The sequence below is a fragment of the Papio anubis genome, chromosome 17 (assembly GCF_008728515.1).
Source record: "Papio anubis isolate 15944 chromosome 17, Panubis1.0, whole genome shotgun sequence".
Classification (NCBI taxonomy): Eukaryota; Metazoa; Chordata; class Mammalia; order Primates; family Cercopithecidae; genus Papio; species Papio anubis.
The window spans coordinates 42195610-42319823 of NC_044992.1; the positions used below are offsets into that span (position 1 = coordinate 42195610).

The 124214-nt window shown below is 49.1% G+C and overlaps 7 protein-coding genes across 17 annotated transcripts; 4 read left to right on the forward strand and 3 right to left on the reverse strand.

The window, feature by feature from the left end:
• The first annotated feature begins 378 nt into the window (after positions 1-378).
• On the forward strand, positions 379-912 carry LOC101009390 (40S ribosomal protein S11-like). The gene has a single exon (XM_009190223.4). The coding sequence runs from the start codon at positions 393-395 to the stop codon at positions 864-866; it is 474 nt and encodes a 157-aa protein (XP_009188487.1). The 5' UTR covers positions 379-392; the 3' UTR covers positions 867-912.
• RSAD1 (radical S-adenosyl methionine domain containing 1) lies at positions 775-14300 on the reverse strand. Of its 6 annotated transcripts, XR_004179438.1 has the most exons (10): positions 13153-14299; positions 12092-12296; positions 9404-9769; positions 9140-9203; positions 8395-8542; positions 8125-8179; positions 7341-7444; positions 6994-7143; positions 4508-4609; positions 775-880 (listed from the first exon to the last, which is right to left on the reverse strand). XR_004179438.1 is itself a non-coding variant. In XM_009190216.4 (9 exons), exons 1-8 carry the CDS (start codon positions 13533-13535, stop codon positions 7026-7028), a joined length of 1443 nt encoding a protein of 480 aa, XP_009188480.1. In that variant the 5' UTR covers positions 13536-14299; the 3' UTR covers positions 2293-4609; positions 6994-7025. The 6 variants fall into 6 exon arrangements, 5 of the variants coding, with proteins under 5 accessions (XP_009188480.1, XP_009188479.1, XP_009188478.1 ...); XM_009190216.4 differs by lacking the exon at positions 775-880 and having other exon boundaries at positions 2293-4609; XM_009190215.4 differs by lacking the exons at positions 775-880; positions 4508-4609 and adding an exon at positions 5912-6712.
• A 3084-nt stretch (positions 14301-17384) lies between these two features.
• Positions 17385-67196, reverse strand: ACSF2 (acyl-CoA synthetase family member 2). 2 transcript variants are annotated; one of them, XM_009190222.4, is made up of 16 exons: positions 67105-67196; positions 31257-31452; positions 30758-30886; positions 30442-30495; positions 29838-29956; positions 29555-29720; positions 28890-28985; positions 28591-28748; positions 28234-28325; positions 27851-27927; positions 20897-21004; positions 19466-19617; positions 18232-18373; positions 18034-18144; positions 17773-17841; positions 17385-17538 (listed from the first exon to the last, which is right to left on the reverse strand). In XM_009190222.4, the coding sequence occupies exons 1-16, from the start codon at positions 67179-67181 to the stop codon at positions 17488-17490; spliced, it is 1797 nt and encodes a 598-aa protein (XP_009188486.1). In that variant the 5' UTR covers positions 67182-67196; the 3' UTR covers positions 17385-17487. The 2 variants fall into 2 exon arrangements, with proteins under 2 accessions (XP_009188486.1, XP_009188485.1); XM_009190221.4 differs by lacking the exon at positions 67105-67196 and adding an exon at positions 66760-66986.
• Positions 23059-27653, forward strand: CHAD (chondroadherin). 2 transcript variants are annotated; one of them, XM_021929004.2, is made up of 4 exons: positions 23059-23961; positions 26276-26439; positions 26707-26863; positions 27097-27653. In XM_021929004.2, exons 1-3 carry the CDS (start codon positions 23188-23190, stop codon positions 26846-26848), a joined length of 1080 nt encoding a protein of 359 aa, XP_021784696.2. In that variant the 5' UTR covers positions 23059-23187; the 3' UTR covers positions 26849-26863; positions 27097-27653. The 2 variants fall into 2 exon arrangements, with proteins under 2 accessions (XP_021784696.2, XP_017806041.3); XM_017950552.3 differs by having other exon boundaries at positions 26707-26852; positions 27097-27649.
• Positions 67197-88183: 20987 nt separating the features above from the next.
• On the forward strand, positions 88184-107186 carry LRRC59 (leucine rich repeat containing 59). 2 transcript variants are annotated; one of them, XM_021929005.2, is made up of 8 exons: positions 88184-88510; positions 89450-90930; positions 93148-93207; positions 95226-95384; positions 95621-95725; positions 99967-100039; positions 102857-103030; positions 105187-107186. In XM_021929005.2, the coding sequence occupies exons 2-8, from the start codon at positions 90826-90828 to the stop codon at positions 105432-105434; spliced, it is 924 nt and encodes a 307-aa protein (XP_021784697.1). In that variant the 5' UTR covers positions 88184-88510; positions 89450-90825; the 3' UTR covers positions 105435-107186. The 2 variants fall into 2 exon arrangements, with proteins under 2 accessions (XP_021784697.1, XP_021784698.1); XM_021929006.2 differs by having other exon boundaries at positions 88184-88436.
• On the reverse strand, positions 106964-115196 carry EME1 (essential meiotic structure-specific endonuclease 1). Of its 3 annotated transcripts, XM_003912734.2 has the most exons (9): positions 115139-115196; positions 112443-113244; positions 112233-112360; positions 109736-109822; positions 109522-109643; positions 109198-109315; positions 108855-108970; positions 107925-108114; positions 106964-107650 (listed from the first exon to the last, which is right to left on the reverse strand). In XM_003912734.2, the coding sequence occupies exons 2-9, from the start codon at positions 113218-113220 to the stop codon at positions 107474-107476; spliced, it is 1716 nt and encodes a 571-aa protein (XP_003912783.1). In that variant the 5' UTR covers positions 113221-113244; positions 115139-115196; the 3' UTR covers positions 106964-107473. The 3 variants fall into 3 exon arrangements, with proteins under 3 accessions (XP_003912783.1, XP_031513420.1, XP_021784694.1); XM_031657560.1 differs by lacking the exon at positions 115139-115196 and having other exon boundaries at positions 109198-109354; positions 112443-113620; XM_021929002.1 differs by lacking the exon at positions 106964-107650 and having other exon boundaries at positions 107997-108756.
• MRPL27 (mitochondrial ribosomal protein L27) lies at positions 115160-121123 on the forward strand. The gene is made up of 4 exons (XM_003912732.5): positions 115160-115285; positions 117837-117968; positions 118324-118391; positions 120691-121123. Exons 1-4 carry the CDS (start codon positions 115246-115248, stop codon positions 120895-120897), a joined length of 447 nt encoding a protein of 148 aa, XP_003912781.1. The 5' UTR covers positions 115160-115245; the 3' UTR covers positions 120898-121123.
• Positions 121124-124214: the final 3091 nt, after the last annotated feature.

Genomic DNA, 124214 nt, shown 5'->3' on the forward strand with positions numbered 1-124214 from the left:
TGCACTTGTAGTCCCAGCTACTCAGGAGGCTGAGGCAAGATAATCACTTGAACCTGGGAGATGGAGGTTGCAGTGAGCCAAGATCAAGCTACTGCATTCCAGCCTAGGGGACAGAGCAAGACTCCATCTCAAAAAAAAAAAAAAAGAGGAATGCTCTCCAAGTTGGAATCATCTGGAAAAACTGATCATGCTTGCTATTGATGAGGCTGTACAGAAAAGAGCGCTAGCAGGCTGGCAAGAGTGTGAACTGGGCAGGCTTCCTGGAGGGGTAGCCTGGCACTGTGTATCCAAACAAAGGATGTGCAAATCCTTAGAGTCAGCAATTCCACTTCTTGGGACTTATCCTAAACCTAAGAAAATGATCAAACCGCCTTTTTCAGGCAGCCGGGAAGATGGCGGACATTCAGACTGAGCGTGCCTACCAAAAGCAGCCTACCATCTTTCAAAACAAGAAGAGGGTCCTGCTAGGAGAAACTGGCAAGAAGCTCCCGTGGTACTACAAGAACATCGGTCTGGGCTTCAAGACACCCAAAGAGGCTATTGAGGGCACCTACATTGACAAGAAATGCCCCTTCACTGGTAATGTCTCCATTGAAGGGCGGATACTCTCTGGTGTGGTGACCAAGATGAAGATGCGGGGGACCATTGTCATCCGCCGAGACTACCTCCACTACATCCGCAAGTACAACCACTTCGAGAAGCGCCACAAGAACATGTCTGTGCACCTGTCCCCCTGCTTCAGGGACGTCCAGATTGGTGACATCGTAACAGTGGACAAGTGCCGGCCGCTGAGCAAGACAGTGCACTTCAACGTGTTCAAGGTCACCAAGGCTGCCGGCACCAAGAAGCAGTTCCAGAAGTTCTGAGGTTGGACATCAGCCTGCTCCCCACAATAAAATAAAGTTATTTTCTCATTCCACCCCCTCCAAAAAAAAAAAAATGATCAAACCAGTGCATAAAAATATTTACATAACATGTTCATCACAGAGTTTATATTTATCAAAAATTAAGCAGGGCGCAGTGGCTCACGCCTGTGATCCCAACACTTTGGGAGACTGAGGCGGGAGGATCACTTGAAGCCAGGAGTTCAAGACCAGCCTGGGTGGCTGAGCGCGGTGGCTCACGCCTGTAATCCCAGCGCTTTGGGAAGTTGACATAGGTGGATCACGAGGTCAGGAGTTCAAGACCAGTCTGGCCAAGATAGTGAAAAGCCATCTCTACTAAAAATACAAAAAGTATCCGGGCACAGTGGCAGGCACCTATAATCCCAGCTACTCTGGGAGGCTGAGACAGGAGAATCAGTTGAACCTGGGCAGCAGAGGTTGCAGTGAGGTGAGATTGTGCCACTGCACTCCAGCCTAGGTGATAAGAGTACGACTCTGTCCCCCCCCCCAAAAAAAAGACTAGCCTGGACAACATAGTGAGACTGCACCTCTGTAAAAAATTTAAAAATTAGCTGGGCACGCTGGTGTGCATCTGTAGTACCAGCTACAAAGGGATGGAGAGGTAGGAGGATCACTTGAGCCTGGGAGTTTGATTTTGAATTGTTTGAACGGTGGGGGCAGAGGTTGCAGTGAGCCAAGATTGCGCCACTGCACTCCAGCCTGGGTGAAGGAGCAAGACTCTGTCTCAAAAAAAGAAAAAAAAAAAAAAGGAACTAGAGGCTGAGTGCGGTGGCTCACACCTGTAACCCCAGTAATCCCAGCACTTTGGGAGGCCAAGTGGGGGAGGATTGCTTGAGCTCAGGAGTTCAAAAGCAACCTGGGTCTCATGGCAAAACCCTGTCTTTACAAAAAATTTAAAAATTAGCCGGGTGTGGTGGATCCAGCTACTCAGAAGGCTAAGGTGGGAAGATTGCTTGAGCCCAGGAGGTTGAGGCTGCAGTGAGCCATGACTGTGCCACTGCACTCCACTCTAGCCTGGGTGACAGAGATGTCAAAAAGAAAGAAAGAGAAAAGAGAAAGAAAGGGAAGGAAGGGGCTGGGCAGGGTGGCTCACGCCTGTAATCCCAGCACTGTGGGAGGCCGAGGCGGGCGGATCACCTGAGGTCAGGAGTTCAAGACTAGCCTGGCCATGGTGAAACCCCATCTCTACTAAAAATACAAAAAATTAGCTGGGCGTGGTGGTGTGCGCCTGTAATCCCAGCCACTCAGGAAGCTGAGGCAGGAGAATCGCTTGAACCCGGGAGGCAGAGGTTGCAGTGAGCGGAGATCGTGCCATTGCACTGCAGCCTGGGCAACAAAAGTGAAACTCCGTCTCAAAAAAAAAAAAAAAAAAAAAAGAAAGAAAGAAAAGGAAGGAAGGAAAGAAGGAAGGAGAAAAGAAATGAAACGAAACTGGGAAAATAACATCTTTTGGCATAACCATGCATCAGTACACTATGGAGCCACACTGTAATCCCAACACTGAAAAATTGGATCTAGATATAAATTTACCATGGAAAGACACTCAGTACATATTAGATAAGACAAGAAAGCTCCAAAGCAAGATGTGTATTGTCCCATTTTTGTAAGATTGTGTATCTAAATACATTCATTTGTGTATCAGAAATTCTGCTAAGATACACACCAGAATCTTAACAATAGCTAATCTTTGAATGGTGGGATTACAAACTGAATCAGGCAGTTTAGTCTCAACTATGGTGCGGCAACAACTGGAAAGTCTACTGGTCTACAATGGCAGGGGCTAATTTCTCCCTACCGTTCGTGTCTATTGTGGCTGGCTGCTCTGACCATCTTCCTCACCCTGGGACCTAGGCTGACTAAACAGTCTCCATGTGAACATTGCAGGTCACTGCAACAACTGATGGAGCACCCACTGGCTCTTACAACCAGTGCCAGGCACGTTTCGTGGCCCTTCCAGGTTCAACAAGGTAGGGGTATATAATCCTCCCCAGGCCCTCAGGTGAGGCTCAAGCCAAGGAGGGGTAGCAAATATTTTGGACATAATACAATCTACCACACAGTGATTTCATTCTATTATTTAAAGTTCTTTTCTTTGCAGAAGGGGGTGAGAGGAGAGGTGAGTGGTCTCACGGGCATGATGCCAGCTACAAGGGGCTGGAGAGCTGATGTGGGAGGATCACTTAGCCTAGGAGTTTGAGGCTGCAGTGAGTTGCGATCCTAACATTGCACTCCAGCCTGGGGGACACAGTGAGACCCTCACCCTCCCTGCCCCCAAATTTGAGAGGTCTGGACTTTGCCTAATTTAAGAGGCAGACCACCTGACCTTGACCTACAGCAAGGAGAAAACAATGATGGGACAGAAAGTTCTGGATGCTCAGAAGTGTTATGCCAGGCCTTCTACTTACTGCTTATAGGACTTGAGTTGAGTTAGAGAGCCTCCATGAATGTCCCTATCTAAGATGGAAATGAAAAGGGCTGTCCTGTCGACCTCATACTACTCGGCAGCAGGGAGGGGTGGCTCAGGTGGAAGACTTTCAAATGATCAGTGCTCTACCTGCACGCAGAAGGTTTGGTGCTTCAAGCTGTAACCGCATACCCACATGTACTACACGTCCCCAACTTCATCATCAGAGGGGGTTGTTCACCCCTTTTACTCATGTCCATGTAGGGCAGGTGAAAGGATGACAACCCAGGTCCCACTATGGGGGAGGAGAAGCCCCCGATGGATGAGCCATGGAAGGGCTGGGATATGAAATGAAGGCCCCCCTTCCCACTTTGTCATGAGACACTGGAAATAGCCGTGTCTCCCTTTCCTCCTGCCCCCAGTCTCCTGGGATGGAAGGCAAAAAATGATTGTAATCAGGGTTCCCAAAAGGGAATGATCACTAGGGTCATCTATGAGCATTGAAAAACTAGATTCCAGGGCTTCAACTCCAGGAGCTTCTGATTCATCTGGTGAAGGAAAGCCTAGACTGAGTCACAGAAGGTGATCTGTGCCACCCCCATTTGGCCCTGGCTCCTACCCAGCTCCTCTGCACAGGCCTCATGAGGTGTCCTGGCAGGGAGGGCCCGGACATCTCAGGTGGCACGAGCCCTGGCAGCTGGGAGAAACCTGAGTGGTCCCAGGTTATCTGATGGTGCACCTGCCTCAGCCCCGTGCTGGCTTCTTGAATGTCAAGATCAGGCGAAGTCTCAGGAAGCAGCTCCCTGAGCAGCACAGGTCACCCCACAGGCTGCCCCAGGGCCAGGCTTTCCAGGACAGCAGGGCCAATGGAGGTGGTAAGAAAAGGGTATTCTCCTGTCCTGCTCCTAGTCCCTCTGAACTAAACATGCTCCTGGCTCCCACGACCTGCCTGCACACCTTGACTGATAAGCCTGGAATTAATCTCTTTACACATCTGTCAACATGGCAGTGAGTGCCTTGAGGGCCAGGACAGGTCTTGTTCCTCCCTGCATGCCCAGTGCAGTCCCTGGCACACCATTTGTGCTTGCTTAATATTTCATGAATAAAGGAGAGGTAGTAACACTTACCAAGTTACCACAGGGTCAAGGAAGGACTGATATTCACACCCACTGGGCACATGGGAAGCGCACGTGCTTACCTGAGAGGTGGGGAGGCCCCATTCTTAGTCACTCAGCTAGAGGCTGAGCTTAGCATGCCTCATTTGGCAGTGGTACTGGATTACTTCTGGCATCATGGTACCCTATGACATAAGGTATGAAACTTATGGAGCCTCTTCCCAGGAAAATGCCCCTCCCCACTCCCTCTGTCTCACACATATAACATACAACTTCCAGGTTAAGAGTATCACCCCTTCACCAGGCACAATGACTCACATCTGTATCCCAGCACTTTGGGAGGCCAAGGTGGGAGGATCACTTGAGCTCAGGAGTTTGAGACCAGCCTGGGAAACATAGGGAGACCCTATCTCTACAAAAACTTAACAATTGGCCAGGCATGGTGGTGCACACCTGTAGTCTCAGCTACTTGGGAGGCTGAGGTGGGAGGATCGCTTGAACCTGAAAGGTCACAACTGCAGTGAGCTGTGGTCATAGCATTCCAGCTTCAGCGACAGTGAGGCCCTGTCTCAAAACAAAAAAAAGTATCAGCCCTTTAAAAACTGAAAAACTCTTTTTTAATGGAGAAAGGCTAACATTGTCTATTATTGTATGTAGTTAATGAATTTATTTATTTATTTTAAGACGGAGTCTCACTGTCACAGGCTGGAGTGCAGTGGCACAATCTCAGCTCACTGCAACCTCCGCCTCCCAGGTTCAAGCGATTCTCCTGCCTCAGCCTCTCAAGTAACTGGGACTACAGGTGCGTGCCACCATGCCCGGCTAATTTTTGTATTTTTGGGGGCCGGGGGGGTAGACAAGGGGTTTTGCCATGTTGGCTAGGCAGGTCTTGAACTCTTGACCTCAAATGATCCACCTGCCTCGGCCTCACAAAGTGCTGGGATTACAGGCGTGAGTCACTGTGCCTGGCCTGATGTCTACAACTTTTAAATTATTCAGAAAAAAAAAATTATACACACATATTTATCTAAAGATGAAGTAAGTGTGGCCAAAAATTAACAATTGATGAATCTATAGGGTGACCACGAAGTCTGGAAACATTTTATTTTTTGGAGACAGTCTTGCTATGTTGCCTAGGCTGGTCTCAAACTCTTGGGCTCAAGTGATTCTCCCCGTCTTGGCCTCCCAAAGTGCTGGGATTATAGGCATGAGCCACCCCGTCTGGCCTACCATATTTTTCAATAGATTGAAGATGTTCTTGATGGCATTATGAATATTTGCCTATTTCCAGACTTTACGGATACATAATAGACAAAGGATATATAGCCTCCATTGAACTATTCTTTCATCTTTTCTGTAGGTCTGAAATCCTTCAAAATAAAATGTAGTGAGTGGGGAAAGGAATCTCAGCCCTAGGGTAAGCTTCTAGTCCCGAAATCAGTATTCCACACTCTAGGAAAGAGCTCAGACAAAGGAGAGGACCACAGTCAAGGCAGGCTCCAGATGTGTTTATTAGGCTATTGAATAGAACCATGTGACCATTTCTGCAGGTAAAAGGACAAAGGAGAATTACAAACACTTTGGGTCTTTCCCGAATTCTCTCCCCTTTCTCTGGGCAACTCCACCCACCTTCACTCTCAAAGGAAAGGCACAGGGGGAAGGAAGTGGGTTAGGGGACTCAGGAGAGTCTGTGTGGCTCCTACCACCCCAAACTTATTCTGGTTTCCCGAAGATAAGAGGCAAGGCTTGCTCTGATCTTTTCCAGTTCTCAGAGTCCAGCAGGCCACTGTGCTGGACACATCCATGGATCCACCAACATACATCAGTCCTTCTGTGTTCTCTCCTGCATAGTAGAGGCTGGAAGCCTAAGAACTATATTCCTCAGAATTTCCTGCCAGCCAGGATTTGCTTTAAAGTCCACTAATGAGAGGCACTTCTAGAAACCATGATTCCTTTTCCAGCAGTAGCAGACAGTAGGCATGAGTTTTGGAGCATGTTCTGAGCATTTTCCTGTACATCATCTGCTTTTGTGCAGCTGGAAGCTAAGACCATCAGCAGGAGTTTTCTGTGCCTCCTGCACGTTGCTGATTTCTGACAGTTGCTACCGGCTTTCTCCAATTTTCACTTCTCTATCCCTTTCAGTGGTTTTATAAATACTTCATTCCTATAGTAGATCCGTTCCTGCTTATATTAATAATACCTAGAGGGGACATGGTTTTCCTGACTCATCCAGCTGTCATAGGACCTTACTCCAAAGTAAGGAAGGCTTCTCTTGGGGAGGTAACTTCCTGTAGAAAGATTTCCAAACACTGTTCATTATTTAATGCCAAAAAGGTAAACAGAAGCTGATGTGGGTGGTAAGCAATTCCCAGCCATGGAACACATGCTGGCCTGTGAGTCCTGAGATGCTGAATGGGATGCCAGTTCCCCGACCAGAAATATCCTCCCATCTACCTCACTGCTGCCATTCCCCTGGGGATGCCAGGGGGCAATGACCACATAGAGCAGAGACGGCACCTGACAATGGAGAAGAGATGTCTGAAGTACCGACCCAGCTCTCAAAACCCACCTGGAGTTACCCTGGAACACAGGAACATTTGGTCATCCTCCTGGCACAGGGGAGGGGGTTCTCTGTTGCCAGGCCTCTTGGAGCTGAGGCAGGAGGGTCAGCAAGAGAGAGTCCAGCACAGCCAGACCCTCCCAGGAACACCGAAGACCCCTGGAAAACCAAGAGGCCTGAAGGTGACTACTTCATCTTACTAATTTCAAGCCATCCCCCAGCAGGGCCAAGCCCCCAGCACCCGCAGGCCCCTCCTTACCAGTCAGTCTTTCTCACTTCTCCTGGGTCTGTGGAGAGCTGTAGTCAGGGCTCCCTGAGATGCCTCAGCCCCCTCTGCCTGGCACCCCCCAACACACCTGTGATCCAGCTGCAGTAGGCCCTGCTCCAGCAGCTCCTGCACCTCCTTGTTCGCTCCAAACACATCACACAGGGTCAGCTGGGGCTCAAACTGCTGCCAGTGCTGGGGAAGCCAGAGGGTCAGAGGTGGGGGAGCTGGCCTGGCTACTCTGGGCCACGTAGTTGGGGTGTGGAGAGAGGTGGGGGAGGGTCCAGCCCAGCATGGAGATCTCAGCAGCTGACATGCATGAAACCAGAACCAGGCCAATGGGCCAGCAGGGAGGAGGGCACCTTCACTCCTATTCCACTGAGGCTGGAACCCAGCTTCCAGCCAGGCCAGGCCTTCCTCTATTCCTCCTCTCTTCCCTCCCCTCTCAGCCAGCTCCAGCCAGGGCTTTATGGCTCTGACTTTATCCAGAGAAGCTCTGGGTTTGCTTGATCATTATCTACTGTGCTTCCTATGAGAGGTTTCAGTGCTCCTTAAAAACAAGTGGAAACCTTTTATCTATCTATTGCTTCAAAGAGCTCAGAAAATTGAGGCTGAGAGAGGTGAAAGGATTTGTGTCCAAGGTTGCAGTAAAATGTGGGCTGGAACTTGGGTCTCTGCAGCCCTGGTCTCGGGTTCTTAGCTATGCGCCACTGCTCACTGCTTCTGCCCACCAGGCCTCAGCTGGACCCGGGCCCCACTTCTAGCTGCCAATCTCACAGAAATTGGAGGTGTATGTGTGTCAGGGGGTGGAAGGGAGGGGCACTGATTCCGCAAGACTTAGGAGAGAGTTGTGTGCAAGAATCCCAACTCCTTACCTGGTGAGTGATCCCCACATCGGTGCGTAAACCCAGGGCCAAAACTTCCTCCAGCCTCAAAGAAAAATCATCAAGGAGTCTTAGAGAGGAGGCCTGTGTGCCTCCCATTCTCCAAATTCCTCACTGAGATGCATTTAGAGGTTAACAGGGACCATACAGTATGTGGCAGGGCAGGGGCCAGGGCAAGGCAGGAAATAAAAGATGTACAAATAGAGGTGGTCCTGGGGTGTGGGGACCCTGGAGGAGAGCCCTGTGCCCTTGGATGCTCACAGCTCCAGCCTGCCCAGGGGGACACGCTTCCGGGTGCCATGGCCGAACATCATCACCTCCTTCATCCAGTTGTCAGGTTCCAGTGTCTGGATTCGAGCCTCCCGGGTGTGGCTTCCAGCCCCCTGGGGCATAAATCGCCCATGGGCCCCTGACAACATCAACAACCATCCCCACATTAATGGCTGTTAATACTATGTGCTTACCAGATTTAAATCATGTGCTCCCTAGAGCAACTGCCTCTAACACACTGGAAATGTAAATTCTTTTTATTTTTATTTTTTGAGATGGTATCTCACTATGCTGCCCAGGCTGGTCTTGGACCCCTGGGGTCAAGTGATCTTCCCACCTCAGCTTCCCAAGTAGCTCGGATTAGAGGCACGAGACACCAGGCCCTTTTCTCTTTTTTCTTTTTAAATCATCTATCCCAAAATGCCAAGACATATAAATTCTTAGGCTCTCCTCCAGCCCTGTCCAGTTGGAAATTCTGGAGGTGGGGCCCAGCAGCCTGGGTTTTAACAAGCCCTCCAAGAGATTCTCACACACACTAAAGGCTGAGAACCGCAGTGCAAGGTGCGACATTAAGCCCCTTATAATTCATGCTCAACAGTTCTATAGGGAGGTATTATTTTTTTGCCACATTTTACATATGAGAAAATAGAGGCTTGGAGAGGTTAATGTGGCCCAAGATCACACAGCCACGACACTCCTCTCCTGAGTCATTCTTTCTGTAGTTCACAGGACTCACCAGGCCCAATGCCAAGGTACTGACCACACTGCCAGTAAGTCCAATTGTGGGTACTGAGCGCCCCCTGCGGGGAGGGAGGAAATAGTGCAGAGTGAAGAGGGTGGGTCTAGTTTCTGCTTAGGTAAGGGGCCCCAGGTTAGAATGTCCCACCATCTCAGGCCTGAGAGCACCCAGTCAGGATCCTTCTCTTTAGAAGGTCACAATGCCCCGGTCACACTGCAGTCTGCTCATCCTCCACCTCCAGCCACCAGCCCCAGAACTTACATTCCGGGCAAAGTTGGAGACCTCATACTGGCGGAAGCCAGCCTCCCGAAGGACAACCCGGCCCCTCTGGTACATCTCAGCTGCGAGCTCTGGGTCAGGGGCTGGAAGGACACCCTGCTGCACCTGGGCGAAGAGTGCGGTGCCCCGCTCCAGGGACAGCTGGTAGAGGGAGAGGTGGTCGTCACAGTGGTGCAGCAGTTCCTGTAGCTGCCCAAGCCACAGCCCCACCTGCTGGGCCGGCAGCCCCAGCATGAAGTCCACAGACACGCGCCCAGGAAAGAGGCGCCGGGCCTCTGCCAGCGTCCGCAGAGCATCGCAGGCCGAGTGCGTCCGTCCCAGCAGCCGGAGCTCAGTGTTATCTAGGGACTGGGAAAAGAGGGTGGGTGTAAGCTCAGAGAGAGAAAAGAACGCTCCACCCCATTGTAGACACAGAAACAGGGAGAACACAGCATGTGGCAGGCAGCTGGAAGGCAGGAGCTGGAAGGCTGGCACCAAGAGCTACCCTTCACAGAAGGGTTGCTATGTGCGAAGCACCTTTATGAAGTGTCTAATTTAATCTTTGTAACCTCCTTTGTAACCCTCCAATATTAGTTCTATTTTACAGATGAGAAAACTGTGGTTCAGAGGTGTTAAGCAACTTGCCCAAGGCCATACAGTTGCAAAGTTCGACCTGGAATTTAGGACCGTCCGACTCCAAAATCAACAGTCTTTATTTACTTTACTTTTCATTTTTAAATAATTCTAGCCTATAGAAAAGTTGAAAGAACATCACAAAAAAAAAAAAACCTTCATCTAGATTCACCATTTGTCCAGATTTCTTTCTAAACATACATACATGTGATTATGCTGAATCATAGTAAGTTATAAACCAGCACTGTCCAAAAGAACTTTCTGCAATGGTGGAAATGTTCAGTATCTGTATTGTCCAATATGAAAGGTAGTAGCCACATGTGGTTATTTAAATTTAAGCGAATTAAACTTAACTTACCACATTTCAAATGCTCAGTAGTCTGTGGCTAGTGGCCACTATATTGAATAGCAGTTACAGATATTATACTCCCTAACCTCTAAATACTTAGGTGTGTATTTCCTAAAGAACAAGGACACTCTCTTACATAACCGCAATCCAATTACAGAGTTCAGGGAATGCAACATTGACACAACACCATTACATAATACACTGTCATATTCAAATTTGGCTAATGGTCCCAACAACATCTACTGTAGTAATTTCCTCCTTCCTCCCCAGTCAGGGGCCACACATTGTATTCAGCTGTCTCTTTTGTCTCCTTTAGATTCTCAGCCTTTGTCTCTCAAGACATTGACATTTTTGAAGAATACAGGCCAGTTGTTTAAAATGCATAATTTAATGAATTTAAATACATTATGTATGATTATTATAATTATTATTTAAATGAATTGTTTAAAATGAATAATTTCTAGAGATTGGCTGTATAACATTGCTTATAGTTAACAGTGCTGTACATTTAAAAATCTGTTAAGAGGGTAGATCTCATGTTGTCTGTTTTTACCACAATAATTTTGTAAAAGTCTCTTAATTCAAGGTTTCCTGATGTTTCCTCACAATTAGATTCAAGATATGCACTTTGGGGTAAGAATATCTTAGAAGTGATGTGTTTCTCTCAGTATATCCCATCAGAACAAAGCCCACAACCCTGAAGTCCTATGGAAATATCAGAGCTCAACCTGAGAGGACTAAGGTTTCTCCCTACTTAAAAACCTTCGGCCAGGTGTGGTGGCTCATGCCTGTAATCCCAGCACTTTGGGAGGCTGAGGTGGGTAGATCACCTGAGGTCAGGAGTTCGAGACCAGCCTGGCCAACACGGTGAAACCCTGCCTCTACTAAAAAAATACAAAAATTAGCTGGGTATGGTGGCACGTACCTGTAATCCCAGCTACTTGGGAGGCTGAGGCACGAGAATCACCTGAACCAGGGAGGTGGAGGTTGCAGTGAGCGGAGATCATGCCACTGCACTCCAGCTCTGGGCAACAGAGTGAAACTCGGACGACTAAAAAAAAAAAAAAAAAAAAAACCTTCAATGGCTACCTATCATTACTAGGACAAAACCCAGACTCCTTAGTAGACATCAAAGGTTTTGGACTTTACCTTGCAGCCTTGTCTCCAGCCTCTCCAGTCACAAGGAATGACTCACAGCTCCCCCAAAACATGCCAGGCTCTTCCATGTCCTGTGTCGTTTCCCCCACACTCCCTCACCTGGTGAACTCCTCTTCATTCAAACATCATCTCCTCCAGAAAAGTTTCAGTGATTTCATCAGAGTGACCTCCCTTCAGGTTGTACTCCGGAAGCCTTTTATAGAGACTCCCTTTACAGGTGGCATTTACCATGCTGCAATAATCTGGCTACATGTCTGCATCCCCCATGTCTCCAGTCATGTAGCAAATCCTTTTTGACCACCTACTATGTGCCAGGCACTATGGTGGGTGCTTGAAATAGAAAAGCCACACCTGATCCTTTCTCATGAAGTTTGTGGTCTATGACAGCAGCAGACAATTAAGGAGTTACAAAAGTGTCACACTAGGCCCTACTGTGTCCCTGGCACCCAGAATGTGCTCAATCAATGTCTGTCCAATGAATGAATGTGACCAAAGAGGAGATAGCACTGAAGGGCAGGGTGCACTGGGATGGGCTGGGTGCCATGGGTTACCTGGAGGCCTATGGACAACCTGTTGACCCCTGCTGCCCCAAACTCTGCCAGTCTGGAGCCTGGAGTTGAAGTGGGATTAGCCTCCAATGTGACTTCCGAGTCTGCAGGCAGGTGGGCTGTCTGTGCCACAGCCTCCAGGACAGCAGCCACCGTGTGGGGACTGGCTAGACTGGGAGTCCCCCCACCAAAGAACACAGACTCCACCCTGGGGAAAGAGGATGGAGAAATGAGACCTGGGGGAGCCCTCGGGGATGCCTGCACCTATCCCCCACCACTCCTCCAAATAATTCCCAAAACGCTGCCTACAGCCCCCACTACCCACCGTTGCACCCCGCTGAGCCGCAGCAGCGTCTGCGCTTCGGTCACCAGACACTTCTGCATGGCAGCCTCCTCTACGCCGCGAGGGATGTACTTGTTGAAGTTACAGTAACTGCAGCGCTTCTCGCAGTAAGGCCACTGGGGGCAGTGGGTGCAGGTGCACGGTGAGAGCTGCCCTGGCCACTTGCAGGGTTTAGTCGCACACATCCCCAACCCCATCCCCACCCCCATCCCGAGGTCCTTCCACAGTAGCTAGGACATCTAGGCCACACAACTCCCCAAGGCAGTCGCACTGGGGTTATTATATCCACTTCAATGTGAGAAAACTGAGGCTCACTCCTTTGTTACGCTGCCTCTTCCAACCAGCAGACGTCAGGAAGGAACTCAATCCAAGCTCTTTCTGGGATCAAAGAATTTGCATACAATTTTCCTACGGGCCATTTTCCCAGCTACCGAATCAGAACACGGCTCTTAAAAAAATTTGTCTTGCTAAGAGGAAAACTGTTGTGAAATCTGAACCATTTGGTCAGTCACCGAGCTGGTGAGAAGCAGAGACTTCAGGTTTCTGTACCAAGTCATTTCCCTGCCAAGGCACCGGGTCCCATCCCAGACCTCGTACGGGGGCACGGAAACACGGCAGGCGGGTTCATAGAGTGACAAGCCGCCACCTGGGTTTTGTACCGCCACGGTCACGGCCACCGCTGCGGCCCCACACTGCGGGCTCCGCCCCCGCCCTTACTCACGTGTACGTAAAGCGCCGCGCGCCGGCCCGCAAGCTCAGGACTCGGGGACCCTCCTGCGCCCTCCACGCGGCGGCGCCTCTGGGCCGCTCTGGCTGCTGCCGCCCAGCCGCGGGCCCGGGCTCCGGGGAGCGCCATGGCGCCCAGCGTGGCGCGGGGCACAGACCCGAGTAAGAGACGCGCGCAGGGCTCACTGTGAGTCCGGAGCCGGCGGAAGGAAGAGGGGCTGCGTGACCGCGCGCCGAGAGGGCCCGGGCCCAGGGCTGCGGCGCCACCTGTCGGGCGGCCGGGCGCTCACCGCGGCCGCCTGTCGGTTCTTTCCCCAGTCTGCCGAGCGGGCTGCCTGCCTTTTGGCACCGTGTGCCCGGGCGAGTTCCCGGACCCATCCAGGAGCTCTTAGTTCCGTCAATTCCTTGACATTTGACGTGCCTGGCTCAGAACTGGGCGCTGGGGACATCTAGGTGCGCAAAGCCAGGTTGCCTTCTGACAGGTAAGCCAACCGGCCAGGACAGGCAAGGCTTAATTAATTCCTTGCCTGCTGGACACCAGAGCCGTGCGCCCAGTGCTGTGAGGTCATCTGTTATAAGAGTGTGGGAGTCAGTAGGGGAGAAGAGGCACTTGGGCTAGATCTTTCTTTTAATTTCATTAAAAAATATTTGGGAGAGGGGAGGTCTTGAACTCCTTGGCCTCAAGCGATCCTGCTGCCTTAGTATCCGGAGTAACCAAGGATTGTACTGGCATGAGCCACCACCAGGGCTATGCGCTGGATCTTGGAGGAGCAGAAAATCCCAGGGGCAATTGGCTTGGCCGGGAGAGTAGACTGTTTTGGGTCAGGGCAACCCAAGCATCTGGAGGTGTACGTGCTGGGAGGACAGTCAGATGGTGTGTGCAGGAGAGACAGCACAGGGGAACGCCTGGGGAAGCAGGCACCTGAAGAGCTGTCCCACAAAGCAGAGACATCATGGGCTTCAGAGGCAGGCGGTGCAGGACAGTTCTCCCAGTGGCCTTGAACTGACCTGGTTCTCCCCTCCTTTCTTGCTTGTAGTTCTCGAGAATAACTGTAGATGCCTGTAATCCCAGCACTTTGGGAGGCCGAGGCGGGCAGATCACTTGAGATCACAAGTTCAAGACCAGCCTACCCAACATGCTGAAACCCCGTCTCTACCAAAAATACAAAAATTATCCAGGCGTGGTGGTGGCCACCTGTAATCCCAGCTACACAGGAGGCTGAGCAGGGAGAATCCCTTGAACCTGGGAGGCAGAGGTTGCAGTGAGCTGAGACAATGCCACTGCACTCCAGCCTGGGTGACGAAGCAAGACTCTGTCTCAATAAATAAATAAATAAAACTGTAGAGTGTGCAGAGAATGCAACATCCTGAGGGAAGGAAGGTCTGGCCAGCACAGCCATGCTCTGTTCCAGTCCCCCTAGAAAAAGGATGTCCTTCAGCACTTCAGCCCAACATGTCACATGGCCTCAGGGTATAAAACCCAGGGCGGAAGCCGGGCGAAGTGGCTCACTCCTGTAATACCAGCACTTTGGGAGTCCGATGAGGGCAGATCACAATGTCAGGAGATTGAGACCACCCTGGCTAACACAGTGAAACCCCATGTCTACTAAAAATACAAAAAACTAGCCGGGCGTGGTGGTGCGCACCTGTAGTCCCAGCTACCCGGGAGGCTGAGGCCGGAGAATTGCTTGAACCTGGGAGGCTGAAGTTGCAGTGAGCCCAGATCGTGCCACTGCACTCCAGCCTGGGAGACAGAGTGAGACTCTGTATCAAACAAACAAACAAAAAACAGGGCAGGCTGGTTTCTGGGGTCCCTCACTTCAGTACAAGTCTGGCTGGCTGGGCGTGTTGGCACACACGTGTTATTGCAACACTTTGGGAGGCCGAGGCGGGTGGATCACCTGAGGTCAGAAGTTCAAGACTAGCCTGGCCAACATGGCGAAACTCTTGTCTCTACTAAAAAAAAATAAAATAAAAAAATAGCTGGACATGGTAGTGCACGCCTGTAATCCCAGCTATTAGGGAGGCTGAGGCAGGAAAATTGCTTGAATCCCGGTGTTCACACCACTGCACTCCTGCCTCGGTAAAAGAGCGAGACTCCATCTCAAAACAAACAAACAAACCAACAAAAAAAAAGTCGGGCGTGCGCAGATGACAGTCCATCCCCCATCTGCCTCAGCAGTTTTCCTGAGCCTTAGGGGTCCAGCTCCAAATAAATCCCAGCCTTCTGTTGTCCCTTACTGCCTACCTATAGGTAATAAACATACTGCATGTCCCTTGTGTTTACCTCACTGGACTCAGCGTTATGTAACTTGTGGGTGTTCACCTCACTGGACTTTGACAAGTTGGTAACCAGTGTGCAGTGAACCTGCTTAACAGACAGCTGGGTTCTGATCCAGTGGTGCAACCTTGAGCAAGATACTGAACCTCCCTGAGTTTCTGTTGGGTCATTTGTGAAGTGGGACCAATGGCTACTTGATAGGATTGTTGGGAAGATTTGGAGACAAAATAATGTGAAAATACCTAGCCTAGAGACTGGTACTGAAAGTACCTTAAACCTATGTTCATTTCCGAAAAAGTTAAGAGGAGGCTGCTGCTGCTTTGGGCAGGCATGCTGGGAGGTAAGGGGGCAGGCACGCTGGGAGGTAAGGGGGCAGGCACGCTGGGAAGTAAGGGGGCAGGCACGCTGGGAGGTAAGGGGGCAGGCATGCTGGGAGGTAAGGGGGCAGGCAGGAGGCAAGTTTCCATTCCTGTGAGCTGGAAACCTATGTGCCTTTTGGAACTCAGCTGTTTTTATTTCTTAGGTCAAGGTACAACCTGCTTTATCTGGCCCTGCCTACTAGGGATGCCCCAGGTTCACCAATCAAACCAAATAAAAAATAAAAATGAGGCTGGTTGGTGAGGAAGGGGGCTGGGGATGGGAGATAATAGTTAAAGAGTATGGGGTTTCTTTCTTAGGTGATGACAATGTTTAAAATTGACTGTGGTGATAGTTATACATATTTGTGAATATACTAAAGACCACTGAATTCTATACTTTAAATGGTGGATTGTCCCAGCACTTTGAGAGACTGAGGTAGGAGGATTGCTTGAGCCCAGGAGTTCTAGACCAGCCTGGGCAAAATGACAAGATCCTGTCTCTACAAAAAGATGTTTAAAAATTAGTTAGAGCCACAGGCTGGTGGCTCAAGCCTGTAATCCCAGCACTTTGGGAGGCGAGAGGCCGGGTGGATCACGGGGTCCCGGGAGATTGAGACCATCTGGCTAACATGGTGAAGCGTCTACTACTAAAAAATACAAAAACTAGCGGGCCGAGGGTGGCTGAGGCCTGTAGTCCCAATTGCTACAGGGAGGCTGAGGAGAATGGCGTGAACCGGGAGGCGGAGAAACATTGAGCTGAGATCTACTGCACTCAGCCTGGGCGACAGAAAGACTCCGTCTCAAAAAAAAAAAAAAAATTAGTTAGACATGGTGGCACATTCCTACAGTCCCAGCTACTCAGGAGGCTGAGGTGGGAGGACTGCTTGAACCAAGGAGTTTGAGGCTGCAGTGAGCTATGATCATGTCACTGCACTCCAGCACGGGTGACAGAATGAGATCCTGTCTCTAAAAAACGGGGGAGGGGTGAGTGAACTGGATAGTATGTGAATTATATCTCAATCAAGCCGTTATATATATATAAAAGAATACTTCTTGCTAGACTAATCTGGCAACAACGTGAAAAAGAATTAAATTAGAGTATATTAAAAATAAAAAATTGGGGCCAGGCACAGTGGCTCATGCCTGTAATCCCAGCACTTTGGGAGGCTGAGGCAGGCAGATTGCTTGAGGTCAGGAGTTTGAGGACCAGCCTGGCCAACATGGTGAAACCTCGCCTCTACTAAAAATACAAAAATTAGTGGGGGTAGTGGTGGGTACCTGTAATCCCAGCTACGTGGGAGGGTGAGGCAGGAGAATCACTTGAATCTGGGAGGCAGAGGTTGCGTGAGCTGAGATTGCACCACTACACTCCTGCCTGGGTGACTCCGTCTCAAAAAACAACAACAAAAATGGGTTGGTATCTCAAAGGGATACCAAGGGTGAGGGTTAAATTAAGTAGATAATCCACATCAAGGTGCTCTGCACTCTCAATGACAAGGAATAGGAGGTCTGAAAGTGCTAGTTTCCCTCAGTGTCTTCCCTTCTCCATCCCATAGGAGCTGCCAAGAGAGCCCACCAGCAAGAGGCCAAAGAAAACAGAAGCTCTTTATGCCAAATCACAAGGACAGACAAGGGGAGTACGGAGGATGGACAGGAGGAGGGCCTGGGCAGACCCTTCCTCCCTCTTTATTCACAGATTTAGATGTCGTTCCATCTGCTCTCGAAGTTTGAATTTCTGGATCTAGAGGAAAGAAAAAGGAGTTAGGGTGACCAACTGTCTTGGTATGCCCAAGAATAAGGGGTTTCTCAGGCTTTTAGTGCCAAAACAGGGAAAGTCCCCAGGCAAACCAGGATTAGGTGACTTGGTCACCCTACTGCCAGCCTCTCCACACTCACTGCTGAAGCAAACAGAGGTGGGGCCCCATGGGACCCCAGAGCCCAGGCTGCCCTCCCCAGTCTCCTTCACCTTACACACCTTTCCTGAAGTGGTGAGGGGGTAGTTTGTGACGAACACGATGTACCTCGGAATCTTGAAGTGAGAGATCTGCAGACCAGAGGGAGGGAGGTAAGGCGTGAGGCTGGGCAAGCTCACAGGGGTATGGGAAGGGGACCGGGGCTGGCTTGGCTGGGAGTCAGCTTCTCGAGGGCAGAGCAGCCCCCACCCCAGGCTGGTTGGCAGAGGAGTGGGCGAACAAAGAACCGAGCAGCATCAGCTTGGTTGGGCGGAGGCTCCCACCTTCCCTTTGCAGAAAGCTTTCATCTCCTCCGCCGTGGTCTCCTCCCCGTCCTTCAGCCGAATGCAGGCACAAATCTCTTCCCCCATCCGATCGTCCTTCACTCCCACGACCTTCCAGGGCCAGGGAAAAGTATCAGACATCACCTTGTTCATGTGTGTTTCCTGTTTCTGGGGGCTCACCTGAGCCGGGTGCCTCACCTGCACTTCCTGCACCTTCGGGTGCGTGTGAAAGAAGTCCTCGAGCTCTGCGGGGTAGATGTTCTCACCACCCCGGATGATCATATCCTTAGAGCGGCCCACGATCTTGCAGAAGCCCTGTTCGTTCATTGTGGCGATATCTCTGTAAGGAAAGCCCAGGGGCGACCTGTCACCTCTGCCTTGTTCACTCACTTGCTTGCTCACTCATGAAACATTTATTGACCACCTACTGTGTGTCTTCCACTGCTCTAGACTCTGGGAGACATAGCAGGAACAAGACACAGTCTCTGGAATTAATAGTCTAGTAAGGGGAAGGGAGGCAGACAAATACAAACCAATACCTATAACATATTCTCTCTCTTTCTCTTTCTCTCTCTCAACATATCTATACATATGCTTTTCACAGCTGGCTTCTTTCCGGGTCTCAACTCAAATGTCTCCTGACATCTCTGTCCACTCAATCTAAGGGAAGCTCCCCTCCCCACCACAGCCACTCTTTCTCCTATAACCCTATTTTATTTTCTTGGTGTTTTTTTTTTGTTTGTTTGTTTTTGAGATGGAGTCTTGCTCTGTCGTGCAGGCTGGAGTGCAGTGGCACGTTCTCAGTTCACTGCAACCTCCACCTCCCAGGTTAAAGCGATTCTCCTGCATCAGCCTCCTGAGTAGCTGGGACTACAGGCACGCGCCACCATGCCTGGCTAATTTTTGTATTTTTAGTATAGGTGGGGTTTCGCTGTGTTGGCCAGGCTAGTCTCGAATTTCTGACCTCATGTGATCCACCCGTCTCGGCCTCCCAAAGTGCTGGGATTACAGGTGTGAGCCACCGTGCCTGGCCTATTTTCTTGGTGTTATTTATCGATGTCAGGCATCATCTGTCTTCCTCCAAAAAGAGGATCCTTCTCATCTTACTTTCCTCTGGACCTCCAGCGGTGAGAACAGTGCTAGCACATAAGGAATTCTAGTAAGAATTTGCTGAGCTAACAAATGAGTATGAGTGACTGAATCTGGACTCAGCTTTTGCAGCTGCTGGTGTAGGATGATGACCCAGTTGATTTCTTCTGTGCTATGTATGATCATCCCCACCATATGCATTTTGGAAATTAAGTCTCCAGCATGTGAGGGGTCATCTTGATACCCACATCCTCACGGTGCCAGGTTAATGTTCCCGGCTCAGCCTCAAGACCTCCAGCCTCCCCTCAGCAGCCAGAGCCTCCACCCCGCCCTGCCTTCTCACCCTGTCCGATACCACTTGTCCTGATCCACTGCTTCCTCCGTCTTCTGAGGCTCGCCCCAGTAGCCCAGCATGACACAGTACCCTCGGATGCACAGCTCCCCGGGCGTGTTCAGCTCTGCCAGCATCCCCGCCTCCATGTTCATGATCCGGGCCTGGGACAGGACAGCCTCAGGTTGGGGCTTCCTGTCCTCTTGCTTCAGCATAGGTGGTCCTCGGGGGCCTGCTCCTCAACCCCCCAACTCAAGCACCTGGAATGAGGCCCCCTGGCTCTGCCTATCCCCATCCAGAGAAGGGAGACAAAGGCTAGAGTCGACCCAAAGCCAGTCAGAGACCTGAGCTGGGCATGAAAGAAGAGCTGAGGCCCAAGCTGGGAGTGCTGAGGAAACAGAGCAGGCAGGCAGCTGCTGCAAAGAAAGAGGTCTGTGGACTGCAGAGCCAGCTGAAGAATTATAAACTGTGGAGAGGAGAAGGGAGTCTCCTCTTACTTCCCATTAAACAGCAAATAAGCCAAAGAGGGTGGCATGGCAACACCATGTGAATAGGAGAGGCAGAGTCTGAAAGTCTGGTAGAGCAAAGAGCCATGGCCACTGTGCCAAGGAAAGCTGAGCCTCCATGTGCCTCAGTGTCTGCATCTGTGAAACGGGTTGAGTGATGTCTGCCCCTGTTTCCCTTCCAGGTGAGCATCCTAGTGAGAATGGCAGTGCAGCTGTAGGACACACGGGAGGGGGCTCACATCCCTACTCAAACCCTGGGTACAGGGCTGCTCTGGCGGGAGGGCAGGGCATATTCACAGCAGGATAGTGGTCAGCACCAGCAGAAGCAGCTACTTGTGCACAGGGGCAGCAATCCCCCAGGGGCGGGAGCAGAAGGGTGCAGGGGAAATCAGGAGCCAGCTGGCACAGCCCCAGTGTTAGAGCAGGAAAGGAGGCATGGCTGGGCGTTTAAGATTGAGATGCACTCTGGGGCAACCTTTGAGGGGCAAAGGGACCCCCCTAAAGGTATAGGCTGCTTGAGAAATGAAGTGTTTATGCCAAGCAAGAAGAGAAACTCTGCTAAAGCGAGAGGCGGGGACCACTGGAGGAAAAGAAGCTATGTAGGAAAACTCTCTGTGCTCTGGCTTCTCTTTGAGGCTACCCTGGCTGCCCTGAAACAGACAGTGGGCTTGGCAAAAACACACCTCAGACAGGAAGGGAGGCTGCGGAGAAGTTCAGCTGGCAGTGGCTCACAGCCACCGTTCCAGCTTTCCCCCTTTCATGCTTAGCCCACAGAGAACGCTCCAGGCCAGGCCTAGCACACCGCTGCTGCTGGGGAGCTCTAGGCATCCTGAGTGAGCCATTTGGCTCTCTCACTAAAAGCAACAGATGTCCCAGCTGGGTGCACCCCCGTTGGGTGATGGGAGGTGGGGCTTCGGAGTCTTGGTCAGGGGCTCACCTCCGTGTGAGGCATAATTCTGCCCACGCTTTCTGCCTTCTGCTCCACAGTGTCCTCAGGGAAGTTCGCAAATGTGACGGGACTGTTCTCTGTGGTTCCATAAGCAACCTAGAGGGTCCAGAAAGGGTGCCTGAAGAGGGCTCAGCGCATGCAGAGGGATCGGGTGAGCTATCTGGGGAAATGGGAAGGAATTCATAAAAGAAAAGGGAAAGTGGAGGGCAGCTGAATGGTGGAAACAGAGACATCATTGGTAGGGGCCTGGGGTCAGGAGGCAGAGATGCTGGGAGTGAGCAGGCTAGATCTCTGCAGGGCCCCAGATCTGAAGGAAACTTGAGAGCAGGGACACCATTCTCTTCCAGCTGGAGCTCTCTCAGTGCCCCGTTTCCTTGGAGCAGCCACCTGTCTGTGCCTGTGGCTCCGGTATTACCATCACTCCACCCTTCTCTCCCCAATCCCCTGGCTGCCTTAACCCCACCTTCCTGATTTCAGGCCACACCCCCTGCCCCTCGCTTCCAAGCCAAAGGCCCCATATACTTGATGAGAAAGCCAGCCTGCCTTGGCCCAGCTAGGAGTGGCACAAACACAACCCACCCCCCTCCCCATTCCGCAAACCCTGAACAAGTGCCTGACCTTGGGGCAGGCGTCCCCCAAGCTCTGGAGAGTTTCCCGTGAATTTATTTCCATCAAAATAAAAAACAACGTAAGCAGTGATTTTAAAAACCAGTGGCACCCCCCCCCCCCCCACCTCTCCCATTTCCAGTGGTTGGAAAGCCTGAGCAACAGAAAAACCAGAAGCCAGCCTTGGAGAAGCCTAAATACCATCAAGGAATAGTCTAGGCCAAGTATGACCCCCCTATCCTAGAGGCAAGGGGCAGAGAGGTTTGGGAAAAGAGCAGGCGCTGGAAATCAGGCCCCAACACGAGGGTACTGGGTAAGGGGAGAGAGGCTAGCTACCCCATGTCCTAGGTCCCTTTTAATCAATGGACACCAGATCTCATCCATCATCCTCCCTGCACCAAGCTTCCCCCATATCAGCTGCTCTGGCTCTGACACGACTGGGGTTTGGTTCAATGTGGGGTCTGGTTTCTCCCTCCACCCTTCACAGACAATATCCTGTGCCAGGCAGCTTGGAGCTCACCCTGAGGCCGGAGCTGTGACCCTGCCTGTTCACCCTCCCCTTTCCACAGGAATCCGGACATCGTGGCTGGCAAGTGGGTACAGAGAAATCTGGCGGGCTGGGGCGGGACTGCCCACAGAACTTACGGTCTGGCAGCCAGAGCCGTCCAGGGCTGGTCCTTCGACCTGCCCCGCCCCCTCCCACACCCGTCCTCACAGTCCTGGGGCCACTGCCCGAATGTGGCCTCTGCCAAGTACACCTCGGCGCCACTCAGCCGCCACCCTGAGACCCCTCGGGGCGGGTCCTGACCACTAGGGTTGGGGATGAGGGATGGGGATATTTCGGGGCGATGAAGGAGGGAGGATAGTGAGACTGTGCTTGTGGCCTGTGGTTTCCAGGTGTGTTTGCCATTCCCGTTGGCCACCCTCCCCGACTTCCCACTTTTTTGCTCAGCCTTCAGCTGTGGAAAAAGGGGATGGGGGCGCAAGCAGGGTTGGGAGAGAGGGGTGGGGGCGCGCCCCAGGGTGGGGAAAGAGCTCGGGTCTCCCCAGGGCCAACTTCGGCGCGTCCGAAGTGGGAGCCCCACGCCGGGGCGGCTCTCACCCTCGGCCGGCGCTGCACAAGCACCCCATTAAAGCGCCGCCAGCTGGCCCACCGCGGGGAGATGCGTCCGGCTGTCCGGTCCCGCTTCCTCCCGCCTCGCATCCAGTGCACCAGGCCGAGCGTGTGTGGATGGTGCGGCGTGGAGGCTCAAACTTGAGCAAACAAATAAGTTCGGGGAACGCCTCCCTCTCTACGATGTAAACTCGGGGCTCCAGACATAACCATTCCCCCTTCCCAGAAAAACCCCGGGAAAGGCGGTAGGCAGAGGAGCAGCACAGGAGAGCAGGGGGCTAGAGCCGGGGCTCGGGGGCCACGGTCCCACTCCCCTATGCACGGTCGCCGGCTGGGGGAAGGGCCCCGCCCCCTTCCCCATGGAGGGCGGGGGCGCATCTCTGGGCGCGAGCCAGTTAAGCCCAGTGGCCTCGATGCTCCACGTAGGAGCTGGCTCGGCTGCCGGCTGCGGTCAGGGCCACCGTATAAAGAGGGCGGCAGACCCGAGCGCCCAGGACTCGCCGCTGCCCGCGCCCCGCCGCCGCTGCTGCCCCCAGCCCCGGCCCCAGGAGTCCTGGCCATGGCCAGCCCAATGCTCTTGCTCAGCCTCGGCCTCCTGGCTGGTCTGCTGCCGGCGCTGGCCGCCTGCCCCCAGAACTGCCACTGCCACGGCGACCTGCAGCACGTCATTTGCGACAAAGTGGGGCTGCAGAAGATCCCCAAGGTATCAGAGAAGACAAAGCTGCTCAACCTACAGCGCAACAACTTCCCGGTGCTGGCTGCCAACTCATTTCGGGCCATGCCGAACCTCGTGTCGTTGCACCTGCAGCACTGCCAGATTCGCGAGGTGGCCGCCGGTGCCTTCCGCGGCCTCAAGCAGCTTATCTACTTGTACCTGTCCCATAACGACATCCGCGTGCTGCGCGCAGGTGCCTTCGACGACCTGACCGAGCTGACCTACCTCTACCTGGACCACAACAAGGTCACCGAGCTGCCCCGGGGGTTGCTCTCCCCGCTGGTCAACCTCTTCATCTTGCAGCTCAACAACAACAAAATCCGTGAGCTGCGCGCAGGCGCCTTCCAGGGAGCCAAGGACCTGCGCTGGCTCTACCTGTCAGAAAACGCGCTGAGCTCCCTGCAGCCCGGGGCCCTGGACGACGTGGAGAACCTCGCCAAATTCCACGTGGACAGGAACCAGCTGTCCAGCTACCCCTCGGCTGCCCTGAGCAAGCTACGGGTGGTGGAGGAGCTGAAGCTGTCCCACAACCCCCTGAAAAGCATCCCGGACAATGCCTTCCAGTCCTTTGGCAGATACCTGGAAACCCTCTGGCTGGACAACACCAACCTGGAGAAGGTGAGCTCCTGGCTGCAGGCTCTGCCCTGGTTCCTTCTTCCCTTCCTGGAGGCCCCAGGAGCCAGAGCCACAGCTGGCACCAACCCCTGTCCCCAGGTTCCCTGTCCCTCTGGCTATCTCCAAGGTGAACAGCTCTGCCACCTCCCTTCCTCACCTTGTCACATCCCTACCCTAATCCCTGTCGGCTGCCAGTCTCGGCCACTGCCCTCCTAGGATTCTTACATATAAAAGGAGTGGGGCTGCCCTGGCCCCACAAATGGCCCCCTAGGGCCATCTCCAGTGCTCCCAAACCCCCCACTGCGGGCAGCAGCCACCTCTTCCTGTTGGGCCTTCCAGCCCCCCTCTGCTGTTTTCCCGTCTCCAGTAAACCTACCACCCCATAAAGGAAGGTTTGTTTATTGAGGAGCCTTCTAGAGGAGCTGGGCAGATCAGGCCCACAAAGAGACCCTGTTCCTGGTGGGGGCTGTGCATGCGTGCTAAGGGGGAGTGGGGGACTGGGGAGCGAGGGGAAGCAAATGCCTGAGGAAGACATTCTCCATGCCCCACAGAGGCCCCGGTGGATGGCCCTGCCCAATTCACACAGACACAATTCATTGCATTCTCAAGTCCATTGCAGCTCAGTAGGCATGGGACCAAGGGCTCCCCCAGGCTGCAAGCATCATGCCCATGGGCTCCGTGAAGGGGCAAAGGCAAGACCACTATTGTCAATCCTTGGCACAAGACCCCAGGTGTCTCTCCATAGGGAAGACTGGCATGCCTCACTGTCTCCAGACTGCTGACTGCCCTTTGCCCTCCCCCGTCACTAGACTCATCTCCTGTCTGCTTCCTCACTCATTCCTTTCTCCCCTGGGGTGCCCAGTGTCTGGCCAGCTGGGGCTATATTGGATCCGAGCAGAATCCCTTCTCTGGGACTGGAAAAATCACCCTGGTACAGGGCCTTCAGCCAGGAGGTGTGGGTGGGGACCAACAAGGTAGAGGAGAGTCTGGTTTCTGGAGACCTTCATACCTTAATGTGGGCCACAGGAGAGGGTGCGGGTGTGGAGATGTGGGCAGAATCTCACTTGGGCAGCAGCCAACCTTTGTTTGGGTGGATGGAGCCTGCTCAAGCCTGCCCTTCTTCAGCCCTGCCTCTCCCCAGCTGAAGTTGGAGTCCCCTGTGGCCCACCAGTGCCAGAGTGGTCTTTCAGTGGGCAGCAGAGCGGCGAATCAGGGGGTGGTTTGGGGCAGGGGAGGCCAGACAGGAATTGTGGCGCCTGGGCAAAGGTGTGGGCACCAATAGAACATTTCCTCTGGAGCCGTCCAACCTGGCCAAAGGCTCCACCAAGGTGGCTTCACAAATAGCATCTGGCTGGCAGTGGGGGTGCAGTGAGGACAGAGCTGGGGGAAGTCCTGGGACCCTGGGACTGTGGGGAGCCTGGGCCCACTGCCCACTCCACTAAGCACAGACCAAGTTCACCATGTACCAGTTTGGGTTGCTGGGGCCAAACTCTGGCAGCTCCACAGTCCCAGTGTTTGTGCAGGGATTGTGGTGCCAGGGGAAGAGGAGCTAGGTGTGGTCCTGTGGCTACTGTTTACCCACTGCTGTGACCCAGGGCAAAGGACAGCACTTTTTCCGTTTCCCCATTTGCATATTGAAAATAACCTGGCCGGGTGCGGTGGCTCGCGCCTGTAATCCCAGCACTTTGGGAGGCCGAGGCAGGCAGATCACGAGGTCAGGAGATCGAGACCATCCTGGCTAACACGGTGAAACCCCGTCTCTACTAAAAAAAATACAAAAAACTAGCCGGGCGCGGTGGCGGGCGCCTGTAGTCCCAACTACTCGGGAGGCTGAGGCAGGAGAATGGCTTGAACCCGGGAGGCGGAGCTTGCAGTGAGCTGAGATCCGGCCACTGCACTCCAGCCTGGGCAGCAGAGCGAGACTCCGTCTCAAAAAAAAAAAAAAAAAAAGAAAGAAAATACAAAAAATTAGCCAGGTGTGGTGGTGGGAGCCTGTAGTCCCAGCTACTCGGGAGGCTGAGGCAGGAGAATGGTGTGAACCCGGGAGGTGGAGGTTGTAGTAAGCCGAGATCCTGCCAGTGCACTCCAGCCTGGGCAACACAGCAAGACTCTGTCTCAAAAAAAAAGAAAAGAAAAGAAAAGAACACCACCTGTCTCAAAGAGGGTTGTGTAGATTGGATCATCTGAGACCACTTGGTCACACTGCTTTGAAAACCGGGAAACTCCTCAAAGCGCTATGGCTCAGGTTCAGGGAAGGACGCTGCCCCTCTGGCGCTCGGGTGCTCACTCATTCACTCATGCCCACCTTGCTCCCCAGTTCTCAGATGGTGCCTTCCTGGGTGTAACCACACTGAAACACGCCCATTTGGAGAACAACCGCCTGAACCACCTGCCCTCCAACTTCCCTTTCGACAGCCTGGAGACCCTCACCCTTACCAACAACCCCTGGAAGTGTACCTGCCAGCTCCGGGGTCTTCGGCGGTAAGAACACCCCCATGTCACTCCCAGAGCCCACCCTCATGTGATAGAGACACATTAGCCCTGCACTAAGACATGTTGGACATGCATCCTAGATCTGCCACCTAATAGGCATGGGACCCTGGGAGCCTCAGTTTCCCTATCTGTAAAATGAAGATGACAGCTTCAGACTATCCTGTGGCCAAGTCAATCCTGGTCCCATAGTTCACTGCCCTTCCCCTCAGCACTCCCACCTTCTTCCCCAGACCCAGCAAGTTTCTGTCTCTCCAGGTGGCTGGAAGCCAAGGCCTCCCGCCCAGATGCCACCTGTGCCTCACCTGCCAAGTTCAAGGGCCAACACATCCGTGACACGGACGCCTTCCGCAGCTGCAAGTTCCCTACCAAGAGGTCCAAGAAAGCTGGCCGCCATTAAACAGGTGGGGGCTGGGTAAGCACGTCCCCTATATCCCTCTTTGGTGATTCCAGCAAGTGAGCTGGTATCTTCCAGGGTACCCCCTCCCACTGGAGGGGCAGGCAGACCCTCCATTTTTACAGAGAGAGGAGGGGAGGACTGGGGCCCCTTTCAAAGGGAGGAAAAGCTCCTGCCCAGGACTTCCATCATTTTCTCCAAGCATTATCTGGGTTGCTGGAGTACTGACATCGATCCTTGCCTCCTTGCAGGTTCTGACTCAGCCAGTCCTGGTGACTGGCCACTGCCTTCCACCGGAGAGACTACTGACCTTCCCACTTCCACCCCTACCTTCTCCCCACAGCCTCTGCTGATGCACAGAGCTGCCCACACCTAGACACGTCCTGGCAGGGGGCCTCGGGCACTCCACTACCAACCCAGCTCCACCCAGCAGTGTCCTGGGGAGAAGGAAGGCTGAGCCCCTCCCCAGCCATCATGCCTTCCCCACCCTCCAGCTCCTCTCAGAGAAGCTGTTGCTGAGACCCCCCCACCAAGTCAATCAGAGCCACAACGGGTTGGTCATCAGGATGGCCACCCTTCCAGGATCATCCTTCCTCTGTTCCTCTTTCCCTGCCACGTGGCAACAATCATCAGATCCTTGCCCCACCCCTTGCTTCCAGAAAGGGTTTTAAAGCCCATGCCCCAACTCTGCCAGCCCCCACCTGCCAGGACATTCTAGCAGGACATCGGTGCTTTGCTGCCATCTTCCCATGCTGCAATTTCTTCCTGAGATTTCTATAAATATAAATGTATGTATGTATGATATTTAGTCCCCTGCCACCTATTTCCTTCACCCACCAGGTGCTGATGAGGTCAGACTATCTTTTATCACATCTGCTTTCTGGAGGGAGGGCTGGCTGCGAGGGTCGCCTTTGAACATCTGGCCTGGGCTCATCCCCATGTCTGTCAATCTGTTGTCATCCCAGGCCTGGCCTGCCCACAGCCCGGGCCCCGGTCACCACTCACCACCAGGTCCTTCATATTTATCTTGTTGATGATGGCTCGGATCAACTCTGGAGGTGCAGGGGACCCAGCAATGACACCTGAATCACAGAGAGAGGGGCTGACACAGCTCCCCACTTCTCCAGGCCCCGTGGAGTCCTTTCACCTACAGCTCATTCGAGGGAGGCACCTTCCCTTTTCTTCCCTGACCCCAAGCCTTTCCTACACCTGGCAGCTGGCCCTGGGCTGGTGTCCCAGGACACTGGGGATCTCCCTCCCTCCCACCCACATTTTTACAGTGTCCTTCCTGCCCCCTAAATAAAAGACTGGGAGCTAACTCACCCAGGCCATTCCTGTAGGGGAAGCAGCCCCCTCCCCACGCCTGGCTGCCCTTGGCCCCACCCCACCTCCACGCATGGTCGAGATGTCATAACTGGAGAAGTCTGGCTGGTTCAGAATGTCCACGAACATCGTGGGGGTACCATACAGGAAGGAGCCTCTGTATAGGAGGAGGTCTCGAAATTAGGCTTGGAAGTGGAAGGGAACTCCCTCTTCTCACCCACCCCGCCATGAAACTGCAGCAAAGGGAACAGGCAGGAGACGCTCCTGAGGCAGGAACTGGTCCTCTCCTGGGGGTCCTCCACTGTCCCCATCCCCAGTCTCCTGGCTGGCGGGAGGAGGCAGCTCGGAAAGGTGTCAGGGCCCAGGAGTGAGGAACAAGAGGGTTTTATCAGCCTACAAGTAGCCTGTTCACCAGTGCCCACCTCTCTCTGCTGATGGCCTCCAGTGCCTTTTTGCCATTGAAGACGGGAGAGGCCAGGATGAGGGTGGCACCGTACATCAGACACATCATTGTGCCTCCCACAGAACCCAGGCAATGGTACAGGGGGCTGGGCAGGATCATCCGCAACTGCTCTGGTGTCTGGTGATGGAGACAGGAGGCTGGGTCTGTCTTGGAACCAGAAGCCAGTTCCTCTAGCTGGCAAGGGGAGCCCAGCCAGCCCCCCACCCCTGCCTGAGCCACCCCTCCTGCAGCCTTGCCCTGGGCCTAGAGCCGCCTCACCTTCTCATGCAGTTTCAGGCGCTCTCCTAATATGCTGGAGTTGTTGACAATGTTGTAGTGGGAGAGGGTGGCCCCCTTGGGGCTGCCTGTTGTTCCCTGACAAGGCAAGCAGGGCATGGCTTGGCCTCCTTCTCATCTCCTTCCCACCCTAGGCCACTGCCTTGAAGAGCACTGGACCAGGAATCAGGAGACAGGGATTGTTGCCCCAGATCCATCTGTTCAGTATATTTGCAAAAGGTCTACCACAATGCCAGGTGTCAGGGTCCAGCAATGCAAAAGATAAGGTCTCCGTTCTCATGCCACCTATATGGCCCAGAGAACTCTGCCACCCACAAGCTGGCTTGGGCAAATTCTCTCTCTGGGTCTCTGATTCCCCATCAGCTAAATGAGGGGCAGCCTCTAGCAGTTCTAACCTGTGTTGGTTCAGTGAATCTGCCACTGCACCGTGAACAAGAGGGCTGGAGTGGAGAGGGCAGGGGTCTAGGGGAGGAAATGTGACAAGGACACCAGGTGCTGATATTTTCCAGAGCAGAGAGGACAGCTGAAGGCCAGTCTCAGTAAAGAATGCCTGCTCTCCTCTGCTGTCTCCCCATCCCTGTGGAAGTGTCACAAAGGCAGGGGGCATGTGTCCACCTGGGCTTGGGGCCTGGAGACCTCTGCCTTACCGAGGTGAACTGGATGTTGATGGGGTCATGGCAGGACAGGAACTGCTGGATGTGCTGGAGCTGTTCCAGATGCTGCTGTGTGCTGCCAGCCGCCAGCACTTCATCCAGGAGCAGGGTTCCCGGCAAAGGGGCATCCACTGAGATGACTGTGGTCAGATCTGGGAGCCTGGGGGTGGGGAGGATGGTGAGAGACAGGGGCTGAGGGAGGGGGCAGGGTGAGTAGTAAGTGAAGGGATCAGGGATGCTGAATGACGCACCACCCACTAACCCGGGACACACCCACCTCTGACTTTTCAAGGCCCCTGGCTGGGCATTCTCCACCTCTGGACAGATCTGCTTCAGGATGTTGTAGTATTGCTGGGTCTTGAATTGCTTGGGGAACACAAGGGCCTTGCAGCCCACCTGTGGAAGGGGAGTCCCCCACCTGCAGTCAGCAGGGAGCCTCAGACTAGAGCTCTGGGGGAGTCCTCACTAATCAGTTGCTCTCATACAGAGGCACCCGTCTCTGACACACACACCTCCAGCACACTCCCAGGCACCACACTGCAAGACAAATGCACACGTGAACCAACCCCAAGACACACGCACCACACCCTGAGACACATATGCATCACATATGAGGATGGACACACGCGTACATGCACCTCTGCCCTGACACACACATGCCCCCGTCCCTGCACACTCACGCCAGGTTTGTGTTTGACCAACCACCCTCTCTATGGAGTTGGGGCCACCTTCCAACCATCTATGACCTAAGGAAGGACACTCTGCATGTCACCCACCCACGCATGCCCTAGCTCACACCATCAGACTCTGTGACAAGCAGAGTCTGTGCAGCCCCCTGTGCCAGGCCCCAGCCGGGCCCCTCCCTGACGAATGAGCTGTACCTTCTTGAGGACATACTCCAGTTCCGTAGCCTGGTAGGCTGGGTTCACAGACACCTGGTGGAAGCGGTGAGGGCATATCAGTATTCTGGGCAGACCCTGTCCCTCCTGCTGCCCCTCTACCCCCAGGAGGCATAGAGGCAGTACTCTACGCCCCCTAACTCCCGGAGGCCTCCTTGGTGGGCCTCAGGAGAAAGCACAACCTGGTTTGAAACCAATCAGGCACTGGTTTGGTCCTGGGGGCTGAGGGCCTGAGGGACTCCCCTTGAATGATGTTCCCCCACGCACACCCAGCTGTGCCAAGCAAGCCCCTCCTCACCAGAATGATGCCCGCCTGGGCAGTGGCCAACTGTATGAGCACCCATGCATAGGAGTTAGGTCCCCACATGCCCAGCCGGTCACCCTTGCAGAGACCAACGCTCAGGAGGCCAGAAGCAGCTTTGTCCACCTGGTGTAAAAGATGGGGCACAAGGGGTGAGATGGGGCAAGCAGGAAGGGGCCCAAGACGCCCACCCTCAGCCCTTAGCCCGGGAGTTCTCATCAAAATCACTGGGGACAAAAGGACAGGCAGATTCCCAGCCTCAGTGGGTCTGCCCTGGAGCCTGCATAGTTAACAAGTGCTCCAGGAGCTGCTGATACAGGAGGTGTTGGACCCCCTGTGCCTCAGTCCTGTCTCCTTCTCCTGCCATCCCTTGGGGTTCTCTGGCAGCCCTAGCACACTGCCCCATAGCCAGGTGCCCACGCTCCTGGTTCTGCTCAGCCAGGGCAGCTTGGGAACTAGCACCTGCCCACTGTGAGGTTTCCAGGTCAGGACCCACCTCCTCCTTGAGTTGGGCAAAGGTCAACCTGACGTTTTCATGGAGGTCGACCAAGGCCTCTCGTTCTGGGACCCTCTGTGCTGTGGCCTCCAGGCACCGGCCCACAGTCTTGCTGAGAAGATGGTTTTTGGTGCACCCTTGAACGTAGCTGAGGCCTCCAACGGGCAGGGGAACCATGCGATCCACCTCTCTGGAACTGTAGGGAGAGGAGCTATGAGTTTGACTGTCCCAGATCAGCCTCCCTGGAACCAAGGGCATGGCACACCCAGTCAAGCCAGGGGGTAGGCTGCTGACAACATGTTAGAAACCACTAGGTTTTCTCCAGATCTTCCCGTAAGCCTAAAATCCCCCAGACCCTTTTCCCAGCCTCAAGCCTAATCCCAAGGCAGCAGGACAGGGACAAGGTTACACCAAGCTGGAGCAGAGGGTCCTCCTTCACCTTCCGGGGAAAGGTGAGATGCCCTAGCGAAGCCTGGGAGAGCCTGCCTGCGCAGACAGATCTTACAAAGCAGGACCATGCCTTCGCCCCCAGGCCCTGCCTCCTGGAGAACAAACAGGTCACTGGGGTCCTTTCTAAGGAACCAGGGAAGCTGTGCCTGGACCCAGGGCTGGAATCCAAGGCCTTAGGATTTTAGGCTCCTTAGTGGGCCAGTTTTTCTCCCGAGGGCCTGAAAGCCAAAGACAGAATAGGAAAGGAATAAAGGAGAGGGCAGATGGAGGCCCTAAGAGAGGCAGCTGGGAGGCCCCTGTTATTCCACAGGCGTGTAGGTGTCCAGCGCCAGGTGCTACAAGATCCTGGGCACCTGCAGATGAAGAAGAAAGCCCCTATACGCCAAATGGCACCTGGGCTCCAGCTCCCACTCTCAGATGATGTCACAAGGCAGGCAGTTTCGGTCTCCAGGGAATTAAGAAGCTGGCTGAAAGCAGCCAGTTAAGGAAAAGGGGCCAGATGTCAGACAAGCAAGGGGCACCAAGAGCCTGAGAGTACTGAGAGGATGTCAAGTGGAGGAAGCAGCCAGCTCGGGACCTGGCTCGGGTTCTAGTCTGGGACCAGGACTCTTCACCTCTCACATGTGGCTGCCTATCCATCTCAGGGCACAGGTGGAAACAGGTCTGGGTAGAGGTCTGGGCAGTCACGGGAGTAGTAACCTACTCCCCACTTTTCTCCATCAGCCTTTCAGGAACTACCCATCTCCTCCCAGCCCTGCTAGGTAAGAAACGACCCCCAAGTAAGGGCACGCCAAGCTGGAGGAGAACCTGCACTTCCATTACTGCTCCATTGAACTTTCCCCACCTTTTATTAACTGTGGCACCTGAGCCGGGCACGGCTGCTCACACCTGTAAAGTAATGCCAGCACTTTGGGAGGCTGCAGCAGGAGGATCGCCTGAGCCCAGGAGTTCGAGACCAGCCTGGGCAATATAGGGAAACCCTGTCTCTATGAAACATTTTTAACAATTAACCAGGTATGGTGGCGCATGCCTGTAGTCCCAGCTACTCTGGAGGTTGAGGGGGGAGGATCACCTGAGCCTGGGAGGCAGAGGTTGCAGTGAGTCATGGTTGCACCACTGCACTTGAGCCTGGGTGACAGACAGAGTCCCTGTCTCAAACAACAAACCAACAAAACCCAGTGAGACCTGGCAAGTTATCTGTTTACTCTTTGGCTAGAAGGGGATGAACAGACTGCCTTGCCTATTTCATAGAGGGGGCATGAGGTTCAAGTGTGAACAGGCCTGCAAAGGTGCTCTGGGAATGCTGAAGTGCTCTGTAATCGACAGGCATTTTACCGTCCATTCATGGCATTTATCGACCACGCATTCAACACACATTCAGTGAGCACCCGTATGTGCCAAGTACTATGCTAGGACTAGAGATAGAATAAGCCACAGTCCTTCCTCTAAGAAGCTCCCTGTCTCTGGGGAAATTAGACATATTAGCTCTTCGTGGGTGGGAACAGCCTAGAAAATCAGGAAATGGGAGCCATGAGGCAGACTATGGGGGGAGACCCCCAGCCCATCTGAGGCCCATTCTCTGTCCCCTCAAAGCTGGGTTAAGGTAGCCTCTCTTAGACCTGGGCCCTGGAGCCACCCACACTATGGCCTCCTCAGCCCTACAGAGTAATTAGCCAACATTTATTCCTCCAACAAATATTTAGTAAACACCCACCACAGAGAAGGCCCAATGCTAAAAAATGAACATAACCAAAAACAGTCCCTGTCCTTGCAGAGCTAAGGGTCTGGTCAGAAAGAGAGGAGTGCAGTCAACCTTAGTAATGATGAATGTATGTTTAGAAAGCTGAGATAAGGAAGGGACCATGGTCCGAGGAGCACCTGTAAGAGGGAATCTGGGATCACCTGGGGCTCCAAGGAAAACTCCCTTAAGAAAGTTATGCCTACGCTGAGAGCTAAAGGGTGAGGAAGTGTTCATCATCAGAGAAGGGAGAGGAGGGCACTTCCGGCAGAGGAGAGCTTGTCTCTGTGGCTGGAGCACAGAAAATGAGAGGGAGTGCTGTGAGAATGGGAGGAGTGACTGGAACTTGAACCCAGCTGAAACCAAAGGGCCCAGAGCAGAGGACATTCAGCCTGGAAGAATGAAGGGAGCCCCATACTCCAGGTTCTAGGGTTGGAGTTTTCTCCACCCATGGGCCCAAATGGACCCACATCATTTATGAAGTGAAGAGGGATGGATGGATGTTGGAACCAGGATCTGTGTTTATGGGCTGATCCCTCCCTTGTCCCTCCAGGGACATCAGAAGGAACCTTCTCAACCAGTGTCACTCCCTCCTCCAAGGGACAGTTTTTCAGGATGTGGTCTATGGAGATCTGCTTCGGAATCATCTCAGGATCTCACAAAGAATGCGAATTCCTGGGTTCCTGCAATGCCTACTCATTGCAGAGCTTCTGGGGAGTGGACCGGGGGAATCTGAATTTTTAACAGAATCCCACGTGATTCTGAAGTGGGCCTGGACGAGAAGGATTCTGTGAACCACACTTTGACAACCACTCTCTTGGCAATCTAAGCCACCCAACCGTCTTTGACTCATCTATTCAAGCAAGCTTTAGTGAGCACCTACTGTGTGCCAGCCCTGTGCCAGGTGCTAGGGATACAGGGATGGATAAGACACTGCTCCCAGCCCTCTAAGTAGTCACAGTGTGGTAGGAAGAGAAAGGTATGTAAACAAATCATTTCAACTCTCGGATTAAGACTATTCAGTAAGGAAGAGAACAAAAGGAAGATAACCTACTCTCTCTCCAGGGATACACGGGACAGAGTGGGCTTTCTTTCCCCACACTCCCCACATCTCAACTACCAACCTCAGCTCCTCCTGCTTCTCACCCTTGTAATTTCACTCAATTCCACATGTCTATGAAATCTGTGGGTCCTCAGGGTCTACTGAGATCTGCCAAGGCCTAGAGTGCAAAATTGGTCCTCTTCCCATCCCCCTACTGATGAAGGAAGATGCTGCATGTCCCTCCAAACCTCCACATCCTCCTGCAAGAGTGTGGTCCTCAGCATAGGGGGCCCCTGGAGCCTCTACCTGGAGTCCACCAGGCCGAGCACATATCCAATGATGGCCTGGAAGGTCTGGAAACCAGAGCACACCTTCTATGGGAACAGAATTTGCTCTGTTCACATTCCCACCTAGGTCTGAGTAACAGCTCAGAAACTGGTACCTAGAGCAGGCCAGTGACGACACGCAGTCCTGGGAACAGGGTGTGACACCTGGACTTCCCAGGGGTCTTTTTTTTTTCCTTTTGTTTTTTTTCATTGTTTGTTTGTCTGTTTGTTTTTGAGAAAGGATCTCACTTTGTCATCCTGGCTAGAGTGCAGTGGTGCAACCATGGCTCACTGAAGCCTCGACCTCCCAAACTCAAGCAGTCCTCCCACCTCAGACTCCCAAGTAGCTGGGACTACAGATGTGTGCCACCACACCCAGCTAATTTTTATTTTTATTTTTATTTTTTGGTAGAGATGGAGTCTTACTATGTTGCCAGGATTGGTCTCGAACTCCTGGGCTCAAGTTTCTCCCACCTTGGCATCCCAAAGTCCTGGAATTACAGGTGTGAGCCACTGCACCCGGCCACCAGGCACTTTTTTTTTTTTTTTTTTGAGACAGAGTTTCGCTCTCATTGCCAGGCTGGAGTGCAATGGCATGATCTTGGCTCACCACGACCTCCGCCTCCTGGGTTCAAACGATTCTCCTGCCTCAGCCTCCCGAGTACCTGGGATTACAGGCACACACCACCATGCCTGGCTAATTTTGTATTTTCAGTAGAGACAGGGTTTCTCCATGTTGGTCAGGCTGGTCTTGAACTCCCGACCTCAGGTGATCCGCCCGCCTCGGCCTCCCAAAGTGCTGGGATTACTGGCATGAGCCACTGCGCCCGGCCACCAGGTACCTTTATATCAGAGGGTGTAGTGTTCAGGATGAGGCTGTTCCCACCTCTCACAGGTCACCTGTCTGCTTGGCCAAAGCAGTGTGATTTACCTCAGCTTCTCTCTCCAGGCTTTCTGTGCCAAGGCTCCAGGTCACTGGCCCTGAGTAGAAACTGAGTAGTACATGGGGACAAGAGCCTTCTCCTCCATGAAGGACAGGAAGTCAGCCTAGGGGTTTGGATCTCCCAAGGGTGAGGCAACCCCTAAGTTAAATGCACAATGATTATTGGGGTTGAGGCGTGTCAGGCAGTTACTAGAGGGGAAACGTTTGAAGCTGTTCAGGACTCCTGATGGGGCACTTCACAGCTCATTCTGCAGCTGTTGTGCTAGGAAGACCACGTATATCTTCTATTGATTGACTGCTCATGCCTTGTGAGGGACAATTTCCGGGAGGAACAAATTTCAGGGCAGCAGGGAGCAAAACTGTGTTGCCCTGTAAATGGGCGAGGCAGCCGCTGCCATCCCACTGGAGGGTCTGTCACGACAGGGGCTGATGGAAAGGCTGTTTTCTTAGACTCCTCACCTGGGAGGTGAGGACAAGCATCACAGGGAAGGAGGAACACTGCTGATGCTCTGAAGCTCAGGGTACGGGAGGAGAACGCACCAGGCCAGGGAGTCGGGGATCCCAGGTCTCACTGCAGGTGTGCCGCTGGCTGGGTGGGTGACGGGTGTCTCATGTCACAGCTCCTCCGCCCACCCTTGATTTTAGCTACAGGAACTTCCTCAATGTGGGAGTCCCTGGTTCTGCAGGCCAGCCCAGCCTGGAAGAGGAGCTCATGCCTCTAGGCACAGCAGTCAACCCCATGGGGCTGGAGCTCCAAGTCTCCCCTTTTCTGGGAGGTATCTGTACCTTCTCAGAGGTCCAGGTGAATGAAGCTCTTGTTGCCTAGGGTGATGATGTTAACAACATCCCCTCATCGGCTTCCCCACTCCCTGTTTGCTCTCTCTACCTCCTATCTCCACTTCCTAGGATCACTCTCCAAAATAAACTACCTGCACCCAAGTCCTTGTTCTCAGGGGAATTCAAATTAAGACACAGGATTTCTCCTTTCTAGAGCTCACCTTCCCCACCTATAAAGTCTGGGAACTGGCCAGGCATGGTGGCTTACATCTATAATCCCAGCACTTCGGGAGGCCGAGGCGGATGGATCACCTGAGGTCAGGAGTTTGAGACCAGCCAGGCCAACAGGGTGAAACCCCATCTCTACTAAAAATACAAAAATAAACCAGGCGTGGTGGTGCACACCTGTAGTCCCAGCTACCCGGGAGGCTGAGGCAGGAAAATCTCTTGAATCCGGGAGGCAGGGGTTGCAGTGAGCCAAGATGGTGCCACTGCACTCCAGCCTGGACGGCAGGTGTTCAGCCTCATAACAAGCATCCTCCTATTCTCACAATGACCAGGAGTCCCATTTGGTGTTTTTTTGTTGTTGTTGTTTTGTTGTTTTTTTTTTTTTTTTTTGAGACGGAGTCTCGCTCTGTCGCCCAGGCTGGAGTGCAGTGGCCGGATCTCGGCTCACTACAAGCTCCGCCTCCCGGGTTCACGGCATTCTCCTGCCTCAGCCTCCCGAGTAGCTGGGACTACAGGCGCCCGCCACCGCGCCCGGCTAGTTTTTTGTATTTTTTTTTTTTTAGTAGAGACAGGGTTTCACCGTGTTAGCCAGGATGGTCTCCATCTCCTGACCTCGTGATCCGCCCTTCTCGGCCTCCCAAAATGCTGGGATTACAGGCTTGATCCACCGCGCCCGGCCTCAGGAGTCCCATTTGGTTTGGAACTTGGTTCTCCATTATTCACCATGGTTTTCAGACCAAACAGTGGTCTCCTGGAAATTCTAGTTGGGAAATCAACAGGCTGATTTATGGGACAAAAAAAAAAAGAAAAAAGAAAAAATTCCGTTCAATTGGCTTTCTCCTGCGTCTTTCTCCTATGTGTTTTTTCCTGTGTCTTCACAGCAGCTCTGACAGGTGGTGTGACAGAAACCCCAACAGGTCCTTCTTCTCTCACGACACAGCCTCAGACATCTAGCTGGCCACACTGTGTGAAATAAAGACCAGGTTTCCAAGCTTCCCCAGCAGCCGGTCTGGCCAGATGGTGAGGTTCGGGCCAGTGGAGTTTAAAGAGGGGTAGTGTGTGCAACTTCGGAGAAGAAACTTTCAAAGGAAGGGACATCTTCTCTTTTTTTTCTTCCTCAGGCTGGAATGCTGCTTGTGACAGGAAAATAATGGTAGCATTTTAGACCACATAGTGATTTTGGGCACCACAGAGCAATAAGAGAGGAGCCTGGCGCCTGGACAGCAGGAGTTACCACACCAGTCACAGACTGGCTGTCTCCCAGATAAAGAAAGTCCCATCTCCTTTCTTTTTTCTTTTTTCGCTTTTGAAAATTAAATTATTGATTTTGAGATATTTGTAGATTCATATGCAGATGTAAGAAATAATATCGAGGCCAGGTACGGTGGCTCATGCCTGTAATCCCAGCACTTTGGAAGGTCACAGCAGAGGAATTGCTCAAGCCCAGGAGTTTGAGACCAGCTTGGGCAACAGAGCAAGACCCTGTCTCTAAAAAAACAAAAACAAGAACAACAAAAAAAAAAATTTGAGACAGTTCTTTCGCCCAGGCTCAAGGGCAGTGGTGTAGTCATGGTTCACTGACTGCAGCCTGGACCTCCTGGGCTCATGTGATTCTCCCATCTCAGCCTCCTGTGTAGCTGGGACTACAAGTGCATGACCCCATGGCTGGCTATTTTTTTGTATGTTTTGTAGAGATGAGGTTTTGCCATGTTGCCCACACGGGCAATTTTTTTTTTCTTTTAATTAGCTGGGAATAGTAGCGTGCACCTGTACTCCTAGCTACTTGGGACGCTGAGGCAGGAGGATCTCTTGAGCCTAGGAGTTCAAGGTTGATCACGCCCACTGCACTCCAGCCTGGGCAACAGAGCAAGAGCCTGTCTCAAAATAATAATAATAATAATAACCACAAAAAACTACAAAAAAGAAACAATACAGAAATATCTCATGCACTCTTCACCATCAATATTCAAATTTTCCCAATGTTAACATCTTGCAAAACTATAGTACAATATCGTAGCCAGGATATTGATATTGATAATAGTCAGGACACACAACCATTCCCTTGCCCCCATCTTCTTTCAGTCACTCTCAGTTTGGGTTTCTTCGAGATACACTAACATAATCCTGTAGGTGCGGTGGCTCATGCCTGTAATCCCAGCACTTTGGGAGGCCGAGGTGGGTGGATCACCTGAGGTCAGGAGTTTGAGACCATCCTGGCCAACATGGTGAAACCCCGTCTCTACTAAAAATACAAAAAATTAGCCGGGTGTAGTAGTGTGTGCCTGTAATCCCAGCTACTCAGGAGGCTGAGGTAGGAGAATCACTTGAACCCAGGAGGTGGAGGTTGCAGTGAGCCAAGATTGTGCCACTGCACTCCAGCCTGGGCCACAGAGCGAAACTCCGTCTCAAAATTAAAAAAAAAAATTTTTTTTAATGCAGGTGAGAATCATGAACTCCCTTTCTACAGGTAAAGAAGCTGAAGTGCAAAGACATCAAGTGGCCCATGTGACTGATGAACACCTGAGCCAGGAGCAGAGGACGCGGTGCAACCGCCTCAACGTTACAGCCATGCCTGCCCGTGCCCCACCCTCAGATCTGGGAGAAAGGAGTGGGCATAGGCAATTCCTGTTCCTTCTGGTTTGGAATTTATATCCTATCTGATCATCAGAGATAATATAACCTCCGCAATTTCTACTAACTGATCCCAAGAAACTGGGGCCAGGGTAGGGCAGGGTTGAGTTGGAAACAGGCGGCTCTTCCAAGGAATTAAGAGTTCTACAAACTCATATCAATGCAATGTGCTCATAAACACAGGAACCACCCATCATTTAGAAAGAGGGAGCATAAACAAACCAATTCTCCTTCCTTGCCCACACCCCAAATGCCTGGGGCATAAAGGGTGGCCACTTCTTTCTCTTTCTTTTTTTTTTAATTTTATTTTAAGTTTTGGGATACCTGTGTAGAACATGCAGGTTTGTTACATAGGTAAACATTTGCCATGGTGGTTTGCTGCACCTATCAACCTGTCACCTAGGTATTAAGCCCTGCGTGCATTAGCTATTTACCCTGATGCTCTCCCTCCCCCAACCGCACCCCTCAACCCGACACTTCTTTTTCTATTGTTTCGTTTTGTTTTGAGACTCACTATGTCACCCAGGCTGTAGTGCAGTGGCACAATTACTGCTCACTGAAGCCTCAAGCTCTCAGGCTTAAGAGACCTTCCCATCTTAGCCTCCCAAGTAGCTAGGACTACAGGTATGAGCCACGGTATCCCAACTTCTATTCTTTTTTTTTTTTTTTTTTTTTGTGACGGAGTCTCGCTCTGCCGCCCAGGCTGGAGTGCAGTGGCCGAATCTCTGCTCACTGCAAGCTCCGCCTCCCGGGTTCACGCCATTCTCCTGCCTCAGCCTTCCGAGTAGCTGGGACTACAGGCGCCGCCACCACGCCCGGCTAGTTTTTTGTATTTTTTAGTAGAGACGGGGTTTCACCATGTTAGCCAGGATGGTCTCGATCTCCTGACCTCGTGATCCGCCCGTCTCGGCCTCCCAAAGTGCTGGGATTACAGGCTTGAGCCACCGCGCCCGGCCCCAACTTCTATTCTTAAAGGGATTTGGTCTTAGGATTATTTTTTCAATGCGACATGGGAAGCTTAAGGAGTTAGAGGAAAAACAGCGGTGCCAGTTGTTCTCAACTCAGAACTAAAGTAACTACTTGGAGAGGCATCAGCTACTTAGCATGGGTATTGTAAAACCCAAGGCTCTCAGGGCCCAGGTGGGACTGAGGCCTGATAAGAGCCTTGAAGAAACAAAGCACAGCCCCACCTTAAAGGTGCCGGCAGTAGGCTGGCTCCTGAGAACTCAGGCCCAGATCTGAGTAGAGAAGTCAGGAACGAGAAATTTTATTTTTTATTTTTTAAGAATTCTCCTGACTTTTCAGTGTTGGCAACTAACGTGTTCACTGCTTTATCCCAAGTGCCTGAGTGCCAGGAACATAAGAGGTGCTCAAATGAATGACCAAATGAATGAATTAAAAATAATGCACATAATGACTCAATTAAAAAATAGTAGACATCTTGCTGAAGGTAATCTATGAATGGCTAACAAGCAGATGAAACGGAAATTAAAACCACAATGAGGTACCACATCATGCTCACCCGGAAGGCAAAAAACAAAATAAAATCAAGGGCTGGGCATGGTGGCTCATGCCTATAATCCCAGCACTTTGGGAGGCCAAGGCGAGCAGATCACTGGAGGTCAGGAGTTCGAGGTCAGCCTGACCAATATGATGAAATCTTGTCTCTACTAAAAATACAAAAATTAGCCGGCTGTGGTCATGGGTGCCTGTAATCCCAGCTACTTGGGAGGCTGAGGCAGGAGAATCGCGTGTACCCGAAAGGCGGAGGTTGCAATGAGCCAAGATTATGCCATTTGCACTCCATCCTGGTTGACAAGAGCAAAACTCTGTCTCAAAAAAAAAAAAAAAAAAATCAGAAAACAAAATATGTGTTGGCAAGCATGTGAAGACATTGTAATCCTTGTATATTGCTGGTGGGAATGTAAAATGATTCAGCTGCCTGGAAAACAGTGTGGTGGCTCTTCAAAAAGTTAAATACAGAATTAGCATATAACCCAGCAATTCCATTCCTAGTTATAATATATGCCCAAAAGAACTGAAAACATGTGTTCAAACAAAAACTTAGGCCAGGCACAGTGGCTCATGCCTGTAAGCCCAGTACTCTCTGCAGCCAAGGTGGGAGGATCGCTTGAGCCCAGGAGTTTGAGACTAGCCTGGGCAACATAGTGAGATTCCACCTCTACAAAAAAAAAAATTAAAAATTAGCTGGGCGTGGTGGTACACACCTGTAGTCCCAGCTACTCTGGAGGTCTAGGTGGAAGGATCACTTGAGCCTGAGAGGTCGAGGCTACAGCGAGCTACCATCACACCACTACACACCGGCCTGGGTGACAGAGTGCAACTCTGTCTCAAACAAAACAAACAAAAACTCGTACATGAATGTTTACAGCAGCACTATTCACAATACCCAAAAGCTGGAAACAAACCACATGTCCAGCAACAGATGAATGGATAAACAGAATGCGGCATATCCGTCCATACAATGGAATCTATTACTTGGATTACAGGGGTCATCTGGGTATGGAACATCAGGCTTGGCAGACTGGAGACTCAGATCCAAGCTCATGGATTTAAAACCTGAAGTTCATTGCCAGGACTATGATGGCACAGGAAGGGAATGTGGAAGGCACATACAGGACCCTAAACAGAGTCCTCACCGTGGATGAACTCATTAAGGACATTAAGTGTTGGTAGTATTATGAGAAGCTATGCTGACAGTGACAGCAGGAGCCCTCTGAAACCTGCCAGTAAATCCACAACATGGAAATGGCTTGCAGGATCACTTTTTTTTTTTTTTTTTTTTTTTTGAGACAGGGTGTCACCCTATCTCCCAGGCTAGAGTACAGTGGCATGATCTTGGCTCACTGCAGCTTCTGCCTCCTGGGTTCAAGCAACTCTCCCACCTCAGCCTCCTAAGTAGCTGGGATTAGAAGTATGTGCCACCACACCTGGCCAATTTTTGTATTTTTTGGTAGAGATGGGGTTTCATGTTGGCCAGGCTGGTCTCAAACTCTTGACCTCAAGTGATCCACCTGCCTCGGCCTCCCAGTGTGCTGGGATTACAGGTGTGAGCTGGATCAACGTCTTTTTTTTTTTTTTTGAGACTGGAGTCTGGCTCTGTCGCCCAGGCTGGAAGTGCAGTGGCGGATCTCAGCTCACTGCAAGCTCCGCCGGTTTGCGCCGTTCTCCACCTCAGCCTCCCGAGTAGCTGGGACCCGCAAGAGCCGCCACCCTGGCCCGGCTAGTTTTTGTATTTTTTAGTAGAGCGGGGGTTTCACTGTGATGACCCAGCCAGGATGGTCTCGATCTCCTGACCTTGTGATCCGCCGTCTCGGCCTCAAAGTGCTGGGATTACAGGCTTGAGCCAGCGCGCCCGGCTGGATCAACGTCTTGATGCCAAAGAATCAGGCAGATCTGTGGTGGGGCTGCTGTGACCTATGGATAGGACACCCAATATAAAAACCCTCGGCCAGTTTGTGTCTCCACCTCTTGTCTTTTTACAACCACATTTTCTGTTACCCTTTTTTAGGATACACTCAATTGCATATATGCAAGAAGGCCTCCACTTAGAGAAGCAATCCCATTTGTCAGCAATGGACCCTCTCATTTATTAAGTGAAAGAGGAAAGAAACTGAAGGGAAAAGCTGTCTAGGAGTAGAATGGTGCTTGCTGGGGGCTGGGGAGGGGGCAATGGGAACTTATCGTTTAACGGGTACAGAATTTCAGTTGGGAAAGATGAACAAGTTCTGGAGGTGGGTGGTGCTGATGTTTGCACAAAAGTGTGAGTGTACTGTACTTAATGCCACTAAACTGCAAACTTCAATGGTTAAGATGGTATATTGTATGTTACATGCATTTTACTACAATAAAGCAATTTTTAAAAAGGAAATGAAGTACTGATACATGTTACAACATGGTGGAACCTTGAAAACATTTATAAGTGAAAGAAGCCAGTAACAAAAGACTACATATTGGGCCGGGCGTGGTGGCTCATGCCTGTAATCCTAGCACTTTGGGAGGCTGAGGCAGGCAGATTGCCTGAGCTCAGGAGTTGGAGAACACCCTGGGCAACATGAAGAAACCCTGTCTCTACTAAAAATACAAAAATTAGCCAGCCTTTGTGGTGGGCGCCTGTAATCCCAGCTACTCGGGATGCTGAGGCAGGAGAACTGCTTGAACCCAGGAGGCGGAAGTTGCAGTAAGCCCAGATCGCACCGCTGCACTCCAGCCTGGGTGACAGAGCGAGATTCCGTCTTCAAAACAACAACAACAAAACTACATATTGTATATGTTATGCAACTTTGAAATAATTCCAAATACATACATAGTTTGTGAAAAAGTTGCTAGAATCAAAATGGAGTCACTTGTGTCAAACCTTGACAAAATGGAGCCAGGTAAGAACATGCAGGGAGGGTTCTGGTGCATGACTACCTGATAACAAAAGATATCATAAGAGACTTTGCCAAAACCGCAACCTTGCACAAAGGCCACCTCAATCTTACACACACAAAAAATACTTCTGTGAAGACATTTGACCAGCTACTACCTGTCCAGCCCTGGACAGATGCCGCCCTTGTTTTTGATCCTCGTAGCCGAGGATAATTGTTTCAAGACAACATATGTAACCCTCATTTTACCTTTAAAAATCCTTGTCTTCCTTTACCCCCATGAATATGCCCATAGTTTACTGTGGTGTGCATATTCCTCATTGCAATGCTTATTCCCAATTAAACTCATTATACTTGAAGAATTTTTTTCTGTTTGTTATTTATGTTGACATTTGCTATGGGAGTGACATGTTTTGCTGTGACAAGAACATAGAGTGTACTCCTCTCCCCTTGAGAATGTGACACCATCACAACTTATCAGACCCCATGTGTGAGCTACTGACCTCAACTACTGGACTCTAAAATATAGTCATGCACTGCAAAATGACATTTTGGCTTATGATGGATGGCATATATGACAGCAGTCCCATAAGATTATATTGTAATACCGTATTTTGACTATACCTTTTCTATGTTTAGATATGTTCAGATACATGAATACTTACCCCTGTGTTACAACTGCCTACAGTCTTTAGGACAGTGACAATTTGTACAGGTTTGCAGCCTGGGAGCAACAGGCTCTACCACATAGCCTAGGTGTGTAATAGGCTCTACCATCTAGGTTTGTGTAAGTGCACTTGATGATGTTTGCACAACAACAAAATCATCTGACGTATTTCTCAGAATGTGTTCCCATTGTTAAGCAACGCCGGACTGTACATATAAACCCAAGAGTTTGACAGACACTTTGAGACCTTGGGCTGTGGCATGGCTACACTCTGTCTGAGAGCTTCTCGGAAGAGTGAAAGCTCAGGCTGAGCTAAGGCCACACTCTATTAGCCTTTAAGCTAATTTCCAAAGCTTCACCCAACTCCGGTACACCCTCTAGCATGGTCAAGCCATCTAGCTGAGAATCTCTCCTATAAACGTATGCCTCAAGCTTCAGTTAGACTACTTTCCACAGAGGCTTGCTTTCATCCTAAGCGGGCAGTTAGACTTTAATAACTGGACTCTAACAGACTGGAACTCACTCACTATATGGCTAAGGGAGCTCCTCTATTGAGTGTATTCCCTGTGAGATTTGTTTTCTTATTCTCCCCGCTTTAAGCACTGTGAACAAAAAAAGAAAAAAAAAATCTCTTTGTATGGCAATAAACTGTGTGACTCGTGAAATCATACTTTGATCATTTCATTATTGAGACAGAGTCTCACTCTGTGGCCCAGGCTGGAGTGCAGTGGCATGATCTCGGCTCACTACAACCTCTGTCTCTGGGTCCCAAGAGATCCTCCTGTCCCAACTCTGCCGAGTAGCTGGGACTCTAAGCATGCACCATCATATCTGGCTAATTTTTGTACTTTTGGTAGAGACTGGGTTTCGCCATGTTGCCCAGGCTGTTCTTGAACTCCTGAGCTCAAGTGATCTACCTGTGTCAACCTCCCAAAGTGCTGGGATTGCAAGAGGGAGCCACCATGCCTGGCCATCCTTATTTTGATCATACAAGACAGTGTGACTCCATATATATGAAATGTCCAGAATAGGTAATTCTATAGAGACAGAAAACAGATTAAGTGGTTGCTTAGGGCTGGGAGGGATGGGAAGACAGAGAGATAATAGCTACAAGGGCATAGGGTAACTCTGTGAGGTGATGAAAATGTTCTAAAATTGACCATAGTGATGGTTACACATATCTATGAATATACCATAAGCCATTGAATGTACACTTAAAAAATAATGTCTACTCCTAGGTATATATCCAATAGAAATCAAACATGTGCTCACCAAAAGACAGGTACTAGGTTATTTGTATCATTTCCAATATTCAAAATACCTAAATGTCCATCAGCAATGGAATAGATCAATAAGTGGTGACTTATTTGTAATTATGCAGTAATGAAAGCAAAGGAACTATGATTATGCCCAGTGATCTGAATGAATCTCATAAAAATAATGTTCAGTGAAAGAAGCCAGATTTTAAAAGGTGTACTGTCTAATTCCATTTATATGTACAAAATAGGCAAAACTAATATATGCTGTTAGAAGTCAGGTGAGTGGTCAGTTGGTGAGGGTCAGTGACTTAAAGAGGTCACGAGGGAACTCCTGGTTTCTGGTCATGTTCTGTGTCTTGATTTGAGTGCTGGTTACATAGGTGTGTTCAGTTTATCAAAAGTGGATCAAGTGGGCCTTAAAATATGTGTACTTTTCTGGCTGGGTGTGGTGGCTTTGGGAGGCCGAGGTGGGTGGGTCACTTGAGGTCAGGAGTTCGAGATCAGCCTGACCAACATGGTGAAACCCCTCTCTACTAAAAATACAAAAAGCAACCAGGCATGGTGGCACGTGCCTGTAATCCCAGCTACTCAGGAGGCTGAGGCAGGAGAATCACTTGAACCCGGGAGGCGGAGATTGCAGTGAGCCAAGATTGTCTCAAAAAAAAAAAAAAAAAAAAGTGTACTTTTCTGAATCTGTCATATATTTCAACATGAAGTTTAAAAAAAAACCTTCTAGGGCTTAAACTACTGCCAATATAGTCATAATTAATAAACTACATTTAGCAACATTACAGTACCCATTTAACATTCTGTCAGAAAAATAAAAGCAGCATATAGCACGTCTGTGCAAAATATATACATTAATAAAACTGGGCAAGCAAGAAAACACATCTGTTCATGATCTCTGTCTTAGAAATTACTCAAGAAAATAAACAGTCCTAATGTTGAATGTCGTGGGCTTTTCCTTCCTGAGGATGTGTTTTCTGGACAGTCATGGTAGAATGTGACTGTTAGCCCTGCCAACCTGTTTCAGATGTGGATGCATGTTCTACAGGTTCAGGAGCACAGAGCAGCTGATGACACAGAGTTGCTCATTTAGAATATGGCTTACTGAATGCAAGGCTCCAGCAAGATCCAAAGGGCAGGTTTACAATTTTTTTTTTTTTTTTTTTTAAGAGATGAGGTCTTGCTCTGAAGCATAGGCTAGAGTGCAGTGGCATGATCATAGTTCACTGCAGCCTTGACCTCCTAATTTCAAGCGATCCTCCTATCCCAGTCTCCTGAGTAGCTGGGACAACAGACATGTACCAGCAGACCTAGATGATCAAAAAAAAATTTTTTTTGTAGAGTCAGAATGTCTCCCTATGTTGCCCAGGCTCGTCTTGACCTGCTGAGCTCAAGCAATCTTCCTGCCTTGGCCTCCCAAAGTGTTGGGATTACAGACGCGAGCCACCATGCCCAGCCTGTAGACACTTTTGATGACAAGTTGGGAATGTAATGATTCTGCTTTATGAAAAAGATAAGCACTGTCAGAGGGGAAGGCAGAGATGGGTAAATCTGCAGGGTATCTGAACAGAAGAGAAAAAGAACACTGAGTATCTCCTCTGTAATGCAATCATACAGGTTTTCGAGGCAAATTGTCCCAGCAATCTGTGGGAGATAAGGACTTTTATTCCTGTTTTAAAGATGGAGAACATTGAGATGAAAAAGTTAAGCAACTGGTCCAAGATGCTGCTAAAAAGGTTAATTGACAACCTCATGTAAGTCAGGCATGGTAGCTCATGCCTATAATCTCAACACTTTGGGAGGGCCAGGCAGGAGGAATCGCTGAGTCCAGGAGTTCAAGACCAGCCTGGGCAATGCAGTAAGATCCTGTCTCTATTAAAAAAAAATTAAAAATTAGCCAGGGGTAGTGGCGTGCACCTGTGGTCTCAACTATTCAGGAGGCTGAGGCAGGAGGATAACTTGAGCCCAGGACTTAAAGGTCGCAGTGAGCTATGATCATGCCACAGCACTCCAGCCTGGGCAACAGAGTGAGCCCCAGTCTCTTAAAAAAAAAAAGCCACATTATCTAATTGCTAACATTTTTCCACTAAAACAGACCAAGTGACACACACAGAAGATAATAATGACCAAATCTGCCACAAAGTCACAGAAGATGGAAGACAAATGGCCAGTAAGCATAGGAAGAGGTGCCCACATCACAGACCAAGGAAAGATAACCATGAGGCATTTGTTCCCCAGGAGATAAGCAAAGATGAAAAATATGGATTTTATGATGCCTACAACTTATTTTCAAATGGTGGCAAGTGTGTGTGTGTGTGTGGAGAGAGAGAGAAAGTCAGGGGCTGGGGAAGATATCTAGTCTCTGATCATTTAGCGGCTGATATTTCTTCTTCTTCTTTTTTTTTTTTTTTTTTTTGAGCCAGAGTCTCGCACTATCACCAGGCTGGAGTGCAGTGGCGGGATCTCAGCTCACTGCAACTTCCACCTCCCTGGTTCAAACAATTCTTCTGCCTCAGCCTCCAGAGTAGCTGGGACTACAAGCATGCACCACCACGCCCGGCTAATTTTTTTGTATTTTCAGTAGAGATGGGGTTTTGCCATGTTGGCCAGGCTAGTCTTAAACTCCTGACCTCAAGGGATCCGCCCATCTTGGCCTCCAAAAGTGCTGGGATTACAGGTGTGAGCCACCGTGCCCAGCCAGTGGCTGATATTTCAAACTTAATTCCTTTTGATCATTTATCTAAATTATTATACCACTGGGGCCAAAAAGCTGCTATTCCAAAAATTATATATAGATATAAAATAATTCAACCTGTCTGATACTGTAATAAATGAAACATTACAAGAAGAGAAAATAGAACAAATCAGTAATCCTCTACCCAAACCAAAGATTGCTGTCTTTCTAGAGGAGTCTATGTTTAATTTCAAATTTCCACGATAGGCACTTTTGTCAAAGAGTATTCACAGACAGTACTAGAAAGCAGTTGCAGCTAAATAAGAGTTCATCCTTGTAACCCAAGTAGGTTCATGTTCTTGCTGGCTTTATGCAATCAGTGGGAGAGGTTATTTTGGATAAGCTAGATCACTAAATTATCATGCTGCATTCAATAGGGCCTAAATAAAACTTCCCAAGTAGAGAAGATTAATAAAATGGCTATGAATTTCAACATAAAAACAAGTTATTGATTATATGGAATGTTGGCAAGGATGTGGAGAAATATACCAGAATGTAAATTGGTATAAGATTTTTAGAAGATGGTAAGTACAAAGGCAGGAAGCCTAAGAAACTTACACTTCAGCATGCCCCCGCCCCGCCTGGCCCCCACCTACCACCCCAGTGCTGGGCGTGCCTGGAAATTGGAGAGGGAAGGCTGGCTGCAAATCAAGAAGCATTTATCTGTCAGCATTTCTGACAAACTGCTTAAACAGAGCTCAAAACAGAATCTTCAAGCTCGCAGCAACTGGTAGCAAATTCTTTTCTTATTCTAAATCAGTCTTCAGTTTGCACAAAATCTGATACTTAAGAGTTTTTTTTCTTGTTGAGAAACAGGGCATCCCAAACTGTATTAGCTTCAAAATCTATAAATCTGGATTCCTTCTGATTTGGTAATATCTATTAACATTTGGAAAATGCATACCTTTTCAAACAGGTCTGCCAGGGAGAATCTAAGGGGAGAAGCTGTTTGGCCTCCTGGCAATTCTAATTTTAGGGCTCTATTCTAAAAAACAACAACCACAAACAAAACAAAAAAAACCTGGCCAGACGCACTGACTCACGCCTGTAATCCCAGCACTTTGGGAGGCTGAGGCGGACTGATCACGAGGTCATGAGATCGAGACCATCCTGGCCAACATGGTGAAACCCTGTCTGTACTAAAAATACAAAAATTAGCCGGGCACGGTGGCATGCACCTGTAGTCCCAGCTATGTGGGAGGCTGAGGCACGAGAATTGCTTGAACCCAGGAGGCAGAGGTTGCAGTGAGCCAAGATAGCGCCACTGCACTCCAGTCTGGGAACAGAGCGAGACTCCGTCTCAAAAAAAAAAAAAAAACTAAACTAAAAAATGCCTAAAAGTATGAATAGAGACATTAATTGCTGCTTAACAAAGAACTGGGGGAAAAAAAAACTATTCCTATGAGTAAGAGATTAGATAACTAAGTCAGAGAGCATACACAATGCAACACTATGCCATTAAAAAATGAATACATGGTCAGGCAAAATGGCTCACCACCTATAATCCCAGCACTTTGGGATGCCAAGCCAGGAAAATCGCTTGAATTCAGGAGCTCAGGCCAGCCTGAGCAACATATTGAGATCCCGTCTCTACAAAAAAATTAAAAATTAGCCAGGTGTGGTGGTGTGCACCTGTGGTCCCAGCTACTCAGGAGGCTGAGGCAGGAGGTTGGCTTGAGCCTAGTAGGTCTAGGCAGCAGAGAGCCATGAATGTGTCACTGCATGCCAGCCTGAGTGACAGAGAAAGATCTTGTCTCTAAAACAAAACTAAACTAAAAGGCCAGGTGTAGTGGCTCATGGCTGTAATCCCAGCACTTTGGGACGCCAAGGCGGGAGGATCGTTTGATTCCAGGAGTTTGAGGTCAGCCTGGGCAATAGGGCAGACCCTGTCTCTATCAAAAAAAAAAAAAAAGTTTTGTTTTGTTTTGTTTTTTGGGATGGAGTTTCACTCTCGTTACCCAGGCTGGAGTGCAGTGGTACAATCTCAGCTCACTGCAACCTCCACCTCCAGGGTTCAAGCAATTCTTCTGCCTCAGCCTCCCAAACAGCTGGGACTTCAGGCGTGCACCACCATGCCTGGCTAATTTTTGTATTTTTAATAGAAATGGGCTTTCACCATATTGGCCAGGCTGGTCTTGAACTCCTGACCTCAGGTGATCCACCCGTCTGGGCCTCCCAAAGCGCTGGGATTACAGGTGTGAGCCACCGCGCCCAGCCAAAAAAAGTATTTTTAATTAGCTGGGCATGGTGGTGTGTGCCTGTGTCCCAGCTACTTGGGAGGCTAAGGCGGGACAATTGCTTGAGCCCACAAGTTCAAGGCTGCAGTAAGCCATGATTGTGCCATGCATTCCAGCCTGGGAGACAGAGTAAGATCCTTTCTCAAAATAAATAAATAAATAAATAAATAAATAAATAAATAAATAAATAAATATTTTTTTAAAAATGAAGACACCATATTTAATGACATGGAAAATGTCTAACATACTGTGGGTGATAAAGCACATTTTGGAAAAATGTGAGCTGATGTTTATTGCTGTGTCCTCATGCCAGCTCTTTTCTAAAGACCCTGCATGCCTGATCTCCTATGATCTTCCTAACCACTCCCTGACCAAGATACCATACCCATTTTACAGATGAGGGAATGAGGCTCTGAGAAATGCAGCGCCTCACCCAAAGTCACAGAGCATGTAAACAGCCAACCTGAGATTCAAACCCAGGACTGTCTGGCTTTCAAGACCCCAATGCAGTACAAAATGAATCTTTTTAGAGCCCTGTGACTTAAAAAGGACCGCCAGGCCAGGCGTGGTGGCTCACGCCTGTAATCTCACCACTTTGGGATGCCAAGGTGGGCGGATCCCTTGAGCCTAGGAGTTTGAGACCAGCCTGGGCAACATGGTGAAACCCCATCCCTACAAAAAGTACCAAAAAAAATTTAGCTGGGTGTGGTCATGCACACCTGTGGTCCCAGCTACTGGGAAGGCTGAGGTGGGAGTATCACCTGAGCCCGGGGAGATCGAGGCTGCAGTGGGTCGACATCGTGCCACCACACAGCCTGGGTGTCTCATATGATTCTCACATTACTCTCAGACTATTTCTTTTTAAGAATGAAGAAGCAAGGAGTTCATTTTCTTTTTTTTTTTCTTTTTGAGACGGAGTCTCGCTCTGTCACCCAGGCTGGAGTGCAGTGGCCGGATCTCAGCTCACTGCAAACTCTGCCTCCTGGGTTTACACCATTCTCCTGCCTCAGCCTCCCGAGCAGCTGGGACTACAGGCGCCCGCCACCTTGCCTGGCTAGTTTTTTGTATTTTTTAGTAGAGATGGGGTTTCACCGGGTTAGCCAGGATGGTCTCGATCTCCTGACCTCGTGATCCGCCTGTCTCGGCCTCCCAAAGTGCTGGGATTACAGGCTTGAGCCACCATGCCCAACAAGGAGTTCATTTTCTTAAGGTTCTGACCCTCATGGGTGGCAAATCTGGACCCCTTTCCAAGAGTACTGCTCTTTACTCCTCAGCCCATCCATGTCCTGCCCTGGGGCCCTGCAGGCTGATGGGGAGCCCTCTGAGTGCCTCTGGCCCATGGGGAGCCCCTCCCGGGATGGCGCCTTCAGCAGCTTCCCTCACTAGGCCTCTCACTTAGCAGTCCTTGAGCGCACACTGACTTTTCCATGATCTCCTTGTGGTGTCTGATTCTTTTTCTTTGCTGCCTCTTCTCTCATTGTTCTGCTCCTGTGAGTCAGCTCACCTCTCCTGGCAGCAACCCACAGTGGCTCTGCACCCTACCTGTGCAGCCACCTGGTCGGACCCACCTGGAAAGCCTTCTGCCCCAGCGTCAGCCCTGCCCAGCCCAGCCTTGCCTACCAGCAGGAACTGGACAGAAAACATGAGCCAGCTGGTTCAGGGCAATGCAGGTGAAATAGCTGTGGCATTCTGTGACACTCAGGGGCGGCAACTAAAGTCAGGGGCTAGAGGTCACTGTGGGCACAAAGGATTGCACAGTTCTGACACGGTCATTAGAGACCACAGGCAGAGCTGGGCTCTGAGGGAGCCACAGTTGACAGGGAGGATTGCAAATGCCTGGGCAAACAGGTCTGCCATGGAGAATATAAGAGGAGAAGCTGTTTGTTTTGCCTCCTGTTACATATTACCTTCCGGGTAGAGGTTCTTGGAACCCAGGCCAGAGGTTTACAGGTGGACCCTGCCCCTGCTGGGGGATGGAATCGCCTCAGGCCCTAGGAAAGGCCTCTTCAGAAGCCACTGGGGAGGGAGGATGAAGGACTCAGAACCTTGATTTCTGAGGGGCCCAGAGAACTGCAGGAATAGTCCCCACGCTGAGGCCACTCCCTGCTTCCTGGAGAGGGTGCCATACTAGCTAGCCACCAGTGAAGCTTTCAAAATGAAATTTAAAGCAATATCCTGTTTTGTTCCAAGCCATGGACTGGCCTCTGCTCCTTACCCCCAATAGGAGGCTGGTCCCTAGGTCCACAGAGAAACTTACATCATCAACAAGGCTAAAAGACAAGCAACGGCCTAGATTTATAAATTTCATTTTATATATAAGAGACAAAGGATTAATATTTAGCCTGTGTTTTAAAAAACACAAATCAATAAGGACAAATAATCTCACACAATAAATGGGCGATGAATAGGAACAGAATAGACACAGAAGTCATTACCAATATATATTTTAAAAGATGCCCAATCTCACTGGTAATTAGGGAAGTATAAATTAAAACCACAGTGAGATACTCTTTCACCCCCACCAGAGTGGCAAACTCTTTTCCTTAGCAACAGTGTCTATGCTGCCCAGGCTGGCCTCTAACTCCTGGCCTCAAGTAATCCTTCCACCTCAGCTTCCAAAGTAGTTAGGACTACAGGGTCATGCCACTGAGCCCAGCAGCAGATACTTTACAGTCCAGCAATACTAAATATTTGCAAGGATGTGGGAAAATAGCAAAACTTGGTTGCTGTTGGTGGTCACAGTAGCACAATCTCGCCAGGGCAATACCTAAAAAAGCTGAAAATGTCAACTCTTCAGCACAGCAATTTCACTGCTAGAGATATAGTCATAGGATGGACTGCTATACAGCTGGTAAAACTAATAACTTAGATCTTGAACTTGCTACTCACTAAGTACTATAATGAATCCACACAAATGAAGTGATGTGTAGATACTGTATTAGGTATTGTAAGTAGTCTAGAGATTATCTAAAGTACATGGGAGGATGCACATAGGTTATATGAAAATACGACACCATTTTATACCACAGGCTTGAGCATCCAAGGATTTTGGTATACAAGGGAGGTCCTGCAACCAACCCCCCATAGATACTAGAGGGCAACTGTACTACTTATGGACTCAGAGACGTGCTAAAAGTATAAAATGTGCTTCAGCACAACATATATTAAATTTATGATGGTGGCTCTCTGCTGGGGGTTGGCTAGAGGAGGGACAGAAAAGGGACTTCAACTTGATCTGTAGTGTTTTATTTCATTTATAATTTTCTGAAAACAAGAAAGGTTAAATTTTTAGTCTGTGTCAGCCACACAGGTGTTTGTTATTTTTCCATGCAATTGTGTTTCAATTTTTTTTCCACAGGAAAGTTTTAAGAGGGAAAATACAAGGGACTTGATGATCTCCTAAGAGGGCTGTCTACAACATCCAAAAGATGAAGCAACTTCCTGGCATGGGTGGGAGACCCACGGCACCTGTCATGTAAAGGGTCAAGGTCAAGAACAACTTTTTTTTTTTTTTTTTTTTTTGAGACTGAGTCTGGCTCTGTCGCCCAGGCTGGAGTGCGGTGGCCGGATCTCAGCTCACTGCAAGCTCCGCCTCCCGGGTTCACGCCATTCTCCTGCCTCAGCCTCCCGAGTAGCTGGGACCACAGGCGCCCGCCACCTCGCCCGGCTAGTTTTTTGTATTTTATAGTAGAGACGGGGTTTCACCGTGTTAGCCAGGATGGTCTCGATCTCCTGACCTCGTGATCCGCCCGTCTCGGCCTCCCAAAGTGCTGGGATTACAGGCTTGAGCCACCGCGCCCGGCCAAGAACAACTTTTTTTTTTTAAGACAGGGTCTCGCTCTATTGCCCAGGCTGGAGTGCAATGGCATGATTATGACCCATTGCAGCCTGAAACTTCTAGGCTCAAGTGATCATCCTGTCTCAGCCTCCTGTAGCTAGGACTACAGGCAGGAGTCACATGCTTAGCTGGGTTTTTTATTTATTTATGTATTTTGTAGAGACAGGGTCTTGCTGTGTTGCCCAGGCTGGTCTCAAACTCCTGGCCTCGAGCAACCCTCCCACTCCAGCCTCCTAAAGTGCAGCGATTACAGGCATAAGCCACTGTGCCCAGCCAAGACCAACATTTATGCAATAAGCAAGAGCCCTGATCTGTCCATGACATTCACATGCTGTACTCATAGCAAAGCCTCAGTCCTCATTCAACACATTCACTCTTGTGTTCTAGCTCATTTGTCCAATGTATCTCCTAGCTCATGGCAGTTGAAAGGCAGGCTCTCCCTTCCCATCTCCCTTGCACACCACCCAAAGTTTTATGATCTCACTCTTCTAGTCCATGTGCCACTCGCCAAGCCACGTGCCATGGGGCTGCATCCTCCTGGGGGGCTCCTTTCCCTAATTTGCACAGACACTAGGCTAGTGGTTGACCTTCCAGTGGTCGTTGATATGGGAGTAGAGATGGCCAATGCTTGTGCAGGAGGGACAACCCTGAACTGCTGAGTCTGAACCTGTAATAGTTGTTTTATCCTGAAATAAAATTATAATTTTTATGTACCTGAATAAATAGGTGATATATTTATACTAGTTACAATGTGCAACTATTGTTCAAGATGAAGGTGCTGTTGTGACAAACAAAATCCCCAAAAGAGCACTACTAAATGGTCATTTTCTTAATTGATGGCCATTTTAATGCATGCTGGCCATTAAAAGCACAAGAGCCTCAGGAAAAAAAAAAAAGAACTGGCTGGGCATGGTGGCTCACACCTGTAATCCCAGCACTTTGGGAGGCCGAGGCGGGTGGATCACCTTAGGTCAGGAGTTCGAGACCAGCCTCGCCAACACGGTGAAACCCTATCTCTACTAAAAATACAAAAAATAGCTGGGTGGGGTGGCACACGCCTGTAATCCCAGCTACTCAGGAGGCTGAGGCAGGAAAATTTACTTGAAATCGGGAGGTGGAGGTTGCGGTGATCCGAGATTGCACCATTGCACTCCAGCCTGGGCAACAAGAGTGAAACTCTGTCACAGGAAAACAACAACAACAGCAACAAAAACTAACTTTGACTAAGTCTCACACTCTATATAAGTAAAAATAAAATGAATCACAGACTTAAGTGTAAAATGTAAAACTTAAAACATTTATAAAATCTTCTGGATCTAGAGCTAGGCAAAAAGTTATTAGACTTAACACCAAAAGCATGATCCATTAAAAACAAACAAAAAAACTCACTGAGAGCTGGGTGCAGTGGCATGCACCTGTAGTCCCAGCTACTTGGGAGGCTGAGGCAGGAGAATTGCTTGAACCCATGAGTTGGAGACCAGCCTGGGCAACATAATGAGACCCCACCTAAAAAAAAAAAACTCACTAAACTAGACTTTATAAAATAGACTTTATAAACATTTTTTTAAAGTTGCTCTGTGTTCTGGGCGTAGTGGCTCACATCTGCAAAGTAATCTCAGCACTTTGGTAGACTGAGGTGGGAAAATCACTTGAGCACAGAAGTTGGAGACCAGTCTAGGCAACACAGTGCAATCCCATCTCTATGAAAAAATTTTAAAATTAGCTGGGCTTTGTGGCGTGTACCCATATTCCCAGCTACTTGGAAGGCTGAGGCAGGAGGATCACTTGAGCCTGGGAGGTTGAGGCTGCACTGAGCCGTGGTTGTACCACTGTGCTCCAGCTGGGGTGACAGAGTGAGGCCTTTCTCAAAAAATTAAAAAAAAAAAAAAATTGCTCTGCAAAAGACCCTTCTGAGGATGAAAAACAGCTACAAAGTGGGAAAAAATATTTGTAAGCCATATGTCTGACAAAGGAATAGTACTAGCTAGAATACATACAGAACTCTGAAACATTGAGCTATTTAGTATATAAAACTCACTTTTGTGAGTTTTTGTCAAGGTTAATGAGCTGTTCCTCTCAAAAGCACTTCTTGGCTTCTGAGCAAAAAAAGCCAGCCACAGGCCGGGTGCGGTGGCTCATGCCTGTAATCCCAGCACTTTGGGAGGCTGAGGCAGGCAAATCACCTGAGGTTGGGAGTTCAAGACCAGCTTGACCAACACGGAGAAACCCCATCTCTACAAAAATCCAGAATAAGCCAAGTGTGGTGGCACATGCCTGTAATTCCAGCTAATCGGGAGGCTGAGGCAGGAGAATCGCTTGAACCTGGGAGGCGGAGGTTGTGGTGAGCCAAGATTGAGCCATTGCACTCCAGCCTGGGCAACAAGAGCGAAACTCCGTCTTAAAAAAAAAAAAAAAAAAAGCCAGACCCAAAAGTATGTAGAATACATACTCTAGAATTCAAGAACAGACAAAATTAATCCATGGAGACAAATCAGAGCAGCAGTTGTCTCTGGCTGGGGAAAGGAATTGATCGGAAAGGGGTACAAGAGAAATTTCTAGAACAGCATGGTCTATATGGTAGCCCTAGTCACATGTGGCTATGGGGCACTTTAAATGTGGTTAGTCTGAATTAAGCTGTGTTGTATGCATTAAATACACATTCGACTTGGAAGACTTTATGAAAAAAATGTAAAATATCTCATTAGTAATTTTCAAAGGTTGATTACATGTTGAAATAATTTTGGCTGCACTAGGCTAAAAAGTGTATATCATTAAAATTAATGTATCCGGCCAGGCATGGTGGCTCACACCTGTAATCCTAGCACTTTAGGAGACTGAGATGGGAAGATCGCTTGAATCTAGGAGCTCAAGACCAGCCTGGGCAACATAGTGAGACCTCATCTCTATAAAAAAATTTAAAAATAAATAAAATAAGTAAAATTAATATTTCCTATTTCTCTTCACTTTTTAAAGAAGGAAAACTGTAAAATTACATATGTGGCTCACATGATATTTCTACTGAACAGCCCTGTTTGGGAGTAATGAACAAATTCTGTATCTTGGGATATTGAGCAATAGGTAGATATATTTGTTCAAATTCATCAAACTGTACGCTTAAGATCTGTGCAGCTCCACTGCACTCCAGCCTGGGCAACAAGAGTGAAACTCCGTCTTAAGAAAAAAAAAAAAGAAAAGAAAAGAATAAAAAAAGAAAAAAAAAAAGATCTGTGCGGTTTACTGTATGTAATTATACCATAAAGCCCCATGACCTTTCTACCACTCAACATAACCTCCCTGTTATGTGACCTACGAAAAACACCGACTACAAAGAACAAACTACAAATGACTACAAAGAGTAGTAAGGGCTACAGTAAAAAAAAATTTTTTTTTTTTTTTTCTTTTTGAGATGGAGTTTGGCTCTTTCGCCCAGGCTGGCGTGAAGTGGTGCTATCTTGGCTTACTGCAACCTCCACCCGCTAGGTTCAAGAGATTCTCCTGCCTCAGCCTCCTGAGTAGCGAGGACTACAGGTGTACACCACCACGCCCAGCTAATTTTGTATTTTTAGTAGAGATGGGTTTTCATCATGTTGGTCAGGCTGGTCTTGAACTCCTGACCTGAGGTGATCCACCCGCCTCGGCCTCCCAAAGTGCTGGGATTATGGGCATGAGCTACCATACCCAGCCCAGTAATGATTTTGAACAAGATACTCTATATTGGTGGAAGCTTCTATTCTCAGCATCTTGTTTTGTTGTTATTATTATTATTATTATTTGAGACATGCTGTCACTCTGTCACCCAGGCTAGAGTGTGGTGGCATGATCACGGCTCACTACAGCCTTGACCTCCTGGGCTCAAGCGATCCTCCTGCCTCAGCCTCCCAGGAAGCTGGAACCACAGGCGCATGCCACCACACCCAACTAATTTGTAAAAAGTATTAGCTGTAGAGATGGGGTCTCCCTATGTTGCCCAGGCTGGTCTCAAACTTCTGGGCTCAAGTGATCCTCTCACCTCAGCCTCCCAAAGTGCTGAGTTATAGGTGTGAACCACTGTGCCTGGCCCATTTTCAGCATCTTGAATGGAACCACTGGTGTCTGTAAGTACATACAGAAAATACATAAGAAGTGATAATCTGGGTTCAGAAAACTCTCTCAAGAAAACATAGAAGGGCCAGTGCGGTGGGTCACACCTGTAATCCCAGCACTTTGGGAGGCTGAGGCGGGAGGATCGCTGGAGCCCAGAAGTTTGAGACCAACTGGGGCAACAAAGTGGAAATCCGTCTCTACCAAAACAAAATACAAAACATTTAGCCAGGCATGGTGGTGCACACCTGTAATCCCGGCTATTTGGGAGGCAGAGGTGGGCACATCACCTGAGACTGGGAGGTCAAGGCTGCAGTAAGCCGTGATCACGCCACTGCACTCCAGCTCAGGCAACAGAGTAGCCTGAAATACTTGGAGTCAGGAGGCATCCACGCTGCAGGGTTTTTTTTGGAATAGTTGGACAAAGACCCCAGGAGAGGAGTGCCCAGGAGTCAGGGATGGGGGCTGAGTCAAGACACTTTTCCCTTGATAGGATTACTAAAATACATACAAGGCTAGATCTTAGTTTTCTAGGAAGAAAACCTTTGAGGTAGCCGGGTGCACATGGTGGTTTGTGTGTAATCCCAGCTACTCAGGAGGCTGAGGAAGGAGGATTGTTTGAGTCCAGCAATCCCAGGATTTTAGGAGGCCAAGGCAGGCGGATCATGAGGTCAGGAGTTTGAGGCCAGCCTGGCCAACATAGTGAAACCCTGTCTCTACTAAAAATGCAAAAAATTAGCAGGGCATGGTGGCGGGTGCCTGTAATCCCAACTACTTGGGAGGCTGAGGCAGAATTGCTGAATCCAGGAGGCAGAGGTTGCAGTGAGCCCAGATAGTGCCACTGTACTCCAGCCTGGTGATAGTGGGAGACTCCATCTCAAAAAGAAAAATAAAAAGAAAAACATATTTAAATGTGTGTGTGTGTGTGTGTGTGTGTGTGTGTGTATAAAACAAAACTTGATGCTTCTCTTTGAACAGGGACGACAGAATTACAGAATGTCAGAAGGTTAAGAAGGCTGCATACTCAGAGTTCATAAGAGACCAAGTGAAATTTCACACACATATGAAGGCTGTATACTTCAAATCACAGCCTTATTGGTTTTAGGGATCAGGCTCAAACTCCAGACCATTTAGGAATCACAGAATGTTCTCCGAAAGGTAGAGCACATCTTGTCCAAACAGCCTATTTTACAAACAAACTAAGGTCTGCAGAGATTGAGTAACTTGCCTAAAGCCACACTAAGTTAGGAGAGGAAGGGTTGGGATTTGCTCTCCTGTCAACTAACTCCCACATGGAGGAATACATGCATGCCGCTGAGGTTTAGAAAGCATGATTTGTAAGCTAGAAATACAACCTGTTAGTTCTAAAGGGAGAGGCACTGGCAGAATTGTTCCTACCCTTCATTATTAGGACACTCCCATGGCAAGGCCAACCTAGAAGATGAAATTACAGCCTGCATGTTGGCCTGTTGAATGTATGACCAGTTTTATTTCCATCCTCAGCATAAGCTCAGGCCTGTCCACCCATCTCCAGCAGCCCCACCTTTGCTTAGGCAGTTTCCCCTGCGGGAACCTTCTCCCTCCTACTCCCCAGACACAGTTACTATACTGTGGGCCTTGGGGTCACTGTAAGAATGGACCAAGCTATCATTACACAAGCATTCCTGTAAAATAGCTCACCCCTAGGACAGGTTGCTCACTGACCCATGCGATGGGTTGAACATGTCCTTGGCATCAAACTGTGTGTTAAGCATTTTCTTATGGGACCTCATTTAACCCTGACAACACACTATTTATACATAAGAAAAGTCAAGGCCAGGCATGGTGGCTCATGCCTGTCATCCCAGCACTTTGGGAGGCTGAGGCAGGCAGGTAACTTGAGCTCAGGAGTTCAAGACCAGCCTGGGCAACATGGCAAAACAACATCTCTACAAAAAAATTCAAAAATTAGCTGGGCGTAGTGATGCAGGTCTGAAGTCCCAGCTACTGGGGAGGCTGAGATAGGAGGATCACTCAAGAGTTTGAGGCTGTAGTGAGCTGTAATCGTGCCACTGCACTCAGCCTAGATGACAGAGCGAGATCTTGTCTCCACTAAAAAGAGAAAGAAAAAAAAAAGTCAAGCTCAGCTTAAGTAAAAAAAACTACTCAGCTAGAAAGTGGTTCATTTGAATCAAGATCTGCCTGGATCCAAAGTTTCATCTGTAGATTGAAGTAAAATAGAGGCCGGGATCAGCAGCTCACCTCTATAATCCCAGCACTTGAGGCCAAGGCAGGAGCATGGCTTGAGGCAGGGGTTTGAGACCAACCTGGGCAACACTTCATAACCCCATCTCTACAAAAAGTTTAAAAATGATCTGGGTATGGTGGCACTCGCCTGCAGTCCTAGCTACTTGGGAGGCTGGGATGGGAGGATCGCTTGAGCGCAGAAGTTTGAGATTATAGTGCGCTATGATCGTTCATAACGATTGAAGCACAAGTGAGATTTCACGGAAGTACAAAGGCTTCAAGTTGCAGACCTATCCTTTCAGGAATCAGGCTCTAACCCCAGGCTCTTTGGGAAGTCTCCCGCCTCCTATTTCCACAAACCAGATTCCTCCTGCTTTGATTGACATCTTTAATGGTACTGCAAACTTTCTGCATTGAATCAGTGTGTCTATGGTCTTCCCCTGTAGACTCCTTCTAGAAAAATAACTCTGTCCGTGAAAACAAACTCATTCATCTTTTTATTACCTTTACATGCTTCACAGTAGACTGCAGCGAATGTACAGCATTCAAGGTAGAGGAGGGTAACTAAAACAGATGTGTACCATTCACTGATTCTAACAGCCAAGTTCATAGTTATTTTCTACTGTTACATTTAGACTGGAGGATCCCCAGTGGAATGCATAGGGATATCGTCACAAAATCATTCGTAAATCATGTTTTGGAAATTATGGGAAGAGTCTATTTCTTGTACCTATTTATGGTTACCACCCAAAACACTTCCAGGCTTAACACAAGGCACTCATATAGAAACAGCATTTTGTAGTTTTCCATGTGTGTGTAAATCGTTGGTCACAAGAACAGAAAAATAGCTCAGCAGCTGTCTGAGCTATGTGATGTACGCAAAATGTATCAAGCTCAGAGAGACCTGAGTGTGGGACTTCAGTCATGCTCCCCCTTTCCCAGGGAAAATTGTTTAAAGGCATTTTGCTCCTAACTAACTGCTTCACCCATTACTTTCAGGTTTACAAAATTTGTGATACAAAGAACAAGGTATAACAAATCAATAGCTTAAATCATTTTAATGTACATTCTTGGTAAATCACTTAGGAACTGTCTCTTCTTTTCATTTATTTATGTATTTATTTAGAGACAGAGTCTCACTCTGTCGTCCAGGCTGGAGTGCAGTGGTGCGATCTCGGCTCACTGCAACCTTCTCTTCCCGGGTTCAAGTGATTCTCCTGCCTCAGCCTCCCGAGTAGCTGAAACTACAGGCACCCGCCACCACACCCAGCTAATTTTTGTATTTTTAGTAGAGACAGGGTTTCACCATATTGGCCAGGCTGGTCTCGAACTCCTGACCTTGTGATCTGCCCGCCTCGGCCTCCCAAAGTGCCAGGATTACAGGCGTGAGCCACTGCGCCCAGCCTTCTTTTCTTTTAAAAACCCACTTGTAACTGCTGCTCATCGGAGCAGATATTCAGGGCAACTTGAGTCTATGCTCCTGGGTTGCAGTCTGAAAACTTGCCCCAAATAAACTCTCTACTTATATTACTTTTGCCTCGGTTTTTTGCCTTAGGTCTACGGTCTTATATGATCATAGCCATCCCCATGGAGAGTGGTCCACAAAGCCCACTTACTCCTCTGTCCCTACCATCAGCCCCAAGTCACTGGATCCCCAGCTCTGAGCACCACACCCAATTCTGAGAGGCTTTAGCCACTGATCCCTCTGTCTTCCCAGCTCTGAGTGCTCCCAACACCCTGAATGCAGCTGCCTCATAGACAGCCCCAGGCCAGCTTTAGGAGAGGTCTGGAGGAAGGCTGCTCAGTCCAGGTTTCTCCTTGAATTCCTTCCTTGGAGGTTCACTGAAGCCCCAGACTAAGCCATCCACCTTCCTTGGGAAAGGAGGCATGTGGACAGGGGGAAGGAGTTGGTCGTGAGGAGTTCTGGAAAGCAAAGGACGCCTTTTTCTTTCCTTCTGGGGAGAAAGACTCTGGGCTGGGCGCGGGGGCTCACACCTGTAATCCCAGCACTTTGGGAGGCTGAGGCAGGTGGATTATTTGAGGTCAGGAGTTTGAGACCAGTCTGACCAACATGGTGAAACTCCTAAAAATACAATCTCTACTAAAAATACAAAAGTAGCTGGGCAGGTGGTGTACACCTGTAATCCCAGCTACCTGGGAGGATGAGGCAGGATAATTGCTTGAACCCAGGAGGTGGAAGTTACAGTGACCTAAGATCACGCCATTGCACTCCAGCCTGGGGCAATAAGAGCGAGATTCCACCTCAAGAAAAAAAAAAAAAAAAAAAAAGAAAGAAAGAAAGAAAAGAAAAAGACTCTGGACAGCTCTGCCTCAAATGGAGAGGAGGACGTCCAGCAGACCCAAGGACTAGACATGTAGCTGGGCGGAAGTCACCATCTTGGTAATCAGATGAAATAATTGAAATAATTGGGTTCCAGAAAGGAGAAATAATTGGGTTCCAGAAAGAGGCCACCAAGGAGGGGATCCTCTCCTACTTTCAAATCAGTCAGAATTCCCACCCAGGCACCAGCAAGGGTTTCCAGGGACCAGCCCTGCCTTAAAGGAAAGGCTGAGAAGAAGAGCAAGCTTTTTCTGTTCATTGGCCCAACAACACATCAAGTAGGTAGTAAGAGTGATGAGCTAACCAGTTCAGAGGGTAGGTAACATGCCCGAGGTCATACAACCAACAGGGAGAGGAGCCAGGGCTGTCATCCAGGACAGTATAACTTCAAAGTCCTTGCTCTTTTCTATCAGGCAAAACCAGGATCTGATAAGTAGTAGGCTGGGTGTTGGGCATCAGGAAAGCAGGCTGTGTGTGAGCAGATTGGAGAAAACAGAGGACAAAAGTCCAAGTGCGTTCCTCACCATGGCACTTGCAACACTAAATTGTGCTCAACTTGATTTATTTCTCCTCCCACGAGGCTGCAAGTTCCTGGCAGGGTGAGGACTGAGTTTTGTGGCCTCTATATCCATAGCACGTGCTAGGCACTTGACACAGAATCTGTTCTCAGGAATGTTTGCTGATGGTTTCAGCCCTGAGGCTTCTTTTTTTATTTTTATTTTATTTTTAATTTTTTGAGACGAAGTCTTTCTCTGTCACCCAGACTGGAGTGCAGTGGTGCAACCTCCACTTCCCAGGTTCAAGCGATTCTCTTGCCTCAGCCTCCCAAGTAGCTGGGATTACAGGCATGCACCACCAGGTCTGGCTTTTTTTTTTTTTTTTTTTTTGAGACGGAGTTTCGCTCTTGTTGCCCAGGCTGGAGTGCAATGGCATGATCTCAGCCCACTGCAACCTCCGCCTCCCAAGTTCAAGTGATTCTCCTGCCTCAGCCTCCCTAGTAGCTGGGATTACAGGCATGTGCCACCGTGCCCAGCCAATTTTGTATTTTTAGTAGAGACGGGGTTTCTCCATGTTGGCCAGGCTGGTCTAACTCCTGACCTCGAGTGATCCACCCACCTTAGCCTCCCAAAGTGCTGAGATTACAGGCCTAAGCCACCATGATTGGCCTTTATTTTATTTACTTTTTATTTTTTTGACATGGAGTCTCGCTCTGTCACCCAGGCTGGAGTGCAGTGGTGCAGTCTTGGCTCACTGCAATCGCCGCCTCCCAGGTTGGAGCAATTCTCTTGCCTCAGACACCCTAGTAGCTGGTATTACAGGCCACGCCTGGCTGATTTTTGTATTTTTAGTAGAAACGGGGTTTTACCATGTTGGCCAAACCGGTCTCCTGACTTCAAGTGACCCGCCCGCCTGGGCCTCCCAAAGTGCTGGGATTACAGGCATGAGCCACCCACGCAGCCTTTATTTTTATTTTTTGAGTCTAGGTTTTGCTCTGCCGCCCAGGCTAGAGTGCAGTGGCATGATCATGGCTCAATGCAGCCTTGAACTCCTGGGCTCAAGTGATCCTACCACCTCTGCTTTTCTTTTTTTTTTTTTTTTTTTTTTTTTTTTGAGACGGAGTCTTGCTCTGTGCCCCAGGCTGGAGTGCAGTGGCGCGATCTCGGCTCACTGCAAGCTCCGCCCCCCCGGGTTCACGCCATTCTCCTGCCTCAGCCTCCTGAGTAGCTGGGACTACAGGCGCCCGCCACCTCGCCCGGCTAATTTTCTTGTATTTTTAGTAGAGACAGGGTTTCACCGTGTTAGCCAGGATGGTCTCGATCTCCTGACCTCGTGATCCGCCCGTCTCGGCCTCCCAAAGTGCTGGGATTACAGGCTTGAGCCACCGCGCCCGGCCACCACCTCTGCTTTTCAAAGTGCTGAGATTACAGGCATAAACCACCATGCCCAGCCTGAGCTCTGAGGCTTCTGAAGTGGAAAGTAGGAGAGAAATCAGGTAAAACCACCACAGTTAGCCAATAAGGGTGCAAGCACAAGGGAGTGGAAGGGGCAGAAAGGAGGTAGGCCAAACACTCAGAAAATCATCTCTCTGGATAAACGAGTCTCCTCCTGACACAGCAATAAGAATTTCTCTGAAGCTTGGTGCTCTCAGAGGCCCCAGGGCTGTAGCAGGTAAGTGACCTATTTTGTTTATAGACAAAAAAGTCAAAGGTCAGGAATGTTGCCATGTGGCCTGATTTATTATTTGTTTATTTATTACTTTGTTTGTTTTGTATTAGGCAGCCTCCTGAGCCAGAGTAGGCTGAGAGACTCCCCTTTGGTCTGATTTAGTATGATAAAATATGCACACGTTGGGGAGTAACTTTCCTTAGAGTCCTCCCAGCCTGAGGGGGCACCCATGAGTCCAGAGGAGAGGCTTAAGAGACTAGGGGGTCAGGGGAGGGCTGAACTTGTCTAGGGAGACCCTGGGAAGTAGTGAGTGACTTCCCAGGGTCACTGGGAAGAGGACCCCACTGTCCTCATCTCAGTCCCATCTACTGACCAGCCTTGATCCACTTAGTTTTCTCAGCAAATTAGGCAGAGTGATGTTAAGGCGTTGCATGCTTTCTAGCATTCAGGAATCAGCAAGTTCAAAAACTGTGATCTCGGAGTTCCAGCGAAAAAGGAGTCTGCATGTCCCTCCAACTCTTCCTGCTTAGCCTTTTTAAAAACAAAAACAAATCTAGTTCTCTGAGACACAGCTTTGTTCTGACTTCTCCTTTTTCCACGTCCAGACCCACACCCCATCTGATGTTGTTGAAAGTGGTGTCCTGACCACTGACTTAGTATCTGGCCTAGTTGAGCGGTAGGACAGGCTCAGTGGTGCACAGGGCTCCCCAGTGGTGCTGCTGAAGCTAACAGCACTGATAGCATTGGTGGCAGCCTGCTCTCTGTGACTCAAGCACTTTCACATTTGCCATCTCACGGGGTCCTCCCAGGGACTGGTCACGCCGGAAGGCAGCTTTACTTACTGTGCTGCTACAGAGGCAGTGAAACTACCGGGAACTGAAATCCTCTGCCAGTTTCCATCCCACCCCTTGCACTGAGGACAGAAGAAAATAGGCCCAGGAGCAGGCAGCAAAGAATAAAAGCCATGTTAGTGAGCAGCTGATGAGGAGAGAGGAGACTGCTAAGTTTAGTGGCCTGGGTCGGGGAGAATGGGGCTGATCCCCAAGTTTGCCCATGCAGGGGTTCCAACTCAGAGGCAGTGGCCTGGGCGTACAGCCCAGGCCTTGGCCCTGGCCCCTCCCCATCGGAATATTCTCCTTAAAGCCCACACTCCTTGCCCTCTGTGCCCATAAAGGAGAAAGAATCGAGAGTCTTGGACCAGAACTCGAAGTCCCTGCAGCCACCAACCAAAGCCCCCTGCCAAGTCCACCAGGCCAAGCCAGCTTTTCCTATTGCCTAGGTGCTCGTAGGGGGCGGGTGAGGGGCGGGTACCTTCCCCCCGGTGCACTCGTCCAGAGGTGGGGCTTCCGAAGCTCGGCAGGACCTCCAAGTTCCTCTCCCAGGGAACTGCCCCGCCCCCTCTCTTCCCGCGGGGGGTCAGTACCTGAGGAAGCGGACAGCCTGCAACCTCGCTTCCTGCCAACTCCGAGAGAGGGCTGCCCGGGCCCCCAGCACCCCCGGGCTCCCGGCGCACATTCTCCCCAGGCGCAGCATCCCGACGTAGGCTGCAGTGGCTCGCATCGCCCAGCGTCCCGGCCAGAGTAAACTTTTAAAGTGAGCCGGGGCGGGGCGGGCGCGGAGCAGGCGGGGAGGCGGGGAGGGTGGCCTCTGCCTATGGGGTGCGGCGGACTCGGTCTCGGCCGGCGGGGCGGGGCGGGGCGAGGAGCGGCGGTGGCGACTTCGCGCGGGGCCACCTTCCCCGCGGACCCCGCGACCCTCCCCCTCCTACCCTCGAAGAATAGCCCTGGTTTCCTCTGGATCCGAAGGCCCCAGCTGCAGTCCGAGACAGATCTTCCTCGCGACCATTCTCAGGGGCCTGGATGTTAGAGGCGCAAACGTTTGTTGATTTTCCAGAGGGGCCAGATGGCAAGGTCAAGATCCGTCCATCCCCTGCCCCCTTTAGCGCTCGGGTCACGTGCTGGCCCCGCTGCTTGCAAGCCAGGGGCCAAAGGAGCAGGCGCGAAGCGCCCTTGAGGCATGCCAGCTGGAGCAGAGGGCCCGCAGGGGTGGGGAGACAGCCGGGACAAAGGGTGTCACGGGTGAGCCCCCTGCGAGCCCGCTGGCGCCAGAGTCCTAGCTGAGGCCAGATGTCAGCTTCAGAAGGGACACCAGTTGTACCCCATCTCACACGAGGCATCCTCCCATCCCTCCTCTGCCGCCTCTGCCTTGACCTTCTTCACAGGGTTGGGGGCCGGGCACTGTAAGGTGGCCTCAGGGACTGGGACCTGTGTATTTCATCCTCCATCTGCCTGTCTTGGGGCCTGTGGCACAGTTCCCTGTGCTGCCCTAGGCGTGAATGGAAAGCAACCCTATGCCCCTCCTTAGGGTTCCTGAGTTCCAGGGGTGGTTGGGGTACTAAGACACGGGCGAGCTTCGGGACACAGAAGGTGATAATCCTGCTCTGCTCCTGGCTAGGAAAGGTGGCACTGGGCACCAAAGAGTAGCACAGTTTATGCCTGTTCCAGGTCCACACTGCCTCGGGCTAGCCATGACTCTTCCTCTAGAGAAGGAGCTGGAGAAGAACGAGGCAAAGGCCCTAGCAGTGTGACCTCCCCTCTCCTGACAGGAGGAGATGAAGTGAACTCTGCCAGGCAGAAGGGGTGGCTGAGAGTGGAGCCTGGCCTGAGGTGACGTTTGCCCTTATCTGGGAACTCTGGCTCCATTTTGGTCATGAGAAGGAGTCCACGCTGAGCCTCTTTATGATCTTGAGCATGACCTCAAATCCTCCCTGGAACCCCGGTTCCTAGGGAGGGTCCACACACTTCAGTTTCTGTGGGGTTGGGGCAGGAAGAGACAGAGGAACAAAGAGATCACAGGAGGCTGGGCCTGCAAGGGTGTGCCTTCCTAATTAGACTAACTCTTTGATAGTGGACCAGGGAATGTGGAGGGCTGGGGCATTCACAAGTCTGGGGTCCCAGCCCTGACTGGCAGGCTCAGCCTCTAGCTTGCTTGGTGACCCTGGGTAAACCATTGTCCCTCTCTTGGCCTATGAAGTGAGGGGTAGGTACTGATCTTGTAGGTCCTTCCACTCTCCTGGCTAGTTTGAGGGTCAGTCCTCAGCAGGAGAGAAGTGAGTTCCTCCTTGAACTTTGCTCCAGCCTCGGCTTTTCAAGACACTGGGCTTTCCTGACTCTTCCTAGGTGCACAGGCCGTGGCATCATAGCCACCAGTTTCAGGGTATCTTGTACATGCCAGGCTCTTCAAGGACATTTTCTCTGACCCTCACAAACACCCTGCAAGGAACAGGCATGCCTTGGTATGTGTCTTTGTTTTTATGGATGAAGAAACTGAATCCTAAAGAGGTTCAGCCTCTTAAACATAGGCCAAAGCTCTGCCGGTAGTCTCTTTGTGGCTTTGGGCAAGTCACGGGGCCTCTCCAGCCTCACTATCTGTCAAATGGGGATCATAATACCAACTTCATGCAGAGGGCTGGATAAGAATCGAGTAGGTGGCACAGAACTGGTAGTTGGCCAGTTTTCAGTGATTGTTTCTTCCTCCATCCTCTCCTTCCTCTCGTGTCTTCACTCTAAGACCTTCCTCTGTGTTAGGAATTGCAAACCTTTTTTAGGAGGGGGAATTGTTTTATTTTTGCAAAGCCCTGGTAGGCAGTAGTTCTGTGGATGGGGAGGAAGGCTGGGAGAAAGTCAGGATGGCTGGTGGGGAAGTCTGTGAGCCATGGTGGGGGAATCATGTTGACCCAGCATTCTTGGGCTAGTATAGGGAAGTGGCAAGCAGGGCAGTGGGCCATCCAGGTCTTCCAAGTTCCCTTCCTTCCCTTTAACCAATTCAATTCCCCATTGCTCCCTAAGGGGCCTTCTGCCTGAGCCATCACATCTCCTTTATGCTGCAAGTGACTTGCATGATTTATGATCCCTGAAGTTTGGCTCATGCCATTGGCTACCATGAGAAAGCCCTTGTTCCCGCCCCTTTGCCCATGTCCTGCTTCTGTGCTTCAAAAGCAGGCTCAAAATGAAAACACCATTTATTGATTTTTTTTTCATTTGTAACATCAACCTATGAATAAAGTACAGAAGACCTAGTCACAGTTACAGAACAGAATGTAAATGTAAGTATCACTAACCTTGGAAGTTACATCTGTCAGTAGTTGAGAGGGAAAGGGCGGGGCAGACTATAAAATAAAAATAAAGGAGTATGTCATTATGTACAAAAATAATAATAAAACTATAGTAGCGGCCGGGCACGGTGGCTCAAGCCTGTAGTCCCAGCACTTTGGGAGGCCGAGACGGGCGGATCATGAGGTCAGAAGATCGAGACCATCCTGGCTAACACGGTGAAACCCTGTCTCTACTAAAAAATACAAAAAACTAGCTGGGTGAGGTGGCGGGCGCCTGTAGTCCCAGCTACTCAGGATGCTGAGGCAGGAGAATGGCGTAAACCCGGGAGGCGGAGCTTGCAGTGAACTGAGATCCGGCCACTGCACTCCAGCCTGGGTGACCCAGAGAGACTCCATCTCAAAAAAAAAAAAAAAAAAAAAAAAAACTATAGTAGCAAGACTTAGGGAGGAGAGATGGGGTGCAAATCCCCACTTATCAAACAGAAAATCTAAAAATGGCAAAATAAGTATGTCATTTAGAGGCAAGTAGCAGAAGAAGATAAAACAGAAATATATATTCCCCAAAGAAATATATCTCCAGGCCGGGCACGGTGGCTCAAGCCTGTAATCCCAGCACTTTGGGAGGCCGAGGCAGGCGGATCATGAGGTCAGAAGATCGAGACCATCCTGGCTAACACGGTGAAACCCTGTCTCTACTAAAAAAAAGAAAAAGAAAAAGAAAAAATTAGCCGGGCGTGGTGGCAGGCGCCTGTAGTCCCAGCTTCTTGGGAGGCTGAGGCAGGAGAATGGCTTGAACCCGGGGGACAGAGCTTGCAGTGAGTTGAGATCCCGCCACTGCACTCCAGCCTGGGTGACAGAGCAAGACTCTGTCTCAAAAAAAGAAAAAAAAGAAATATATCTCCAAAGAAGATATACAGATGGGCAATAAGCACTTGAGAAGGTACTCAAAAAATTCAGATCAAAACCATCCTCACACTCACTAGGATGGCTGTTATTTAAAAACAGCAACAGGCCCGGTGTGGGTGCTCATGCTTATAATCGCAGCACTGTTGGAGGCCAAGGTGGGTGGATCACTTGAGTCCAGAAATTTGAGACAGGCCTGGGCAACGAAGTGAGAAACTGCCTAAACAAAAAGTACAAAAATTATCTGAGTGTGGTGGTGTGTGACTGAGGCAGAAGGATCGCTTGACCCCGAGAGGTTGAGGCTGTGGTTAGCTGAGATCACACCACTGCACTCCTGCCTGGGTGACAGAGCAAGACCCTGTCTCAAAAAACAACAAAAAAAAGAACACCCACACAAAAAAACAGAAAATAACAAGTACTGATGGGGATGTGGAGAGATTGAACACGTGTGCATTGGTGGTGGGAATGTAAAATGGGGCCACCGCAATGTATGGTATCGTGGTTCCTCAAAAAATTAAAAATGAGGGCCGGGCGCGGTGGCTCAAGCCTGTAATCCCAGCACTTTGGGAGGCCGAGACGGGCGGATCACGAGGTCGGGAGATCGAGACCATCCTGGCTAACACGGTGAAACCCCGTCTCTACTAAAAAAATACAAAAAACTAGCCGGGCGAGGTGGCGGGCGCCTGTAGTCCCAGCTACTCGGGAGGCTGAGGCAGGAGAATGGCGTGAACCCAGGAGGCGGAGCTTGCAGTGAGCTGAGATCTGGCCACTGCACTCCAGTCTGGGCGACAGAGCGAGACTCCGTCTCAAAAAAAAAAAAAAAAAAAAAATTAAAAATGAGTTATATGATCCAGCAATTCTACTTCTGGGTACATACCCAAAATAATTGAAAGTAGGGACTCCAACAAACATTTGTGTACCAACGTTCACAACAGAATTATTCCCAATAGCCAAAAGACAGACACAACCCAAATATTCATCAGTGATTGAATGGATAAACAAATGCGGTATATCCATACAATGGAATGCTATTCAGCTTTCAAAACAGGAAGGACATTCCGACACATGCTACAAGCCACATGAACCTTGAACACATTGTGCTAAGTGAAATAAGCCAAACAAAAAGAATAAATACTGTATGATTCCATTCATATGCGACCCTTCAAGTAGTCAAATTCATAGAGACAAAGTGGAATGGTGGTTGCCAGGGGTGAGGTGTGTGGGGTGGAGAATGGGGAGTTATTATTTGTTTAATGGGTATAGAGTCTCAGTTTAGGAAGATGAAAGGGTTTTGGAGATGGATGGTGGTAATGGTTGTATAACAATGTGAATATACTTAATGCCACTGAACTGTACCCCTAAAAATGGCTAAAACGATATATTTTATTTATGTCTATTTTTCCACAACTTTTAAAAAAACTTTTCTTTGGGGCATGGCAGTGGGAGGAACAGTGAGGGCAGAGAACAGGCTTTTGTTAAAAAAGCTATTTTCGGTCGGTTGCAGTGGCTCACGCCTGTAATCCCAGCACTTTGGGAGGCCGAGGTGGGCAGATCACAAGGTCAGGAGATCGAGACTGTCCTGGCTAACACAGTGAAATGCTGTCTCTACTAAAAATATTAAAAATTAGCCGGGTGTAGTGATGGGCACCTGTAGTCCCAGCTACTCAGGAGACTGAGACAGGAGAATGGTGTGAACCTGGGAGGCAGAGGTTGCAGTGAGCCGAGATCACGCCACTGCACTCCAGCCTAGGTGACAGAGCAAGACTCAGTCTGAAAAAAAAAAACAAACAAACAAAACTGTTTCCTTATTTTATTTTCTAAGATGGTGTATATGATTTCTCTTAATAAAATTTTTTATTAACATACCTGAGGGAGGCTTCAATCAGTTACAGGAACTAATGAGTTTGATGAGGTTTTCACTGTAAAAAAAGGAGTACAAAGAGTTTACTTAGGCTTAGAATCAACTTCAATCAACTTCAGCGTCAGATCTGGAAAGAATCCAGCCTTAGTGCTTTTTCTGTCAATGACCTTGAGCAAATCCCTTTTCTCTAGTGTAATTTTTCATAGCTCTCTGTGGTAATTGTCTCCAAATAGTAAGTGAAAAATGGTCCTTTTAAAGAATTTCCTTCACTGGGTGTTTGAGAACTGAGCTGTCTAATAAGAAATGCAGTGATCATGAAGGAGAAGTGGAAAAAAAGGAGAGACCGCTGGCAGCCACAGAAAGAAAAGGGGAGAGGAAGATGAGGAAGTTTCAGTTTTCAAAGAGGTTGAAACGACTTGGAACAGAATGCATATATTCTGCTAATCAAGTCAATTAGATCCTGTAGTCAATATATATATTTTTAAAAGCCTAATAAAAATTGTTTTAAACATGGATGTTTCTCATTCTCAAACTGAAAGTGAAAACAAGGAACTTGCTGTGAACTACTGTGTAGAATCAAGTTATCTTTTTTTTTTTTTTTTGAGACTGTCTTACTCTCACCTGGGCTGGAGCTGGAGTGGTGCAGTAGGGCAGTCATAGCTCACTGCAGCCTTGAACTCCTGGGGTCAAGTGATCCTCCCACCTCAGCCTCCTGAGTAGCTGGGATTACAAGCGCATGCCACCACACTGGGCTAATTTTTCTTTTTTTGTAGAGATGAGGCTCTCAATGTGTTGCCCAGACTGATTTTGAACTCCTGGGCTCAAGTAATCCTCCTGATTCAGCCTCCCAGAGAGCTGGGATTCACAAGCAGGCGCCACCACACCCAGCTGAGTAAAATTATCTTGATTGCGACTAACAATTGCTGCAGGCACAGGCAGACGTGTTTTTAAATGATCTGTATTTTCTTGCTTACATCCCCAAATTGAAAAACTAAGCCATAATCCCAGCAACTGCCAAAAACACTATGAAAGCCTTGCTTTTGTAAGAGGATAGGACAAAAATCTTTATTTGGATGGCATAATATTTTACTTCCCTTGGGTCAAAGTCAAGAACTAAAATCAACTGTGAAGTCTTGGATAAAGACCCAGTGTTAAACCAAATCTAATTTAACTTCCCTTTTTTATTCATTGGTTCAACTTTCATTCATTGAGTAACTACTTGCTGACAAGCATGATATGAATGAGACATGGCGTCTGCTCTCAATGAGCTCGCTGTCTAGGAGAAAACACCAGTCCTGAGACTGACAATGGCCTGCACTGCAGCCAGTGCTGTGTGAGGGAGGCTGGGGGAGAGGCATCTACCCAAGGTGTGTTGCAGAAGGTCTCCTGGAGGTTTGCATCTAGTCCTGAGAAAGAAGCAGTGTGTCAGTTTCCTATTGCTGCTGGAACAAATTGCACACATGTAGTGGCTTAAAACCCTAGAAATTTATTGTCTTACAATTCTGGAGGCCAGAAGTCTTAAGGGAGTCTCACGGGATTAAAATTAAAGTGTTGGGCCAGGTGCAGTGGCTCATGCCTGTAATCCCAGCACTTTGGGAAGCCGAGGTGGGTGGATCACCTGAGGTCATGAGTTCAAGACCAGCTTGGTCAACATGGCGATGTCCCATCTCTATTAAAAATATAATAATTAGCTGGGCGTGGTGGTGCACACCTGTAATCTCAGCTACTCAGGTACAAGAATCGCTCGAAGCCGGGAGGTGGAGGTTGCAGTGAGCGGAGATCCAATCACGCCGCTGCACTCCAGCCTGGGCAGCGAAGTGAGACTGTCTCAAATAAATAAATAAATAAATAAACAAAATCAAGATGTTGGCAGGGCTGGTTCCTTTGAGGGAAACCAGAGAAGAATCCATTCCTTGTCTCTTAGAGCAGCTAGTGACTCCAGTTTTTCTTTGGCTTATGGCCACATCATTCTAATCTCTGCCTCTGTGCTCACATTTCCTCCTCTTTGTCGAATCTTCCTCTGCCTTCTTTGTTTTATTTTTTTGAATAAGGTAGTGCCTTCCCTCATGGTCTTGGTATGCCTTTGATGAGCAAGGAAAGCCTTTCTCTGGAAACCCCCAGCAGACTGCCCTCAGGCTCCTCTGCTATGACTGCTACGCATGCCAACAACTAATGCCAAGCGGGACATAGTACTATAGGCATCAGCAGAATAGCTCACTTTTGGTCAGCGTGATCAGGTAAGACTTCTTAGAGGAGGTGGCATTTGGACTGGAATTTGAAGGATGAAAAGGATGGTGACCATGGAAAGGGAGGAAGGAAAGGGCATTCCAAGCCAAATGGAATGAACAGAGGGGAGAAGGCGGGAATAAGGAAGAGATGAACAGCTTTACAGGAATGATTTTTTAAGTGCCTTCTATGGACTAAGAACTCGTTTAATCCTTATGAAAAAAATAGCTTCTAGCCGGGTGTGGTGGTGCACACCTGTAGTCCCAGCTACTCAGGAGGCTGAAGTGGGAGAATCCTTGAACACAGGCGTTTGAAGTTACAGTGAGCTGGCTGGGTGCCATGGCACAGGCCTATAATCCCAGCACTTTGGGAGGCTGAGGCAGGCAGATCACTTGAGCCCAAGAGTTCAAAACTGGCATGGGCACCACGGTGAAACTCCGTCTCTATTTAAAAAAAAAAAAAAAAGTTACAGTGACGTGATCACGCCACTACTGCACTTTAGCCTGGGCAACAGACCAAGTGCCTGTCTCAAAATAAACAAACAAACAAGAACAGGCTGGGCTCAGTGGCTCACATCTATAAATCTGAGCACTTTGGAAGGCTGAGGTGAGCAGATCACTTGAGGTCAGGAGTTTGAGACCAGCCTGGCCACATGGTGAAACCCCATCTCGACGAAAAATACAAAAATTAGCCAGGCATGGTGGCAGACATCTGTAATCCCAGCTACTCAGGAGGCGGAGGCAGGAGAATCGCTTGAATCTGGGTGGCGGAGGTTGCAGTGAGCCGAGATCACGCCACTGCACTCCAGCCTGGGTAACAGAGAACGAGACTCTGTCTGGTAAAAAATAAGTAAATAGGCCGGGCGCGGTGGCTCAAGCCTGTAATCCCAGCACTTTGGGAGGCCGAGACGGGCGGATCACGAGGTCAGGAGATCGAGACCATCCTGGCTAACACAGTGAAACCTCGTCTCTACTAAAAAAAATACAAAAAACTAGCCGGGCGTGGTGGTGGCGCCTGTAGTCCCAGCTACTCGGGAGGCTGAGGCAGGAGAATGGCGGGAACCCGGGAGGCGGAGCTTGCAGTGAGCCGAGATCGCGCCACTGCACTCCAGCCTGGGCGACAGAGCGAGACTCCGCCTCAAAAAAAAAAAAAAAAATAAGTAAATAAAATAAACAAACAAAGAAACAAAATAGTTTATTCTGCAGGTGGAGATTTATGATTGAGGAATCCAGCCTTGGAGAGATTAGATAATGTGTCCAAAGTTGGTAGAACAAGATTTGATCTCAATTCCATCTCAACATATGATGATTTTATTTATTCATTCATTCATTGCTTATTTATTTGTAATAAACATTTCTATATTATAATTTATTACAAAAGTAATAAGGCTGATTTTAGCAAATCTTTAAGGTGAACTAGGTTTAAAAAGTATGGATATTCAGCTATACATTTTCCTAGGATCATATAAACATGTTTATCTCCTTTATATATATTATTATATATTATATATTAATATATCATATCTATGTTAATATTATATATATAATTTTTATTTTCTCTTTTAAGAGAGGAAGAGTTGCTATGCTGCCCAGGCTGATCTTAAACTCCTGGGCTCAAACCATTCTCCGCCTCAGCCTCCCAAGTAACTGAGACTACAGGCGTAAGCCATTAAATCTGGCTATTTTTACAAAAGAAAAAAAAAAGGACCATGCTGGACAATTAATGGAATCAGAATAAAGTCTATAGATTAGAGAGTAGTATTGATCAGTGTGAATTTGTTGATTTTTACAATTGTCCTATGGTTATATCTTTCCTCGTACTTAGGAAAAACACATTGATACATTTAGTGATAAAAGGGCATCATATCTGCAACATATTCAGTTTAGAAATTGTGTGTGTGTGTGTAGACAGAGAGAGAAGGATAAAGCAACTGTAGTGAAATGGCAAATGGGAGATCTGGGTAAAGAGTGCACAGAAGGGCCAGCTGCAGTGGCTCACATCTGTAATCCTGGTACTTTGGGAGGCCGACGTGGGTGGATCACCTGAGGTCAGGAGTTCGAGACCAGCCTGACCAACATGGAGAAACCCCGTCTCTACTAAAAATACAAAATTAGTTGGGTGTGGTGGTGCGCGCCTGTAATTCCAGCTACTGGGGAGGCTGAGGCAGGAGAATTGCTCGAACCTGGAAGGCGGAGGTTACAGTGAGCTGAGATTGCACCATTGCACTCCAGCCTTGGTGACAGAGCAAGACTCTGTCACAAAAAAAAAAAAAAAAAAGTACACAAATTATTATTATTATTATTTTTTTCTGAGACGGAGTCTCACTCTGTCGCCCAGGCTGGAGTGCAGTGGCTGGATCTCAGCTCACTGCAAGCTCCGCCTCTCGGGTTTACGCCATTCTCCTGCCTCAGCCTCCCGAGTAGCTGGGACTATAGGCACCCACCGCCACGCCTGGCTAGTTTTTTGTATTTTTTTAGTAGAGACGGGGTTTCACTGCATTAGCCAGGATGGTCTCTATCTTCTGACCTTGTGATCTGCCCGACTCGGCCTCCCAAAGTGCTGGGATTACAGGCTTGAGCCACCGCGCCCGGCCCACAAATTATTTTTATTTTACTTTTATAATAGAGATGGGGTCTTGCCATGTTGCCCAGGTTGATCTCAAACTCCTAGCCTCAAGTGATTCTCCTGCCTTGGCTTCCCAAAGTGCTGGGATGACAGGTGTGAGCCACCACACCCAGCTCCAGGAATTCTTCTTTCTATTCTTGCAACTTTTCTGTAAATCTGAAATAATGTCAAAATGAAATTCTGTTTTTAAAAAATGAGATCAGGCCATGTGCTGTACTCAATGACTTGAATTTTTTTTCTTGACCATATGCAATAAACATTTTTTTCCAGGTCAATACATACAGTTCCTAGTCATTCTCTTTAATGGCTGTGTAATTTTCCACAGTAATGTTCCATTGTATAAATACATTCTCAGTTTTTCAACAACTCACTTGTTGATGGATTTGACTTTTTTTTTTTTTTTTTTTTTTTTGGTTTTTTCCTGAGACAGAACTTGCTCTGTCACCCAGGCTGGAGTGCAGTGACACGATCTTGGCTCACTGCAACCTCCGCCTCCTGGGTTCAAGCGATTCTCCTTCCTCAGCCTCCCGAATAACTGGGACTACAGGTACGTGCCACCACACCTGGCTAATTTTGTTTCGTTTTGTTTTGTTTTTAGTAGAGACGGGGTTTTGCCATGTTGGCCAGACTATTCTCCAACTCCTGACCTCAGACCTCAGGTGATCCGCCCACCTTGGCCTCCCAAAGTGCTGGGATTACAGGCATGAGCCACTGTGCCCGGCGTTTTTTGTTTGTTTGTTTGTTTGTTTTTTGGTTTTGTTTGGTTGTGGGAGGGTCTCACCCTGGAGTGCAATGGTGCAATCATGACTTACTGCAGCCTCACCCTCCTGGGCTCAAGCGATCCTTCTCCCTCAGCTTCCTGAGTAGCTGGGACCATAAGTGTGGGCTACTATGCCTGACTAATTTTAGTACTTTTTGTAGGGACAGAGTGTCCATCCCTATGTTGCCCAGTCTGGTCTTGAACTCATGGGCTCAAGCAACCCTCCAGCCTTGGCCTTCCATAGTGCTGGAATTACAGGCATGAGTCACTGTGCCCAGCTTCATGGCGATTCTTGCACATTTTTCTTGCCACGTGAACTTGACTTTTCCCGCTATGAGTATTTTTTAAAAATATATTTATTTAAAAAGTACAATTGTTGTCATATCCCTCTATATGCTATTTTTTTTTTTTTTTTTGAGACAGAGTCTCTGTTGCCCATGCTGGAGTGCAGCGGCACAATCTCGGCTCACTACAAATTCCACCTCTCTGGCTCAAGCAATTCTCTGCCTCAGCCTCCCGAGTAGCTGGGATTACAGGTACCTGCCACCAAGCCCAGGTAATTTTTGTATTTTTAGTAGAGACGGAGTTTCACCATCTTGGCCAGGCTGGTCTTGGACTCCTGACCTCGTGATCTACTGGCCTCGGACTCCCAAAGTGCTGGGATTACAGGCGTGAGCCACCCCTCTATATGCATTTTTTTTTTTTTTTTGAGACGGAGTCTCGCTTTTTTGCCCAAGCTGGAGTGCAGTGGCGCGATCTCGGCTCACTGCAGCCTCCGCCTCCTGGGTTCAAATGATTCTCCCGCCTCAGCCTCCTGAGTAGCTGGGACTACAGGCGCGTGCCACCATGCCCAACTAATTTTTGTATTTTTAGTAGAGACAGGGTTTCACCATGTTGGCCAGGATGGTCTCCATCTCTTGACCTTGTGATCTGCCCGCCTCAGCCTCCCAAAATACTGGGATTACAGGCATGAGCCACCGCACCCGGCCCCTCTATATGCATTTTAAGATAATATTAGGCCAGGCGCAGTGGCCTGCCTATAATCCCAGCACTTTTGCTAGGTGGCGATGAAAGGATCTCTTGAGCCCAGGAGTTCAAGACCAGCCTGGGCAACATAGGGAGACCCCGTGTCCACAAAAAATTAAAAAATAGCCAAGTACAGTGGCCCATGCCTGTGGTCCCAGCTACTAGGGAGGCTAAGGTGGAGAGGATCACTTGAGCACTGGAAGGTAGAGACTCCAGTGGGCTGTGATCACACCACTGCATTCCAGCTAGGCAACAGAGCAAGAGACCCTGTCTCAAACGAACAAACAAAGAGAATATTTACTTAGGTCTAAAAACAAAAACAAAACAAAAATCTTGGGATTTCTATCTGCAATTGCCTTCAATTTGAGGGTTACCTTGGTAAGGGCTGACTTACAGGAACATGGTGTATGTTTCCACATGTGGAAGTATTTAAGGAGAATTTATAGCCGGGCGTGGTGGCTTATGTCTGTAATCCTAGCACCTTGGAAGGCTGAGATGGGCAAATCACCTGAGGCCAGGAGTTCAAGACAAGCCTGGTCAACATGGCAAAACCCCATCTCTAGTAAAAATACAAAAGTTAGCTGGGTGTGGTGGCATACACCTGTAATCCCAGCTACTTGGGAGGCTGAAGCAGGAGAATTGCTGGAACCCAGGAGGTAGAGGCACAATGAGCTGAGATCATGCCACTGCATTCTAGCCTAGGAGACAGAGACTCTGTCTTGAAGAAAGCAAATTTATGTAAGTAAGTAAACTGTATAAACAGAGATCAATATTAAAATATACTTTGGGGGCTCACATCCTCAAGGCCTGAGACTGCTTTTTTTTGTTGTTTTTTTGTTTTTTTTCTTGAGATGGAGTCTTGCTCTGTTGCCCAGGCTGGATGGATTGTGGTGGTGTGATCTTGGCTCACTGCAGCATCCACCTCCTGGGTTCAAGCGATTCTTCTGCCTCAGCCTCCCGAGTAGAGTAACTGGGACTACAGGTGCATGCCACCACACCTAGCTATTTTTTTTTCTTTTTCTTTTTCTTTTTTTTTGAGATGGAGTCTTGCTCTGTCACCTAGGCTAGAGTGCAGTGGCACACTCTTGGCTCACTGCAAGCTCTGCCTCCTGGGTTCACACCATTCTCCTGCCTCAGCCTCCCCAGCAGCTGGGACTACAGGCGCACACCGCCACGTCTGGCTAATTTTTCTGTATTTTTTGTAGAGACAGGGTTTTTACTCTGTTAGCCAGGATGGTCTCGATCTCCTGATCTTGTGATCCACCTGCCTCGGCCTCCCAAAGTGCTGGGATTACAGGCGTGAGCCACCATGCCCAGCCTGATTTTTGTATTTTTTTTAAGTAGAGATGGGGTTTTGCCATGTTGGCCAGGCTGGTCTTGGACTCCTGGCCCCAGGTGATCCGCTCGCCTTGTCCTCTCAAAGTGCTGGGATTACAGACGTGAGCCACCATGCCCGGACTGCCTTTTTTTTCAACCCACCTCCCACTATGATGACAAAGCACAAAGGGACTCAGCTGCCCTTAGAAAAGTTGATTCCTGCTGCATGGTGCTATTGGCTCTTTCTCACCTGTCTCTCTGTGGATCCTTGACGCACTACTTCATATTATTGTGCTCATTTTTTCAATGTTTAAAAATTTGTTTATTTAGAGTGGGGGGGGTGGGCTTTCACTATGTTGCCTAGATTGGCCTCGAACTCCTAGGCTCAGGCAATCCTCCTACCTCAGCCTCCCAAGTAGCTGGAATTACAGGCAGGGGCTGCTGCTCCTGGCTATTATATCTGTTTTACGGAAGGAGGAACAGAAGCTGGTACTGTAACAAGTTGCCAAGATTGCCCCAGAGTTAGCAGTGGCTGCATTGGCCTGACACCCAAGGGTTTTCAGGCAGCTGATGACTCCTGTCCTGGTCTTGATCTTGGGCTTCTCAATTGCTACTGGTACTTGTGTTCCATTTGGCAGCTCCCTGAACAACCTCAGACATCCAAGCACAAGGTGGCATTTGGCTTTGGGGAGGGGTTCAGCCTAGGGCCAGCCTGTTGTTTCCAAGAAGAAGGCTGCCAACAGATGACAGGCTTCACTTTCTCACAAAGCTGCAGGGCTCTAGCCTAAGAGATTTAAACAAATCTTCCCCAAAGTGAACTGACTTGTGGTCAGTTCCTTGCTCTGCCTCTCTGCTTCCCTGGGCTGCAGCTCTGCCTGTCTGGACCTGACCCATCCTTCAAAGCCCAACCTAAACGCCACCTTCTCCATGGAGCCTTTTCTCATTTCTCTCTTCTCTATAGGCTCCTCCTCCCCACCATGCTGGGTTTGCACCCACCTTTCTTGTAATGCATTCACTTTCCTGCTGTGATTATCATTAAATAGTTGACCTTTTTGAACCTCAATCACTTCACCTGTAAAACTGACATATGTCTGTTTTCACTTGTAAAACTGACAGTGGTAGACATCAAGCGAAAGCTCAGCCTTATAATGTCTGCCTTATAAGTCTGTTGTGAAGGCCAAGTTAAAAGACATGATATACGTAAAGCACAGTCCGAGGCACAAAGAATGTTTTAGCACCTGTCGACCTGATGTTATTACACACACACACAGCCCTACATATTCATGCACAGATCTCATCTCTATGTATTCAGGCACTTATCCTTTTACCTTGTATAATAATTATTTGCATGGACTGTAGGCTCCTTCGTGGTAGGACAATTAGGGTGTAGTGAAAAGAAACAGGATTTGGAATAAAAAAGTCTGCCCCTCAACCAATGGTGTGGCTGCGAACAAGTGGCTTTTCCTCTCTGAGCTTTGGTTTCTTCAGAACAATAAAATGTGCCTCACTGTCTCCTCATGTACATTATCAAAATAAGATAATGGATGCTCAAGGATTCAGAGATTGCCAAATGCTAATGTATGTATGATCCAATTGCCCTTGTCTGTTTCCCAGAAGCCCAGCACAGTGCCTTGCTGGGGATGGGTTGAGGTGTGCACAGCGGGGATTTGTTCAGTAAGGAGTAGACCATTGTGAGAGACAGGACTAGCTAGATTTCCTAGGCCAACTAAGAATCCCAAAGCCTAACTGGGGAGGTGACTGCATCCACCTTTAAACATGGGGCTTGCAACTTAGCTCACACCTGACCAATCAGGTAGTAAAGAGAGCTCACTAAAATGCTAAGTAGGCAAAAATAGGAGGTAAAGAAATAGCCAATCATCTATCGCCTGAGAGCATAGGAGGAGGGATAATGATTGGGATATAAACCCAGGCATTCAAGCTGGCAACGGTAACCCCCTTTGGGTCCCCTCCCATTTTATGGGAGCTCTGTTTTCACTCTATTAAATCTTGCAACTGCACACTCTTCTGGTCCGTGTTTGTTATGGCTTAAGCTGAGCTTTCGCTTGCCGTCCACCACTGTTGTTTGCCACTGTTCCAACCCTCCGAATCCAGCAGGGTGTCCGCTGTGCTCCTGATCCAGCAAGGCACCCATTGCCGCTCCCAATTGGGCTAAAGGCTTGCTATTGTTCCTGCACAGCTAAGTGCCCGGGTTAATCCTAATCAAGCTGAATAGAGTTATAACACTCACCGCATGGCCCAAGATTCCATTCCTTGGAATGTGTGAGGCCAAGAACCCCAGGTCAGAGAACAAGAGGCTTGCCGCCATCTTGGAAGCGGCCTGCCACCATCTTAGGAGCTCTAAGGACAGGGACCCTCAGTAAGATATTGGCAACCATGAAGGGACCTCCAAGGCAGTAATATTGGACCACTTTTGCTTGCTCTTCTGTCCTATCCTTCCTTAGAATTGGAGGAAAATACTGGGCATCTGTCGGCCAGTTAAAAATGATTAGCGTGGCCGCCTCACCTAAGACTCAGATATAAGGCTGTCTGGGAAAGGGCTTTCTAACAACCCCCAACCCTTCTGGGTTGGGAGCGTTGGTCTGCCTGGAACCAGCTTCTGCTTTCAATTTTCCTGGGGAAGCTGAGGGCTGACTAGAGGCAGAAAGCCGTCATCCCAAACTCCCGACGTTAGCCAGTTGAGATCATGGCTCATTCAGAAGTCTCTACTCAACAGTCACCCATGCGTGCGCCCCTACCTTTCCTTCTGACTCATACCTCCTGGGTCCCAAGCATGACTTTCTTAAAAGTGTAGCCCCAAAATTCTCCTTACCTCTGAATCTACTTCCTCTGATCCCTGCCTCCTAGGTACTGATGCTTCAGACTTTCACTTCCTCTCCCAAGTATTAGAGCAGGTTGTATCTCCAAAGGGATCTAAGGCAGCTCTATGCTGTGTCCTTAGGCATCTAGGCTATGAACCCAGGGAGTCTTGTCCCTGGTGTCCCTCCCAATTTAGGCATACAGCTTTCTACATGGGCAGTTATGTGGGACCTGTTCCCCACCACCCTTGCCAGGGCCCCAAGTTTATAAATGGCTAGGAGGATTGCTCTTCCATTGTGTGAGATACTCTCCTCCCCTGATTTCTACCCATCTTACCCCTCTGTGATACAATCTCCAAGCCTTGGCTCATTGGCCAGGGCCTTAGAACTGATGACCCAGTACTTTAACAACTGGAACTGGGTCTACAACAACATAATAGATCAAGATGGAAGTGAATTGAGCAAGTCAAGGAGAGAAGAGAGAGATAGAGAGAAAAAAGAGAGGGAGAGAGAGAAAAAGAGAGATAAATGTAGTAAAGAAAAAACAGTGTGCCCTATTCCTTTAAAAGCCAGGATGAATTTAAAACCCATAATTGATAATTGAAGGTCTTCTCTATGACCCTATAACACTCCAATATTGCCTTGTTGTCAGTGTAAACAAGGGCGTAGCCTGAAAACACTGAGACCACAGTAGCCTTCCTATCAAAAATCCTTAACCCAGCAACCCACAAATGGCCCAAATGCATTCAATCTGTAGCAGCAACTGCTTTGCTAACAGAAGAAAGTGAAAAGTAACTTTTTTTTTTTTTTTGAGACGGAGTCTTGCTCTGTCACCCACGCTGGAGTCCAGTGGCGTGATCTCGGCTCACTGCAAGCTCTGCCTCCCGGGTTCACGCCATTCTCCTGCCTCAGCCCCCTGAGTAGCTGGGACTAACAGGCGCCCGCCACCAGGCCTGGCTAATTTTTTTTTTGTATTTTTAGTAGAGACTGAGTTTCACCTTGTTGGGCAGGATGGTCTCGATCTCCTGACCTCATGATCCACCCGTCTTGGCCTCCCAAAGTGCTGGGATTATAGGCGTGAGCCACTGTGCCCAGCCTAGAAAAGTAACTTTTAGAGGAAACCTCATTGTGAGCACACTTCACCAGTTCAGAATGATTCTAAGTCAAAAAAGCAAAAAGGTGGCTTACTAACTCAAAAATCTATAAGTATGGGGCTATTCTGTTAGAAAAAGGTGATTTAACATTAACCACTGAAAATTCCCTTAACCCGGCCGGGCACGGTGGCTCAAGCCTGTAATCCCAGCACTTTGGGAGGCCGAGACGGGCGGATCACGAGGTCGGGAGATCGAGACCATCCTGGCTAACACCGTGAAACCCCGTCTCTACTAAAAAAATACAAAAAACTAGCCGGGCGAGGTGGCGGGCGCCTGTAGTCCCAGCTACTCGGGAGGCTGAGGCAGGAGAATGGTGTGAACCCGGGAGGCGGAGCTTGCGGTGAGCTGAGATCCGGCCACTGCACTCCAGCCTGGGCAACAGAGCGAGACTCCGTCTCAAAAAAAAAAAAAAGAAAGAAAATTCCCTTAACCCAGCAGATTTCCTAACAGGGGATTTAAATTTTAATTACCATCAAAGTTCTGACCAGACCTAGGAGAAACTCCCTTCAGAACAGAGCTATAGATGGCTCCTCCCAGGATTGAGGAAAAACACAATGGGTATTCAGTAATTGACAAGGAGACTCTTGTGGAAGCAGAGTTAGAAGAATTGCCTAATTGGCCTGCTCAAATGTGGGAGCTGTTTGCCCTCAGCCAAGCCTTAAAGTATTTACAGAATCGAAAAGACTCTATCTCAATCCTGACTCAAAAGGTTACCGACACCCTCTCTGAAGCGAATTTGCGTAAGAACTGTTGTTTATGGGAATGCATCTTGATGGGGCAGCTGGGTTGTTACGAAATACTCAGGAACCCAGCCCAGCTCTAGAACTTGCCTCTGAGCACAAAGGCAATGTTGGGCACGCTGGTAAAGGACTAGAATCCAGCAGCCCAGACCCTTTTGTGGTCAAGAAAGGCGAGAAAAGGGGTGCAGGACTGCTACATCAGTGATCGTAACTAATCCGATAAGCAGAGGTCCATGGGTGGTGACGCACCCTGGAAAGGAATAAGCATTAGGACCATAGAGGACGCTCTAGGACTAATGCTCATCAGAAAAATGACTAGGGGTGCTGGCATCCCTATGTTTTCTTTTCAGATAGGAAACATTCCCCCCAAGGCAAAAATGCCCCTACGATGTATTCTGGAGAATTCGGCCCAGAGTGTATGTACCTTTTTCCCTGTCAGACTTGAAGCAAATTAAAATAGACCTAGGTAAGGCTGGGCGCGGTGGCTCACTCCTGTGATCCTAGAACTTTGGGAGGCCGAGGCGGGCAGATCACGAGGTCAGGAGATCGAGACCATCCTGGCTAACAGGTTGAAACTCTGTCTCTACTAAAAACACACGCACACACAAAAATTAGCCAGGCATGGTGGCGGGCACCTGTAGTTCCAGCTACTCGGGAGGCTGAGGCAGGAGAATGGCGTGAACCCTGGAGGCGGAGCTTGCAGTGAGCCAAGATCGAACCGCTTCACTCCACCCTGGGCAACAGAGTGAGCGTCCGTCTCAAAAACAAAAACAAAAACAAAAAACAGACCTAGGTAGGCCGGGCGCGGTGGCTCAAGCCTGTAATCCCAGCACTTTGGGAGGCCGAGGCGGGCGGATCACGAGGTCAGGAGATCGAGACCATCCTGGCTAACATGGTGAAACCCCGTCTCTACTAAAAATACAAAAAACTAGCCGGGCGTGGTGGCGGGCGCCTGTAGTCCCAGCTACTCGGAGGCTGAGGCAGGAGAATGGCCTGAACCTGGGAGGCGGAGCTTGCAGTGAGCCGAGATCGCGCCACTGCACTCCAGCCTGGGTGACACAGCGCGAGACTCCGTCTCAAAAAAAAAAAAAAAAAAAACAAAAACAGACCTAGGTAAACTCTCACATAACCCTGATGGCTATATTGATGTTTTACAAGGGTTAGGACAATCCTTTGATCTGACATGGAGAGATATAATGTTACTGCTAGATCAGACACTAATCCCAAATGAGAGAAGTGTCGCCATAACTGCAGCCTGAGAGTTTGGTGATCTCTGGTATCTGAGTCAGGTCAATGATAGGATGACAAGAGGAAAGAGAACAATTCCCCACAGGCCAGCAGGCAGTTCCCAGTGTAGACCCTCACTGGGACACAGAATCAGAACATAGAGATTGGTGCCGCAGACATTTACTAACTTGCGTGCTAGAAGGACTAAGGAAAACTAGGAAGAAGCCTATAAATTATTCAGTGATGTCCACTATAACACAGGGAAAGGAAGAAAATCCTACTGCCTTTCTGGAGAGATTAAGGGAGGCATTGAGGAAGCATACCTCCCTGTCACCTGACTCTACTGAAGGCCAACTAATCTTGATAAGTTTATCACTCAGTCAGCTGCAGACATTAAAAATAAACTTCAAAAGTCCGCCTTAGTTCTGGAGCAAAACTTAGAAACCCTACTTGAATTTAGCAACCTCAGTTTTTTATAGTAGAGATCAGGAGGACCAGGCAGAACAGGACAAATGAGATAAGAAAAAGGCCACCGCTTTAGTCATGGCCCTCAGGCAAGCAGACCTTGAAGGCTCTGGAACATGGAAAGGCTGGGCAAATCGAATGCCTAATAGGGCTTGCTTCCAGTACGGCCTACAAGGACACCTTTTTTTTTTTTTGAGACAGAGTCTTGCTCTGTCGCCTGGGCTGGAGTGCTGGAGTGCAGTGGCACGATCTCGGCTCACTGCAAGCTCCGCCTCCCGGGTTCACGCCATTCTCCTGCCTCAGCCTCTTGAGTAGCTGGGACCACAGGCACCCACCACTATGCCCGGCTAATTTTTTGTGTTTTTTAGTAGAGACGTGGTTTTACTGTGTTAGCCAGGATGGTCTCGATCTCCTGATCTCATGATCCACCCGCCTCGGCCTCCCAAAGTGCTGGGATTACAGGCGTGAGCCACCGCGCCTGGCCAAGGACATTTTTAAAAAGATCGTCCGAATAGAAATAAGCTGCCTCCTGTTGATGCCCCTTATGTCAAGGGAATCACTGGAAGGCCCACTGCTCCAGGGGATGAAGGTCCTCTGAGTCAGAAGCCACTAACCAGATGGATCCAGCAGCAGGACTGAGGGTGCCCAGGGCAAGTGCCAGCCCATGCCATCACCGTCACAGAGCCCCATGCTTGACCATTGAGGGCCACGAGGTTAACTGTCTCCTGGACACTGGCACGACCTTCTCAGTCTCACTCTCCTGTCCCGGACAACTGTCCTCCAGATGTGTCACTATCCAAGGGGTCCTAGGACAGCCAGTCACTAGATACTTCTCCCAGTCACTAAGCTGCGACTGGGGAACTTTACTCTTTTCACATGCTTTTCTAATTATGCCTGAAAGCCCCACTCCCTTGTTAGGGAGAGACATTCTAGCAAAAGCAGGGGCCACTATACACTAGAATTAGAAGGAAAAAGGATAAATGTATATACAGACTCAAAGTATGCTTACCTAGTCCTCCATGCCCATGCAACAATACAGAGAGAAAGGGAATTTCTAACTTCCGAGGGAACACCTATCAAACATCAGGAAGCCATCAGGAGATTATTATTGGCTATACAGAAACCTAAAGAGGTGGCAGTCTTACACTGCCGGGTCATCAGAAAGGAAAGGAAAGAAGAAATAGAAGGGAATCGCCAATCAGATATTGAAGCCAAAAGAGCCGCAAGGCAGGACCCTCCATTAGAAATGCTTATAGAAGAACCCCTAGTATGGGGTAATCCCCTCCAGGAAACAAGCCCCAGTACTCAGCAGGAGAAATAGAATGGGGAACCTCACGAGGACATAGTTTCCTCCCCTCAGAATGGCTAGCCACCGGAGAAGGAAAAATACTTTTGCCTGCAGCTAACCAATGGAAATTACTTAAAACCCTTCACCAAACCTTTCACTTAGGTATTGATAGCACCCATCAGATTGCCAAATTATTATTTACTGGACCAGAGTTTTTCAAAACTATCAAGCAGATTGTCAGGGCCTGTGAAGTGTGCCAAAGAAATAATCCCCTGCACTACAGGCCATACATTTCAATCCCTGTATCTTTAACCTCCTTGTTAAGTTTGTTTCTTCCAGAATTGAAGCTGTAAAACTACAAATGGTTCTTCAAATGAAGCCTCCGATGCAGTCCATGACTAAGATCTACTGCGGACCCCTGGACCAGCCTGCTAATCCATGCTCTGATGTTGGTGACATCGAAGGCACCCCTCCCAAGGAAATCTCAACTGCATGACCCCTACTACACCTCAGTTCAGCAGGAAGCAGTTAGAGCAGTCATCAGCCAACCTCCTCAACAGCACTTGGATTTTCCTGTTGTAAGGGGGGACTGAGAGACAGGACTAGCTGGATTTCCTAAGCCAACTAAGAATCCCTAAGCCTAGCTGGGAAGGTGACTGCATCCATCTTTAAACACGGGGCCTGCAATTTAGCTCACACCCGATCAATCAGGTAGTAAAGAGAGCTCACTAAAATGTTAATTAAGCAAAAACAGGAGGTAAAGAAATAGTCAATCACCTATCGCCTGAGAGCACAGGAGGAGGGACAATGATAGGGATATAAACCCAGGCCTTCGAGTCAGCAATGGCAACCCCCTTTGGGTCCCCTCCCATTTTATGGGAGCTCTGTTTTCACTCTATTAAATCTTGCAACTGCACACTCTTCTGGTCCGTGTTATGGCTTGAGCTGAGCTTTTGCTTACGGTCCACCACTGCTGTTTGCTGCTGTCACAGACCCACCACTGACTTCCACCCCTCTGGATCTGGCAGGGTGTCCGCTGTGCTCCTGATCCAGCTAGGCACCCATTGCTGCTCCCGATCAGGCTAAGGCTTGCCATTGTTTCTGCATGGCTAAGTGCCTGGGTTTGTCCTAATTGAGCTGAATAGAGCTATAACACTCACTGCATAGCCTAAGATTCCATTCCTTGGAATCTGGGAGGCCAAGAACCCCAGGTCAGAGAACAAGAGGCTTGCCACCATCTTGGAAGCGGCCTGCCACCATCTTGGGAGTTCTAAGAACAAGGACCCTCCCCATAACAATTGTGCTTACTTTATTTGGTCTTCCTGGTTCCCCTCTGAGACAAGCTTTTTTATTTTTTGTAGAGACAGAGTCTTGCTGTGTTGCTCAGACTGGTTTTGAACTCCTAGCCTCAAATAATCCTCTCACCTTGACCTCCCAAGTATTGGGATTACAGGTGTGAGCTACCCTGCTCGGCCCCTCTGAGATAAGCTTTAATATCCCCATTTCAAAATGAGTAAACTGAGGTTTGGAGTGGCTAAAGTGGTTCATTTATTCCTTCGTTCATTCATCTATCTATTCATTTATTCCACAGACATCTGATTTAGCAGCTATCCTACATCAGACAGGCTGACTCTGGGCATACGAAGATGATGAAGACAAAAATCCCTGTCCTCACAGTCCAGAATGAAGGACAGACACATAAAGATAAGTATAATACAAGATGGATCATGAATTGTAGCTAATATTTATTGGGTACTTACTAAGTGCCAGTGACTGCTGTAAGCTCTTGGTGTGTTTTACCCCTTCAGTTCTCCCCAACCTCTGTTAGGTACATGTCTCATAGATTGATTCATAGATAAGACTGAAGCCTGGTGATTGCCTGCGGTTTTATAAGTAACAAATGGCACAGCCAGGATGAATACCCAGTGGATGGGTATTAGTGCCAGAGGTCCCACTTGGCCATCAAGCTCTACTGTCTCTTGATGATAAAGTAGCACACGGGGCCGTAAGTGGGTGGGGGAGGCTAACTCAGTCTGGCGTTCACGGTGTTCAGGGGAGATTTCCTGAAAGACTAAGGAATTAGCTAGACAGAGGTGAGTTGGGGGGAGGCAGGGCCATCGCAGGGGAGGGCCAGACGTGGGAGCCACCTCCCGGAAATCTACACAGCATCTAGGCCAGGCAGGGACCGGAGCGTGTTTGGAAGGTGCAGAAGCAGGCAGGACCCAGCCTCGAAAGGAAAGTGGTCCGTATCCTAGAGATAGCTGCAAGTTTGAAGGGTTTTACGCAGGGGAGAGACTTGGTCAGATTTTTAGAAAGATCAGCGGGGAGCGGGGTGAAAGTGGACGGAAGGACAGAGACAAGCACTGAGGCAGTGAGTGGGGAGGAGAGGAGAAATTCAGGAAGTCGAGTTTTCCCGATGATGGTTATTCGGGGGTTAAGTAGAGGACAGGGAGCAGTTCTAGAGGACACCCAGCTTCTGCTCCTAATCAGGGGGATTGGCGTGATCAGATGAGGTCAATATTGGATGTCAACCCAATCTTCTGGCGTCCAGTCCGTGCCCTTTTGCCTCTTGGCACTGCCAGCAATAATGCCCGAGGGCCACCGGTGAACCGGGCTTGCAGCCTCCAACCCCACCCCTCCGACGGCTGCGACGTGCAGTGTATCACTCTGGGCACCAGGGGGCGTGCCCGCACACGCTCGGGCCGCTCTGGCCCAGCCCATCTCAGTGGTCGCGGAAGGTGACGTGGACACGGAAGTGGTCGTCGTCGCGGCACCGGTGGGAGCTAGGCACGGGGCTCGGAGTGCGGCCGGCAGGCGGACGGGCGGAGGCGGTCTCGCACCGGCGGCGACGGAGGGCTCAGGCGTCGTTGTTTGGGTGGGGGGCCGCTGAACTGACAAGCGGCATTTCAGCTCCTTTCACCCGCCAGTCGGAACCCCCGAGCCGGGGCCCGCTCAGCCGGCGTTACCATGACCAAGGCCGGTAGCAAGGGCGGGAACCTCCGCGACAAGCTGGACGGCAACGAACTGGACCTGAGCCTCAGCGACTTGAATGAAGTCCCGGTAAAGGAGCTGGTCAGTATCGTCCCGCGAGACCCAGGCGCCCACTTTCGCCTGGCGCTGGCGCCTGTGTGGGCCACCTACTTTCCGAAGCATCAGTTTCCTTTTCTTTAAAAAAAAAAAAGCAGGGTGGTGGGACTAAGTCCCCTGGGAGGCCGCGTCCAGCCCAAGGTTCTTCCCAGGATGTACACGTGTCACTTTGGCGCAGTTCCAGAGCATAGGGAAGATCTGCTTCTCTGGCCCTAGACTTTTTACAGGCCAAGAAACGAATCTGCCACCTTTGGGGGACTTTCACAGCGCCCAGCTCCATGCCCGACCCAGAGTAGGAGCCCACGGAGCAGTTACTGGATGTATTCGAGAATGAATGAGTGACTCGTTCCGGGGGAGTAGGCCTCCTGGTAGACCTGGGTGTGGCTCAGAACCTGGCTCTTCTAGGAAGCTGGCAATTCCAGCTGGCTGCCCGAGCCCTGAGGCAGCCTACCTCGAAGAAACTAAAGTCTCCCCCCAGCTTGGCTGGTAAAGTCTCATCCCAATTCCGCTGAAACTGGCGGGAGTCTCCTTCGCCCCTCTCTCCCCCAACCTTTCTCCTGTAAACTGAGGCTTAGGGCTCCAGGAAGATTAGGCATCTAGTTTTGTCAACGTGGAACTAGTTCCCACATCCCTGCTTTTCTCACTCCGTTCCCCCTCCCACCCCCGCCAACGCCCTACTAGACTCACTTCGGGTGACCCGCACTTTGCTTTCTTACGTTGATAAATTACATTTGCCTTGGGCCCTGGGCCCAGTCTTTCTTCCACAGTGGACGGGTATGGCGATGCTTAGAACCGGGTTTCCAGCCCCTCCCAGCTCCATTGCTTAATTGCTGAGTGCCCTTGGCAAGCTAGTTAGCCTTTATGCTTAGATCTCCTCATTTATACAATGGTGATAATAGTTTCCATCTCATACGCTTAATGCGAGGTTAAATACCATTGTAATGGAAAATGCTTGGAAGGTGCAAATACTGATACTCATAGCTGGTATTGTGGTTTTTCCCACTGTAGTATTTAAAACTGTTTTAGGTGGTCAAACGTCACTTTACGACTTTGTGACAGAAAGTGCAGTTTGCCAGAGGATCCTTAACTGAATATTTGCCTTCTTTTCTACCCCAGGAAGATAGATGGCCAGCCTTATTTCAACCTGCCCTAGGACTGCTCTCTGAAACCATGTACTCCAGGCATCTGAACAGCCCAGCATTAACCTTAGGGAGAAAGTTTTGCTGAGCTTGTCCAGCCTGGACACCATGGGAAAATAGAGTGGGATGTGAGGGCCCTTTTTTTTTTTTTTTTTTTCAGACGGAGTTTCGCTCTTGTTGCCCAGGCTGGAGTGCAATGGCGCGATCTCGGCTCACTGAAACCTCCGCCTCCTGGGTTCAAGCGATTCTCCTGCCTCAGCCTCCCGAGTAGCTGGGATTACAGGCATGTGCCACCATGCCTGGCTAATTTTCTATTTTTAGTAGAGACGGGATTTCTCCGTGTTGGTCAGGCTGGTTTTGAATTCCTGACCTCAGGTAATTTGCCCACCTCGGCTTCCCAAAGTGCTGGGATTACAGGCGTGAGCCAATGTGCCGGGCAGGGCCTTGTTTTTTCACTCTGTCATTCACTCTGCTACTTACTGGATCAGTCATGATTCAGGGAACATGTATGAATATTGAGTACTTGTTCTGAGGAAGGGCCTGAACTGGGGAGTATGGAAATTGCAAAGCTCTATTAGACACTGTCCCTGCCCCAAAACCTAATAAGAGGGACGCTGGGTAATATTTATTTTTAAAGTGCTAGGAATAATGTCTAAGAATCTAAATTTTGCTTTCCTTCCTTCCTTCCCTTTTTTTTTTTTTGGAGGTGGGGTCTCACTGTGTTGCCCAGCCGGCCTCAAACTCCTGGGCTCAAGCGATCCTCCTCTCTCAGCTTTCTGAGTGGCTGAGACTATGAGACTACAGATGTGAGTCCCTGTGCCTCGCCTAAGGTTTCCCTTCTTGGATGTTGTACAGCCACGTCCCTTCTGTTTGCATTCTTCCTTAGATCGTGGTTGACTGGCTCATTTTTCCTCTTATTCCCAGGAATGTTACTCTTTACTGCCATTTTAAAAAGGCCTTTCCTAATCATGGGAACTTTCTCTGGAAAATGCTTCATTAACAGATGTCACTGAATTGTTCCAGGTGTTAGTCTGACAGGTTTTTCTCATCCTCTTTTACCTAGGCTGCTCTTCCAAAGGCCACCATCCTGGATCTGTCTTGTAATAAACTGACTACTCTACCGGTAAGACTGGCATGCAGCCATGACTCCTTCTGGTGCCTCGGATGCATCTCCTTCCTGTTTCGGGGGTGGATGGGGGGCGGGAGGGTGTCATAAGGCATAATTTCAGGATAGGCCTACAGGCAGGCTATAGCTAAATCTGAGTGTGTAGGGGAGGCATAGTGGAGTGGAGTGGTTAGTCTCAGTGGGAAAGGAATTGAGATGGAGGCCTCATTCTTCAGAACAGTGATAAAGTAAGGCCACAGAAAACTAGACTCAATAGGATGCTAAGTAACTTACTGGGCCCTTCTTTTTTCTACATTATTTTATTCCTCTGAAAAATAGTTTACCTCCCTACTGCATAGAGGATGCGGAGACCATTTTGTAAGTTGCTCTGCATTCCAGGGAGAAAGCTGTGAACAGCTTCCTTGTGCATCTTTTGGTGGGGAGCAAGAAAGAATGTGATTTTATGGGACTACCTTATCATTATTCTCCCAAAGGACTTGAATTACTTGAGATTTGCTCAATTTGGTCAGCACATTCAGTCTATAATCAAATCCTTTTGATTTTTCTTGCACAACATCTGCTAGTTCTCTTTCTGCTCCACTTGTGTAGACAGTGGATTCATTCAGCCCCTCACCCTCTCCGACGTAGCAGTGCTCCTGCACGGTCAGGCCTAAGTGGGCTATTGTTGCCTCTTCCACCCATCACTCTAGCCGTGCCACTCCTTGCTGTACTCCAGAGTAACTTCCTATTTGGCCCTGGCTGTGGCTCAGGGATCAAGTTCAGAAGCTGGCAATGTCCTCATTGGATCATTAGTCCACTCACCTCTCAGTATACTCCTAGGCCTTGCTCATTGTCCATGGTACCTTCCCACAGCTCATCAAAAACTGTTTCTAACATTCAAAAAGCATCTGAGATCCCACTTCTTCCAGAAAGTATTTTGTGTTGAATAAAAGAAGAATATGTTGGGAGCTGTGGTTCATGCCTATAATCCTGGTAACTCAGGAGGCTGAGGTAGGAGAATCACTTAGCCCAGGAGTTTGAGACCAGCCTGGACAACATAGCAAGACCCCACCTCTAAAAAAATAAAAATAAAAGCAGGGTAGCAATTCCTTGCAGCCACACTTCTATTGTACACTTTGCCAGATGGTCATTCAGCCAAGTGCACTTTTGAATCTGAGCTTGTTCTGTTGTCTGTACTGACAACTTCCATTTCACTCTGCACTGCAGATCCACTGGCAGAGCACGAATAGTGCCTCATTAGCTGAAGTTGTACCATCGCTTTCAGATGAGTGCTTAGCAAAGGTTTAATGTCAGGGGGATGTTTTGACCTGTGTTGAGAAAGAGCCAGGACTTGGGTAGGCTGGGCCCCAGCCTGTTCAGTTAGTTATTCACAGGATGTCCGTTGAGCATCTGTGTTAAGTACTGTGGTAGGCGCTGCAAATAACAAGAATCAGACTGAGGACTCCAGGAGTGCCTGATCTTTTTAAAATGCATGAGCACACTGTTTTGACAGATCCTATCAATGGTGAGCATAGGGTGCTGTGGAAGGACAGAATGGGTCCCACACCACTTCAGGAGCAGTGTGGAGGGTGGGCTGGAGCAAGAACTGAGGATGAAGAAATAGTGTTTTGTGCCTACTTTGTGCTAAGCCCTTTTCCATACACATCTTGGTAATTATCACCAGGAATGGCAGGTGTTCTCTGCATTGTCATTTGAGGAAGAACGGCTGCTAACAGTAGAACCAGGATATTTGCAGGGGGTACCTCTGACTTGAGGGCTTCCAGACTGTTACACCAAAGTGTGTGAGCCCAAGGCTTAGATGAGGAGTGTCCAGTCTTGTGGCTTCCCTGGGCCACATTGGAAGAAGAAGAGTTATCTTGGGCTACACATAAAATACACTGATGAGCTGAAAAAAGAAGAAAAAAAAACCTCGTAATGTTTTAAGAAAGGTTACAAATTTGTGTTGGGCCACATTTAAAGCTGTCGTGGCTTGTGTGTTGGACAAGCCTAGCTTAGTTTCTGTCTTTGGATCCTAGTCGGATTTCTGTGGCCTCACACACCTGGTGAAGCTAGACCTGAGTAAGAACAAGCTGCAGCAGCTGCCAGCAGACTTCGGCCGTCTGGTCAACCTCCAGCACCTGGATCTCCTCAACAACAGGCTGGTCACCTTGCCTGTCAGCTTTGCTCAGCTCAAGGTAACAATTCATGAACCAGTGTTTCATGGCCAGGTGTGGCAGAGAACTCAGGGACTCTGGAGCACGGCCCTGAGAAAGACTGACAGAAATACCCCCTTGTTGTCCTGCCTCAGATGGCGCTTCCTACAGGTGGAACACAGAGGGGCATTCTTCCTGCTCATTTTATTCCACCCTGAAGGTCTATGTATGTGAACTTGGGCTTAACAAGCCTCTTTGCCCATTGCCCATCTCTTTAGAACCTGAAGTGGTTGGACCTGAAGGATAACCCCCTGGATCCTGTCCTGGCCAAGGTGGCAGGTGACTGCTTGGATGAGAAGCAGTGTAAGCAGTGTGCAAACAAGGTAAGCAGCAAGCTCCCAGTGGCGCCTTATATACTCCCCTGGGATTTCTCCTCCTCCTGTTTTTCCTTCCTAGGGCACCTGGAGCTTTGTGTGGAGTTAAGCATTCAGGTCCCAGTGAAATATGTCCACTATGAGCCTGTCAAGCAGAGACCTTTGTTTCTGCATTTACTTTATTTTTTTGTTTTTTATTTGTTTTGAGACAGAGTTGCTCTGTTGCCCAGGTTGAAGTGCAGTGGCACAGTCTCAGCTCACTGCAGACTCCGCCTCCCAGGTTCAAGCGATTCTCCTGCCTCAGCCTCCTGAGTAGCTGAGATTACAGACACCTGCTACCATGCCCAGTTAATTTTTGTATTTTTTAGTAGACATGGGGTTTCGCCATGTTGGCCAGGCTGGTCTTGAACTCCTGACCTCAAATGATCCGCCCACTTTGGCCTTCCAAAGTGCTGGGATTACAGGTGTGACACCGTGCCCGGCCTGCATTTACTTCACAAGTCGCAGAACAAGACTTCTCTACTGCAGTACTTCCTCTCTTAAGAAGCCAGGAGCTTGCATGATGCAGCATGACACTGTGTGGACAGTTGTTTTAACAGTACCAGGGGGTTAGGGGCCATGGCCTTTCTGAGGCACAGTCGTAGGAATGTTGATAATAAAAGTGATGATAAAGATGTTACAGCTGTAAGTTTATAGCTGTAAGCAGACACGTCCTGGGCAGACCTGGTATTTGATTACAGTTGAGTCATCTGACATAGGAGTGAGGAACTGAAAGCAGCATGCAAGACAACCATTGTCTGTGGTCAGTAGCCTGGAAGGTGTCGTACCCTGCCTATTAAGAACAGCATTATACCTATCTTAATAACTCCAACTATAGTCACTTTTTCCCTCCAGCTTTGGAACAGATTGCTGCTGCTTCAGCTGAGCACCAAATGACTGACTTGGCTATGTTTAAGGTGCATGTTGAACAAAAAAGACCTAACTTTAATTACTAGATTTCATGGGTGAATGATGAGTCTCTGGTGTCTCAAGTAGAGAGTAAGAGAGTAAGATACTTCTTATCATTAGCTCAGGGCTTCTTATATAATCTCATCATCTGTATCATCACTTATTATAATAAATCAAGTACAAAGTTAACACAACCAAGTAGCTAAGACAAGAGTTTTCCCTTAGATGAGAACAGTATAAATGATCAGTGAAATCCTCTTTTGAAAACTGGGTGCTGTAGGAGTGATGTCTGTTCTGAAAACTGACAGTAGCTACCACTGATTACTCTTTCCTTGTCCTGGATGCTTTCCATGCACCATCTCACAATCCTCAGAGCCCTGAGGAGTCAGCATTACTTTCATTTCTCTGACACAAGAAACCCTTAGCATATACATACCTTTCATTCATCCATCCATCCATCCATTCAGTAGATGATATGTGGAACCATAGGAAATTGATGATATTCTACAGTTTTTGACATACAAAAATAATTTTTATTGAGTACAAAGGCCTTTTGTATTTGCGTATGTCTTTCAGCCAAAGCTCCAGGCAACGTAGTGGATGTGGTAACTAAAGCCATGGTCCCTGGCACAGCTGTCCTGGAGCTGCAGCACACCTTTAGGCTTTGTAGGGAAATGGCCTGGGCTAGTCAGAATCAGGTTGCCTGTCTGCAGGAATTAGTTTAGGTCTTACTAGCTCTGTCCAGGTAAGACCTAAACCCTGGTGGGTATATGGGTTAGTCTTAATCAGCTTGGTACATATTAAAGCAACTTCTAAAAATGATTTGTTCAGTGTATTCATCAAGTGCTTACTGTATGCTGTGAACTAGGGTAGCTAGACAAAAATTTACCCTCCAGGAGTTCACAGACTCCAGACTATGAGAATCTGTCCCATTTCTGCATTGCCTGTGTTTTCAGATAATTAATTTTTTTTTTTTGAGACGGGGTCTTGCTCTGTCACCCAAGCTAGAGGGCAGTGGCACGCTCTCAGTTCACTGTAACCTACACCTCCCAGGTTCAAGCAGTTCTCCCACCTCACCTTCCTGAGTAGCTGGGATACCACCTCGGCTAATTTTTGCATTTTTAGTAGAGATAGGGTTTCACCATGTTGGTCAGACTGGTCTTGAACTCCTGATCTCAGGTGATCCACTCCCCTCACTCCTCTTCCTCAGCCAACACCCTGGACTCTCACTGCATCATGGCAACGGGACCCATGACTTCTCCACTGCCTGAGTGCCCTGAGCCCTAACTCTGGGTCCAGACCTGATTTCTTTTCTTTCTTTTCTTTTCTTTTTTTTTTTCTTTTTTTTTGAGACAGAGTCTCGCTCTATCGCCCAGGCTGGAGTGCAGTGGCACAATCCCGGCTCACTGCAACCTCCACCTCCTAGGTTCAAGAGATTCTTCTGCCTCAGCCTCCTGAGTAGCTGGGATTACAGGCGCACACCACTACGCCCAGCTAATTTTTGTATTTTTTAGTAGAGATGGAGTTTCACCATATCGGTCAGGCTGGTCTTGAACTCCTGAGCTCCAGCGATCTGCCCACCTTGGCCTCCCAAAGTGCTGGGATTACAGGCGTGAGCTACCGTGCCTGGCCCAAACCAGGCTCTTGAAAGGAGATCCTTTTGCTGGTCTGCTCCTGAATACTTCTTATGATAGGTGTGTGCTTGTCTGGAGGTATGCCTGTCTGGAGTTTTCTAGAAATAAGAATTAAATATGAATATACATGTCTGTCTCATGGGCATGCATATTCAAATGTAATTGTTAAGTGCAGTAGTAAAACAAGACCCTTTTGCTAGTAGTTTGGGTTTTCTTCTTTTTTTCTTACGTGGTAAAAATAATAAGCAACAGTACTTATTGAGCACATATAATGTCAGAGATTATACAAGGCAGCCAATACAAGTTATATTATTTATTCTTCACAACACTCCATAGAGGTGTATCTTATCTCTGTTTTCTAGATCAGAAAATTGGCTCAGAAAGGTTAAGTCACTTGCCAAGGTTATACAATAAGGGGTAGTCAGGATTGCCTTGGGCTCCAAGCTTACACTCTGTCCCCTACAGCCGAAGAATACCAGCTTAAAAAAGATACAAACAGAAAAGGTCTTTACCTACCCCACACACCATAGGGAAAATCATTGCGATTGTGTGGTTAGAGGTCATCCATGAGCGAGTTGATAGGGATCTGGGGAGTTCAGAGTGCCGAGTACAAGTGTGCTGTGTGTAGGCTTCTCTCGGAGCTTTCCTGTGCATGTGGTGGAAGTGTGTGGGACAAGCTCTGCCCTAGGAATGCAGGGGACTGTGCTTAGGTCTTAGCTGTGCTGCTTTCTGGCCATTAGCAGTGGACAAATCATCCTATGAGTCTTGGTTTTCTTCCTTTTGAAATGGGAATCTGCCATTCCTCATGTATGTATTGAATGCCTGCGATTAGCTAAACTCTGTGCTAAGCATGCCCTGTGGGATACCTACAGACCAGACAGCGGTTCCTGCCATTAAGGAATCTGCCATCTTATGACCAAGCCAGATAGGTAGCAAGTGGTTACAGTGTCCTGTGTTGAATTCCACAGGAGTAGATGGAGTGGGACTTAAGGTAGCCAAAGCAGGGGCAGTCAGGAAGGCGTGTTGGAGGAAATGCTGCCCCCAAGTTGTTGTTGAGGGTTATATGGAATCATGCATGTGAGAGTGAGTGTAAATGGCAGAACTTTTTACAGATTCAAGTTGGCATTGTGTTTCACTTTTTTCTGGCAGTTTTAATGACCTGGGCTCATATCACTCTTCTCCAACTAAGGTTGGCACAGTAATTTTAGGATACAAAGATACAATTAACTCCATTAGTTTGGTGGTGGTGGTGGTGATTGTTTTGAGATAGGGTCTCACTCTTCACCCAGGCTGGAGTGCCATGGCGTGACCACAGCTCACTGCAGCCTTGACCTTCTGGGTTCAAGTGATCCTCTCTCCTCAGCCTCCTAAGTAGCTGAGACTACAGGCATGTGCCACTGCGCCTGGCAAATTTTTTACATTTTTCTGTAGAGACAGGGTCTCATTATGTTGCCGAGGCTTGTCTTGAACTCCTGGGCTCAAGCAATCCTTCTACCTCAGCTTCCCAAAGTGTTGGAGTTACAGGTGTGAGCCACCACATTCAGCCTAACTCTTTTAGTTCTACATTGCTATCATGATAATCTGGGAGCCTGAAAACAGTCTGTTTTGAGACTTCCCTGAGCAAACGTGACTGTGAAGAGCACTACTTTTCCTCCTTTCCCTTTGCAGGTGTTACAGCACATGAAGGCCGTGCAGGCGGATCAGGAGCGGGAGAGGCAGCGGCGGCTGGAAGTAGAACGTGGTAGGTGGCTGTCCCTCTTGTAGTTGTCTTTCAGGTCCTCATCCCAGCCAGTGGATTCTCATGCTTCAGGAGCTGGGATCCAGTAGAATAGTCATGAAGAGCAGTAATTGGGTGGTGGGGGGACAGTATTGTGGTGGATGGTATCATCTTTATCTGATGAATCTCTCTTCAGTCCTGGCTTCTCTGCTGAGCTCTAGAGGCAGTCAACTGCTTATATTTCATCTCTGCTTGGAAGGTTAATAGGCACTCATATGAAGTGTGGCTAAAAGAGATTCCTGATGGCCCTTCAGTCCCTCCTAGTGTTCCCTATAATAGGAAATCACTTTCCCTGTAGTTATTCAAGCCTGAAATAGGAAAGATGTTAATGACTCCTTTTTTTCTGTAATTCCCACATCCAGTCTGTCAGCAAGTCCTATGAGGGACTGTTTCTCCAGCTTCGGTGCCATCTCTGTAACCAGCCACCATTCTGGCACCACCACAATGCCTTCTAGCATATCTCCATGATGCTGCCATCTCCTTAAACTCAGTCTCTTCACAACAGTCCGGGAGATCTTTTTAAAACATAAATAATTATGCTGCTGCTCGCTTAAAACCCTCTGATGGCATCCCACTGAACTTAGAATGAAATCCAAACTCATTGACAAGGAAGGCCAGCAAAACCCACCTTGGCCCAAGCTTGCTTGCCTGCTCTCCACCGGCCTTGTTGCACACACGAATGAGACTGTGCCATTAATTTGAGCTTGAATACACCAACTGCAGTCTCAGGGGCTTTGCTGGGTTTCCTTTTCCCTTAGTCTCTATGTGCTGGCTTCATAATCCCACATCTCTGCTCAAATGTTGCCTTAGGTTAACTGTAACCCTTTTAGAACCACTAGACCAGAGTAGCCATTCTACCTTCACTTTGTCATACCCTGTGCTAGTTTCTTCTCTTTTTTTTTTTAATTATTTTTTGAGATGGAGTCTCACTCTGTTGCCCAGGCTGGAGTGCGGTGGCACGATCTCGGCTCACTGCAACCTCTGCCTCCTGGCTTCAAGCCATTCTCCTGCCTCAGCCTTCTGAGTAGCTGGGACTACAGGTGCCCCTCTGCTAGTTTCTTTAGGGCACAGATCACTGTCCTCTTTATGTTCACCTGTTTATTGTCTCCTTTAGAAAGTAAATGATATAGGCACTGGAACGTGGCCTGTTTTCTTCATTGCTGCATCTCAAGCACTTAGAATAACCCCTGGCACATAGTAGGTGACTGGCTGGCTGATTTCTGAGCCCCTCGCTGGAGGACTCCTGTGGTTCAAGAAAGGATATGTACGGTAGTGATTACAGGCAGTCCCTGAGAGCACCATGCCAAGTTACAGCCATCCCTTATTACGCATGGCCACTGTGGCAAGGCAGGCCCATGTTTACTCTGAGCCCTGCTGCCTTCACCTCTCAGTGGCCCGTGTTCCCTAGAGGCTGGGTGGAGTGTGTTCTTGGCATTCTGGTGCCCAGCTGGAACTTGGAGCTTGTTTCTACATGGAGAAGCAGTGGAAAGCTACAGTATTTACAGTAGTACTATTCAGCTACATTATGGCTAACATGGGCTTTTAAGCCCTAAAAGGACATTTAACCATCATTTGTGGCATTCTGGCTTTGGAAAAATGTATTTTAGACTTCCAAATAACTAATTTGGAAATGCATTTTTAGAACCCAATAATTTGGAGGTTGTAATTTGGAAGTGTGTAAACATGCTTGAACTGTTGAGTAAATCTGAATGTGTTCCTGTGTTCAGTTCTCAGATTCATGAGTTCAAGTCTAGAGGCTACTCTGACAAACTATTAGGCTTATTTGTTTTTTAAGACTAGTCAAGTGCAGGCTGGTCCTAGTGCAGTGGTGTTTACAACTAACTGATCACAACCAGTTAGAGATTTCTTTCTTCCTTCTCCACTCCCACTTCTTCACTTGACTAGCCTTTAAAAAAAAAAAAAAAAAAACAGAAAGCAGTCAGTGCAATAGTAAGAAGGTAGGTTCACTTTTTAAGAACAACATTGCCATTGTTACTTTTTTTATTTTCTTTGAGGCATGGTCTCACTGTGTCACCCAGGCTGGAGTACAGTGGCACGATCACGGTTCACTGCAACCTCTACCTCCTGAGCTCAATCAATCCTCCCACCTCAGCCTCCCAGGTAGCTGGGACTACAGGCTTGCGCCAGCACACCCAGCTAATTTTTTCTTTTTTTTTTGTAGAGACAGTCTTGCTATGTTGCCCAGGCTGGTCTCGAACTCCTGGCCTCAAGTGATACTCCCAGCTTCACCTCCCAAAGTGCTAGGGTTATAGGCATGAGCTACTGTTCCTGGCCTCATTGTTTCTAACCCCAAACTTGAGTGCTCATTTTCTGTTCTCACTTGTCCCCCCATGCCACATTCATTTCTGAAGCTTGGGAAGATGGGAGTCCCATAGAAAACTGCCATGGCTTTTTCTCTGCATAGCTGAGTGCTAGAAGGCTATCAGTTGCTATGCCTTCTGAGTTAGTACCTAATTCTAGAGGAGCACCACTTACCCCTCACACTTTGCTTAGGTCCTCCTTGTTATGTTACCCTAATTTCTCTGCTGCTTGAGGAGAGGAACCTCGTAATCAGAATCCATTCAGCAAACCCTGAGAGCAGCTGCTTTTGGGGAGGGCTACTTCCAGGAGCAGAAAGATGACTGTTTCCTTTGAATATTTCTTATGTGAACCATGGCACCAGGGTAAAGGTGGCAGAATCTGTACTTTTAATCACTTGGGAAAGCAAACTGCTGGAGTGTTTGAGAGAGAAAAGTGAAATTTTGGTATATTTTGTTGTAGAGGCAGAGAAGAAGCGTGAGGCCAAGCAGCGAGCTAAGGAAGCTCAGGAGCGGGAACTGCGGAAGCGGGAGAAGGCGGAAGAGAAGGAGCGCCGGAGAAAGGAGTATGATGCCCTTAAAGCAGCCAAGCGGGAGCAGGAGAAGAAACCTAAGAAGGAAGCAAATCAGGCCCCGAGTAAGTTTTCTGCCTGTTGTAAGGTTCCAGCAGGGGTACAGTGGAGACACTTATGTTTCCAGGCATAGATGACTGGGTGAGCAGGCCTGCACACCTTAGTCAGATACATTACTCTCTAAAGCTTGGGAGTGGATGAGAGGTTTGGTGCCAGGGAACGGGGGGCTCTCCTAGGGAGCTAGTGCCCAGCTTGCTTGTTTCTCCAGTGCCCACATACTTCTGTGCGGGTATTTTGATCAGATATGTCTTGGAGCATTCCCGGAACAGAGTCTCACCTTTTTTTAGAGGTGAGGTTCTAAAATCATTAAGAAATGCAAAAATCACACACGGTCAAGTTTACTTTTTTTTTTTTCGAGACAAGAGTTTCACTCTTGTTGCCCAGGCTGGAGTGCAATGGCATGATCTCGGCTCACTGCAACCTCCGCCTCCCAGGTTCAAGAGATTCTCCTGCCTCAGCCTCCCAAGTAGCTGGGATTACAGGTGTGCACCACCACACCTGGCTAATTTTGTATTTTTAGTAGTGATGGGGTTTCTCCATGTTGGTCAGGCTGGTCTCAAACTCCCAACCTCAAGCGGCCTCCCCAAGTGCTGGGATTACAGGTGTGAACCACTGTGCCCAGCAAGTTTACTCTTAAAAGTGCCTTACAGTCAGGTTCTGTGGCTCAGGCCTTTAATCCCAGTGCTGTGGGAGGCTAAGGTGAGATCACTTGAGCCCAGGAGTTTGAGACCAGCCTGGGCAACACAGAGAGACTCTGTCTCTACATAAATTTAAAAATTAGCCAAGTGTAGTGGCACACACCTGTGGTCCCAGCTACTTGGGAGGCTGAAGCAGGAGGATCATTCAAGACCAGCCTGGGCGACAGTGAGACCCCTCTCTGCTTGAACACGAGAGGTGTCATTTTCCCTGCATTCAGGGAGGCATATTGTATAGAAAACACATCTTTGTGTTTTACCTGAATATGTCTGGTTGAATTTCGTTAGTGATGTGGCTCCATATGCTGCAGAGGATCAGATACCCTCTGGGTGAAAAGGGACCCCTGAGGGAGAGGCAGGTGAGGGAAGGAGCTCTGTACAGAGAGTGGAGGCCTGTGGCCCTACCCCTACTCACCCTTGTCTTGAGCAGCACAAGACCACAGGCCTCCACCCTCCTGATCTCACTGGTTTTTAATTTCCTTGTTGAAAACGAAGATCATACAGGGTAGTAATAAGGATTAAATGAGGAAGCAGGGTCATGCAGTTCCTGGCATTGTGGATGCTCAGTCAAGTTTTTTAAAATTTTGTCTAAAAATCTCAAAACCAATTTTTTTCTTATTTATTTTTTTTTTTTTTGAGACGGAGTCTCGCGCTGTGTCACCCAGGCTGGAGTGCAGTGGCGCGATCTCGGCTCACTGCAAGCTCCGCCTCCCAGGTTCAGGCCATTCTCCTGCCTCAGCCTCCGAGTAGCTGGGACTACAGGCGCCCGCCACCACGCCCGGCTAGTTTTTTGTATTTTTAGTAGAGACGGGGTTTCACCATGTTAGCCAGGATGGTCTCGATCTCCTGACCTCGTGATCCGCCCGCCTCGGCCTCCCAAAGTGCTGGGATTACAGGCTTGAGCCACCGCGCCCGGCCTTTTTCTAATTAAAAATGTAATATGTTCATTGCAAAGAATTGAGAAAAGATATCTATCTATCTAGATACATATATCAGAAAATGGCAACCACCTGTACTCCCCCATTCCTAGCAATCATCACTGCGTACAATATGGTGTATTACCTTTTGGGCTTTCTTTTTATATACACATTATATCATAATGACAATAATGATAAATCCTGACCCTGCTTCCCCAAGTGGACAGTACTCTCAGCGCTGGGTGCCTTCTGATAAGCCCCTCCCTCTGCGATCCCAAGAGGTGTGGATCACCATGTTACCAAGGAGAACTTAGGACCCTGAGGGCTGTGAGCTACACGAGACACACAGAATGAGTCCCAGTTTCAAGATCCAAGGGAAAAGGTGTTTCTGTTTCGGTCTCTGGAGACATTTTTTGTCTTCAAGTCCTGGAGAGTTTTTGCTTGAGGAAGGGATGTAGGTAGATCTGTACGGAGGAGACTAGCAGAGATTGGTATAGAGTGGGTCTCCTCTGACTGAACTTGTTTTGTCTACTGTTACTGTTCCTCCAGAATCTAAGTCCGGCTCCCGTCCCCGCAAGCCACCACCCCGGAAGCACACTCGTTCCTGGGCTGTGCTGAAGCTGCTGCTGCTGCTGCTGCTATTTGGTGTGGCGGGAGGGCTGGTTGCTTGTCGGGTGACAGAGCTACAGCAGCAGCCCCTCTGCACCAGCGTGAACACCATCTATGACAATGCAGTCCAGGGTCTACGCCGCCATGAGATCCTCCAGTGGGTCCTCCAGACCGACTCTCAGCAGTGAGCTTGTCCCCAGCACCTGCTGCCTCCCAGCCTTGGAGTTTGGATTCCTATGGAATTGGGTTCTGCTGGACACAACCTCTTTTTAGCATCAGACCTACCTGCCATCATCAAATGGCTGCAGATTGGGTACATGAGACCTCCTCTTTGTAGGACTTCTTCGTTCCTTAGTCAGGGTTCCCTGGTGGAATGAGGAGAAATGGGAGGTGACGGCGGGGGGAGCAGTTACCTGCATGCCTAAAGGAGTAGGCTTGGGGGTGGGGAGAGAGAAAACATAGCCTTTTCTAGTTGTTATACAAAGCTATGTAAAGGCAAGGCTCGTTTCTACTAAATGGTCAGCTGTCACTACATTTATACTTTTGTATGCCACAAACCCTTTCTTTCATGCCTCCCTGGGGAATCAGGGCAGATCAGGAGGAAGTTTTTGGGGACTAAAACACCACACTCAGTAAATCCAGTCTAAATTATGGGGTAGGGGTATTCCTGTTTTCTTCAGGACCTCAGAGATATAAGCATTTTAGCAGCCACACAAAATCTGTGGCTATGAAAGGGACTTCATGACCATCCAGTCCAATATAACACTTGCAGACAGAGAAACAGGTCTTCCATGACTTGCCTAGTCTCCTAGCTAGTTTGAGGCAAAACTGGATTCCCGCTCTGGTATTCTTTTTTCCCTTTACATCATTTTCCCTCCTTTATAATGTCCTGAGAGACTAGAACTCACACCAGAATTGATCATTCCTCAGGCGAAGCATAGAATCTTTCATGGTAGACAGATTTCATGACTCAGAGATAGAAATCTCTTGCTATCATCAGGTCATGGCAGCTCCTGTGGAGTCCTGCCCAACTTATGTGGCTTCCATAAAATGGCAACAGTCCAGGCTCCTTGCCTCAATTTTAGAGCATTAATTCCCTAATTGCCAGTAAGCAAGGAGGTGGATCTCTGCAAACCTACACTGTCTATGACAGCTCTAGTTGTATTTGGTGTGACTAAATACCTCAAAGGCAACCTGCTTTTGCAGGTTTTGAAGTGTCAGCTTCATAAGACACTGAGGTTTAGAATTGTTTGATTCTAGACCATAACTGAAGGGAATAAATGGAAACAGGAAATGAAGGGAAACAAGTAGCATCATGGAGCTGAAAAGTGGTGCATCACCCAATGACTAGCACAAACAAGGATCGCGCTGTCCATTCTCTTGTCTGCTAGAGTAAGCATTTTCTTGCCTCCTTTGCTTCATCTTTTCACAACAGCTGGATAGAGGGATCAGAAATGACTGTGTCATGGTGCTCATTCACTGCAGACTCCCAGTTGCAAGCTCCTTGGCTCCCCCCGGAGGGAGCAAGAATCTGTCATAATTCAGAGACAGAGGGCCTTTTAACCCTAATGACCTTTTGCATGGGACTGCCACTCATGACTGTCCTGATATTGGAAGAAAGGACTTTGTTAATCTTCTCCCCCATAGCTCTGCTGCGTAGGTCTACACCTTACTCAGAATCACTACACATTCCTTTAGTCTTCCTCCAAGCTCCAGAGCCATTGGTACAAATGCTTTATTGAAACTAAATACATAATACATACAATGAGATGAAGACAATATAGAAGTCTGCATAGTCATCATAATCCCGTTCCTTGGCCGGTTGAGGCAGCTCAGTGGCTGAGCCCAGTCAAGCCAACCCACAGCTTCACTCACGACTTCCAAGATTTGATGCTAATTCTTTTGGATTTCTACAGTTATTAAATACGTGTCTGAGTGGACTGTCTTTGTTCCTTTGTGTTTTGAGGGTTGGCTGGGTAGGAGTGGGGGTGGTTTGTGACTGAATTTTTGCCAGGAGAGGAACATTAAATGCCAAAGGTAGGTGGCAGTATTTCAGTCTCTGCCCCAGCTGACAGGCAGATCTTCACAAATAACAAGACCCAGGAAAGACTGGGCCTCACCTAGGCTTGTATTTCAGGAGGTACTGCCAGTCTCTTCATTGCAGTCTGGCTCTGAGGTTGGGAAGGTGGAAGTTTCCAGCTTTTCATCCCATCCCTGAGGGCTAGAATCAGTCAGCACTATCTAAAGAGAGATGTGGCTGTAAAGTGGTCATCTGAAGGTAGATACGCCTGGATAGCTCTGGTCCAACGCGGCGAGAAGTGGATGTCACACCTTCCCCACGGCGCACCTGTATGTCTGCGAGCAAATTCTGGCGTTCTTGCTCCGAAAAACACTGCCGATAAGCCTGGAAGTGGTACATGACCTCTTAATATGGTACCATCCACAGTGATCCCTTCTCCATGAGCATGGAGGGTTCTATGCTTGGCTTGGGGCATGAGAACCTGTCCTCCCTCCCTGGGTCAGCATTAGCAACTCTGATCTTAGCAGACCTGCACTGCTGACCTGTGAGGCCTTTGTGGGCCCTCAACAGTTGTCCATGGAAATCTGGAGGCTCACTGAATGCGCAGGCATTCTCACTGAATGCGCAGCAGTGACCCCTGAGCCCTGGAGTGGCATACCTGTACCAGGAGCTGTGGGGAGGGATAGGCATCCACAACTGCACTGGCCGTTTCCAGGCTGACTCGGTTCAGCTGCTGAATCTGTCTCCTCCAGACCAGTGCGAGACCCCTGCCAGCACGGTCCACCTTCACCCCTCCAGCCCAGTCACTCTCCACACAGAAGGAGAAGGTAGTTTCATCTCGGAGTTTCCTGCAACAGCATAGTTGGAGAGCTGCAAGTTGCTCATTACTCTCTTACACCTGTTCTCTCAAGTGGCAACTGAAAAACCCACCCACTGACGTTGGAAGAGGTGGGCACCATGTTACATCTGGCCTTTTTGTGCCTTTGACAATTTGCTCACTTTGTTCCCAGGTATAGTGCCAGTTGCTAATTAATTTAAAAACTACGTCTAGTCCATTTTCGTAGAAGAAAAGGTACCAGATTCTTCGATATTTGGCAATCTGGAGTCTATTTCTGGTTCTTCTCACTGCTAGGACCTTAGACAAGTCAATCTCTTCAGGCCTCCGTCCCCTCAAGTATAAAATAAGGGACTTGGACTGGATTGTCTCTGAGGTCATTTACTTATTTTAAATTCTGACAATGAACACTCCTTGAACTAAGTAGGCTAAAAATTTCCTTTCCGAGTGCTTATTACATTGTGATCTGACCTGTAATGAATCCTGGTAACTTGGCCTATGGTAACCTGGCCTATGATGTCAGCCTGTAGAACACATACTTACACATAAGCGAAAGCAGAATATTTGAAAAGGGGCTAGGCTTGAGGACTCTTCCCAAGAATCCCCAGCATGAGGTCAGCTCCTTCTGCCTCCAGCTTGAGAGACAATGGGCTGACTGCAGAGATGAGGGGAAAGGGACATTTGCTTTGACTGCAAGAGCCATGGTAAAGGACAAGGCCCAGCGTGGAGGCTGGACTTGCTGGGGTTACTCACTTGAAGGGCGTCTCAGCCACAGCCTTTGTGAATGCACATGTGAAGTCAGCCAGTTCTTTCCAGCTCTGCACAATTTGAGCCTGGGCTTCTGTGTGTAGCTGCAGATCCACCAATGCCTAGAAACCCAAAAGCAACGATGGACGGGAGGGTAGACAGAGACTAGCTGCAAGTCACTGTCCACTAAAGCCACACCACAGCCCCTTGGCTCCCTGTTTGGCACCTTCTCTCTTTCTCAGTGCCAAGACAGAAAGCAGTATGCAGCAGGCATTTTATTCTTTATCAATAGGAAGTCTCAGGTGACCAGTGAGTACCCAGCCCGATTCAGGCAACAGGATGTTCTTACCTCTTCAGCGTCTACCCTGGATACCATGGACCCTATGCTGGCCTCTGGTTGTTTCCGTTGCTTCTCCTTGGTCTGTTTATTTGTTCCCTGTTTCCCTCTGCTTGGAGGATTCTGAGTGCTGGTGCAGGGGAGGAAATCAAAGGACAGCAGCTCCAGGCTGAAGTCAGGCAGAAGATGCGGAAGAAGACTGGACCAGAGCATCCCCCCGGGCTTGTTAGAGACAGACTACCTTGCAGAGTGACATACATCTGTGAAGAATAAACTCACCCCTCTTGGCCCAAGAGCTGCCCCTTTTAACATGAAATCACCAGGGCAAATCCAAACCTGAAGCATTTCTCCTGATCCACAATCACCAGTGACAGAGCTTTCCCTGCTGTCCTTGCTGTGATGTCAGTTACAAAGCCCTGAAACGTTTCCTTCCCTTTCATAGTGCTGTCCAGCCTTCCCTGCATGAAGGGGCAGAAACTGCATTAATACTTGCTTCCTAGTAAGAGTCAGCCCTCTGTTCCATGTCCTCCCACCCTCTGGCTTGGCCCACCTGCTTTCCATTGTAGATCATGGACACAAATGTCTCTGCCCGGAGCAGCACCAGGACTGTTGGCTCCTCTACCCAGTCCTCTCCGTCCTGCCAAAGTACCCGGAACACAGCCCAGGGAAGGAGGTCAGCAGGTAATGAGCACCTGTGAGAGTGGCCCAGGTCTTCTGGGTGAATGAACTAACTCCCACCCCTTATGCATTATCCCTCTGGAATGTCATTGTGGCAAGAAACAGTGTTGCTATCCCTCCCAGCCCTCAATTGTTCAGTCTTGGTGCCCTGCATCTCAGAGACAGTGAATAAGAATAGAACATAGCAGCCGGGCGTGGTGGCTCACGCCTGTAATCCCAGCACTTTGGGAGGCCGAGGTGGGCGGATCATGAGGTCAGGAGTTCGAGACCAGCCTGACCAACACGGTGAAATCCCATCTCTACTAAAAATACAAAAATTAGCTGGGTGTGGTGGCACATGCCTATAATCCCAGCTATTCGGGAGGCTGAGGCAGGAGAATTGCTTGAAACTGGGAGGCGGAGGTTGCAGTGAGCTGAGATCACACTATTGCACTCCAACCTGGCAACAGAGCTAGACTCTGTCTTAAAAAAAAAAACAAAAAAAACACACAGCAGGCCAGGCACAGTGGTTCACACCTGTAATCCCAGCACTTTGGGAGGGCTAGGTGGGCGGATCACCTGAGGTCAGGAGTTTGAGACCAGCTTGGCCAACATGGTGAAACCCTGTCTCTACTAAAAATACAAAAAAATTAGCTAGGCGTGGTGGTGCATGCCTGTAATCTCAGGTACTCGGGAGGCTGAGGCAGGAGAATCACTTGAACCCAGATGGTGGAGGTTGCAGTGAGCCGAGACCACGCCATTGCACCCTAGCCTGGGCAGCAGGGTGAAACTCTGTCTCAAAAAAAAAAAAAAAAAAAAAAAAAAGGAGAAAGGAACATAGCAAGTTGAAAGGGGCTGGGGCCAATTTGTTCTGTACATTTTGAATAGGGGAATGGAGGAAAGGGAAACTCTTCCAAAGGATTTAGTACAAGTAAATGACTCTGGCTTTGAAGGCAGATGCTGTGAGCTGAGTGGCCCTTACAAACATGTAAGTTCTTTTGTGACAAAGACAAGAATCACAAGGGAAACTTCAGTCTATGAGAGCGCCTCCCGTTTGTCACAGGTAGGGCATAATCAAAGTCAAGAATGCCTCAAGGCCAACAATCCTCCAGTAGTACAGTATTATGGAGTAATTGGGGAGCAGGACTTTTATAGAAAGTTTTCTGACTGGGTCCCTATAAGCAAAGCAAGACCTATAGGTCGGGGGAGCTCTGGGTTCTCATTCCCGTTGTGATCCTCAATAAGGCTTTTAACTTTTCTGGGCCCCAGTTTCCCCACCTGTGATGTGGGGAGAAGTCCTACCCTACAGGATGACTGACAGAAACACAAGAGAGAATGTGGGAGTGCCTTGAGAGGGTAAGCTGCTCTATGAATATAAAGGCTTACTAATACCCCCAGAGTAAAAAGTGTGGGGAACTGTCCTGTGTTACTGAGAAAGTTATCAGATCCAAAAAAGAAATCAGAGAGAGGAAAAAATACTTTTTTTTTTCTTTTTTCATACAAGATGCTTCTGGTGAGATAAAGAATCTTAGTGCCAGACAAGGTGGCTCACACTTGTAATCACAGCATTTTGAGAGGCCAAGGCAGGCAGATTGCTTGAGCTCAGGAGTTCAAGACCAGCCTGGGTAACATGGCAAAACCGCGTCTCTACCAAATATACAAGCTCCACTCTACGATCTCTACAAAAAACACAGGGCCCACATGTCTTCTGGCTCCCAGCTGGGTGTCACCAGCGGGGAACCCGAGGAGAGGACTAGTGGGAAGGAGGAAAGTGAAGTCAGGGTATTTTTCCCCTGGCTCCCTCCCAGCGGGGTCACCTAGGGTTTGCCGTCCCCCTCTATGGCAGCTCATAGCTTCGCTCAAGGTGATCCTCTCTCCATGTCTCTCTCCTGGATTCTGTTAACCACTCCTTCCCCTCATCCCTTCAGGCATAGGGATGGTAACAGCTATGCCAATGGTTCTCAACCGGGGGTGATTTTTCCCCACAAATGACATCTGGCAATGTCTGCAGACATTTTTTTTGTCATGACTGAGAGGGGTACATTAGTAGATAGCGGCCAGGAATGCTGCTAAACATTTTGCACATCACAGGACAGCTCCCAAAACAAAGAATTCTCCAATCTAAAATGTCAATAATTCTGAGGTTGAAAAACCGTAAGTTGTGCTGTTATTACTGTGAGGTACCATGCTGTCACTAGTAGTTTCCTCGTACCCTGCCCATGCCTTGGCAAACAGTCCCTTTATTCAATCTTCCTTCAATTACCCTGAGTTGAATGTGCCATCTCTCTTCCTGCTGGGGCGCTGACTGCTAAGTATCCTTTAAAATAAAAACATATTTATCCTGTAACTGCAAGGGGAGGAGGAGGAAATGTCAGCCAGAAAACCCCTACCTCAGACGGCCCAGCCCTTCTCCTCCAAGTGACACTGCAAGGCACAGCCTGCGCCTCAATCACACAGCGGCACTGCATGGACTGCAGTGCTCCCAGGAGCTGGCCCCCACCTTCCATCTGTAAAAGCACTGCAACAGATAGAAAAGGGACTGTCAGTGGGTGGTCCAGAAAGCAGATAACTCAGCACAGGACAAAGATACATGTGAGGACCTGGATCTAGCACCACAATGACGTATTTTAAGCATTCCTCTGGCCTCTGGGCTTTCATCCTGGTAACCAGTGCTGCATTCTTTCTTTCCTGTCGTCTCAGGGTGCTTTCCTTCTGCCTTGCTTGTCTCTGCTGCCGGCATCCCTGTGAGCCTCTTCCCTGGACCTTCTGACTCTGCTTGGTTTTCTTCTGTGGTGGGAGGATATCAGAATTTGCTTTGGTTACTACCAAGCTGCTGCTCTGGCCAGGGCAGGTAGAGGGGTAGGCTGGAAGCTGACGGCATGGATCTAAGATCAGGTCCTTGTTATCTGCTGCACTCTTCTCTGGGGTATCATGGAGAGGAACTTCAGGGATCTTTGGAAAGGGCTGCTTTTTCCAGTCACATGATACACCTTCATTATTTTGATGATCCAAAACACTTTTAATTGGGGAGCTAGAGTCCTCAGGGCTCGGTTGCTTGTAGGTCAGAAACTTACATGTAAGCCTTTGAGCCAGAGGAATAAATTCTTCTTCATCTTCACTTTCACTGCTTAGCAACCTGACTGGCTGCGTTTGTGTGACAGTTTCAGCTGTGTCTGACACAGGTGGTGAAAGTAACCCTGGTGTTGGAGGACAGGAGGCTTCAGAATCTGAGATATCAACCACTACAATCTTCTCCTCCCTCTCAGGCTGTCTCCTCTTTGTTGAAGATGGTTCCTTCTTCAGAAAGGCGAATGTTGGCAACTCCTCAGAGTCACTATCACCAGAATCTCGTGAGGGTGATGACTTCCTTAGAGCCATCAGTATGTGCTATCAAATAATTCCCTAAAAGGAAAAGAGACATACGACACAGACTAGAGCATTCAATTCAGTCCACCAGCTGTGTTCCATAGCCAGGCTTTATGACATAAATATAAGATACAGAGAATACAGAAACAGAGAAATATGACATGGTCCCAACACATTCAGTCTGGAACTCTAACTCTTGGTAATCTAACAGGAATCCTCCTCAAATTCTTTCCAGGTCAAGTTGAGGTATAAACAAAGTAGAGTTACCATTACAAAATTTTAATGGGGGGAGGTGGTAACAAGATTTAACACCTCCACCCCCTTGTTGATCTTCACATTTGAAATGGAGATGTCAAAAGTTATTCTTTTTTGAGATGGAGTCTCGCTCTGGCACTCAGGTTGGAGTGCAGTGGCACAATCTTGGCTCATTGCAACCTCACTCCCAGGTTCAAGCGATTCTCCTGCCTCAGCCTAGCTGGGATTACAGGCGCCCACCACCACGCCTGGCTAATTTTTGTATTTTTAGTAGAGACGGGTTTTCATTATGCTGGCCAGGCTAGTCTTGAACTCCTGAACTCAAGTAATCTGCCCGCCTTGGCCTCCCAAAGTGCTGAGATTACAGGCATGAACCACCACAGCTGGTCAAAAACTGTTCTTTTTAAAAATTGAGACATAGGCTGGGCATGGTAGCTCATGCCTATAATCCCAGGACTTTGGGAGGCCAAAGCAGAAGGATCACTTGAGTCCAGGAGTTCAAGAACAGCCTGGGCAACACAGTGAGAACTCGTCTCTACAAAAAAATACAAAAATTAGCTGGGTATGGTAGCTCACACCTGTAGTCCCAGATACTGAGGAGGCTGAGGTGGGAGGATCGCTTGCGCCTGGGAGGTCAAGGCTGCAATGAGCTGTGATTGTACCACTGCACTCCAGCCTGGGTGACAGAGTGAGACCCTGCTTTAAAGAAAAATAAAAATAAAAATAGAGATATAATTTGCACAGCACAATATCCTTTTAAAAGTGTACATTCAGTAGTTCTTTAGTATATTCACAATGTTGTGCAACCATCATCACTATTTTCATCACCTCAGAAAGAATTCCTGCAGCCATTAAGCAGTCACTATCCATTCCCTCCCTCTCCCCAGCTCCTGGCAACCATACATCTGTCTCTATGCATTTGCCTATTCTGGATATTTCATATAAATAGAATCATACAATATGTGGCCTTTTGTGCCTTTTTTCACTCAGCATGTTTTCAAGGTTTATCTGTGATGTAGCCTGTATCAGTACTTAATTACTTTTCATGACTTAATAATATTCCATTGTACGGATACGCTACATTTTGTTTATCCATTCATCACTTGGACATTTAATTTGTTTCCATTTTTTGGCTATTATGAATAATGCTGCTATGAACACTGATGTACTACTTTTTATGGGGGTATGTTTTCAAATCCCTTTCGTGTATATACTTAGGAGTAAAACTGCTGGGTCATATGCAAAGCTAATCATTCCTGGAACATTTACTAACACTGTAGGTATGACCCAGGAGGAGACATGTAACCTGCCTAGGCCTCAGTTTCTTCCTTAGTAAAACAGGGATGATAACAGCACCCATTTTATTAGGTGGTGAGAATTAAATAAAATAATGCATCCACTGCGCTTAGTACAGCATCTAGCACACAGCTGGCTGAATAAAGTAAGTTGAATGACTAGGGAGGGGGCCTCATCTCTGACCCTTCGCTGGGCCTCCGTTGACATCTGCAAATGAGGGGAGTGAGACAAGCGGGCCCCTGTCCGACAAGCTCTGCGCCTCTCAGGCTGGCGGTCCGCTGCAGAGGCTCCTGGACGCCCTAGCCACCAAGCCTCTGCAGATAGGTGCTCAGGAGGGAAGTCCCGCCTAATCCGCTGGCCTGCAGCGGGGTACACTCACCTGCAACTTCTCCCGCCACTCTTTCAACTGCCACGCAGGGCCCGGAAGTAGATCTCCTGATAGCGGAAGTAGAACCTTTTCGAGACCGGAAGTGAGTGAACGCAAACATGGCGTCTGTGGTGCTGGCGCTGAGGACCCGAACAGCTGGTAATGGGACGCAGTAGTCAGAGCGGGGCGAGGCGGGGAGGCAGAGTGGAGCTCCAGCAGGGAGGGAAGGAGGTGATACTGATCCCCGCGGAGGACCCTGGATGCGAGGGGAAGTGTGTGGGCCACTCCAGGTTTGAGGGACGCTGTCGCTGGTCACGTGACACATCCTGGGTAGAACCATGAGTGGGGGAGTTGGAGGAGCACTTGGCCTTCCCCTGCCTCAGGAGCACGGACGGCTTCCTTGGCGGTTGGGGGTTTGGGTGGATCCTTTCTCTGTATGAGTGTTAGTAACAATGGCACATTAGTGATGAAAAAATTAATCTATTCATTCAACAAATTGAGGTCTTACTTTGTGGTAGACACGGCGGCAGGTGTTCAGAAAATCAGCAGAAAACGTGAAGACATGGCTTCTAGCCCCCGAACGGTTTTCTCTGGTGCATAAGCCAAAAAATGAACACATAAAGTAGTTGCAAACTGGCAAGTGCTGTGAAGAAAGAAAATGAGTGTGTGTGTGTGTGTGTTTGTGTGTGTGTTTTCTTAGATTGAACGGTGAAGGAAGTCTTCTGAGGAGATAACATTTAAGAACTAAAGAATGACAGGAGGCGGGGTATGATGGCTCATGCCTGTAGTCCCAACACTGGGAGGCCGAGGCGGGCGGATCGCTTGAGCCCAGGAGTTCAAGACCAACTGGGCCACATGGCAAAACCCCATCTCTACAAAAAATACAAAAATTAGCCCAGTGTGGTGGCGCTTGCCTGTGGTCTCAGATACCCAGGAGGCTGAGGTGGGAGGATCACCTGAGCTCAGGAGGTCGAGCCTGCAGTGAGCCATGTACATACCACTGCACTCCAGCCTGGGTGACAGAATGGGGCCCTGTCCTCACCCCACCCCCCCCCCAAAAAAAAAAGAATGACAGGAGACCTAGCCCTGTGTAGAGTGAGGGACAGGAGAGTGACTTGAGCCAGTTCTACATTTTGAGAAGCAAACTATTCCTGTTATGTAAATTTAAAGGGGATAGGAGTGGAAATGAGGAAATCAGATGGAAAGCCATAATATCCCTGAGCAGAGATGATTTAGCCAAGACGTTTGTGGTGGCAGTGAACTTGGAGGAAAATGGATGAATTTGAGATCTGTTCTGGAGTTAGCATCCACAGAGCTTGCTGGTGAACTGAATATGTGAGGTCAGCAAAGAGAAGGAATCCGCAGTGACTGTGGTTTCTGCCTAAGCAACTGGCTGAATGGTAGCACCATTTACTTTGAGGAGGAGGATGGGGAGTAGGGTGAAGAGCAAATATTTGTGAATGAGATAATGTAAGTAAAGTAAAAGCCCAGCTCCTGAGCTTAGTAAGTATGTAAATGAATGAATAGATGTTTAAAGGTAGGTAGATCCTGGTGCTGGGCATTTAACATGTTGTCTTTCTGAGTCCTTATCTCTGGTCCTTTGCCGCAGTTAGTCTGTGTTGTCATGGAAATGTCAGAAACCCAGGCTTCAGACACTCTGAACTTACAGGCTCCAGAGACCCACAAAGCTTCTCTAAAGACACTGGCATGGGCCTTAAATCATGGCTGTGTCTGGAGACCTGCAGGCAAGGAGTTGCACCCCTAAGCTTGTCATACAGCAAGGGACTACCATCTTAGTATGAATTTTAGTTTGTTTTACTTTTTCAAATGAATGCTATTGAGCACTTTGGAATGAGTATGGAGGGGTCAGATTAACAAGGGCAGTCTGTGGGTCATGGTTGGACCTCTGCTTGATGTGCTTTGAGAAGAAAGGGCCCAGCCTTCTGAAATGGCCAGGACCCTGTGGGAGCCACCTTCAGACCAGCTACCCTTTTAGTTTACTAGTATTTGGTGAGCAGTGGATGAGTGAATAGCTGAGAAAGTCATGGGTGAGGCCTGTAATCCCAACAATTTGGGATCACCTGAGGTCAGGAGTTCCAGACCAGCCTGGCTAACATGGTGAAACCCCGTTTCTACTAAAAATACAAAAAATTAGCCGGGCGTGGTGGCACACACCTGTAATCCCAGCTACTTGGGAGGCTGAGGCAGGAGAATCGCTTGAACCCGGGAGGCGGAGGTTGCAGTGAGCCAAGACTGCGCCCATTGCACTCCAGCTTGGGCAACAAGAGTGAAACTCCGTCTTAAAAAAAAAGAAAAAGTCGTGAGTGAGCCTGAAACAGAAGCCTCTCTGGATGTGCTGGGCTTCCCAAGTCTGTTCTGGCCCCTCCATGGTGCATGAGGGTGAGTGAGCCTCTGAAGCAGGCAGCTCTGTGGTGTCCATTTCTCCTCAGCACATTTAGACTAAATGTGTCAGGACCCAGAACACATGATGTTTATTTTTTTCCATTTATGTTTCCCGCCCCCTCCCCCAAAAGAAGAAAGCCAAGGACCTTCAGGTATTCCCTGAGAACTAATACACTCAGTGGCACTTCTGCTCCCCTGACACATCTTTCTCATCTCCCCACCACCTCTCACCTCTCAGCATGTGCCCCATTGAGGCAGAAATAGTTTGAGGCTGTCTGTCTAAACAATGTTTCTGTTTTCTTTGCAGTTACATCCTTGCTGAGCTCCACTCCTGCTACAGCTCTTGCTGTCAGATATGCATCCAAGAAGACGGGTGGTAGCTCCAGAAACCTTGGTGGAAAGTCATCAGGCAAACGCCTAGGCATTAAGAAAATGGAAGGTGAGGATGTGCCTTGGCTTCCCCTTCCCAGCTGCACCCTGTCCTGGTGTTCCTTAGGAGAGCAGAAGAACCCTGCATGTTCCTGGCCCTATTCTTCCTCACCATCATAATTGGCTCCAGATTAAAGGAACGGATAAGACCTGAGGAAGGGTCATAGGGTGGGTGGGTATGAGCCATAACCATGCAATTAGAGATAAGAGCTGCTGGGTGGCAGATCCTGCAGTGCTTGTGTTGGACTGTCTGGGAGTTGTTTTTGGCCAGGGGCAGGCTTGGAAGTTGGTATGCAGCATTTAGGCCATCATGTTTTCTTGGTAGTTTGCTATGCTGCCCCAATCACTGTGGACTTCTCTTCTAGGTCACTATGTTCATGCTGGGAACATCATTGGAACACAGCGCCATTTCCGCTGGCACCCAGGTGCCCATGTGAGTTGCTCTGTTGCTGCCCCCTTTTTCCTTTCTAGGATGACCTCTCCTTGCCCCTAAGCATGGTAGTAACAGTTGCATGTATTGGGTGCTTACCAAATGGCAAGCATTGTGCTGATTCCCATGCCTACACGATCTCATTTCTTCCTTACTGCATCCCTGTGAAGTGGGTATTGTCTCTATTTTTTTTTTGAGACGGAGTCTCGCTATTTCGCCCAGGCTGGAGTGCAATGGCCGGATCTCAGCTCACTGCAAGCTCCGCCTCCTGGGTTTACGCCATTCTCCTGCCTCAGCCTCCCGAGTAGCTGGGACTACAGGCGCCCGCCACCACGCCCGGCTAGTTTTTTGTATTTTTTTAGTAGAGATGGGGTTTCACTGTGTTAACCAGGATGGTCTCGATCTCCTGACCTCGTGATCCGCCCATCTCGGCCTCCCAAAGTGCTGGGATTACAGGCTTGAGCCACCGCGCCCGGCCTATTGTCTCTATTTTACAGGTGAAATGCCAGAGACTTAGAGGGGGTGGAAGGAGCAAGTGACTGCTGGGATTTGCACCAGGTCTGCCTAACTCCCAGATCATTATGTTTTGCTTTGGTGTTGCATTGGCCTGGTATTCTTGGTTCTTCTTTCTTTCTTTTTTTTTTTTTTTTGAGACGGAGTTTCGCTCTATCGCCCAGGCTGGAGTGCGGTGGCCAGATCTCAGCTCACTACAAGCTCTGCCTCCCGGGTTCACGCCATTCTCCTGCCTCAGCCTCCCAAGTAGCTGGGACTACAGGCGCCCGCCACCTTGCCCGGCTAGTTTTTTTTTTGTACTTCTTAGTAGAGACGGGGGTTTCACCATATTAACCAGGATGGTCTCGATCTCCTGACCTCGTGATCCGCCCGTCTCGGCCTCCCAAAGTGCTGGGATTACAGGCTTGAGCCACCGCGCCCGGCCGGTTCTTCTTTCTAACCCTCAGTTCTTGGAGGACAAGATATCTAAAATATTATTTTAGTCTTGGGAAACTAATTTCAATTTTTCATTGGTTTTTCATTATGTCTAAGACCTCTCCCTTTGCGTAGACTTACTTGTAGATGGTTGAAAGATAGCTTGAATTTAATGAAATAGAATTCAGTATGCCAGAAATTAGGTTCATACCAGGTGGGGATTTCAGTTTCAGCAAGTTGGCATCATTTTTATAGGGTAGGACAGTTCTTTGTTACAGAGACAGAACGATACTCTACTCTTCACATTATTTTAAATATTAGTTTCCTTTGTAAACAGTTTCCCTTCCCTCACCCCTTTTTGGATAATTTCATATGTAGTAGCTTTACCTTTTAGAACTTAGGACATTAGATGTGTAGCTATGTCAACAACAATCAAAGCTAACATATTTTGAGCTGGACGGTATTCTAAGCCCTTTATGATTGCTAACTATGAATCCTCAAATTAATCCTGTAAAGTAGCTAATATTATTCCCATTTGACAGATGAAAAAAAAAACGGAGGCACAGTGAAGTAAACTTGCCTAAGACCACACAGGAGTAAGTAGCAGTGCTGGTATTTGAACCAGACATCCTGGCTCCAGAGCCCATTCTTTTAATCAGAGAGACAGAATAGTGCTGGACTACCTGGGTAAAATCTGCCACACACCCAGCCTGAAGTTCTAAAAGAAAAAGCTAAAAAATATGGTTAAAAACTGTACATCCAACATAGTTTAACCTCTCTGCTTCGTATTTCTCATCTGAAAAATGGCATTGGAGATAATACCTCTTTTACAAGGTGAGGATTAAATGACTTAATGGGTATTAAAGGGCTTACATGGGTATTAGCTGATGCAATAGTATGATTGTTTTATTGGCATATGCATTATACATATAGCTTTGGTCTATATTTTCCATAGAGCCTAAACTTTATAAATCACTACCTAGATGAAAATTTACATCAAACTAGTGTTTTAATATGACATATGACAGTTCTAGTGTTGTTTAAGTCTTAAGTGAAGATTTAGGGCATCTTCCTGGGTTTTGGGATCTGTCCACTGTGGCTTCTGACCAGTTACATAGACATGGCTCCAGGTAACAGCCCCCTGGGACTGAACAGTGACCCACGTTGGCTGTTGGAGCTTTCTTTTCCCTCATTTGTTATGAGTCAGTAAAGAAGCAGAAGGTTTCGAAGTGCCAGCCAGTGGGAAAGGGAACCTGAGATGGCATTCTCTGATCCCCCTCTTCGGCCCCAGGGCGTGGCTCTGTGTGAGAAGTCTGTCCCAAAATTCTGGGACGGGCCACCTCGCTGACCAGCTGACCAGGTCTGTGTGTTGCAGGTGGGTCTTGGGAAGAATAAATGTCTGTATGCCCTGGAAGAGGGGATAGTCCGCTACACTAAGGAGGTCTACGTGCCTCATCCCAGAAACACGGAGGCTGTGGATCTGATCACCAGGCTGCCCAAGGGTGCTGTACTCTACAAGACTTTTGTCCACGTGGTTCCTGCCAAGCCGGAGGGCACCTTCAAACTGGTAGCTATGCTTTGATGTCCTGTTTGAGGCCATCAGACAGAGACTGGAGCCCAGGTGACAGGAGATGGTGATACCAGAAGTCAAGGGTTGGGGCGACGACACGGCCTCCCAAGGAAGAGGTCTGCTTGATGGTGACTCTGCAGGAGACTCTGAAGTGACTGCTGGGAAACCCTTTGGGAGACCTGACCTGGGGCCAAAAATAAAGTGAGCCAGAGTCATGAACGCGTGCTATTTAGGGACACACCTGGATGGAACTGCCTAGTGATTTGTTGGTCCTTACCCAGGTTCTCTAGTGCACACCAAGGGGGAGCCTCAAAGCAAGAAAGAACGTATCTGAGTGAGGAAATGAGAAGGGGGACTTGCTTTGGCACTGTCCTCCAGAGGGGAAGGAGGGGAGCTCGTGCTTGAGGGTGTCATTGCTGCTTCCCCTCTTAGATCCCAGGAAAGGCCAGGGGCTGGGCCCTGGGAGGAGGGGTGGGGGCAGCCAGTAAAGGAAGCAACACAGTCATGTTCTTCTCCCGTAGCCACATGCAAAGGGAGCTGGGGCTGTAGCCCCAGAGATAGCCACAGGAAAGCCTCTTCCCTACCTCTCCAGGTCTAGGGCAGAGAGAGAGCTTGTGGGATGGCAGGATATGCTTCTGGGAGGCTCCGTCAGGCCTCATCTGCCCTGGACTGCCGAGGTCTTTCCAGTGATAGGGCAGAGTAAGTAACAAATGGCTTCTTCCTGCTCACCTGAAGAGCTAGGCCTACCAAGCCCACATTCTCTTCTGGTTCTTGATTTATCTCAAACGATAAACAGTAGCAAAGAATCTGGCTTCAGGAATACTCAGTGAGGGCTTAGAGTGGGCAGGGGTCAGGCCACTCTATTGTCATCCCAGCCAGGACCTTTAGAGGCTTGCCTTTGAGTGGAGGAGCCAGGAAGAAAATCTCATTTTGGATGATCATTCCTGGCTGTTGGAGGTAGGTGGTGTTGGCTACGGTCCCAGAGAGGGGCCTGTTGGGTCCAGTGGCTTTCTTTCAGGGACTCTACTCTGCCTTGAAGGCAGGCACTCCAGGGATTGAGGTCAGAGAAGCCTCCCAGTTCTGGAGTTCTGCCTTGAACATGTCATCTTGCTTTCCCAGAACATTACCCTGGATTCCTCATCTCCTGCACATCCTTGGCAGAGGTGACCTGGGATTTACTTTGGCACCATGTGTGGGGGCATCAGGTACCAAGGCCCAGCTGGAGTAGTCTTTAGGCAGGGGAGATTGATGGGGGCTGTCTCCACAGGCTCAGTGTTCTCCCGTCCAGTCCCCTGGAGAAAGGGGAAGAGTCGGACAGAAGTGGTTGCTCCCTCCTACACTGTGGTGTTCCCCTGAGCAGGGCAGGTGGTTGCTTCCCGGGATGGCTGAGTAGAGCCACAGCAGGCCGGCGGTGGAGGCAGTGACCTTATGGCGTCCTCATAGCTTGGTGGCAGCTGAAGAAATGGGAGAGCAAAGGTGTTAGCCACTTTCTTGCTCTCCTCCCATATATGCAACACCCTTTCTTTGGACTGTTGCTTTCTGCATCTCCCCTGGAGATGTTGGCTCCATGGAAACCCCTCTGGTTAGCCCTCCCTGGGCTGGGGTCTGCACCATCTACACAAGAAGTGAACTGGGGCCTCCACTCATATCCTTGAGTTCTCCACTAGTGGCCCTTTTCCTGACCCCAGGGCCTCTAATTGGGTATTGTGTGTTAAAATGCAGTAAGTGAAAAGGTGGGTTAGCCAGGGCACCCAGGGCTGAGAAGGCTGGACATTCACCTCTCTGCAGGCCCGGAGCCCGAAGCGTTGTGCAATCAGCTGGTGAATCTGTTGCTGCCGGTCCTTCTTTTGAACACTCTCATAGCTGGGCAGGCAAGCTGGCTGCCACAGGGGCAGCTGGTGGCTCCTGGGCAGCCCCACACAGAATACCTCAGCCACCTGGGAGTGGCCCTGTGACCAAGAAAAGCCAAGGGAGCCAGGGAGGCATGCACTAGCGTTATCCAGCTTCGGTCTGGGTCCTCTTCCCCAGAGCAAGCCTAAGTTTGGGGTATTGCACTCCTCCCTCTCCTCCAAGAAGCCTCTCCAGTCTTCATCCCATCCTTCCCCTCCCCTGCATTCTTTTTAGTCCCCTTAACCACACTAGGTCCCTTGCCTGGCTTCACAACCCCAGCACGCACTTCTTCCTCTATCCCAGGTGGCAAGTCCAGGGGTCCTCACCTGTATCCCCTGGGACTCTTGGCTCCTTTCCACTGGCTGGACCTCGGTGTGGCATCCCATGGTGCTGAAGTAGGGAGGTGGGCAGTCCTGGGATCATGAAGCACAACTCAAGGTGAAGCTCAGGGTCAGTGTGCAAGACAGCAGATTCCAAACCCTTTATTTCCCTCCATGCCCCTTTCTCCATCCCTTTAATCCTCTCCACCTGGGCCAAGGCACAAAGCTCAGACCCTCAGCATTTCTGGAAAGGACTAGGGTGTAAAGATAATCCACTCCTTTCTGGCCACTAGCTCATTCTGCCACCGTCTGGTAGCCAGGTCTGATGACCTTTGGTGGGGAGTCAGAGAAAACCACCTCCTGTCCCTACCCCTCCATCCTGTCTGGTGCTCAGTGTTGGGATATGGTGTCAGAGCTTGGGGGGCTGCAGCTCAGAAGATTTTGTTTCCTTTCTGTACAGGATGCCATATGGCACGCTGTCCCTGGGGAGAGGACTGACAGTGCTGTTGTTGCCACTTACCCCCTCCCCCAGAAGTCGGGGTTCTGTACTTTCCCTTGGGAGCTGGAAAAAGACCTTGTCTTCACTGAGCAGCTCCTTGCACTGAGTTATGTTTAACAATGGTCAGGGAGGGGCCTAGATGTTATTAACCCTTTCCACACTGCTCCCCTGACTCAGAGGGAACCCAGGCTGGATGCTGCAGAGAAAGATTCCAAAGGCCCTTTCCATACTGAACAATTGTTTCTCCTTGGTCAGAGGACAGGTGCCCTTTTGTCAGGATTTGGGTCAGGGTGGGGGCCATGAAGGCAAGGGGTTGGTGGGTCAGGGTGCTTACGTATTGGCTGGGACTCCGGAAGAAGTGGCAGGTGCAGAGGACCTGGCAGCACTGGGGGTCGCGCTGGTGCAGCAGCAGCAGCAGCAGCAGGATGGCCATGATGAACACCGCAGATGAGGCTGCCCTCCCCCCAGAGGCACCATCAAGGGGCAGCCTGGACCCAGCACATGCAGGCCCATTTCCTCACCAGATTGGAATTCACTCCAAAAGCTGGTGTAGGAATGACCTGCCTGGGACTGATACCAGCTTAACAAGGCAAACTGAGGTGCAGGCAGCTTCCTTTTTG

Coding starts and splice junctions, on each gene's coding strand:
- ACSF2 (XM_009190221.4), bottom strand. CDS start 66,896: ATGCGAGCCACTGCAGCCTACGTCGGGATGCTGCGCCTGGGGAGAATG. Junction 19,618..20,896: donor GAATTATGCCTCACACGGAG/GTGAGCCCCTGA, acceptor GTCCTGTCCCAG/GCCCGGATCATGAACATGGA. Junction 17,539..17,772: donor CCCTCACCACTTCAGGAAAG/GTGTGTAAGGTG, acceptor TCTTTCCTCTAG/ATCCAGAAATTCAAACTTCG.
- LRRC59 (XM_021929005.2), top strand. CDS start 90,826: ATGACCAAGGCCGGTAGCAAGGGCGGGAACCTCCGCGACAAGCTGGAC. Junction 90,931..93,147: donor AAGTCCCGGTAAAGGAGCTG/GTCAGTATCGTC, acceptor TCTTTTACCTAG/GCTGCTCTTCCAAAGGCCAC. Junction 95,726..99,966: donor GTAAGCAGTGTGCAAACAAG/GTAAGCAGCAAG, acceptor TTCCCTTTGCAG/GTGTTACAGCACATGAAGGC.
- LOC101009390 (XM_009190223.4), top strand. CDS start 393: ATGGCGGACATTCAGACTGAGCGTGCCTACCAAAAGCAGCCTACCATC.
- MRPL27 (XM_003912732.5), top strand. CDS start 115,246: ATGGCGTCTGTGGTGCTGGCGCTGAGGACCCGAACAGCTG. Junction 115,286..117,836: donor GCTGAGGACCCGAACAGCTG/GTAATGGGACGC, acceptor TTTTCTTTGCAG/TTACATCCTTGCTGAGCTCC. Junction 118,392..120,690: donor GCTGGCACCCAGGTGCCCAT/GTGAGTTGCTCT, acceptor TGTGTGTTGCAG/GTGGGTCTTGGGAAGAATAA.
- CHAD (XM_021929004.2), top strand. CDS start 23,188: ATGGCCAGCCCAATGCTCTTGCTCAGCCTCGGCCTCCTGGCTGGTCTG. Junction 23,962..26,275: donor ACAACACCAACCTGGAGAAG/GTGAGCTCCTGG, acceptor CTTGCTCCCCAG/TTCTCAGATGGTGCCTTCCT. Junction 26,440..26,706: donor CAGCTCCGGGGTCTTCGGCG/GTAAGAACACCC, acceptor CTGTCTCTCCAG/GTGGCTGGAAGCCAAGGCCT.
- EME1 (XM_031657560.1), bottom strand. CDS start 113,220: ATGGCTCTAAGGAAGTCATCACCCTCACGAGATTCTGGTGATAGTGAC. Junction 112,361..112,442: donor CATTGTGGTGCTAGATCCAG/GTCCTCACATGT, acceptor TATCTGTTGCAG/TGCTTTTACAGATGGAAGGT. Junction 108,971..109,197: donor CCAGGGTAGACGCTGAAGAG/GTAAGAACATCC, acceptor TTGGGTTTCTAG/GCATTGGTGGATCTGCAGCT.
- RSAD1 (XM_009190216.4), bottom strand. CDS start 13,535: ATGGGTCCGGGAACTCGCCCGGGCACACGGTGCCAAAAGGCAGGCAGC. Junction 12,297..13,152: donor GCGCGGCGCTTTACGTACAC/GTGAGTAAGGGC, acceptor CTCTTTCCCCAG/GGTGGAGTCTGTGTTCTTTG. Junction 8,180..8,394: donor CCCCTGGGCAGGCTGGAGCT/GTGAGCATCCAA, acceptor TTTTTCTTTGAG/GCTGGAGGAAGTTTTGGCCC.